The sequence below is a fragment of the Amaranthus tricolor genome, chromosome 6 (genome assembly GCF_026212465.1).
Source record: "Amaranthus tricolor cultivar Red isolate AtriRed21 chromosome 6, ASM2621246v1, whole genome shotgun sequence".
NCBI lineage: Eukaryota > Viridiplantae > Streptophyta > Magnoliopsida > Caryophyllales > Amaranthaceae > Amaranthus > Amaranthus tricolor.
Genome location: NC_080052.1, coordinates 9,261,249 through 9,384,670, shown reverse-complemented (window position 1 = coordinate 9,384,670; position 123,422 = coordinate 9,261,249). Strand labels below are relative to the sequence as shown.

At 31.7% G+C, this 123,422-nt stretch overlaps 8 protein-coding genes across 10 annotated transcripts in view; 5 read left to right on the top strand and 3 right to left on the bottom strand.

Moving 5' to 3' along the window:
- The first annotated feature begins 3,272 nt into the window (after positions 1 to 3,272).
- Positions 3,273 to 13,262, top strand: LOC130816027 (uncharacterized). Its single transcript, XM_057682596.1, has 16 exons — positions 3,273 to 3,411; positions 4,862 to 5,168; positions 5,254 to 5,382; positions 5,456 to 5,663; positions 6,481 to 6,627; positions 7,729 to 7,803; positions 8,322 to 8,393; positions 9,054 to 9,128; positions 9,950 to 10,021; positions 10,105 to 10,176; positions 10,560 to 10,631; positions 11,298 to 11,369; positions 11,473 to 11,616; positions 11,749 to 11,820; positions 12,273 to 12,419; positions 12,896 to 13,262. Exons 2-16 carry the CDS (start codon positions 4,968 to 4,970, stop codon positions 13,078 to 13,080), a joined length of 1,743 nt encoding a protein of 580 aa, XP_057538579.1. The 5' UTR covers positions 3,273 to 3,411; positions 4,862 to 4,967; the 3' UTR covers positions 13,081 to 13,262.
- Positions 13,263 to 14,272: 1,010 nt separating this feature from the next.
- On the bottom strand, positions 14,273 to 20,123 carry LOC130816026 (protein PHOX4-like). Of its 2 annotated transcripts, XR_009042686.1 has the most exons (4): positions 19,437 to 20,123; positions 16,452 to 18,550; positions 16,095 to 16,361; positions 14,273 to 14,868 (listed from the first exon to the last, which is right to left on the bottom strand). XR_009042686.1 is itself a non-coding variant. In XM_057682595.1 (3 exons), exons 2-3 carry the CDS (start codon positions 18,541 to 18,543, stop codon positions 16,213 to 16,215), a joined length of 2,241 nt encoding a protein of 746 aa, XP_057538578.1. In that variant the 5' UTR covers positions 18,544 to 18,550; positions 19,437 to 20,123; the 3' UTR covers positions 14,273 to 16,212. The 2 variants fall into 2 exon arrangements, 1 of the variants encoding a protein (XP_057538578.1); XM_057682595.1 differs by having other exon boundaries at positions 14,273 to 16,361.
- Positions 20,124 to 36,522: 16,399 nt separating this feature from the next.
- On the bottom strand, positions 36,523 to 40,586 carry LOC130816025 (uncharacterized). Its single transcript, XM_057682594.1, has 4 exons — positions 40,468 to 40,586; positions 40,219 to 40,339; positions 37,092 to 37,150; positions 36,523 to 37,025 (listed from the first exon to the last, which is right to left on the bottom strand). The coding sequence occupies exons 2-4, from the start codon at positions 40,324 to 40,326 to the stop codon at positions 36,686 to 36,688; spliced, it is 507 nt and encodes a 168-aa protein (XP_057538577.1). The 5' UTR covers positions 40,327 to 40,339; positions 40,468 to 40,586; the 3' UTR covers positions 36,523 to 36,685.
- A 2,670-nt stretch (positions 40,587 to 43,256) lies between these two features.
- On the bottom strand, positions 43,257 to 52,789 carry LOC130816024 (protein OS-9 homolog). Its single transcript, XM_057682593.1, has 8 exons — positions 52,576 to 52,789; positions 47,592 to 47,668; positions 46,232 to 46,435; positions 45,550 to 45,621; positions 44,260 to 44,375; positions 44,096 to 44,162; positions 43,903 to 44,009; positions 43,257 to 43,693 (listed from the first exon to the last, which is right to left on the bottom strand). The coding sequence occupies exons 1-8, from the start codon at positions 52,673 to 52,675 to the stop codon at positions 43,537 to 43,539; spliced, it is 900 nt and encodes a 299-aa protein (XP_057538576.1). The 5' UTR covers positions 52,676 to 52,789; the 3' UTR covers positions 43,257 to 43,536.
- An 8,005-nt stretch (positions 52,790 to 60,794) lies between these two features.
- LOC130816023 (pentatricopeptide repeat-containing protein At3g53700, chloroplastic) lies at positions 60,795 to 64,910 on the top strand. Of its 2 annotated transcripts, XR_009042685.1 has the most exons (3): positions 60,795 to 63,349; positions 64,318 to 64,479; positions 64,790 to 64,910. XR_009042685.1 is itself a non-coding variant. In XM_057682592.1 (2 exons), exon 1 carries the CDS (start codon positions 61,033 to 61,035, stop codon positions 63,334 to 63,336), a length of 2,304 nt encoding a protein of 767 aa, XP_057538575.1. In that variant the 5' UTR covers positions 60,795 to 61,032; the 3' UTR covers positions 63,337 to 63,349; positions 64,318 to 64,768. The 2 variants fall into 2 exon arrangements, 1 of the variants encoding a protein (XP_057538575.1); XM_057682592.1 differs by lacking the exon at positions 64,790 to 64,910 and having other exon boundaries at positions 64,318 to 64,768.
- Positions 64,911 to 78,739: 13,829 nt separating this feature from the next.
- On the top strand, positions 78,740 to 80,245 carry LOC130815531 (uncharacterized). Its single transcript, XM_057682021.1, has one exon. It carries the CDS (start codon positions 78,740 to 78,742, stop codon positions 80,243 to 80,245), a length of 1,506 nt encoding a protein of 501 aa, XP_057538004.1.
- A 17,346-nt stretch (positions 80,246 to 97,591) lies between these two features.
- LOC130816022 (heparanase-like protein 3) lies at positions 97,592 to 102,064 on the top strand. The gene is made up of 9 exons (XM_057682590.1): positions 97,592 to 98,063; positions 98,850 to 98,886; positions 99,298 to 99,481; positions 99,602 to 99,750; positions 100,116 to 100,349; positions 100,430 to 100,619; positions 100,718 to 100,843; positions 100,920 to 101,019; positions 101,578 to 102,064. The coding sequence occupies exons 1-9, from the start codon at positions 97,818 to 97,820 to the stop codon at positions 101,944 to 101,946; spliced, it is 1,635 nt and encodes a 544-aa protein (XP_057538573.1). The 5' UTR covers positions 97,592 to 97,817; the 3' UTR covers positions 101,947 to 102,064.
- A 19,295-nt stretch (positions 102,065 to 121,359) lies between these two features.
- The window catches only part of LOC130816021 (protein SRG1-like), a 2,822-nt gene continuing 759 nt past the window's right edge, over positions 121,360 to 123,422 (top strand). The window contains exons 1-3 of the mRNA XM_057682589.1: positions 121,360 to 121,836; positions 122,637 to 122,884; positions 123,109 to 123,422. The exon at positions 123,109 to 123,422 is cut by the window's right edge and continues 14 nt beyond it. Coding sequence (XP_057538572.1) covers positions 121,600 to 121,836; positions 122,637 to 122,884; positions 123,109 to 123,422 — 799 coding nt within the window. The 5' untranslated portion in view covers positions 121,360 to 121,599. The remainder of the gene's footprint in view (positions 121,837 to 122,636; positions 122,885 to 123,108) is intronic.

The window sequence follows — 123,422 nt, the reverse complement described above, 5'->3', positions numbered from 1 at the left end:
GTATTTGTAATAAATGTGGTTGAGTTTTTATTAGGGTAATTCATGTTGTAACCAATTCCATTCTAGTTGGAGGACAACCTTTGAGATCTTAACATATTTTAAAATTGAGATTCAGAATGGGTAAACTTTTTTGAGGAGTAATGTTGAATTTTTTTTTGAGATAAGGAGTAACGTTGAATTGTATATTCTATTTCCAACCTTTTGGCTTCTATTTCAAGAGTAACATATGTCATTGCAATAACAAAATGTTCTTCAAATTATCATTTTCCAGTTACAAAGCTTTGACAATATGTTTAAGATTTGATTTTTCAACTTTTAAACCATCAATTTGGTTTATCGATTTGTCACTTCTTATTTATTAGGTTGTTCATTAGTGCAATTTCTGAATTCATTAAGTAATTGCTGTAATTTCTCTCTTCTTCCCCTAGTTATTATTCCCTACAAATTTTTAAATGTGAAGGAAATTGATCACTTTTTTTCATTCTAATTCTAAGTTTGCGCATAAAAAAACTCTGTTTTTCACAAAGATTAATTATATAGTGCTTATAATTAATTACAAAAATTGTTATATCTCAACAGTGTATTCCAGGTTCTAAGCCCACCAAGTAGACGAAATAGCGCTTTTAGGAAAACTAGATAGTGCCTTAGTTTAGTATCAAGTTTCCGTAGACAATATCGTCTTAAAGTATCTTTGATTTAAGGTTGTTTATTTATTTTAAGTTATTTAATTTGTTGTGATTTCAATTCTTAGATTTTTGTATTAGGTTGCAAAGACTTATAATCTCAATTCGGTGCTTGTAATATGTTCAGGTTTTACATATATAAACTACACGACAATCTAAAAGCGTTAATTTAGATTTAATAGTATCTTCCAAATTTTCCATAGTGTATCCATGGACTTTACATTGTCCACAGTAAAATTGAGTATTTTGTTTCTTCCCCATAAATTTATTTTTACCTTTACTTATGGAGATTGTAGACTAGCCTTAAGACCAACACAAGTCTTTCTAGCACACTTTGGCCTCACTTGTTCGCACCTAGGAAAACTTCCTAGGTTCCTAGGAGGTCACCCATCCTAAGATTACTCCCCATCAAGCACGCTTAATTGTGGAGTTCTTAGCAAATGGGCTATCTAGAAAAGAAGATGCACCTTGTTAATATAAATAATCTATTAATCCTTTTTTAAAAGCTAAATTTAGGGTATCAGACTCACCCCCACTTAGGAAGACAATGTCCTCGTTGGATAGTAGTTTTAGGATCTTTTACCCTACTAAGTGCACTGAACACATGATCAGTACGATCGCAGGGTTGCTCTGATACCATTTATAACACCCAACCATTCGGATCTCTGGTGACTATTTATAGAGATTGTAGACTGGCTCCACAAACCAACACAAGCATTTCTAGTGCACTTTGGCCTCACTCGTGCGCACTTAGGAAAAACTTCCCAGGAGGTCACCCATCCTAAGATTACTCCTCATCAAGCATGCTTAACTGTGGAGTTCTTAGCAAATGAGCTCCCATGAAAAGAAGATGTGCCTTGTTGATATGGGTAGTCTATTAATCATTTTCTTAAAGCTAAATCTAGGTTATCACATATTATCTAAAAAGTTTTGTTAATTTACCGTACAAATAATTACCGGGGCTTGAACTTCCATTGGATTAGCCTTGCTTATTTCTTGATGTGTTTGTTCTCTAGTCAAAACTTTGTGTCTTTGATGTAGTTAACATTTTTATATATCACAAGAATGTTGCTAATAGTAGATTGATATTTCACATAGAGTTTCATCAAAAATTGAATTAACCTCCCTCCTTACTAGTTTTTTTAGTGTTTATTTGTTAATTAATACAAACTCTGAGCAAGAGCACACTATAGCTGGGTTAAACGAACAATAAACAATTGAGCTGGTAATCATTGGACAAATCTTTGTTCAAGATTCTCAAATACTTCCTTCGTTGTGTTGTACCATAACAACTTTGATAAATTTTCTTATCAAGAATGTTTAAGAATCATTCTAAACCCACATCATTTACCCTATCCCAACTTTTTCATAGGCTGTGTTTGGTTAGATATCCTATTAGAATAATAAAAGAATCCCATTTTATTCTTGACAGAAAAAACATTAGATATCGCCCTCTTCCAACTCTTAAACCTCATTTCAGAATATACAATAGTGACTAAATTTTAAACTTTTATTGGTTACATGTAAAACAATATGGGCAAGAAAGATTCATGATTGAGTCATGATTCTTATCACTATTGCTCACCATTTCATATTTCTAGTTGAGTTGCCAACTCAATTTATAATATATGACTAACTAATCGAATTCTAAAATTTTTATCCGAAAAACAATTTTACAAAATTATTTTTAAGAAACAATAATTGGTTTCGAAAAGCTATGCCAAACATACCCAAATCTTTTAGGATTATCTATGACTAATATGTTAATATTATTATTATTATTATTATTATTATTATTATGAAAAATTAATATTGATGGTTTAATTTTTGGCTTGTCCGATGTGAATACTTCCACCTTTAGTTTATTTTTTAATAATTTAAATATTTAATATTTGCCTTTAATTCGTTATGAATAATTCAATTTGTATCTTAGTTTGTTGACAGTACATCCTATGTGAACCTATTATTAGTAAAGTTTATTTTTTAATAATTTAAATATTTAATATTTGCCTTTAATTCGTTATGAATAATTCAATTTGTATCTTAGTTTGTTGACAGTACATCCTATGTGAACCTATTATTAGTAAAGTTTATTTTTTAATAATTTAAATATTTAATATTTGCCTTTAATTCGTTATGAATAATTCAATTTGTATCTTAGTTTGTTGACAGTACATCCTATGTGAACCTATTATTAGTAAAGTTTATTTTTTAATAATTAATATATTTAATATTTGCCTTTAATTCGTTATGAATAATTCAATTCGTATCTTAATTTGTTGACAGTACATCTTATGTGAACTTATTATTAGTAATTTGAAATATTGTGGGCAAATACATAGTAAGATTATTAAAAAATAATCTAAAAATAGGATTATTTATATATTGGAATATTATTATTAAAAAAATTCAAAGAAAGGGAATCTATATCAAATGTGGAGGACCCACTGAACCACATCAGCTCCTTGTGTTAGTATCTTCCTTATCCAAAACCAAACCTACTAACCAAAGTATCATCATCATCCACGTGTCAAACATCTATAGCTTTGGTTAATAGGTTTGATATTCACTAACTTCCTTCCACATTTCCCTCGTATATTATTAACTTCTTTTCTTCTCCTACTTTCGTGTCATCATCTCTCTCTTTCTCTCTCTACATAGAGTACTTCACTTCTTCACTTGATCATCAACACAATTATTTTTTCATCAACTCATTATTTTTTTTAAGGTAGGGTTTTTCTTCTTCTTTGATCACGCCAAAAAAATTATGCCACCATTTTTTTGATCTCTTTTTTTTTTTTTTTTTTGTGTAAGTTGTTTCTATTGTTTTTTTCTTCGTTTGATGTAACCCAAGTTTTTTTTTTTAATTTTTAAATATGTATGGGAATTTTAAGGGTTTTCAGTTTTTTAGGTAAGATTTTTTTCTTTTTCCTTAATCATTCAAAAAAAATCATGTTTCTATATTGGAGTTTTTATTGTTTGATTGTTCTTTTTCTTAATTTGATATAAGCCCATGTTTTATTTAGTGGAAAAAAGATGGGGATTTTAAGGGTTTTCAATTTTTGTTGGGTTTTTGATTTTTTTCCTTTTTGGGATTTTTTGTGTAGAATTATATTTTTACTGTTTATTTCTGGCATGTTCTAGCGTTGTTCTTGATCAATTATCCGAGAAATTTTTATTTGAATTTATATTTACCATTACTAATTACTTTACTCAACTTTCTTGCTTGCTTTTGGGCCTTGGGGTATCTTGTGATCATATGAAATTAAAAGACATTTTTCTGTTTGGGAACAGAGGGGTCTCCCTCTTTTTTCCTATATGAAAAACCTAATAAAAAAAATATATGTTAATTTTATTAATAAAATATATATTTAAGAGGCAAAATAAAAGTTTAGTACAGTACCCCAAATACTCTAGACGGCTCTGCTTGGGAATGTTAAAATATTGGTTTTATGCACCTTTACTCTGATTTTATTTTAATTGCAAATTTATTTTCTTTGTGTGATGTGATTTTTCTTTTTTTTTTTTATATTATGATTCATTTTATTAATTGCTAATATGGCTGCCTTATCGATTGTTCTGTTTCTGAATATGTAATCATTTGTAACTTGATAGGAGTATTATCTTTCACATACAATATATGGAAAGTATTTGTTGCTGTATAATTTTGGTGTGCCTTTATAAATGTTTTATGTATGTTGAATTAAATTTGGCTTTATTTTAGCTTTTTTCCATAAAGTATATGTACATTTTTTTTGCTATGAATACATATTATCTTCGTTCTGAAAATGTCGTGTTGTGAGCGGTGTGCCTTTATAAATGTGGTTTATACTTGATGCTACTTCTGTGAAAAGAAGAGAGAAAGGAGGGATCAAATTTGGTCTATATGTTCTGTTTCTTAGTTCACCTACTATGTTGGTGTTTCGATGCGATTTACAATCTTTTATTTTCAGTTAAGTATAGGTGATTTGTCTTTGATTATGATCTATAGGTTTATAAAAGCTTATACATTTGCAATTTCAGTTTAGAAGTCTTGTTTATGGTGCACAATCAATGGGAAGTCAATCGGCATTCGAATCATGTTACATTGTTATGTCTTTTATAGTATCTTGTCTAGTTTATAATTTGATTTTGGAACATAATTTTTGATGGAAGGTTATTAATTTTTGTTTTTTCAGAGAAGGGTCTAGAATTTGTGTTTTGATCATGCTGAGGGGTTCTCTTATACTTCTCACAAGTGTTTGACTCCATTGAAAACTTTTAAGAATTGTTGTTACTTTTACAATGGGTGGAGTTTGTTCCAGGAAGAGGGGTAACCAGGTCAATGAAGACGGTGTACGTCTAGCGATCAATAGGAGATACAGTAAAAATGGGAGTTCTAAATGGTTATTGGGAACCCCCTTTTTAAGAACGAACTCTGGCTGTCAGCTTGAGGGCGTTAATTGCCCTTCTTTGATTGAATTATGCGTGCATAAAACGCGTCAGGTGAAAGCTGTGTGGTTTTTCCTACTGTGTTCGACTATTTGTGTTTTAGCTCTCAAAATGTAATCTTGTTCGATTTGTTATTCAGGATATTGACAAATATTGGTCATTTTCCATGCTGCCAAGAGATCTAAGCCAGCAAATCTTCAATGAATTAGTCCATTCACATTGCTTAAATGATATTACACTTGAAACTTTTCGCGACTGTGATCTGCAGGTGAGCTGTCAGTACGTCGAAATAGTTTTAAAATTCGATAGTTGATTGATTGGTTTTGTTTTCATATTGATAGGATATTTGTTTGGGAGATTATCCTGGAGTCGAGGACAATTGGATTCATGTTATATCTTCTCAAGGCTCTTCTTTACTATCTGTTGATCTTTCTGGTTCGGCTGTGACTGATAATGGGTTGTCTCTCTTGAAAAATTGCTCCAATCTTGAAGTTTTGACTTTCAATTACTGTCATTATATCACAGAAAAGGGTCTAAAACATATCAGTGGTAATTTTTCATGGTTGTGAATTTTTAATTTAAGCTTCATATAGTTTCTGTTCATTATGCAATCTGTTATTGTGAACTGGGAAATGATCAACTTAGCGTCCCAAGCTTAATCTTCATTATATCTTCACAACTATAAGATTGCAGCTGTTATTTTGTTGCATCATTTTGGCTTTTGCTGTTTTTTTGCTATTGTAATGCTTGTTTGCATGATTAGTAATGCACTGAATCACTGAATACTGCTTCTTGATAGTATCTTGATTGTGTGGTGGTAATTAGTATGTGTTGGCTAGACCAAAGTTTTTTAAGTTCTCACACCGTGAGTATGACTTATGTGATGTTCTTCTATTTTAAAAATTAGTGTTTTGAGTCATCTCTTAAAGAAGTACTGTTTTTGCAATGTTGGAAATTTCATTTTCTAGAAACTTTGTGGAAAGACAAATGTAAGAGACAAATTAGGTTGGACGAAATGGTACCTAGATAAAGGAATGTAACTGAAATCAATGATCTATATTTGATGTGTGATTTTCTGTTGTTGATGTTTTTCAAAAAGAGGAAGTGTTATTCTAGTTGACCTATCACTAATTTCCTCATTTGTAATGTCCTTTCCAAAAGAAACATAATTGTCTTTGATAGAGTTTACTTGTGTCTTATCCACTATGATGGAAACCTTTCTGTTGGAGTGCAGATGTGAAAGCTCATGAGCTTAGAAAATCATTTGTTTTTATGTCAGCATTGCTTCTCTGCTGTCCTTGTAGATCTAAATGATGATCTATTATGTTGAAAGCTGTCTGAAAGCTGAGGATCTATTGTTTTTTAGGGTTTTCAAACCTCTCTTCATTGAGTTTTAAGAGGAGTTCTGCGGTAACCGATGAAGGAATGCGTGCTTTTTCCAGCCTAGTCAATTTGCAGGAATTGGATCTTGAAAGATGTCCAGGAATTCATGGTGGCTTTGTTCATCTCAAAGGTCAGTTTCCTGACCTGTTATCTATAAAAAACTTCATGTTGATATTGTTTGCTCCAATGGGCTACATCCTTGGCCCCTAGGTTGGTGAAGACTCTTAATTTAAGATTTTGCTTTATTATCTTGATTCTTGACTCGGTAGGCTGTAACTATAGTATACTTGGGGTACTGATGTGCAAAGCTCACGGGATCTTCCTTTTGGGGTGCTGAGGTGCAAGGTTCACAGGGTTGTAGGCTTGTTGCCTTTCTGGCTTTATGCCAAGCATGTTGCTGAGGCAAAAGAGATGCCTAATTAAAGCTGTGGCATTTAAGTTGTCTATCTAAAAACCTTTCATGAATCTGAAGTTCGTTTCAAAATATTTAAGTTAAGTTTTTAAACATGATGTGTTTTTCTTTGGAACTGTTTCTTGCTTCACCTGGCAACTTGCATTTACTTTGGCGCGCTCTTGGTGAAACTTCCTGGACTAGGCTCCTGGATGGCTAGGCTCTTGTTGTGCACCACCCCCTAATTGATAACGCATTGCCTCATTTTTTTTTGTGCATTATTCTTAACATAGTGTTGGTATTAATGGGACGCCGGCAATGTCGACTCTGCTATTTATCGTTTGTAGATGTTTTCCTTGACATGTTGATCAGTTGATGTTTTTAAATCAATTTGGTTTCTTCATTTGTACAAATTGGTTAGGAGGAAGTTTTTATTGGTTCACTCATGAACCACTATTATAATTTTTGTGCATCCTATTCTGATGTCCAGTCTCACTCAAGCTTTAGTATCTGCATTGAACTATTTCTAATGTCGGCTATAATACAAAAATTTCAATTACTTGATAGATGTGATGGTATATACTGTGTTGTGAAGGAGTTTGCACCTACCACTTTTAAGCAAGCTGACAACTAAGCTTGTGTTCTGTGTGCATTGGAACAATCCCAGCTCTGTCTTGGGTTTTAGGCCTCTGTAAAGCTATGTTGTGGTTGTGTGGATGTCATTATGACTACCTTGGTGTTACATATTTGAACTATGAGCTACTTGGATACTTTATCTTGTCCTAGAGTGATTTATTCTCGGTAATCTTAGTTGAATAATAGATTATTTATTAATTGTAGGTCTCGAGAAGCTCAAGACTCTTAACATTAGGTATTGCAAATGCATTAAAGACTCAGATATGGAGGCCATTTCAGGTAATTTGGTTATTCATTTTCTTTTTCACTCTTTATCAGGCACTAGGTTGTAATGATTTAAGTCTGAACTCAGAGATTCACTCAACCAATCAAAATTTGCTTAAATTTCATAACAATAGCATAGTTCTATGTCTTAATCCCTATCATTGCCAACATTTGTCAATATCACAGACCAATGTTACTTATCTTGGCCAATGATGTTAAAAAATGAATGAATTCTGTATGAATGAATGAATTCTTTATCTTGCGGAGTGGGTGGCCTGGAAGAGGCTGTGACCCAACGTAACCGTGACCCAATGCAGCCGTGACCCAACGAGGACATTGGCCTTATAGGGGGTCGATTGTTATGGTTCATTGCAAGTTATGGGACTTATCGCACATCGGTTGTAAAGTGCAATTGATGTGGGGTTTATAGGAAAATGGCCTCTCTTCCCTAATAGGCTAGTCTTTTGGGTGAGCTCTCCTGTTTGTCCTATAACAACGTGATACTTCTTGATTCTTGGATTTTGGTGCTTCAGAATTTACCAACTTGAGGGAGCTACAAGTCTCGTGCAGCGAAATTACTGATGCTGGAGTTTCTTATTTGAAAGGTTTGCAAATGAATTACTGCCATTGTCAACTTCATGTTGACCTTCGTCTCCTTTTGAATAATTTATGATTTTGCATCTGCACTGACTGACTACCATACAATTTTGTTTTTATATTTTTTTCCTTCAATTGATTTGGATTGTAATGTACATCTATTACATTTTCCTGCTCACAAGAGTTTGTTGATTTAGATTTGACATGTCTGAATCTTTGTTCTCTGGAAGTCCTTCATCTGCACTGAAAGCAGTTTTTTAGAGTCTCTGATGAAGACAAATTAAAATTCTTGCCAGTTGACCTGCTGCTTGGAATTTGGAAATTTCAATTTCCTTTTTTTTCTGAAGTTTATGTCTTCCAAAGCTGGAACCCCCATTCAGTTTTGAGCATATTAAGTCTGCTAGAAAATTCTTTACTAAATGTTTTAGATATTGTCTCTGATTACAATTGATCAATTGTAAATGTTCTATGTGATCAATGCCTATGCTAATCTAATGCTCTCAATCATCAGTTTCATGACTTTTTTTTAGTGAGAATGAGACGTCTTGCTTTTAGCGTTCTTTCTGTATGTATTGCATATACTCTGTGAGTCCGGATGCTTCCTCGTCAGATAAATTTTTGGAGTATTATTCTTCAGCTGCCTGATGGCCTTTTTCTTTTTGTGACAGGTTTGCAAAATCTTGTTTTGTTGAATCTGGAAGGTTGCCTGCTCCTCAGCACTGGATGTTTGGATTCTATTTCAGGTCACTGTTGTTTCTCAAGATCTGCTTTTTCTTCTTTGATAGTTGTATGGCTTTCATGATGGTTTGGACGACAGTATAATTAGCGTTCTGAGTGTTATGATTGTTTCTTGCTGCTATCAACATGAGTAACACTTTACTTTGTCTCAATGAGTTAGCATAATTTGGAATTGGAGTTCTTTTTAAGGGGAGTATATGGAGTAGTTATTTTTTGTCCTTTAGTTTAATTAATGTGGTGTTAAATTAAGAAAGTTAATAAATTGCGTGGATTATATTAAAAGATGGTTTAATGTGAATGAGTTTTCAAAAAGAGGTGCTAGAGTCCATTTTCAAATGAGGAAATAAGACAAAATAAATGGCACTACGGCTGCACACAGTCCATATTGACACTAAAATAAGACAAACTGTCAAATCAGAAATTCAGGTGTGGAAAATTTTCAGAGCAGACCAAAATAGAGAGGCAAATTGTCTGCTAGTGCTGTGCAGGCTCGTGACTCAGTTCAACTAAAACCTGGAAGCCAATATGCATGTTAGTTTAAATCGGGTTTGGTTATAAGGTCGGATAAATTCTGGTCATCGGGTCTATTTTGAACACCCCAAGAGATGGGAAATAGAGAAAATTTATATAATCATCTTGTGGATTCACATGTACTTTTTGTTTGATTTGTTGAAGGAGAAAGCTTTGTGTTATCAATTATCATATTTAATTAAAAAAAGTTTCTTGATTGCACCTCAAAATTTTATATCATAAATATAAATCATACAGTTGAAATCTTTGTTACTTTTTATTTTGATTAAATAACCTTGAATTTGTGTTTATGCAGCTCTTGTGGCTCTGTCATTCTTGAATCTTAGTAGATGTGGCTTCTCTGATCATGGGTGTGATAAGCTCTCTGGTCAGTGTAGTTGTGCTCCTGCTTATTGAAAATAGCGATGATCTATATTGTACCTTCTAAAAAATCTTGATTACTTTTTACAGAACTCAAGAATTTGAAAGTGCTCAATCTGGCGTTCAACAACATAACAGATGCATGCTTAGTTCATCTTAAAGGTTTTCTTCTTGCTCTATGCTCTTTCTCCACTACTCTGTATTGGGGTTTGTGATGTACTTCCACCTTATCTTACAACAAGAGATTACTTTGTATTATTCTTAGTAAATCTCTGTGAAGACCTTAAATCATATGACATGATTGTTGATGTTTGAGGGATATGAAATTCCCAATTGTCTTTCATTTCCAGTTATTGTCAGTTGCTATTCTTAAATGCTTTAAATTTTGTCATTCGTGCTGTGGTCTATGTGTAATGTGTATTTTGGACCCTTTAAACATTTTGGTTAGAACTTTTAAGAGTTGATGAATTTTCCCATCACCATTTTGGTTTATGAGTTACTGGGTTTGCATGAGTACTCAAGATCTTGCTTTTACATAATTTCAGGTTTATCAAATTTGGAAACCTTAAACCTCGACTCCTGTAGGATTCGTGATGATGGACTTGCTAACCTCGCAGGTTTGTTTTCTAATCTCACAATTTATCTTTTACTCTACAATTTGTTCCTACATATTTAAAAGAAAAGAAATTCCCAGTGCCTCTGCTCCTTTCCTTGTGCAAATTATGTCGTGGCCTGAAAGCTGTGAAACTATTTATCGATATGTTGGTTAAGATGACCTTTTTGAAAAAATTATGTCCATTTTTTGTGCAAAACTGGCAGTCCTTATTTAAGGTGTAATTATTTGTCCCTTTGAATTTTATCTCTCAATATTTTGGGGGCGAGTATTTCTAAGTGGTTTGGGGTAACCTTAAAGGGATTGAGGTTGTATGCTTTGAGCTGTGAGGCCATTTTAGACTGAGCAACTGCTCGTTATTGTGTGTTCGATTTTGGATGATAAGATATGGGATCATTGACTTTGGAAACCGTCTTTGAATCTCTTGTAAAACGTATTGCAGCGTGAAATTTTTGCCTTTTGATGTTTATAGAACTTGGTTTTGACTTGTATCTGTGATCTCTATTTCTTACGATGCTCAACTCTTGTTTTACTTGCTCTCGTGATCTTTTCTAAACTCGTTTTGTTAGCTTGGATATCTGGAAGTGGCGTATTTATAACGATCTTGATTGTGATTTGTGTTTATGTCTGGGATAATTTGTTTGGTAAATCTTGTGATTCATTTGTATAGGACTTTTGCTACTAAAAAATTTGGAGTTATCAGATACCGAAGTTGGAAGCAGTGGACTACGATATCTAACAGGTAAGGCAGTGAACCACTGATATGGGAATTTTTGTTCTAGACAGCAATTGATTGGGATTAACTTAATGTGATATATATATATATATATTTCTCAAACTTCTAGGGTTGTTGAACCTTAAGAGCATTAATTTGTCGTTCACCTTGGTTACGGATGCTGGTCTGAAGAAGTTGTCTGGGTTAAGTTCTCTTAAGTCACTAAATCTTGATGCTCGCCAAATTACAGATGTTGGTTTAGCTGCTCTGACAAGTAAGCATTGTTGTGCATTTACAAATGTGCCACGTTAAGATCTGTCATTTAATTATTATAATTTTTCCAACTTCAACTGTAAGCACATGGAGTTGATTTCATACCATTTCATATACTTGTATTATGTTGCAGGTCTTACTGGCTTGACTCATTTAGATCTTTTTGGGGCTCGAATTACAGACGTAGGAACAAAATGTTTGCCTTGTAAGTCTTGCTTCTTTTTCTCGTCTCATTGGATTTCGAATATTATATATTGGGAGTTGGGATACATCTTCTAAATCATTGAGTACTACTACACTATAAGATTGCAACACTTCAAATATTTTGTCTTTTATGTAATTTATTACACTCCAAAGTGTAAGATCAGTGGTCATTTTGGGAGTCTTGAATTAGAACTGTATCAACTGAATACCTTCACTGCATCTTGCTTGTTGCATCTTGCTCGAAGCTGTTAGACGCTTATGTTCTGTGATCTCCTTCACCAAAACAAAGTTCTGCTGCTTTCACCCACTTCCCGCCCAGCGGTCCGGAAATTTGGAATGGTGTGCTGAGTTGTTGACCTTCATATTGGGGTTAAGCACCTTAGAATAATGGGTTTCTGGCCATTTTCTCTTCTGCTGTGTAAATGATTAGATGGTGTGAATTCACTGTTGCAGGCTTCAAGAACCTCCAGTCACTTGAAATATGCAGTGGAGGCTTGACCGACAATGGTGTGAAGAACATCAAAGATTTAACTTCACTTACATTGCTCAATCTCTCTCAAAACGAAAGTCTCACTGACAGGACCTTGGACTTGATTTCTGGTATGTCTGTCTTCTCTCTACAGAAAACTACCACTTGTATTTATAGTCTGAGCCTCCCCTATTAATTTTAGGTGCCTTGAGATGTTTATTATAGAAATCGTGCACTTGTCCAACTTCCTTGTCGCAATATTTGATAACGTAAACGAACATTCCTTCCTCCATTTAGAATCATGTCAGTCTAATTTCAACCCCTTGTAATCTGCTCATGATTCGAATTTAGTTGTAATATCTGATTTGGTATAGTAAATCTCAGCTTATGTGTTCCAGACATCTCCAGATTGTATGTTTGAAACCAATACAAGCACGGGTTAAGGGGGAGTATCTAGTAGGGGAAATAGGATCTGCAGAATTTATTGTGATCTTTCGTAGAAACGTCTCTTTGAAAAGCTAATTTAGAAATTGAAACTAAGAATTGTTAGTTGTAATAGCTGTTTTTGTCTTCTCATATATTGATGTTTCTTTGATTTTCGGTGTAGGATTGACGGCATTGGTATCTTTGAATGTTTCAAATTGTCGCATAACCAATGACGGGCTGAAACACTTGAAGCCTTTGAAGAATTTGCATTCATTGACATTGGAGTCGTGCAAGGTAACCGCATTGGAGATAAGGAAGCTCCAATCCACCGCCCTTCCTAATTTGGTCAGCTTCCGTCCTGAATAAGATCACAGCTGCAACTGTGAATAACTCATTTTGCCGTATTTGGCGTTGTAAATATGATGACGAGGAGAAATAAACGCACTTTTGAATTAAGATTTTAGATTTATGAAATGAATGGTTTGTGATTTTGAGAAGCAACTTTGATGGATCCTTGTACATATATATTTAGTTTGATTTTCCGTATAGCCCATGCGTCTGAAACTTGTATATAGCGCTTTCAGAGTTTCTACCGAGAGTGTCTTCATTCAGATCATGGTGCCGATCCATGGAAGATTAGATTAATGGACCTTTTAATGCTTTGTTATTTTTTATATCCGCATCGCTTCAACTCGTTACTATAATTGACATCGTTGTGTGATTTCCCGAATGGCTTCAACTTCAATCTCTTTACACTCGACAAGGGGATTTTATCATAATCCCACCTATCGCCCATTGCCTCCCTTATAGGGAAAGGCTTTTCTACCACACGGATTTGGTAATTGGAGCTCATCGGGATTGGTTGACATCACTACACTTGGTCTCGTGATCAACATTCTCATTTTGTCTTACTTTGTTTCTACTTAATCTTTACATCATTTATAATCCTTTAATACACAAATAGATATGGATCAAATCTAATTTCAAAGTATACATAGGCTTCAATTATACGTGGCATAGTGGTTCTTTCTTTAGATGTTCTAAATGATAAATGATAATAATATATGAAAAAGATTATTAAGCTTTATCTAATTTGAAAATTTAAATGTTAAAAGAAGCTTGTCAAAAAAATTCTAATATAGATACAAATTACAAGACTCATACGAGAGAAAGTTGGCGCATATAGAAAGCAACAATCAAAACGAAGTGTTCAAAAGTAGGTTCTGAGTGTAGGACTAAAGATGTTAATGGGCCGGGATGGCATGTGGTTCGTCCAAACACGACACACCTAAAACACGACATGACATGGAACGAGGCAAGATAGACACCACACAGGCGACCTTAACACGACATAGCTTCTATGGTTAGAAATTAGTTATGGGTGGACAAATACAACATAACACTATTCATGACACGATTTGACACAAGACACGAAATACACAATACATAAGCTTCCCACCTCAACACAAATTTCATGGTTTTATAGCCATGGTGTTTTCTTGTTACCGAGTAAAATGTGAGCACCCAAATTTTGAGATATTCGAATAAACAAATTAAGTGCTCAAAAACACAAGGAAAACACTAAACCGCTGTAATGGGATAATCTTTACTTGAATACATGCCTTATGAGTTACAATCAAACTGGTCGAAACTCAGAAATAGTACAAAGCTCACCTTCTCTAGACCCTTCCAACAAATAACGGAAGAAAGCTAGTCTAAACATACTACTATAACTCCTACAAAAACCACTATTACCTATACATTAGAAATAAATACAAACCAATCTTTTATCCTTTTGGCGCGGGAAGATATTGGTCACGACCACTCGTTGCTTCTTGTAAGCCTTGGTGCAGTGCTCCAAGAACTCCCTGACGGCCTGGCCTCATTGTGTCTATACAAGCTCTCGATTCTAGGACCCCAAAATCGGGAGGCGAATGCATCACCAACTTGCAACGCCTCACAGCTCGGAAAACTCAAAAACCAAAAGCAGATAATGCTATCTATCAGGAATGTGATGAATGTTATGTAAAACCCATCCATCATCTTTTCCCGGGATGGTGTATGAAATGTACAAACAACAAAACTGTAAGTAGGCTCCCTTTTCCTGAAGAGGGCTTCGCAAACTGATGCACATGAATTAAAGAATTGTCTGACCTGCTCAGAATAATATGTTTGCATAAGAAATTCAGAGGAAAAAGATATAAAAAAAATCGAAAACTGAAGCCATGCATACAAAATAAAGCCAGTTTTGGTGAAAATCATACACCGGAACATGATGATTTCATGAACTTTAGCATGCTCTACATATATACACTTGGACTCAAATCATATACACCCGACTTAATTCGACCTTATTTTAACATGAGCTGGATTGGTATTAGATTGGCAAAGACCGAACCTGAGATGACCTGGATTCGACCTAAGATGTGTCCAATCTTTGAGTTGATCCGACGCAATCAAAATCTAATATGCCCAACCCAAAACCCTTCCAAGTAACCGAATTGATAGTCCTAATAGGCTGTAAAAAAATTTTAGACTTGAACCCCCCACAACACTTAGGACTATAAAAAAATTTTAGAGTTGAACCCCCACAACACTAACTTGCACCTGGAGGTGTGAACCGACTTGGCCCCTCTCCAAGATCGACCAAAATATGGAAAACTAAAGTCAGCTTCTATGTTGCACCTGTGATTAACCCAAAAATAACTTTAACTTGATATTCTCTAATACCCGACTCGTAGAAACTCAAGATCCAAGTGGACTCGATGTGTAGTTGATTTGAGCCGCAATCGACCTGACATAACATAACACAAACAATCTCGCACGCCTGACATTTCCGACTTGAACTTAACTAAAACTTAAAATGACATAACCTAAAGTAAATATGAACCCAAAATGACCCAACCTATAGTAATATTGGACCCCAGCTGGTATTAAGCCAACTTGAATTTGATGATTTAATCTGACCATATTCGAAACTCACGTGACTTCGAATTGATTCGGCATAGACACGAACATAAAAAGGATCGGACCCTTCCCAGATAAAACCTTGACTACACAACTCAAATTCAACATGGCTCGATCTAACCTCGATTGAGAAACCAAAATCACAATGTACTCCATCCGACCCTTCCAATTAGGAGCTGATTAATGACCAAAATCAGGAAAGACAAATTAAATTTTCTAGCATGGTAGCAAAAAGTTAACCGAACAACCGTTTAATACTGATACAAGAAAAAATCAACATTAAGGAAGCTTCATCACCATAGTCCATAAGTCTAGCCTAGTTGAGAAACCAAAATTCAACCAAATGCTAGAAAAAAAAAATAATAATAACCATGTAAAGACTACAAGAAACTATTGAGAGAAGTGTAACTAACCTCAGAGTATAAAAATTGATACACATGTGGAAGTCTTGGTACATGGGAACTTCAGAAGTAACCTAAGTTCTGTGACTGTAGAGCATATTTTATTGCATCTGAATTGACAATATCCTAATCATGCCTGATCAAGTGCATAATAGATTTTTGACACCCGTCGGCGCAATAATGGCTCAATGCGGAATGATGAAACCCTAGAGTACCACTTCTTAGCTTCATCCATCTCATTCCATGCTTGTACAATCTCATCAATTCTAAAAGCTACACCTGAAATAGTGACAAAATGTTAAGAAATCCGAGTGAGGCATAAGGCAAGTAAACTGATTTAGATTCCCGAAAAAGTTCTGGCCACAATACCTTCTAGCCCAGACTCATTGGAGCAGTGATTCTTCACCATTACAGCTATATCAGTCGGAGAAGCTCCAGCAAGTTCAAATTTTTCGAGGGCAAACTCTAGACATTCGTGCCAAACTGGCAGTCCTAACTTGAACTCCATAATAGATCTTTCGTAAAGCATGGTACCCCATAGAACATTAACCTGAGACCTGATAGTCATGACCTGCTCTTCATTGTCTATGTTTGATATATCTTTACATAGACGATCAAAACCCATTTTATGCATCTGAGCATGGCCATTTCCGGGGCTAGAAAGGAGCTCTATTTCCTCCCACATATGCATGCCTTTTTCTATGTTTTCCTCAGCACTGTTATACAGATCCAAAACTCCTGTTGGTGACCATGTGTCTAAATCAACATTAGTTCCAACTGCATAATACCAAGCAAGTTTTCCCTGCTCAAATTGCTGTAATGCTAATGCTAGATGTCCTTCAAAGAAATTAGGCTTTATCTTAAGTGCTTCCTCGTATTTCTGCCCTGCTTTCTCGTACTCTTGCTGGGCCCACTCATAAGCAATTCTCACCTCTTCGAACATTGTTTCTTCGGTCGAATCATCTACAATACGTACTTGCTTCCTCGCACGTGCCATGTGAATGTTTCCCCAATTGAACAATGCCAATGCAGCCATTTCCTGGAACTTGTTAGCAGCTAAATCAAAAAGGACTTGAGCTTCCTCGCAACTAACTGTCTCCTCCATGGCTTCAGAGTAGAGCTTTACACCTTGTTCATGAAGGTCCAAGTATGCATCAGAGCTGAATCCGACATAGTTCTTGAACAACTGAGCAAAATGAATTATCCATTCTTCGATGCATAGTGTCCCCTGATCTTTTACTACCTTTTCTGTAACACTTCCGTTCTCAGACATGCTATTGGCTTCAAAATTTCCGTCTTTTCCGCTGAAAATCTCATAAAAAGGGTCATTCTGTGGACTAACTTCTACAATGTAAAGCTTCACAGAACCTTGAGTGTCTGCAGATGTTTCAGCCCATCTTAGTTCTTCATCAGTAGTGATAGTGATCATATCGCCCTCATGATCTTTGTATTTCACAAGAACAGCCTTTGCGGTTGGAAATCTATCCTGTATGACCTCCCTCAATTTCAAGAGAGTACAATCTATAGGCAATTGTGCCCACCTAATATCTTCTCCAAATACCAATTTGACATTTGTTTTTGGTTGATCTCTGTTAGCATAAGACACTTTCTCCTCAACCACAACCTTATCCTGTGCATTTTTCTCTCCCAGTTCCTCGACTTCTCTCAGTTGATTATCTTGAGCTTTTCTTTCTACATCAGCCTTCAGCTTCTTCTTTTCTCGAGATTTGATTTTCTTATTCTCCTTAACCTCCACTTTGTCCTTTGCATTCCTTCCCATATTATCCGGGGGTTTTTTGTCAATCTCCTTCAAAAACCTTCCATTTTCTTCCGTCTTTTCTACATTTTCCGAGCTCTTTTTCTTCTTTGACTTCTCCTTTACCGCTTTCAGTGGAGCAGGAGCAATGGGAGAATCAATGTACTCAGGAACAGGATGGTCAAGCATCCTATCACCTCTACTGTCTATAGCCTCCTTCACCCTCTCCGCTAACTCCAAAGCTGTTAGATTATTTGGCTCCAAGGATAAAACAGCATTCAGATCTCTTAAAGCTAACTCTAACCTGTTAAGCTCCTCATAACACCTCGCTCTCTTTATAAGAGCCTTACTATACTTTGGAGAAACTTCAAGAGCTAAATTACATTCGTGCACAGCGCGGGGATAATCACTAATACCCATTTGCATATAGCAAGCAGCCATGTTGCTTCGAAGATAAGCTACATCTATGTGATTTCTCGGTAGTAACTTCAACGCTTTCTCATACTTTAATAAGGCTCCTTCGGAATCTCTCCTCTGAAACAGCCTGTTGCCCTCAACCTTCAACTCCTGTGCCATTGCAATGAAGATTTCTGTATCCTTATCATATGGCTTTGGACTATTATCTACTGTTTTACCATGCTTATGGGTCAAATCAGCTGATTTCTCCCCAACAGTTTTTTTCTTCCTTTCACTTGACCTCCCCATTGAATACCTAACACCACAAAATCACAAAATTTTTAGCTCATGAACACTAAATCCTATTCTCTTCTATATGCATATGATCCATTTATTTCTAATAATGCTAGCTTTCCCTTTTCAAGATCAAAATTTGACCTCAAATTCAATTGAATTATATCAATATTCCATAGCCCCAATGTCATTATCAGCTCACACCAAAGTAGGATTTGGATTTGGAGGTCAGATGCAACCATACCCTTGTTAGTGAAAACAAAAAGGGTTTTCTAAATTGTTAGCATACATCATCGTATGCTACTTCATGTAATAAAAGATGCACATAATTTATGGAATCATTTAAATATACTCCACTATAATCCCAAACAAAGAACTATTCCCTCCGTTTCTTTTCAAACGTGCTATTTGCCTTTTGAGTATTATTCATCAACCACTCTTAATTTGTAAATAATTCTTAGTCCATAAATTAAAACATAGTAAATGAAATCTTGTTTGATTCATCTAACATAAGGTATAAATATCTAAATCTTTGGGCTTTCAGGAATGGACAATAAATCAATCAAAATTTATGCATAGAAAAAATTGGTATTTTAATTATACTGTCAGAGTAGGTTTCTTTTTAAAACAAATCTAAAAATGTACCATTTTTAGTCAATATGATAGAAACTAAGATCAAGATAGAGAAACAGCAAAAGAAAGACTTAAATCCTGCAAAACTAAGAGAATTACCAGAAAAATTTTAACTGTCACACCCAAAAAATACCATTACCATAATACTAGTTCTACATATGGTAATTCAGCAAAACCAAAATCATAATCAAACATTCAATTCACATATACAATAAACTAAATGAGCTCAAATAAAAAAGGAAAAATTTGAACAAAATATGAAGTAATTCACTTACAAGGAGGCTGGCTAGATACAAATCTTCAGCAGAAAAAACAGTAATCTGTGCAATGAAACTCTTAACAATCACCCACCAGAAAATTGGAGAAAAAATGAGTTACTGTATTTGAAATTAAATGAAATGAAATGGGTATGCTAAGAACTAAAACAAAAGACCCACAATTAAAAATGGATCCTTTTTGATGAATTTTTCCAATTGCTTAGCATGAAAGCCACACAAAAGAAGAAAAGATAAGAAATGTGGTGCAAATTTTATGCTTTTTTTCAGATAAGAAAATAAAAGAATCCAAGAAATTTAAATTTTCAAATAAATACAAATTAGGAAATCTGCCATTTTTTCTAATGAATGACAGGAAATTTGACACAGACAAATCAATCTCTTTGGAATTGAAGAAGGTTTTGTATGAAAAAATGTATTTTGGTTGAAGGAAATAAAAAAAAGAGAAAGGAATATTAGAAGATTAAAGTATGGTAAGAAAAGAGATCTGGGGAGCACTTTCTATACCCGCAATTTCTCTCTCTACACGAAATCGGATTCCTTTCTTTCTTTAAGCTACTTTTGAAATTGGTTATTTACCTTTTGTTTAATGGATAATTACTTAATTGAGTTGAGTAATTATAGATCATGAACAAGTCACAAATCATCTATCTATCCATCATAATAATTGCTGAAACTCAGTTTTAAAAACGCCCTTTTTGTTGTTAAAGTAATAATTGGATTGAAATATGAATATTTGAGTTAATTACTAGTTTTCCTCAAGATGGTTAGGGGTGTGATTTAAAATTAATATAAGATAGATCAAATATTTATATTTGTATGTGTGATAAAACATCTTAAATATCATTTTTATTATACGGTGTTTTACAAATAGCTGATTAAAATGGTTGTTCTGATCAGCTGCTTTATCAACTGGTTTGATTAATTGATTTTAAACATATTGCTAAGACTTGTTCAAAAACAACATATTTAATACAATAAGCTAAAAATGTCCAATAAATAAATTATTTTACCAAACTCTCCCTATTATTACACTATTCTATAACGACAAACTTGAAAATTAAAGGGAAATTTCACATGGTAGCATCCAGTTTTCATGAAATGTCGGTGGTAGCATTTTTATAAGATTTTTCTACATGGTAGCATCCAGTTTACGTACTATCTAACTGCCATAGTATTTTCCGTTAAATTATTGTTAATTTTTGTTTAATTCATCATTTTGTAAGATTTTTCCACATGGTAACATTCGGTTTTTGATCTCAAATGTTTAATTCACCATTTTGACGTTTAATTTACTGATTAATTTATCAACGCCCTTAAATATTGTAACAATTAAGTAGATATGTATTAGTGCTTGGAAAGCACATTTTGAACTTATGAAATGCACATTTTGAGCTTATCAAATGCTTTTTTGAATTATTTATTAGTGTTTGTAATGCACATTTTGAACTTTATAATGTCATTAATTTGAATGAAAATAAAATTGTTACAACATTTAAGGGCGTTGATAAATTAATCGTTGAGTTAAATGTTAAGATGTTGAATTAAATATTTGAGAGTAAAAACTGAAACTTTATAAATGTTAAGATGTGGAAAAATCTTATAAAATGATGAATTAAACAAAAATTAACAAGAATTTAACGGAAAATACTACGGCAGTTAGATAGTGTATAAACTGGATGTTACCATGTAGAAAAATCTTACAAAAGCATTTCATGAAAACTGGATGCTATCATATGAAATTTTTAGGCAAGTCATTATCAAGACTGCACCGTACTTAAATTCCTCTTGACCTTTAAATTTTTGTATCAATGTTTATAGATTTGAGTTATATAATTTAATCCTTATTTTTTTGGTTTCTTTATTCATTAAACCTTTTATAAAATATTTACAAATTTTGAATGAGATGGTCATACAGTGAAACTATTTTTGGATTGAGCTAAATTCAATATATACTTACAACCTTAAAATGACCACTTATAGCTTTTAAGTATTTACTTATAATTTAAAAGTGATTATTATAATCTTAAAATGTTCAATAATAGTTGTAAAGTTATCGCTTTATAATCTTAAAATAATCATTTATCAACTGGTCTCTTGAGAGACCGTATTTTTAAGAGACGTATCTCAAGCTTAACTCATTAAAGATTAATACCTACTTACTGTATTATTAATGCCTACTTACATTATCATTAACACTTATTTACCGTATTCTTAATGTCTACTTTTAATATCTTAAATGTCTACTTATATTATTTTTAATGCCTACTTACAATATTTTAAAAAATATATAATAGGTCGGCCCAATTACATATGGTATCTCAAAGAGACCGCCTCTCACAAGAATTTGTGATCATTTATAGTCTTATAACTTTAGTGATCATTTATAATCTTAAAAACCAATAATAATCTTAAATTGATTACTTATAGCTTTAGAGTTATCACTTATCACTCTTGAAATGACTAAATATAACTTTAAAATGATCACTTATCATCTTAGTGATCACTTACAATTTAAAGTGACTAATTATAACCTTAAAGTGATTACTTATAACTTTAAAACGATCATTAATTATAATCTTAAACTGATCACTTAGCTTCTTAAAGTGATCAATCAAAATTTTAAAGTGATCACCAATTAAAAAATGAGTTGATTATACGAGTTAATATGATATTAAGATAGTTTAGTTGTCAAAGGAATAATAGGCAAAATGTCAACGTTAATAAGAATATTTACTTCTACAAGACTTCTTCAAACCTTATTACTCATGTTATATGAAATTTTTTCCTCTTTAACAAGAGAAATTTGCATTAATAAAGAAAGATTATTAAAAAATGATGTGTTATGACAAAAGAGATATAAGAAATTGACCTCATAATTATAACTTCATATATTCTAATGAATTGGTTTGGTTTCATTTTCATAAATCTTAAAAAATTTATTATTATTATTCTTTTTCATGTCATGGCCATAGACATTATTCATTTATCTTGATATTTTTTCCTTGCATTTTATCACCTTATTTTTTCCGATTAATGTCTAATTCAAATTTTAAAAATAACATGATAATAGTTCAACAAATTTATTAAAGCAGAAATAGTAAATTTTGAAAAAATGTAAAAATCCCATATAACTTAAATTCCTATTTATAGATAATAAAATAAAATTATTCAAGAACGAAAAAATATTAGGAGTATTTAAATAATTTTGGCATTTTAATGCGTATCTATAATTGTTTGGGGTGGAGGTCACGTCACTCTAAGTCCAACCAGATGTGTCGTAAAAAGGTAACGATGAAGGACCAAATTTAACAACTGTCAAAGTTTTGTTTTTACAAAAGTTGTTTGGATGGCTGCTGGATTCTCACCAAAAAGTGTGGGACTATCGTCTACCAAATGCCTTTTAGTGGAGACCAAGCCAAACATCTCCTTAATGCCATAAATCATAATCCACCTAATATAATGACGTCAATTAGAGAAAAGATGGAAATTTCCAATACTCACCTTTACTTGTGGGTTAACTTCTTTGTCATCATCTTATACCCAATGTATCTCGCCCATAGAACTATAAGCATTGTATGAGAAGCAAAGGACGGTGACTACTTATACCTATAAAGAAGAGTGCGACCAATAAGTCCCTCAAGTCAAGAAAGATAATATATGACATGATTATCAATAATCAATAACTCAATACCAATTTATTTGAAGAAGGAAGACTGATGTTAAATGTACAACAAATTATTCCTACTTATCAAAAGACCGAATAAAAAAAAAATTAATTTTAAAATATTATTTCTAACTGATTAACTTTTAAAAATCTCAACTTTAAGTTAAAATTAGTTGATGATTTGACTTTTTAGAGTTAGATTGCTGGAGCTTTATGATACCATACCATCATTCGTCCTGATATTGCTTATGCATTGCAACAACTTTGCTTATTTAAGCATGATCCCTGAAAACCTCTTTCTTTTCAGAATTACTTCAACTCTTGTATCCACGGACATTTAAGCATAATCCCTGAAAACCTCTTTCTTTTCGGACTTACCTTCAACTCTTGTATCCACGGACATATGTCCTAATGCATGTTGATCTATTTCTAGGCTATGTATTGTGTCTTTTTTAGGGATAATCTTATATCTTGGTCTTCTAAACGTCAGAGTACAAATACAATATATCATTCAAGTGCAAAGGCTGATTATTGGGCTGTTTTTATTTATGTTTTGTATAATAAGTGTATTTTTTTTTCAAAAAAAACAATCTAGATTTCATGTATTTAGTTTTCTCATATTACAATTTAGCATTAAGATTACGAGAAACAAACAACTATCTTTATATTCACTTTCAAACATATCTTCCCTCTTGATGCATTTTTTTTTTAGTCATAGAAGCTTATATCATAGTACAAATGCTCATAGAGCGTCGTTTATTTTATTATCCTATACCTAATATTGAAAATTTGTGAGCATATATATTACATATCTAATTAAGTAGATAATGTTAATATCTTTTCCTCGTAAGTTGTAACAAAATAAAAATCAAAAATTATAATTATATACTTAATTATATCATATTATTAAAAAAGATGTTTGCCGTCGGGTCCTACCCACTTAGGGAAAAAAGGGCGGGTAGCAGCAAAAAAGTGAGTATGCTAAGGTGGGCGGACTTTAAATATTTTAAGCATGCGAGTAAACTTAGAGGCAAGTTTGATTCGCTACCTACCCAAAACCCGTTCATGAACATCTACATGTAATTTCGAAAATTTTATTTTCTTTAATTAGGACAAAAAAATTATAAGTTTTCAAATTAGAATTTAAAATTGTCATTTTAAATATTTAAGGTTTGAAGATTGTAACTGATAATTATGGTTTTAAGTGGTTATGTAGTACAAGGCCTATTTCAAGCTTCAAAAGTAGAATTGTTTATGGGCAGACCCATCAGGCTTGACCCACCCGGCTCGAAAACGGATGGGCTTGGACAACGTTTTTTTAAAAAAAGTTAAAATTTGGACGGATAATACCCGTCGGTCAAGATAAATGAGCGAGTAGCGACACCAAAAAAATATTTACGGGTATACCTGTCCATCCCCTTAATTTAATATATTAATTATTAAATAATAATTTTATTATTTTTTAAGTTTGCTTTAGTCTACACATCTATTGTCTACATTACCCATTAAATAATACTTACCCAACTTAGTTTAATACTCCTATTAGTACTCTAGTTTTGTCATCTAGTGTCTACATTGCTCTTACTAAGAAGATGATAACCGATCGCATTGCTTTGCTTGTATCATCCAACATAATATCTATATTTGTATAATTTGAGTATTTTGAGACTTTTTATGTATTTTTTGTGTTTTGGACAATGTATTGTATTATTTAATTTTTATTAAGACTGAACTTTATAATGTTTAGGAAAAATATACCTAAAATAATCCAGCCTTTTCCTATAATAATCTCACCTATTGATTAACAATAAATAATCCCAACTTTAGGAGGCATTTGCCGAAAATAAACTTGAGTAATCAGATGACCTACTATAGTAGGTAATTCACCAAAATAGTAAACTGAAAATTAATTTAAAATTATAGAAAAATTTTAAAAATTTACATAAAAATTCTAAATAATTAAAATCATAAAATTTTGTTTAAACAATTTTTAAACATTTTTTTTGGCATTTATTTTAATTATTTATCTTTTTTTGAAAAACAAACTTGCTATAGCAATTCATCTGATTAACGGATTTAGTCAAGGAAAATACCTCTCAAAGTTAGAATTATTCATGGTTAATCAATAAGTGAGATTATTGTAGGAAAATCATGAATAGTTTGGATTATTCTAGGTATTTTTTTCTAATTTTTATTGTATTTTTAATTTTTATATTTTATATATAAGAAATATTTGTTTACGCGCGGGTTCCGGCCGCTAAGAAAATGGGCGGGTAGCGACAAAAAAAAATTGGTCCGCCAATGCAGGCGTATTACATTTGAATATTTGAGCCCGCGAGTAGATGTTTAAAGGATTACCCACCCGTGAACATCTCTACTCAAAAGGCTTATTTCAAATCTTAAACGACTTGTTTGGTAGGTGGTAATAAACAATGGTATTGAAAATGAAAATTAGTGTAATTTTGGTTGAAAAATCTCTTGGCTACCTTGATGGCTATGCTTGTCCAACTTTAATCATTTCATTTTCGTCGTAAAATTCATTCCAATGCAACCATTGGGAGAGGTGGTATTATGTAGTAATGGAATTTTCTATTTCTAAACAAAAAAACTTTTTTGTGATAAGAGTTTTATTACCATAGGATTGATATGGAACTTTTAATAAAATTCTACACTATATATCATTTCTATTACCATTATATACAACTAACCAAACGGGCCGTAAAAAGTATATTTGAGAACTCAAGTTTAACATATACTTTAAACTTTAAAATATCATATTCCAAGTCTTAAAGGACCATATCCTAGCCTAAAAATGACAATTTACAGGGTTGAATGTGATACCCCAAATTTAGCTTGAAAAGAAATTGATAGATTACTCATATCAACAAGGTTCATCTTCTTTTCTAGGGAACGCATTTGCTAAGAACTCCATAGTTAAGCGTGCTCGGTGGAGAGCAATTTTAGAATGGGTGACCTCCTGGGAAGTTTTCCTGGGTGCGCACGAGTGAAGTCGAAGTGCGCTAGAAAGACTTGTGTTAGTCTGTGGGGCCAGTCTACAGTCTCTATGAGTAGTCACTAGCGGTCCGTTTGGCCGGGTGTTACGTTTAAAGACTAAGGAAAATTTACTCAGAATAATCCAACCTATTCACGATTTTCCTACAATAATCCCAAATATCGATTAATCATGAACAATCACATTTATTATTTCATTTAACCTTTGGTATTATTTAGTTTTTCTTAACCAGCTATAGAAGGTCATTTTGATTGTTATCCTTTTTTATCTTCTTCCTTTTTAGTTACTCCTTATCTCCATTGTTGCAGCAGTAAGTTTATAGGGTAAATGAAGACTTGTAGCCAATGTCTTCCTCAACTATCCTCTTAAGTTCAAACCAAAATAACTTGTTAGGGTCCATGCTCATTGATTTACACATACCAGTCACGCACTCTAATTTAACCTTTTTTTTTTCAAACACCCCACAAAACCACCATTTTATTATAAAGGAATCACATAAACTAGCCTATCATAGAAAAAAATTAAAATGCATAATCAGAATTGAAAAGGAGAAATTTGAAACCCTAGTTTATATCATCATCATATCGAGTGTTTTCCGCCTATAGTAATACTATGGTCAGGGTTTGGAGAGCGATAGTATGCGGCAACCCATACCCATAAAGGAGGATGCGGCCAAAGAGTCTCCCGACTTGAGATTAATCCTCAAACTGATAGATCCTTGCAACGAAGAGTAAGGGAAACCCTAATTTATATAACAAAATAAAGAAAACTCAACATTGATGGCTAGGTGATGGAGGCCGAGAACCACCAAAATAAATTTCTTTTTTACTGCTGCGTTAAAGACAACCGAAAACAAACTTTAATGGAGGTCCTCTTCAATGGTAGGTTTGGTAGAAGGAAGTAAATAAATGTCAAGAAGAATAAGTGAAAAGGTGTTTGCTAAAATCAATAAATGTTAATCAAAAATTTAATTAAAAAGTTAAAAAAAGAAAAATAAATTATATCTAATACAAAACGGTAGTAGGTGATCCAACAACATTTCGGGTTAAATGAAACAATAGATGAGTTTATTCATGATTTATCGATATTTGAGATTATTGTAGAAAAATTGTGAATAGGTTTGATTATTTTGGGTAAATTTTCCAAAGACTAATTCAAGACTTAAATAACTTATTTCAAAGCTTGAGTTTAATATTTACTACAACCCGCACAATGTCATTCAAACCTTAAATGATCAATTATATAAGTCTTAAAATGACAATTCTAAGACAATCAAGCTCTAATGTTAAACTTGCTTACTCAAATAATATAAGGCCTATTCCAAGCCTTAAAACGACAATTCTAAGATTTAAAAAACCTATTCCGAGCCTCAAAAGGCCTATTCTAAAGCTTAATTTTAATAACTACTCCAAACCTTAAAAGTCAAATTCTAAAGTCCAATACTAAAACATTGCATATATGCACCGGTTGCATCCAAGTATTTGTGTTAAAAAGGGTAGGTAGTGGCAAATATAGTGAGCCCCCTAACTCGGAAGGGCTTTTAAAAATTTAGGCCCGCTAGTGGATTTTTAGAAGTAAACTGGGAGCAAAGCAAGATTCTGACCATAATCTGCTTGTTGGTGAACACATTGTACAAAATAGGACTGCAACCAAAGTTTTTTTTATAAGAATAATGATATTTATATCACTAAGGGGTGTACATTATAATTAACAAACTCTTTTTCTTATTAATAATTTGAACTTTTCAAGAGAATTCATTAAAGAAATTATATATAATAATTATTTTAACTTAACAAGAAAGAATGAATGGTAAAATAATAAAGTATAAATAAGAATCTTATATTTCTATAGCAAAAACAATATTAAATTACATAAAAAAAATACAAGATATTTTCTTATATACTATATCATTTTCCTTTTTTTTTAATACCATTTACATAATTTTACTTTTTTATGTTATTTTTCCCTAACAACTAAACTACTCCTTAATAATTATGTCAATTCCTTAATTAGCAGACTCAATGGACGAAGAAGTATCAGTATTTACCATATAATTTTTTATATTTTTCCTCTATTATTTTATTCACACGTTAATATACACTAGTTTAAATACAGCGGGTCTCCTAAGAAACGGTCTTTTTGAGAGACGTTTCTTAAGCCCAACCCATTAAACCTTAATGTCCACTTACTGTATTATTACTGTCTACTTACATCTTTCTTAATACCTACATACAACATACTTAACGCCCATCGAAAAAGCACTTAAAATGTCTACTTATAATATTCTTAATGCTTACCGAGAAATCTAGCCTACTAACCTACTTACCATATCCTTAATGCCTGTTTACAATATCTTTAATGTCTACTTACAATATACTTAATGCCGAGTAAGTACTTAAGTAATTTTCCTTTTTGGGCCAACCCAATTATGGATGGTCTCTCGAAGAGATTGTCTCTTACAAGTTTGTGTTTTAAATATTACTATCTCTATTATCATATGTTCTTCCCATTCACTTTTTAGCGGATTCCAAAGCAAACTTAAAAATCAAACAAATTGTGATTTTTTTAAAACTTATATAAAGTTGATATTTAGAAAGTATATATATTTAGGCGAAACTATAAAGATCCCATATAAATATGTTTTTACATATATACACTATGTGAAATATTACTCTCTCTGTTATCATATGTTCTTCCCATTCACTTTCTAGTGGATTCCAATACAAACTTAGAAATCAAACAAATTTAATTGTGATTTTTTAACTTATAAAAAGTTGATGATTAGAAAATATATATTAAGACGAAATTCTCAAAAACCCATATAAATATATTTTTTTATATAAATAATGAAAATTCATAGTTAATATTTAACAATGAAATTCATAAATTTTATTTGAGAAAAACATTTCAAAAACAAAAAGAGTAATACTTCTCATGACTATATTTGAAGTTAATACTCAAACGGATAGAATGGTTTCACCTCTTTCATATTTTTTGGTTGATTCGATCAAGCGTTCAATCCCAATTTAATTCCCAAACCCAAACCAATTACTAGTAGCGTAGGAATACGTAGAATCAGTACCTTATTTTTTTTTTCCTGTAATTAATGTTTTTTTGACCTCTCAAGTTCTTCATGTAGAGTTGTAGATACTTAAATTCTCATACGCAAAACCATTACTAGTAGTCTAGTAGGATGGGACTATGTACCTTACTGAATAGTTAGTTTATCCCTATAAGATGACAATTAATAATTAATTTGATATTGAATAATAATTAAATATATTTTTAATTGGTAGTTGGTAAATATTATATGCTTATATTTTTTATATTCTCAATGCGACATTCAATATACTTCTACTAGATTCGCCTATGTTACTAGTAGAATGGGAATATGTACCTTACCTACTAAATAGTTAGTTTACCAGTATAATTGAGTATCAATTTGATAAATAATAATTAAATATATTTTTGATTGTTAGTTGGTAAATAATTTTTTCTCCGTTCTAAAATACTTGTAATATTTAATTTTGCATTGAGACGAATCAGACACGATCTCACTTGATTATGTTTCAACTTATAGATTTAAAATTAATCACAAATTAATGATGATAAATGAATAGTTCATTATCTTGTAATGTTACAAGTAATTTGAAACGGAAAAAGTAAATGCATACTCCCTCCAATTTATTTATTCAATTTTTAATATCTCTAATTGTGCATAATTAAAAATTATAGAAAGTTGATATAAATAATCTTTAAATTGAGACAAATCAAATAAGATTCCACTTGACTATATTTTAACTTATAAATTAATAATAAAATACAGAGTAAGAGTAAGAGATGAATAGTGTCCAAAAAACAAATGAGACATTACTAGTGAATTTTAATGTCAAACTTTGACTACGATTTCTTATTGATTTATAAGAAAAAAAAATATATTCAGTTAAAATCTTATTAGATTCACCTCAATATAAACTTTCTAAATGTCAATTTTTTGATTTTTTAAAAACTTACAATTAAAATCATTTGATTTTAAAGTTTATATTGAGATCTGAAAAAAAAATAAAAAAATAAATAAAAACATTTAAAAATAGAGAAAGTACTATTTACTATTTACCCGGTAAAATTCCCGGTGCGACATTCAATATATTTTCTCATTAATTGAATATATCTAGCTATTTGAATTCTCTATGCAGGCACACATTTGTAGTTGGTACTTGGTAATAATAATTAACCTCATTAACAGGAGGTTATTGACTATAAATTGGACTATTACTAATTGCTCCGTCATATGCTAATTCGAGTCGAGAACGAAAGAAAGAAAGAAAAAAAGAAAAAAAAAAAAAATGGAAACATGGGCTGTTGTGGTTCAAGTAGCAAGTGTGACACAACTAGCAGCAATGGTTGCCTACACAATTCCTGTAATTGGCCCGGTGATTGGCCCGTTGGTTACCACAACAGCTAATGTTGCTTCAGCTGTTTTGGGTATCAATGGCATACTCAGATTCTTCATTGCGTGATTCTAAACATGCATGTCATTTGCCATGCTATTAGTGCCTGCATGAATCTACTATATATTTTAACTATCTTTTATTTTATTTTATTTTCTTTATGTAATGTGTTTGCTTAATTATGAGAATAGATTTTGTTCTAATATCATATTTAACTATGTTTTTTTGAATTAATATTGAGATTGCTTGGTAGGAAAAAATATGTTTTTGGAGTTTTATTTTCAATGCTAAATTACTTATTGTTGTTTGATAACAAGTATTTAATTTCAAATTATAAATTTTAATTATGAAATTATAAATGATGAATTTGAGAATGAAAAGGTTTGATAAGCTGTTTTCAAATACTTAACTTTAAGTACTTTAAAAATAATAGTAGAATTGACCCAAATTTAAATTTGAAAATTTTTAATTTGGCAATGCAAACAATATATTTGAACCAATATTCAGATTTCGAAATGAAATCATCGTTCTCAAATATGACATAAAAAAATTAAGAGGATCTTAATTTGTTATTAAGTACAGTTATTAGTCTGAAGAGAATCCCAAGTTAGTCTTGAAGGATTGTCTTTGTGAATATACGAAGATTAGATGCTAGAGATTAAATTATGTTGTCAATGGGTTATGCTAATGATGAAGAAATAATAAATAAACTAATGTAAAGAACAACTATAAAAATAGAGCAAGAAACAACAATGGAGAACACACAAAAAATATGAGGTATCTATGGATACCTCCCCCTCAAAATAAGTATCTTATCATTAATATAATCAATAATACATTAATGACTCACATTTCTAAGCTTTAAGAACAGCCTCTGAAATCAAAGATTGAATCTTTAACTCAATCTCACACAAACATACATAAACAAGGATGAAGAACTCTTATAGTGTGAACCCTAGCTCTCAATCTTGTATATGCCTTTCTCAATACCCTAATGATTTCTAAGACTCCTTGTAAAGCCCTAAAACATATTAGAATAACCTAGGACAAAAGGCTTAAAAGCCCAAACAAAACCGTAGCAAAACCAAAATCGTGTATGTTTCTCCGCTACAACCCGCTTGGTCGAGCCCCCTATGCTCGCCTGGTCAAGCGAGTGACCAGAAGCTACTACTTGCTTCCTACTGCTTGGCTCGATTAAGCCACTCATGCTCGATGGGTCGAGTAGCCTTCAAACCCTCCCAGACTTCGTACTTTACCTTCACTAAGACACCCCAAATCATCATCATTAATCACTTCATTCATTCCATATCCCATGGTATACTCCGCATCACTCTCAAGTGTGCATGACATGACATGAGCTACGAGGTGCTCAAAGTCGTCATCAATATTGCGGGAAATTGGCTCTTGATTCAACAAATTATAATTATGAACTAATAGGATTAAATTATACGCCAAATAAAATTAAATGTATTATTATAAAAGATCATATTAGAAATAATTAGGATCAATTATTGTTGAGAAACTAAATATATTTAAAGTAAAAATACTATGAAAATAATAATTTAACTTATTACAAATAATCATTTTTCAAAAGTTATAATAAAATCACATAATTTTCAAAACATATCAATAATAATTAAAGAACTAGATAAACCAAATTACTATAATGCATTTTTATGTTTATAATCTTGATTTCACTACAAGAATCACATTGCGTGTCACATTATTTTTGTTGCCAATACTTAAAAAAGGTATGGCCCATAGTTAACAAAAAATGACATAATAATTGTCGCTTTATAAGTTTTGCCCATAGCCCATAGGCATGATTTATGGATGTCACTTTCTTCTGTGACTCAAAGATGTATGTGACACATTTTTTCAGAAATCTACATGGTCGGTGCGCACTGTTTGTAAAAAAGTGTTCTCCAAAATTCAATTTTCGCTTCCTATAAATCTAAGGAAGAATATTTAAAAAGACAAAACTTTTCTTCAAAGTGAATTTGGTCAGATGGTCTATATTTGTATGTGTGCTCTCTTTCTAGCAATTTTAAAATTGAAAATTTGAAAAAAAAAACCTTTTTAAAAAAATTCTCAAAGGAGTTTGGGATAATTTGATTTCTCAAAATAAGTATCTTCTAATTCGAGTCCAAGGAATGACATTGTTTACTGTTACTAACAATAGGCATTTACTTAAACTAAATTTAAAAGTTAGCATGATAATCGCCCTCTGTTACTAATTAGACTGAAAAGTTGAAATTTATTTTTTTTTTCAATTAAATTTCACTTTATTAGAGATGTATGACATTAGCTCATTTGTAATAGTAGGACTTACTTTAGTTTTTCATATTCAAAAGTTTAGATTTTGCTTATGCATATATTTAATTTTCTTAATAGTTCTATCTTAATGTATTAAGTGTTTGAGAACTACTAGTAAAGCTTAGTATTAGGTGCTCAAGTTTTTGTTTAGAAAATACCACCTAAAATTTCAAGATAGAACCTTTGTCTATATTGCTAGTCTCTCTAGCTTTACCTGATGCACAAAGTAATCATCTTTTGATGTCGGGTTAAGGATAATACCCTACGGCCTACAGGTAAGTAAGGAGTTTGGATAATTGATCTGCCGATATATGATTAGAATCAAACTCCTATCACAAGGGAGAAAAAGGAAAACCTTTTAACCATCACAACAACCAATGATTCTCAATCATTCTTAAGATCTTATTAGATTTATCTTAATATAAACTTTTAAAATGTCAACTTTTTTGAATTTTTAAAAAACTTACAATTAAAATTATTTAATTTTAAAATTTGTATTGAAATCTGAAAAAAATAAATGAAAACATCATTTAAAAATAGAGAAAGAACTATTTACTATTTACCCGGTAAAATTCCCGGTGCGACATTCAATATGTTTTCTCATTAATTGAATATTTCTAGCTATTTCAATTCTCTATGCAGGCACAGTAGTTGGTAGTTGATACTTGGTAGTAATAATTAACCTCATTAACAGGAAGTTATTGACTATAAATTGGACTATTACTCAATACTCCGTCATATGCTAATTAGAGTCGAGAACGAAAAAGAAAGAAAGAAAAAAAGAAAAAAAAAAAAATGGAAACATGGGCTGTTGTGGTAAGTGTGACACAACTAGCAGCAATGGTTGCCTACACAATTCCTGTAATTGGCCCGGTGATTGGCCCGTTGGTTATCGCAATAGCTAATGTTGCTTCAGCTGTTTTGGGTATCATCAGATTCTTCAGTGCGTGATTCTAAACATGCATGTCATTTGCTATGCTATTAGTGCCTCCATGAATCTACTATATATTTTAGCTATCTTTTTATTTTATTTTCTTTATGTAATGTGTTTGCTTAATTATGAGAATAGATTTTGTTCTAATATTATATTTAACTATGTTTTTTTGAATTAATATTGAGATTGCTTGGTAGGAAAAAATATGCTTTTGGAGTTTTATTTTCAATGCTAAATTACTTAATGTTGTTTCATAACAATTATTTTATTTCAAATTATAAATTTCAATTATGAAACTATAAATGATAAATTTGAGAATGAAAAGATTTCATAAATCATTCTCAAATACTCAACTTTAAGTACTTTAAAAATAATAGTAGAATTGACCCAAATTTAAATTTGAAAATTTTTAATTTGGCATTACAAACAATATATTTGAACCAATATTCAGATTTCGAAATGAAATCATCGTTTTCAAACATGACATAAAGAAATTAAGAGGATCTTAATTTGTTATTAAGTATAGTTATTAGTCTGAAGAGAATCCCAAGTTAGTCTTGAAGGATTGTCTTTGAGAATATACGAAGATTAGATGCTAGAGATTAAATTAAGTTGTGAATGAGCTATGCTAATGGTGAAGAAATAATAAACAAACTAATGTAAAGAACAACCACAAAAACAGAGCAAGAAACAACAATGGAGAACACACAAAATGAGGTATCTATGGATACCTCCCCTTCAAAATAAGTATCTTATCATTAATATAATCAACAATACATTAATGACTCACATTTCCGAGCTTTAAGAACAGCCTCTCAAAGCAAAGATTGAATCTTTAACTCAATCTCACATAAACAAGGATGAAGAACTCTTATGGTTTGAATCCTAGCTCTTAATCTTGTATATGCCTTTCTAAATACCCTAATGATTTCTAAGACTCCTTATATAGCCCTAAAACATATTAGAATAACCTAGGACAAAAGGCTTAAAAGCCCAAACAAAACCGTAGCAAAACCAGAATCGTGTATGTTTCCCAGCTACAGCCCACTTGGTCGAGCCCCCTATGCTCGCCTGGTCAAGCGAGTGACCAGAAGCTACTACCTGCTTCCTACCGCTTGGCTCGATTGAGCCACTCATGCTCGATGGGTGGAGTAGCCTTCAAACCCTCCCAGACTTCGTACCTTGCCTTCACTAAGACACCCCAAATCATCATTATTAATAACTTCATTAAGTGACCCAAACCTTAGCACTCCATATCCCATGGTACACTCCGCACCACCCTCAAGTGTGCATGACATGGCATGAGCTACGAGGTGCTCAAAGTCGTCATCAATATTGCGGGAAATTGGCTCTTGATTCAACAAATTATAATTATGAACTAATAGGATTAAATTATACGCTAAATAAAATTAAATGTACTATTGTAAAAGATCATATTAGAAATAATTAGGATCAATTATTGTTGAGAAACTAAATATATTTAAAATAAAAATACTACCTATAATATTGAACGAAAACAATAATTCAACTTATTACAAATATCATTTTTCAAAAGTTATAATAAAATCACATAATTTTCAAAATATATCAATAATAATTAAAGAACTAGATAAACCACATTACTATAATGCATTTTTATGTTTATAATCTTGATTTCACTGCAAGAATCACATTGCGAGTCACATTATTTTTGTTGCCAATACTTAAAAAAAGTATGGCCCATAATTAACAAAAAATGACATAATAATTGTCGCTTTATAAGTTTTGCCCATAACCCATAGGCATGATTTATGGATGTCACTTTCTTCTGTGACTCAAAGATGTATGTGACACATTTTTTCAGAAATCTACATGGTCGGTGCGCACTGTTTGTAAAAAAGTGTTCTCCAAAATTCAATTTTCGCTTCCTATAAATCTAAGGAAGAATATTTAAAAAGACAAAACTTTTCTTCAAAGTGAATTTGGTCAGATGGTCTATATTTGTATGTGTGCTCTCTTTCTAGCAATTTTAAAATTGAAAATTTGAAAAAAAAACCTTTTAAAAAAAATTCTCAAAGGAGTTTGGGATAATTTGATTTCTCAAAATAAGTATCTTCTAATTCGAGTCCAAGGAATGACATTGTTTACTGTTACTAACAATAGGCATTTACTTAAACTAAATTTAAAAGTTAGCATGATAATCGCCCTCTGTTACTAATTAGACTGAAAAGTTGAAATTTATTTTTTTTTTCAATTAAATTTCACTTTATTAGAGATGTATGACATTAGCTCATTTGTAATAGTAGGACTTACTTTAGTTTTTCATATTCAGAAGTTTAGATTTTGCTTATGCATATATTTAATTTTCTTAATAGTTCTATCTTAATGTATCAAGTGTTTGAGAACTACTAGTAAAGCTTAGTATTAGGTGCTCAAGTTTTTGTTTAGAAAATACCACCTAAAATTTCAAGATAGAACCTTTGTCTATATTGCTAGTCTCTCTAGCTTTACCTGATGCACAAAGTAATCATCTTTTGATGTCGGGTTAAGGATAATACCCTACGGCCTACAGGTAAGTAAGGAGTTTGGATAATTGATCTGCCGATATATGATCAGAATCAAACTCCTATCACAAGGGAGAAAAAGAAAACCTTTAACCATCACGTCAACCAATGATTCTCAATCATTCTTTAGAATGAGGAACAAAGACAAAAAAATACTTCAAATTTAGTTGAAAAGGAAACATTCAAATCAAGAATAATTCACCATTTCACATTTTTGTTTAGCACACCAATGAGTGCACATTAGAACTACCAATGTTTCTGTGTGTAACCCAAGTACCAACCATATAAAAGCCCTAATCATAGACTTGAAACTGTTAAATATGCCTTATTTTCTCTTCTTTGTAGGAGGTTGGTCATCTTCTTCCTCCTCTTCCTCGTCTTCTTCCTCACCATCATCGTCATCTTCATCTTCATCTCCATCCTCATTGTCATCATCGTCTTCATCACTTCCCCCATCAGCACCATTTGCCTCCGCTTCCTCTGGGTCCCCCTCATCGTCATCATCATCATCATCATCTCCACCTTCTCCTCCAGAGAAATCCTCATCGTCGTCATCATCCTGATCTTCTACACCGTCTTCATCTTCATCATCATCCTCTGTGTCACTACCATCTTTGTTCTCGGGACCAGGCTGTTCTGTTTTGCGGAGTTCATCAATCGGGAACCTGTGCAGTGGTCGGTTAAAGGGGAATACTTTTCAAAAATCAATTACATTGAAGCAAGATTTTTACCTCTTCTCAATAAAAGTCAAACCAGAAAGCTCATTGACAACCCCCAAAAGTGATCCTGCCTGAAATAAAAATTCACATCAGTAGAGCTTTCTGTGAGTACTCTTTTATCACTAACATTTTATTTATCATTCAACAACATTCCAATAGTTTGACACCACAAACGGCTCCCACCCAAAAGGAGTTTGAGGGGTAGGATGTAAGCAACCTTACCCTTTGTAATAAAAAGATGTTTCCGATTGACTCTTTATTACAAACACTGTCCACATCTTCACAGAAATTAGACTTGCACATGATTTATTTAACCATTTTAGAATATCCAATATAATCTAAAAAGCCTGAGACTAAATTACATAAATCTTTGGCTCCTCGAGGAATATATCATTGAGAAAACAGCAGACTGTTCCATTTTCTAAAGCATAAACTAAACTCAAAAGGCACAAGTGCGTTTGGCTCCATTGAGAATGGGCATTTATCATTTACTATGAATCAAATATATACATCGAAAATACACACGACTGTTTTACTTTCTACATTATTATCTCTTCTACATTCAACCTTAGAAAAGAACAAAATCCAGAAATGAGCATTAGGAATGGTGGTTGATGAAATCTTCTCAAGTTTTAAATCATGGAATAAAAACTCCCCAATTACGTTATGTAACACCCGTTACGTAACGTATTTGAGAGTCAACGCGATGTTAAATCCCAGTATATAACGATGCATGAGATTTCACGATCAAAACGTTGTGTTGATCATCATGTAACGAGTAGCGCCCTTTCTTTCACCGCTGCAACGATATTTCACCGTTATACCGATACTTGTCACTCCGTTAAAATTTCATTAGTTACTTAACTTAAAGTTACTCATAATTTAGTCATTAAACAAAATAATTAACAAATAAGTTAATTAACTTAAAAAGTTACTAGTAAGTTAATTATCCACTAAAACTACCTCATATAGTGCAATTACAATAGCTATGAGCACATTATTGCATAATAATAGTTGGAATGACAAAAATCAATTACAAGTTCAAAACACCCTTTACGTGTTTTTTTCAAAAGTTCACACAGCGTCATTGCAATTTGCGTATACTCCGTTATAGATTCTCCCGCGACATGACGACAATTTTCTCTAATAGTACCTTTACAGTAGCTGAACAAAGAGATGCAAAGCATACCACAAGCAATTTTAAGTTCGTAAACAAAACTTTATATTAAAAAAAATCCTAAAAAGAAAAAACTAGATTTATCCCCAAGATAGTTCAACACTCCATCAACAACAGAAAAACACCAAGCAAACACTATTAATTTACTAAGTTGAGCCCGTATTGGATGCTATTGCTAAGACAAGTGAGCAATGAGCTCGAGGGAGAAACTAATCAATTAGAAAATTCAACTCCTTGTAGAATGTCTTCAAGTTTGCCATGCTTTTTGCACTCAAATGCCGAAAGTGTAAGCAAGAAGCAAATTTTCCGTCCGATTACAATCAATTAAGGAAAGAAATTATATAAAAACCTCCTGAAAGAAATAGATCCTCTAGCCTCATCTAAGGTGGAAAATATGCTTGTAATATACTTTTATAAGACAATCTACAGATCACAACCCTACCACATCTAACAAAAGAGAGCAGCTAAATCATATAGAAGCTCTCCATTTTGATCGCAAAAAAAAAAAATAACTTCTCAGGAGTGAGGAGATCGACTAATACAAAGCAAAATATCCTCATTATTGGTAAGAACAACTGTACAGCTGAATTTAGGTCATTAACAATCATACAAGCCACAAGCCAAACATATAATTTCCTTTTTCAGATTAGTTTATCCAAAACACTAGCAAGTAGAGAACTTAGAACTTTTAAAACACAAAATAAACGTAGGATTTGGGAAACTTGAGGTATATTTCTAATGTGATCCATATATAGTTGTTTCCACATCCAATTCAAACAAATGCTAAAGTGACATAAGAGAAATCAAACTGCCCAGCACGATTAGCAGTAATATGAAAATAAGTCAATAACAACCTAGAACTAGTTCATCCATACCCACCAAATTTTATCAACCAAATTAACAAAAAATATAGAAAGGATAACAAGATAACTGATAGTAAAGAAATAAGATTTGGTAGTTGAGTAGCCGGTAAAAAAAGGATTAAGAGATACTAATAAGAAGTCTACTAAATAGTTTATCCATATAAACAAATACATAGTAAATCCTAGAAGCAAGGCCAACCCTTCACACACACACAGACACACACACACACACAAGAAATATATATATATATAAAAGCTTTACAAGAAATATACATCAAACAAAACAAGGTCAAGCCTTCATTTTTATGGTCAAGCATTCTACAATAAAATAAGCTTTACAAGATTATAGTTCCAATTATTAATGGCCCGTTTGGTAAACGGTAGAAATGAGAATGAAAACTAATGTAATTTTAGTTGAAACATCTCTTGCTACCTTCACGGTCATGCTTGTCCAACTCAATCATCTTATTTTCTTCATAAATTTCATTGCAATGCATTACCATTGGGAGATGACGTATTAGGTGGTAATGAAAATTTGTAAACAAAAATACTTTTTTGTGATCAAAGTTTCATTACTATGGGAATGACATGAAACTTTTTATAAAATTTTACACCATGAATCATTTCCATTACCACATAGTACCACTAACCAAATGGGTTGTTAAATGCTTTAAGAGAAACAGAATCAACCATTACAAAAAGAACATTCAAGAAAACAACCAATTCCATACACTCACTGAGTCACCGACAAATGTTTAAACTACAACAACTACAATAACAACAATGCTAGAGCCTAAACTCAAAAGATTCATCGGGTAGGTTACATGAATTATAATTCCGATTGTTCTCCACATAAATTCTCCTCCTCCCTTCATTCTGGTTATTATGATGATGAAATTACAAAAAAACATTCAACCAAAAGTCCAAAGCCAAACAGCCAATTGCAAACATCAATCAATCAATTAAGCTAAACCTTTATAGCAGTTAAAGCATAAAACTTTAAATTGAAAACAAAAAGGAAAAAAAAAACGAACTTTTGTCACTAAAAAAGTAAAAATAGACAAAATCATAGAAGATACGAAGAGAATTGAAGTTATACCGTTAGAATTAAGCAAGCAAGAGATTTTCCAGCAAGAATATTGGTTTGTAACATCATAATTTCCATCTCAGAAGACGTCATAGTTTTTCCATAAACCCCAATTTCCATAATTCCAAAAACCCTGCAGATTTAGACAACAATAAAGTACAAAGAAGAGAAAAAGATGAACAACAAAGTACAAGAGAAACCCACAAAGGAAAAACGGAGAAGAAAATAAATGAATGTAGAAAGTGAAAGTGAGATAGTCACCTGAAGAGAGGAGAAAGAGAGTTTTTGCACTAGAGTAATGTATGCTTACACTGGTAAAGAGCTTGAGGAAAAATGCTAGTAATAATACTAGGGTTCTTTTTCAGACCCTAAGGATTAAGGAATAGACTAATTTATGTTATTTACATTTTTTTTTCTTTGGCTAATTAGAGTATGCTCCACTCACTATCCTAATGGATTTGTCACAATTAAACCTCTCAAGTATTTATCCAATCAAAATTTAACTCGAAATTCAATTAAATTGTGGATGGGTAAAATTATATTGATTCATATTGCATTTATTTCACCTGGATTGAGTATGAGTTTAAATTTAATGGATAATGACTCAATATGGTTGTATAAAGTTCTACCCACCATGGATAGTGGGTAGTAGGTAGTGAATAGATGATGGGTGTAAGTTTTTACTCGCTCCATACCTGCCCAGCCCAGCCCCATATCCACCTATCCCGCCCTTTACCAGTCTGCCTTATATCTACAACACAAATTAAGGATATTATTTTATTTTGTTACATTGTATGGTTTAAATAGATTTACAATTATATTTATCAAAAATTTATGGAGTATTTAACACAAACATGTAGTGAATGTGATGCGGTACAAGGCGGGTATAATCATGATGGGTATACGCAGTTTGCCATAGTGGGTGAGGATAAGTTTGAATGCATACCCAAGTGAGCATATGTGGGTATGAAAATTTTAGGAGCAATTGGTGCATGGTGGATATGAAAATTTTAGTTAAGTATGAGTGAGGAAAGGGCATACATTACCGCATATACTCGCCCATTTTGTCATCCCAAATCATATAACTCAAAAACTTTTATCTGACGCAAAAATAACACGACCAGAAAAAACAAAACAAAACAAATTTAGGTCATACACTATCGAAATCAAACCTAATCGTTTTGGCCCATTTTTTTTCTTCCTCAACATCATCATTCATGTCATCATTTTAATCGAGACGTACTATATTCTTAGCCATTTTAAAGTTTCAATTCAACAATTTTTGTTGTAGATCACTTAAAATATTTGTCTTTTTTTTATATAAAAGAATTTTATGAAAACAAAATAAATGATATACTTAAAAAAAATAGTATAATTTAATGGTGGAAAAAAATTAAAAATCTTTGACTCATTAGGTTGACTCAAACCCCATATGATTCTTTGGAGAACTAATCCAGCATGAAATTCACTCTATCAGTGTTTAGAATTGATATGACTCAAAATTCATATGATCGACCATTTTGAAAAGTCTAGTCAAAATGCTATGTTCCGGCAAAAAATACTCCTAAGTAATGCTACATTTTCTTCATTTTTCATATCATAATCCTTTTTTATTAGTTATTAAGAATAAATCAAACAATGGGAGACGTTTGCTCAAAACATAGTTACCATACCAATATTAATAACCTCTATATAGCAGATAATTCACTTAAACCATAAAAGAACAAACATTTTTTAAAGAAAAAATAAAGAAATTTTACAAAGAAAAAAAAATAATAAGAAATTTAAAATCCCTTATAAAAATTATGATAATTGAGAATATTTTACAAAAATCTGAAAATGTATTTTTATTTACTATTTTTTTTACCCAATAAATGTATAAAAATTTTATTATGAATTGTAAAATATGAAAATCTAAAACCTAGCAAATATCTATAAAACTTTTCTTTTCACTTAATTTTTTCACACTCTTTGATTTCAAACAATTTAAAATCATGTTGAAAGATCTCTTTTTTTCAGAAATTACCTAACAAATGAAATATAATAAAGTAAGTAAAACTCAGAAAAATCAATACTTAATTTTTAAATATATATGTATTATGAAAATTATTTTTTTTCAAATGTGGAAAATTAAAAAAATTTGATGGTGGAGGGAGGTGCTTGTGCGGTATTGCTATAAGATATAGGAGAGTTGCTCCGTTTGACGATGATTGTAGGGTGAGTGATGGAAGTGGTCAGTGTGGGTAGAAGGTTTGGGGGAGAGAGGTAGGTCATGTAGTCATTGAGGCTGGGGATCATAGAGAAGTTCATTGGGGTTGTGTTTGTGGTGGGGGAGGATTTTGTGGGGTATTTGTGACCATTAAAGGTGTTTATTTGGGTCATTGAGTTGATTTCAAGTCTAGTGTTTCAGTTCGGTTCAAAATCAAGTCTTATATCCACATTATTTTTTCATAATTTTAAATTTATTTTTAATTAAGTCGGGTCAAATCAGGTTCGGTTATAAAGTTGGTAGAATATCGCGTCATCGAGTTTATTTTGAACCCCTCTAATAGCCATCAATGCTAGAGCAATGCGTATCGTCAATGATGAACGAATGGGTTAGGGTAAAGGTATGGTGGTCGTCATGACTAGGAAAAGAGGATAGGACGATTGCTGGAATTGGCGGAAAACATTAATGGAGAAAATCTTATATGTTGTGATTTTGGTCAATAGCATGTATTGGTTTTTAATTATCCAAGGTTTGGTTGATCAATACTGCTGGCTGTTTTTAAATCAAATCCATTGTCATAGAATCAAGTCGATTAAGAGTGACAAAGAAATAGTCTATTTGACAAAAACTATTAGTTAAAGTTGTTAGACAAAGTTATTTACTAGTTGATAAGCAAGTATTAATTGATTTACTAAACTTTATTACAAAATGTTTCATAAAAGTTATTTGTTGACTAAGATTGCTTCAAAAGTCAATAGCTTTTTAATTTTGACTAAAAACCATTTTGTAAATGACTTTTTACTTGTTTTAACGAACAAAAAAAACGAAAGGCAAAAAGTCAACTGCTAAGGATCCCAAAGCATTTTGATAAGAATCATTGTTAAAGATACCAAGCTATGAATGTTGTAAATACATTGTCTGATCATTAACTGAATGCTGATATGCAATGTTTATGTTTCATTAAAGGCTCTCATATCAACATTAAAGTAAAACCAGAAAAGGGTAAACTTTCTGGTTAATAATAAGATCAAGGTAAACAAGATCACTCCCTGATTCCCTGTTACTCTACTTTAATCTGTCTACCTGTCTATAACAAACGTTGGAAGAAAAAGAACAAAAAATTATGTTGCGACAGTGTTGTATGGATATTTGTCGTTGTCGGAGACCACTTTGATTTCATTTTCATGCTTCGTCTCCTCTGCTTTCGTGTCTTTGGTATCCTTCGGAAGCAAGTTGCAATGGATTGTATGCCAAACTGGACGCTCTACTTGAAAAAACCTGCCATAGAAGTCAGTTCAAATAAGTGAAAATCCGTCATTTACACAAATAAACTCCAACAAGCAACGTAACAACACTTATTTTGTTGTTCGAACTTCCATTCACTGAGACAATTTTAGCCAAGCCTAAATGCCATGTTAGCCTGTTCAACACTTCAATGTAGCTAATAACAAAATTAGTGGCGGCAAGAAATGAAGTAGAAGGCTTACGGATGTAAACAAAGTGTTGGAGACTGTACTGTAAGTGCATATTTACACGTTGATAACTCTGTAATGGAGGTTATCATAGCTGTGCTCTCGGAACACACAAATCTAACCTGTGATGTAAAAGAAAACAATTTAGCCAAGCGCAAAAGAAAAGCTTGATGATATTGATGGTTGTTGGAGAAAACAATGTTCGCACCTCTGTCTCCCGATGCTGATTTGTAAGGTCACAGAGTGTTCCATTAGTGTATTGATGAGCGTGATACCTGCATAGGACACACCATCAGTGGTATGTTTATCGTGCAGTAAGATATAGTATCATATCACAACATCAATCGAGATATCTGCAAAGATTCATCATACCTCTGAGAAGCATCTTTAGAATGTGGATCTTTCAATATAGAAATATCGGATAGATTTTGGTTATAGACATTTGTTGCTTCAGGATCATATAGCCCCAGCACAAATTCCTGAGCAATCTGTATCACCATGGTTGTATTGGTAAAAACACATAATCAACAGAAAAATCCTTAAACGCCTCTACTTAAGATAAATCATTTGGATCTTCTTCCGAAAAACCTTATTTATCGTTTATTATTAGGGATTGGAGATGGAACGATAATTCTCAGCAGAGGGTGTACAAAAATGGCTCTGAATGCCCAGATAAGGTGCTGATAAGATGTGATGTCAAAAAAAAGTTGTGCGGAGTAAAAGAAGAAAAAGCACATAACAAAACCTCAAAGTGATTGTTCTTGGGCACCATATAACCACATTCCAAAAAAGCAGGACAAAATATAAAGCATAATTATCAAATTCAAATTAAACCAGAAATCGTACAAGGATTAGAATATTGTAATTGACTATATGGATCGACTACAAGGAAGCAACTCCCACTAGTGACTGAAAACAAGTCAATTAAAACTCCTGCTTTATCTCTTCAGATTTCGGACAATAAGGATGTAAAATGATCAATTTATCTAATTAGACATACACAATGGTGTGGTCTCTTTTTGGATGCTTAAGAGGGTATACCACTAAAACCATCTCATAAGGCATCTCCATACTCCAAATGGCGGACCCAGGATTTTCAAAATTGAGGGTGCAAAATATTACAATACTTTATTTTGTGAGTCTATAGTTAACCAACAATTGATTAAACTGAAGAATATGCAAAATAGGGATAAGATGCAAGTTCACGTTGAAAAAAAAATTATTTTCTTGTTTTTTATCGTCAAATAACTAAGTTCAATAGTATTTTTCAACTATTGAATTAATAAAAAAAGTTCATGCATCACTTTTTGGATTAGGGTGCAATGCACCTCCTTGCACCTATACTGGGTCTGACATCTTCTTTGGATGCTCAAATTAATTTAGAGCGGTGAAGGTCATGAAGTTTTGAAAAATAAACAATTGTTTTTTTTTTTCTTTTGCTTGGGCACCGATGCTTTGATGAGCATCTTTGGTTATTTTTTAAATTCAAGCATGCAACTTGAGCATCTACCTACAATGGTAACACCCTTAGATATCTCATTCTCTCTCCTTAGGGCATCTCTATTGGCCATCCCATTGGATGGATCTTTGAAGTTCCACCATTAGTCAATTAGAGGATTAGCAACAGCATGAAGGACCAAAAAACAACAGAATTGAGAATACCTTTTCATCTTCCAAATGGACCTGTCGCAAATGCTTCTTAAAGCAAAATTCATATGTCCACCAACCCTCTCGCTGCAAGAAAACCGACATAATGGTCTTCAGTAAACTACTAACTGTCACATTATTAAGAAAAATAGCAGTGAAGCCAAATTTATTTCTTTTTGCAGCTAGAACATCATGCTAGACCAAACCTCAATACTATATCCATGATCTTGTTCACTACAGATTCAAAACTGCCGTAAAAAAACCCATCTTTCTTGTACTATGCTATCCAACAAGCAGTATGAGGCATCAAATATGTGTACAGGTTTTGGTTTATGACATGCAGGGCTCAAAAGTTTAAAAGTTAAGATACAAGTATACTATTAAACAAGATGAACAAATGTGTACATTTACTTCATTGGAAAACATTCCTATTTCTAACAAACTTTTGCCTAAGCCTTCCATGTAATATGAAAAAAATTTGTGTTGATTAATTAGCTAATTATTATTACAAAAAATTCTCAATCCCAGTTGTAAGCATATATTGCACAGCTATCACAATACCTCACTTTCAAAGTTTCACTCTATTACCTACCAATAAGTGATTCAAGAAGTAACTTGAGAAAAAGATGAGGGTATTTGAGATACATTGAAGAGTCAAAGCAACATAGTTTTCACATATAAAAGGTTTGATACTGACCCTAAGAAGGCATTGCTCCTCCAGTACTTCAAGTAGCTCATCTGGTGTTTTGACTTTCACCGGTTTCTCACTTCCCATAATCATGCTGCTGGTGTTAAATTGGATAACAGGCTTCCCACTCTTAGGCTTCTCTATCTTGGGTAGAAAGCACAAGTAGTTTTTACCGTCTTCATTTGGCATGAAGACAGATTCCTGGTCATCACCCTGTGTATCAATGATGAGCACCGTTATCATTATTTTGTAATTCAAGCATAAGAAACCTATTGATTACTAGCTATGTCGGCAGTTAACATAAAGTTGCATCTGTTTGGATGATGAAGGAAATAGATGCAAAATAGTTATGCCCGCAGTTAACAAAATGTTGCAGCAGGTGAATTGGAGGAAAACTTGTTCGGTATCCACTGCAAGTATGTAAGTAAACAATTGATGATGTGTGTCCTCCATTCAGGGATTTCTTTTACGGATTTCCCTTTTAAAATAGTACATAAAATAGTGAATGATATATAATAGTTGTATTAGAAAATGTCTAATCCAGATCTGTTCTATTCTCATGTAAAAAAAGGGTCTGTGTAGCTGCTTTAATAATTTAAGTTTAAATATCCCATTTCTAAATTTTTAAAAAATAAAAAAAAGAAATGCTGAGAGTCAGGTCGAAATGCAACTGCTAACTAATTCATTGTATTGCAGAAAAGAACCAAGATAGCTTATCTTCAAAGCAATATCAAGAAAGAAATCAGTATTTCCAAACTGGTATATCTAACAGGCCATGAAATTTTTCATAAGTAAAGTTTTACATCTAGTACTTTACACCACCAACCAGGCAAACACCCCACGGCTTCTAACAAGTTCGAGAAGAGAACAAGCTAAGTAATAGAATGCCGTCGACATTAGTTCTGGAATATGTACAAGTTTGATTGAATCAATTACAAATTCTGAAGGTTAAAAAGAATCCTTTTTGTGCAATCTTAATACGACATGGTTGAAACCCATAATGCAAAAAAGAGTTTCAGTCAGGATTGCAGTTTTAATCACGATGATGCAGTAACATGGGTTATGAGGTTGTCGTGACACCAAATGTCAGCCAAAAGTATGAGGTATACCTTCAACCGGCCTAAAACATAGTTTTTTCTACACCTTCATGATACACATACTATTGATTCACTAGATTTGGAATCGGGCCAATACAATATGGTGTGGTCCTGTTTTTGTACTATAGTTGAAACTGCAGAATAAGCAAATATACCAACTCCAAAAGTTGCTAACAGTGCAGCAATAATCATAATGAATAAGAAGTTCAGAAATTTTGTAATAGCTGCAATCTAAAATTAATAAGCAGTGTTTCCGTTGTTCGTGTTCTTACAGGAAGATACGGAAAGTCTTCTGAGTGGAACTCAATCTTGTATTTAGGTTCACGCGACCTGTGAGAATTTGTGCCACCTACATTGAACAACAATGATCAGGTTAGTTCCTAATGTGGGAGCATTCGACATATCTAAGTCCAAACCGCATGCCAATCTTTTTAATACAAGGATATGCTTTATTTTAAGTTTCAAGTATATTTCACGCAATTTTATGTTTGTAACTTTAAAATGAAAATTCTAAGTTGATTCAAGATTGTTACTTGTTTGACTTGGCAAGAGGGCTAATTGGAGCCATAGAGTAAAACAAGGCCGCATCGCATCGCATCGCATTTGCCGCGTTGTAAAGGATTTCAAAATAAACGAACTGATTTTTCCCGCGTTATAAAGGTGTAAAAAAACCGTGTTTTGGGCCACATCAAGGGATATCTTATGGTTTCAACCGATATTTAGGCGATATGATAATCGCATCACACTCATTACCGCATCAGCGTTCCATTACCGTGATCATGACCGACCGCATTTTCACACTATGATTGGAGCTACGAATAACAAGGTGCTACATGAGGAAGTTTTCTGTTTGGACGTCACAATTGAGGAGTCCAAGTTTATTTATTGTGTTTTATTTTTGCTTAAAGTTGTTATTAAAGATCAGCATGTAATAAAACTAACAAAGTAGCCAAAGCATTTCAAATGGGCAGATTATTACTCCATAAATCAGTCCATTTAATTAGACTTTATTAGGCTTTAATAAGTAATTAGGAGGCTTTTGGTACTGTGGGAGTTCGGTTTTGTCGGACAGCTATAGGTTGTTAGTTTCTTTAATCTTTTTAGCTTCTTTTATTTCTGATCTAAATGCATTATATAATGACCTTACATGCTTGATAAAAATCAGAGATTAGAGTTGATTACATACAAAAAAAACCTTGTGTTTTAGTTTTGCTGTTCTTTGCATCAGTTCCAAAGATATAGTGAACTTTTAAAGATATATTGTGTGTCACTGTGTTGTCTTATCTCAAGCCTAAAATTCTATTGCGTTGAGTTAGTCTAGGGCATTCACTGTTCTGTTTAGTAAGTTTTAACCATCTGTCCAGTTTGAGAGGATTAAATTAACACTTACATCAGTTCCCTATTCAATCAACTGGCAATATTTTATCACTTTTCTAAATTCATTCCCTTTTGTTGTGATTAATTAATTTAAAGAAGGAAATCTATGACTATAGTTAGATGATTCTACACAATACTTCTAAATGAAAATTCAATAACTCTACACCGTAGATCAATAAACACTTGTAACAATTGACTATCTAAGTAGAACAAAAAGTTGACCATGAACTATTTTTGTTAAAACCGGTAGTCATAACCTCACAAGAGATAGCTAAATCAAGGTTTTTCAAAAGGAGCGATATTCAAAATTGATGAAACTCTCAATCATAGTGTATAAATGCCATAACGGTCGCGATTGAGGTAACGGAATGCTAATTCGGTAACGGGAATAATGCGGTTATCATAGTGCCTAAATATCGGTCGAAACCGAAAGATATCCATTGATACGGGCCAAAACGTGGATTCTACAACTTTACAACGCGGAAAATATCAGTTTATTTATTTTGAAAACGCGGCCGATGCCATGCAAATGCGGCCTTGTTTTTATTCTATGCTCTCAATAGCACATCCATTTCGAGCTGGACTACAACTAAGCATGTCAAGTCTTTTTAATGTAAGCATACTCCGGGTTTTCAAAGTAAACAACCAAATAATCCCTATTGACTCCAAGAAGATAACATAACATTGTGATGTTGGAACCTTAAACGTTTATAAATCAACATCACCTAAGTGTAACTAGAAAAAGGGTCAAACACACGGCAACCCCCATGTTACAAACGGGAACCAACCATATGTAGTCTTAACCTTATAACAAAGAGACTAAATCAAACAAACCTTGATGCTTCTAAGCCTGAAGATGAAACAATGCCTCATCTGTTACAAGAATCCAAAACAAAAATGTGTCCTACGACGCTATCAACAATCAATCACATTCTCTACAATCTTTCCTCAATCAAAAAATCACATTCCAACATAGCTCATTTCATGAAACACTCCAAGTCTCCAACTATACAAAAAATTTAGAAACCAGGTACTCAAATGATTAAATTTTTCTCTAACAAACTAAACCCATTAAGGTCGCATACATCAAACCCCATGCTCTCAACCGTGCTGAGGAACAACATTGTGGCAATGTATTGTACTATAAAGCCAACCCCACCAAGAAAACTACTAAATATTATCAACTCGTCTATTCAAAATCAAAACAAGTATCGTAATTTTTACTACAAAGAGTTCCCATTAAGAATAAAATTAAAATCCATCTAATCAATCACTTACGTATATCAAATATTTACAGAATATTTTGTTGCCTAATACAAGTGATTCTAAAATGAAAAGCTTAAGGACGTCACAATGCTAAGGAAAAGAAAAGAAAATGCAAGAGAAAAATAGAGCATAAACAATTGAGTAAAGCAAACACAAGAGCAAGAGCACAAAGATGATTAAGCGTCTTACACACTCCGTTCAAATAAGACTGTACTTCATTAATAGGTTAATACATCAATGGCACCCTCTCCTAACTTGAAATCTCACACTAAAGCCATGTTTCCACCTTTAATGGAAACACACACTAATACAAGAAGAAAACTCTTTTCGCTCTCTTTAACCCTTATTGCTCTTAATGTATTAGCCTCTCTACAATGCATTCTAATTTGAACTAGGGTACTTATATAGCCCTAAACAAATTGAATAACATTAGCCACCACTAACTTGTAGCGTTTACAAGTTACTCTTGCTCCTTCTTCCTCTCATAAGCATCAAATTCCCTCTAATGATTTTGAAGTTTCAAGGACTCACCACTAGCTTTTATAGAGCATCTCTTAGCTTCAAACTTAGAAACATAACTCACCTCACCAAGTCTCCTCTTGACACCATCATGTGTCACCATAACAACCTCTGCAATACTTTACACCTTTACCCTCTCATTATTTGGTAAAGTAATATTCTCCATCACACATACTAAACTTAGTAGATTTTTCCTTCTCACAATAAATATGGAATGACCAATCAGAGTCAATCACCTATTTATTCTCATAAGATACTCCCTCATCAACAAGAAGTGCTCCATAATCTTCTTCTTCAACAAAACCTAGAGCGACATCTCCGCTATTCTCGAACATCTTTTTTTTCACCGTTTCTCAAGCTTTTCATCCTTTAAAGGTCTTCCTTCATCTCTTTGCACATCATTTGAATGTGTTCCTTCTTCTTACAATAGTAAAACTCCTTCTTTTATAGTCAATTCTCCCTTGAGACTTACCCTTTCTTAGTAAACCTTTTCCTTTGTTCTTATACTAGAAACCTCATGAAACAAGCCTTCTCCATCACTCTTTTTCCATTCTCAGTTCTCCCTCGAGACTTACCCCTTCCTATATTTCGGGTGCAATACAAGCCTAATAGTGCTCACCGCCTTTTTCATGAATACCCACTTCTCAACTTCCGAAGATGCAGACTTTGTATTCTCAAGTGTATCCTTAACACATGTTGAACCAAGAAGTCTTTAACGAAACCATACTGAAAATTTCATCTTTCCATCAAACCATGGATGGAACCTTGTTCCCTCATTCATGTCGTTTCTTCATCAACATCCTTACTTTCCATCAAATACCCAAGAAACACAACAAGCTAAGCTCTAATACCGATTGAAATGAAAGAATCAATTAGAACCTCACAATGGTAAAGAACAAGAATAAAATGTAAGAGAAAAATATAGCATAAACAAAGAAGTATAGCAAACACAAGAGCAAAAACACAAAGATGATTAATAGGTGTCTTAGATACCTCCCCTTCAATTAAGAATGTATATCATTGATAGATTCAGCAATGCATCAATAGCACAACCCTCACCTAGCTTGAACTCTCACTCTCAAGCCCAAAGTTTCCACCTTTAATGGAAACACACACTAATACAAGAAGACAACTAATACAAGAAAAATAGAGCATAAACGAAGGAGTATAGCAAACACAAGAGCAAAAACACAAAGATGATTAATAGGTGTCTTAAATACCTCCCCTTCAATTAAAAATGTATATGAGCGCTAAACAAATAGAATAAGCTTAGCCCAAAAGCCCAACACTTGCCCACCAAGCAAGCATGAAAACTAAAATTCACTTTTTGTCTTGCATCAAGGTGCTTGAACGAGCACCTTACCAAACGCATTTATTGTTTCTTGTTGTTGGATGCCTCGTTTAAGGCATTATCCAAGCATCTCTTGCCTCATTCAAGGCATACCTTGTGCATCTTCTTGCCTAGTTTAAGACACCCATTACCTTGTACAAAGCACCCTTCATGTACTATTTTGATCACTTCATGTAGTGATCCAAACCTCAAACTCCCATACCCCATTGCACACCCATCTTCTTTCAGTGTGCAAGCCACGGAATGCACAGTGAGATGATCAAAATCATCTCCCACACAAGGAGATCTGGAACTTGCACCAACGGATATAATTTTTCTTATACAAACCAAACTCATTAAGGTTGCCCTACATCCAAACCCCTCCCAGAAACCGTCTCAATCAAAGCAGCATTGCGGCAATGTATTATACTGTAAAACCAAACCCACCAAGCAAACTACTAAACAATTTCCACCCAATCATCCAAAATCAACAAGTATCCTAATTTCCTCTACTAAGTGTTCCATTTTAGCACAAAAATTCAAGGGTAAAAACTATAAAATCCAATCTAATAAACCCAAAATCTCCAGCAACATCTCCCCATTTGGACAAAAGGTCAAAAGAACAAGATCAAACCAAAAACCATCCAAACCAAAGTATAAACAATTTTCTAAATCATGTATAACGAGTACCAAATTAAAATAATTGAACATTATATAGCAAAAGGATCAAAAATTAAAAGAGCGAAGAATTTGATGTGACTTACCTACTTGAGATGTGATAACTGAATCAGCTGAAACCTTTTGTGGTTGAAAATATAGGAAAATAGAAGCGATTATCAATAAAATTAATCTAATTTTCGCCATTTTTAACAAAAACCAAAAATTAGTTCGTCCTCATAAGAAAGTTGGAGAAAGAAGTTTTATTTATGAAGTTTTTTGCGGGTAGTTAAATAGTAATCGGGTATGGACATTCTTTGGATCAATCTTGAGCCCATGGACTTTTTAGCTATATTTCTTTTACAAAAAACTCGGATGAGAATTCTTATCATGAGACCGTCAATTTGTGCCGGTTCAATTCGTGCGTGTAATAGTATTTTAATTTTCTGGGTATTTATCGGTTTTGACTTTAAAGTTAACTTCAAAATTGAAAAATGCCCAGAAAATGAAAAAAATAATAAGGTTATTATACACGTGAATTAGGCCAACCCAAATTGAAAGTCTTATTATGAGATCGTCTCGTCCAAGACCAACTATTTTTTTTATGGGTATGAGTTGCATAATTATCTTTTTTTTTCAGACCAGATTATAATTTTCACTAATGGACAGAATAACGATAAGTACTTTTATGTTATTTTCTTATACATAATAATTTGGTAAATATTGAGTATATTATACTATTTTATTATGTCATAGATATCCATGTATATTACAAAAGCTGAACCTTTAAATTGAGGTACTAAGCAATTAAGATAGATACTAAAGATATTATTTTATTAAATAATTAAGTTATATTTTATTAAATAACTAAATTATACATAAAAAGTTAGGACTTACAAGTATTTTCCTTGTATGATATTATTGACCTCAATGTGATAGCCTAGGCCTCATGTTGTGTCAGATACATTTTATATTGCCTATGAAACTAAAAAGATTGCTGGCTTTTTTTTTCAACCAATTAAGGAATTTCAATCATAGACATTTTATTATGAGCACATACCCATAATTATTCTCTTATCAACGAATTCAAAATTTTGATAAATTGATTAAAATTAAATAGTTAGCAATTGTAACAATTTTAAAATCTGAGTTGAGGTTTCGAATGCACTTGTAAGAATTGGAGGTCTAGACTAATTTTTATGACCTTCACTCTCCTGTGGATGTTCCAAGTCATGTTTGACATGTTCGGTTAAAAATGCAAGTCCAACGGCTAATAGGAAACCATTTTATACATTGTTCTTTCTCTACTTATGAATATTATCTTTCAGGAACTTTTTAGTTACAATATACTTTGATTTTAATTTATCGAGACTATATGATTCTCAAGTTGTAAACTTTTAAATTTTCGTTGTAGTTTTGTAAAACCCTACTAATTTTCATAATTAAAAATAAAATTTTTCTAATAAACAAATATATAAATAAATATATAAAGAATGATAGTCGATTACGCTAATCAAGTGTAACTAAATTTGAAAGTATGGTAGTCGATTACTTAAATCAAGTGTAACTAAATTTTGATATCACGTTTTATATATATATATATATATATATATATATATATATATATATATATATATATATATATATATATATATATATATATATATATATATATATATATATATATATATATATATATATATATATATATATATATATATACATACATATATATATATATATACATATATATATATATATATACATACATATATATATATATATACATATATATATATATATATACATATATATATATATATATACATACATATATATATATATATATATATATAATATATATATATATATATATATATATATATATATATATATATATATATATATATATATATATATATATATATATATATATATATATATATATATATATATATATATATATATATATATATATATATATATATATATATATATATATATATATATATATATATATATATATATATATATATATATATATATATATATATATATATATATATATATATATATATATATATATATATATATATATATATATATATATATATATATATATATATATATATATATATATATATATATATATATATATATATATATATATATATATCAGACTGACCAAACAATATAAGGGCGGACTATGTCCAACAAGTTGCAAAAAGAACAACTCCACGACAACAATACCACTAAGATACTTCAAAACACCGCACTAACATAGAGCGAAGAGAGCATCAACCACACCAACCACAAAATTCCCAGAATGCAAAAAAGAGGGAGCAACCAAGACCATCAACACAGCAGGTAGAACACCATGGCACTCACACTAACCAGAACAACAAGCAGCAGCCACAATGCAATCTGGCAGACCATTAGCAGACATCAGTCAAAATCAGACCAAGCACACCTTTCAGCAGCATTAACAACTCAGCAACACCACAGCAGCAGCCACTCAGGAACCTCCAGCCAATAGAACAGGCAGAAAACAACACCAGCAAACCATGCTGCTGCCAAGCCAGAGCAGCAAGTAACATATCGTCCGACAGAAAACCAGCAACACCAGTTGGTACAGAGCACGCCAAACAACACCACATTGCAAAACAACCAAACAAAAGCCAGTAGACAACAACTCCAAAACAACACACCATCAGAAAAAAAAATTGTCCAGATAACTAATACCAACCACACTACTCCAAAACTCCCTGAAATAAATACTAAAATCGATACGATGCTAAGAACTTTGATGAACGATAATAATAACAATGAACTAAACAAATGTTTGATAATGTAAAACTTGCAAAGAGACACAAAGATTTAAGAAGGTTCACCCAATGATGGCTACGTCCTCCGTCGTGTGTAGTTTCTTGTTTATATTATATCAAAGGAGTATAAAAATCATTCTTACAAATGAAGTATTAAAATTGAGTAAAAGATAAAATCAAAAGGCTATGTGTTTGGCTTAGGGGTTGTGTTTTATGTGTTTGTTGAGTGAGTATGAGAGCTCTATTTATAGTACTAAGTACATTCAATGATCATTGCTCACTTAATACATGCTTAATGTTGAATAATGAATGTTATGAAACAGCTCCAATGACTTGAAAGGTCAAAAACAGCATCCTAGGCGTATCAGAGGAACCGCTCGAGCAAAACAGAGAGCTCGCTCGGTCAAGTGGCTCGGCCGAGCAAGCTACATGTAGCTTCTGGATACAATCTGTTTGTCCGCTCGACCAACCTAAGAGCTCGCTCGGTCGAGCGAGCTGGTCGAGTGACCTTCAGAATTCTTCAGTCAGTTTCTGCTCGAGCAAAGTATCTTCCAAGACCCTTTGCACTTCTTCATTAATCATCATTAACACCAATAATTCTCTTAAATACTTCACCACAATAAATCACACTTAAACACTACAATCATTAAGTTACCAACTTAATCACCCACATTAACATACTCATTGGATTTCATCCTAAAACTCACACATGAATGCACGCATCAATTTTGCACTCAAGTCATACCATTCATAACACTCCCAATTCCAAAGCAAAACATAAAAACTAACCACGAGGAGTAAGAAAAACAACAACGGAGCTATAAAAACAAACCACCAACAACCCAAAATATTAAGGACTACAAATACAAGCAGCAGATACTAATTATAGAGACACAACACCAAACATCTAAGACTGCGACAAACAAAATCAAGGAGAAAAGGTGTTGAAATTAATTTGTTATAAATAATAATAATAAAAGTCTAGGGCATCAAAAAACTCACAATTGCATATGGATATCAATTTTTACTCATTTTTATATAGATTATGGATTAAGAACATAATTAAATGTGATCTTGTTAACCTCATACTATCGTCTTATTGATTAACTATCTAATTAATACTTTATTAATTCAACTCTCATATCGATGTCTTATTTACTAAATTAATGAGTATTTAACCTATATTATTTTAAAATTAAATTACTCATAATCTTATATTGTCATCTTATTGAATAGGTTAATAAAGATTTTTAATTAAGATTTATTAAGCATAGATTTAATTATAAATTCACTATTCTATGAACAAGTTCACAATTATATCAATCCATAGTTTAATTGGAATTAATTTCTCTACTCTCGAAAGAAAACTACTTACAAGGCATGGAATTTAACAACAAAATATTATAATATCCCAAACATGATACTAGACATGAAGAACAAATTCAAGAGAATAAATAAATTCAAATAATAGAAGAGAAACTAAAATTACTTTACAAATAATAATGGAGGAAAGAATTAAAGTTTTGAATTAAAGAGGCCATGCAATTGTATTTCTAATGGAAAATTAGGGCTCAAGAAATAAACTAGAATGATGAAAAAGATCAAACTAAGACAAAACTAGGATAAACTATAATGTCTTGGGTTACAATTAACTTCTTTTTAATATACAATGTGCCCTATAAAAACTCCTAATTCATACTCGATTAAAAACCCAATGGAAATAAGCGTGCTTGAAAGAAGGAAACCTCCACTTGGCGTTCTTTGATTCTCATATGGAGCTCGAGTCAGTTTTTTTATGTGTTTTATATTCCTTTAGCCAACTTCAACATTGATCTTTAAGGCAATCACCCCTTAAAGCCGAGTTGACTTTATCTTTTAGAAAAATGCTTCGCAAAAATTGACAACCTCTTCTTTTGTGGAGTTTTGAGTTATTTCTTTTTGGAATCCGCTTAATATTATCCCTACATAATCTTTCAACCAAGATCTGGACAAAATACACCTCAAAAACATTAAAACAACTAAGAGCAAAGAAAGCTATAATTACCTTTAAAATGCCATAAACCAAGCAAAAGGAGCATAAAATGTTCAATAAAAGTGCAAGTGCAAATAATTGTACTTATCACAATGACATTTTATACTAAGATCTTTGATATTCGCCAACATTATTAATCTAGCCCCTAGACATATAATCATAACTCATTCAGCCTTTCATTATATGCAATTATATTAATCCAACCATGAAATCAGTATTTTATTCAGGAATTTCCATCTAATTCTCTAGCCGATTCCAACTTAAACATCTTTAAATACCAACTTGAATAACTTAAAATATCAACCTAACAAGATATAACAACAACTTTTACATCCTATAATACCAACTTTAAAAGGTTATAACACCAACTTTACAGGCTATAATATCATCTTTAACGTGTTAAAACACCAACTTTAATATGAATTTTTATGTTACTTACTTGTAAACATTCAATCCTCTGTCTTTAGTCACTTCTGATACAAAACATGATATAGTTGTCCTAAACTCCTCTTTGAAGTCTCGAAATAACGGTGCAGTGTATACCTCAGATGCATGTTTTAACAAATCAACAATTCGTAGATTTTAAGATGGTTTTGTATTTGAGCAATAGAATTCTAATTCAATCTCTCTTTTTCTCCATCTCGCTATTGTATTTTGAAAATTCTTTTAAAATTGCGTTAAAGTCAATTTTTTTTACTTCAAAGACAATTGCACTGTTTGTTGATTCAATTCTTTGAGAAGATAATATACTAGCTGAAAAGAATTCATTGCTTAATCATGTACACCATTTATGCCATATTTTATACAATTGATCAAACCACTTGTAGAAATCTTTGTTTTATTTCATTTTATATGTGTTGACCATGTTTTCCCAACAATGATTGAATTCGTCCTCACTTTTGCACCCCATCAACCACTTATGAAAAACATCATTTAAACCAACATTGGACTTAAATGATCCGAAACAAGCTACTGCATTTTTTAGTAAGTGCTACAAGCATAATCTATACTTAGCATTTGGAAATACATGTATCTGGAGAAAAGTATGTAAGCATGTATTAAAACACCAATTATAATAGGTTAAAAGCTCAACATCAACATGTTAAAATACCAACTTGAACACATTAAAATACCAACTTAAAAATGTTATCTACCTACTATAATAAAAGCTCAACTTCAACATGTTAAATACCAACTTAAACATGTTAAAACTCTTACTTAAATAGGTTAAAATACCAACTTAAAATACCTTTTCAATTGCTTTTGCTATTGTAAAGTCTTGATCAGTGAAAAATAGACACCAGAGACTTATTATTCATCGGTTTCTTAAATTGTATAAGAATTCATTCTAATGGTTATATTTTCTCGTAAGCATGTAGGTTGTTCGTGTTGTCTTTTAGGATCTAAATGATGAGTTTTCCCTTCCCACCAATATTCTAAGTACTTTTCGATGACTCTAGCTTTACTTGTTCTTTGAGTCAATTTTTAATATGAATAAAGCCAATTATAAGGGGCTAAAAAACCAACTATAAGGGGTTACTATACCAACTATAAAGAGTTATATTAACAACTATAAGGGGTTAAAACTCTAATTAAAATACCAACTTCAACATGTTAGCAAACCAACTTTAATACGATATAAAATCAACTTCAAATAGTTAAAATAGCAACTTATATATAATAAAACACCAACTTGAACTGGTTAAATTACCAACTATAAGGCATTAAAATACTAACTATAAAGGATTAAATCATCAATTATAAGAGGTTAAAATACCAACTTCAACATGATAATAAATCAACTTTAATACGATATAACAACAACACGAGACAGCTAAAATAGAACTTATCCAATATAAGACACCAACTTGAAAGGGTTAAGTTTCCAATTATAAGGGTTAAAATACTAACTATAAGGGGATAAAATACCAACTATAAGGAATTTAAATACAATCTTTATTTCGTTAAAAAACCTATTTCAATAGATTTTGTTTATCTCCATACAAACAAATCATATTATTGTCTTCTTCAACAATCCTTTTTTTTTTTTTTTTCATCAAGTTCTATCATCATTTCTTCAAAAGATGAATCTTCATAGTTGAGAAAAATTAATTTCTATGAATGAACTAGTAATTGTACATTATAACCCGTTGTTATTTTGAATATCAAAATTGAGTTCTTATCAATCAATTAAATTTAATTTCAAATAATTAATTAGAATGAATGAGAATAGTATTCAGATGCATACCTTTTGATTTCATTGGGGGTGATTTCGCATTGACGTGTAGAAGAAAATTTATCAAATTCAAACATTAAATCTTCCATTTTAATCTTATGTTAGACGAACTAGATTGGAGTTTTCATGATGATTTGATTATATTATCAAATTCGTGTTGTTGAGAGCATCAATGTGTAGGTGAATAATTGAATATTGCTCCTTTTCAATATCAAAATAAACGTAATTTGAATGTTGGAAGATGAAACAATGTTCTTGTACAATATGCGTAACAAACCTCTTCAATTTCATATTTTTTAGGAAAAATGTTTAGAATAATCACACCTATGGCAAATCTGCTGTGAATAATTTCTACTATTGATTATTTCTAAAAAAATCCAACCTTTGTATATCTTTTGCTGACAATACCCTTTGCCACATTTAACCGGCTACTGTAGATATCTACCACCAAAGAGAAGTAGGTGTAGACCAACGAAGTACTATAAGGAGGAAGAAGGATTGAGTATAACCACTAGTTGTACCTACATTATTCGGTAAAAATGTGACAATGGATATTGTCTGCAAAACATATACAAATTACGATTAGAAAAATTCCACGTGGTAACCTCGAGGTTTTGGATTTTCTATGTGGTAACCAAAACTTTTAAAAAATCCACGCGATGACCCTAAATTTTACCAAATTGTTCCACCGTGACCTTTAAGCACATAAAACGATAGCAAATGTTAATTTCAAAGCTTTAAAGCTGCTATATGCATATTTATGCAACTCACAATTTCAACTGCCATCAGTTTCAACCTTTACCCCTAAAACATAAATCCTAACAACTCTACCATCTTTGGATTTGGGGAAAAAAAATATGATTTGGATGAAAGATGGTAGAGTTAGAATTTAATGTTTTGGGGTAAAATGTTGAAATTGATGACATTTGAAATGGTGAGTCGCATAAATAGGCGTAAACAACTTTAAAGCTTCAAAATTTACGTTTGATAACGTTTTATGTGCAAAATAGTAACAATAGAACAATTTGGTAAATCTCAGGGTTATCGCATAAATTTTTTAAAAGTTTTGATTATCACGTTAAAAACTCAAAATTTCAGAGTTACCACGTGAAATTTCCTTTAACATTATTTAAGAATAATCAAGTAAAAATTATTTGGAACAGATTTTTTTTTATTAGCAATATGAATTAGGCTGAACCTTTTCAAAGGCTGAAAGACATCTTTGAGGACTTTGATGTTGCTCAAATTGAGAGAAGACCCGTTTCTAAGAAGAGTGTTCTATTCTTATCTTTGTCATTTGAATCATCCACCCACTCCACTCATAAGAGTATTTATCAACTCTGAAATACTTTCTGACTGCCATTTCGCATCCACCTGAAGCAACTCAAATAGTAAAATTTTCTTCTTCATGTTTTTTATTTATCTAGAAACTACGCTCATGATACTCCTATGATTTTCACATTCCTTAAAAATGGCTGCTTCAGTCACTTATTTTGCTCACTTTAAACCTTATCCATGTCCGACACTTCAATCGTCATCTTCTTATCTTCAGTTTTTTCCAACTTCTAAATCTCACCCTTTAATTTCTTTTTCATTAGCTCCAAAACCCACTTCTTCAAATTCTATTTCTTCGTCTGATTCTTCTCATCAACTCCCTCCAAATTTTACCCAAAAGGAGCTTCTTGAAACTCTCAAAAAAGAAAATGATGCAGAAATGGCACTTTGGGTGTTTGATTGGGCTTCAAAGCAGCCTAATTTCATACCCGCTTTGTCAGTCTGTGAAGAAATTCTTAGGAAGCTTGCAAATGAAGGATCTTTTGATTCAATGAAGAGGGTTTTGGAAGAAATTAAGCAATTGGGTTGTGAGTTAAACGAAGGTACTTTCCTGATTTTCATTGATTCTTATGTTAATTCTGGTTTGTATGATGAAGCTGTTTATGTGATTGATATGATGGAAAGAGATTTTGGTGTAACTTGTGGTACTCATACCTTTAATTACTTGTTAAATGTTCTTGTTGATGGGTATAGATTGAAATTAGTTGAAAGTGTTCATGCTAGAATGATTGAAAATGGGGTTAAACAAGATGTTTCAACTTATAATATTTTGATAAAAGGGCTTTGTAAAGCTCATCAAATTAGGCCTGCTCTTATAATGATGGAGGAAATGGAAAAGAATGGATTGATTCCAGATGAGAAAACATACACTACTATTATGCAGGGTTATATTGAGGAAGGAAATGTCGAAGGCGCTTTACGGGTTAGGGATATGATGGTGGGAGCTGGTTGTGCTACAACCAATGTGACTGTAAATGTTTTGGTTTATGGATTTTGCAAGGAAGGAAGCATAGAAGAAGCTTTGAGCTTTGTTCAGGAAATGGTGGTTGAAGGGTTTTATCCTGATCAATTTACATTTAACACTTTGGTGAGTGGTTTATGTAACAAGGGTCATGTTAAACATGCACTGGAGGTGTTAGATGCTATGCTTGAAGATGGGTTTGATCCGGATTTATATACTTATAATGCTTTAATATCAGGGTTGTGCAAGATGGGTGAGCTTGAAGAGGCAATGGAAGTTCTTGAGTTGATGGTTTTAAGGGGCTGTACACCGAATACAATAACCTATAACACACTGATTAACGCTATGTGTAAGGATAACCAAGTCGAGAAAGCCACTGAATTCGTACGGCTTCTAACTAGCAAGGGCGTTTTGCCTGATGTGTGTACATTCAATTCTCTTATACAAGGTCTTTGCTTGTCGAGAAAACACAAGCTTGCTATGGAGTTATTCAGGGATATGAAAAATGATGGGTGCCACCCTGATGAATTTACTTATAACATGCTAATAGATAGCATGTGTTCTAGAGGGAAAATAGATGAAGCTTTGGCCTTGTTGAAGGAAATGGAAGCAAGTGGATGTGCAAGAAATGTAGTGACATATAATACTCTGATTGACGGGTTTTGTAAAAATAAGAGGATAGAAGACGCTGAAGAGATTTTCGATCAGATGGAAGTTCATGGGGTTTCAAGAAATTTGGTTACGTACAATACCCTCATTGACGGCCTGTGTAAAATTCGAAGGGTGGAGGATGCTGCTGAACTTATGGACCAGATGATCATGGAGGGATTAAAACCCGACAAGTTTACTTATAATTCCTTGCTTTCTCATTTTTGTAAGGCAGGTAATATAAAAAAGGCAGCAGATATAGTGCAAACAATGACTTCTAATGGGTGTGAGCCTGATATTGTTACTTATGGAACCTTGATTCAGGGGTTATGTAAAGCAGGTCGAGTTGAGGTTGCCACTCGACTCCTCCGAAGTGTTCAGATGAAAGGAATGGTTCTAACCCCTCACGCCTACAACCCCGTAATACAAGCTCTCTTGAAGAGGAGACAATCGAAAGAAGCTATGAGGCTTTTCCAAGAAATGGTGGAAAGGGGTAACCCTCCAGATGCTGTAACTCATAAGATAGTTTTCCGCGGTCTTTGTTCTAGTGGAGGGCCGATTGGAGAAGCTATTGATTTCTTAGTAGAGATGCTTGAGAAAGGATATATTCCTGAGTTTTCTTCATTTATGATGCTAGCAGATGGTCTTTGTTCCCTAGCAATGGAAGATACACTAATGAAGCTTGTTCATTTAATCATGAAACATGCGAAGTTCTCGGAAAATGAGGTTTCTATGATAAAGGGTTTTATGAAGATTCGTAAATTTCAAGATGCGTTGGCTACCCTTGGCCGTATTTTGAATCACCGAGTGCCTAGAAGAGTTTATAGATGAAGGAAAGCATGAAGTAAATCTTTTTCTTTAGCTGATGCCTGAAACTGAAGTTTTCTAACTCACAAATATCCTTAAGTTGAAATATGCTATGTTGATTTGTTCTTATTTGCTTAAGGATTGCCCATTTCATTGCTCTTAAGGCTATATCCCATGACTTTGCTGACATATGTTTTGAGAATCTGTTCAGAACAATGACACGCCTGTGGAAATACTGAAGATGCTGAGGCTTGCTACTAAATTGAAGCGTTCTAATCAAAGTTTCGACTTTTTTTATAATTTTACTACGCTGTCGCTGAACATGGCTTACTTTTATTTTTTTCATTTTACTGAATTGGAAGTTCGAGTTTTGTTTTTGATTGAAACGTAGGTGTAAGTAGGAGTGAGTACCCATCACTGATCACACACACAAAGAACGAAAACACAATGCTGAGTACATAGCTGGCTTTGTATCAGACTTGATTTCTCTTTGACATGATTAGAGAAGCTGTTAATTTCTTTGTTGTTAGCTGCTATATGGTTTCATTTGTTCGATCATTTGGTAACTTGGATACGACATGCTGCTGACATATTGAGAATATGCTGAAGCTTTGCTGCTGAATTTAGCTTTCCTGATTACATTTCATTGTCTTGCACATAAAATTTTGGACGTTTATCTTGCATTTTGTGCTTTAAATTGCAATTTTGGCATTCAAGTCGTGAGGTTTTGTATTAGATTATAAACACAGGTCGATGAATTCATGGTTTACATATCTACGGGACAAATATGCGTGCTAGGCTTTGATTCATATTTTTCATTTTGTACCCTTGAATCACTTTTACCTTTCGATTGTGATTATGATGTGAAAATTTCACGCCTCCCTTTAACATAATTACGAGAAGATTGCGCTAAGGAAGACACTGCACAAAGCTTTGGTTTATGTCATACACTCGGACTTGTGTTCTTTTCTGGTGTCATCTTTCAATGAATGCTCTATTTTTCAGGTCCTTGTATTCATTATTGCACAATGAAGTTACAGCAAGCTCTCGACTCCCAGCTCATCATCAAGAATCGGCTTAGCTTGGTTGGTCATCACCTTTCTAGCATGCCTCGCTCAGAGCCTAAACCTGTGGAATGGCCAGCCATTGCAGAGTTACAGCTGTAAGGTGTTACCTTATAGAATCTCTATAGTTCAGATACATAGCAATCAGGCCGTTTTGGTATTGCTTTCATTTAAGGACACATTCAATTTCTCCTTATGTTATATGTCATTTATTATGATACATTCAATAAATATTTATGAGATTTATGAACAAGAAACCCTGTTATTATGTTATATAAACCTCCACAAGATCACTGCTATTTCAAACTACATTGTTCTCCAAGAACTTTCTGACATTCAATAACATGAAAGTTCAGACACGAAACTCTGTTACACGCATCTTTATTTTCTCCCTTCTCGTGTTGTCTTTTCAGCCCGGTGTTGCAAGATGGGCACAAGGGCATGAATCTAGTGCACCAGTTCCGTCACCACAACGTCCACATTGGGCTCCAGGACCTGATTCCAGTGCACCAGTTCCGGAGCCGAGAAGCCCACATTGGGCTCAAAGAGGTCTTCAAGGCTGTTTTATCTCTTTCTATGAAAACACCCCTGGATGTTTACTTGGGATTTTCAGCTCTTTTGTTAAAGCCCACACAAGCCTTGGTCCACATTGTTGTGAGGCCATCAATAACATGAGTGATAAGTGTTGGACCCTCTTTTTCACAGCTAAGCCCAAACTTCATCCATTCATCAAGGCCCAATGTGATCCTTTTCTTGGTGGGTCCCAGTACAAAGATATCTAGTACTTCTATTATTTGATGTTGGTATTTTATTGTTTACCAAATTGCTTAAATTTAGAATTTTAATCAAGTGTTTTCATATTAGTTCATAAGAGATCTTGAATATTGTTGGATTTGATAATAAAGTTATTTTTTTGAATAATACATGATTCATTGATAAAGAGTCATACGATATCTACATCAGAGATAAAAATTAGCAAGTACATAGCAATTTTAACCAAAGATAATTCAAAATTAACAAAACTACGATCGTTGTATATAAGATCTAACAATTCTGAATATCTTCTTTTACATCGCAATTTGACATAGCTTTCTACAAGGGGGTCTTTCAATCTGTTGTAATTTTGAGATAGAATTGAATTTGATGTAATTGATGGTAATTGCAATTTTGGTGTTTGCTGCATTATCGCATTAATCTCTACCAAAAAATCAATTAGAAACCAAACTTCATAACTCTAAACTCTCACGAAGAGAGAGATCAAAACCAAATATATGGGTAGAATCAACCCAATGAATGGGTACAACAAATTTCCTGTTGAGAGAGGACAAATATTTATTTTAACCATATTCAAAAAGCTTAAAACGGACAAATTTAAAGGCTTAAACATCGACTCTCCTGTATTAATCTATTTTATAAATTTTTTGTAATTAATGCTCTATAAAGACTAAATTAACTAAGTTACTAAACGTAACAATATATTTCTTTGTTAATTTTGATATTGAGTATTCTAATTTGGCCGTTGATACTAAACTTTTTTTTTTCACAATTTTCTTACGAAAATAATTATTAAATTTATTAAGAGATTTTTTCACTAAAATTATGCTAAAATTTTATTGTCATTTTCAAAATGGGCTTTTAAAGTAGAAAGATAATTGAGGATGAAAAGGGGATATATGTACCTACTAGTTCTAACTTCTAAGGCAGTTGCTTCTTTCTAGAGTTTTTCTTAAAACAAATTATATGACACATGTGATATGACAAAGTTATTGTATTTGTACTCCTTAAGTTTCACTTGAAAGCTAAGCCTCTTAAATATATGTTTTAATGGGATCTTGTGAATTTGTTATTTGATTTTGAAAGCACTACAAAATTGACAAGACTGAAATAATTGCTTATTCTTGAATTGATGTGAATGTGTCACATACCTAATATCATACATATCAACATCATATTTTGGTTTTTGGTCACTTGTTGGAAATTAGACTTCTACATACAATTATTTTCACCTAGAAATAAGTTGATAACACTTGTCTACTCTCAATGAACTAAAATAATTCTTTGTTAAACAATTCATTAAATTTTGTATTGTTTATGTAAAATTATTCTTGGTTTTTAGTAGAGGTGTTTATTCGGGTCAATTTTAGGTCATTTATTTTGAGTCTATTCGAAATCGAGTCTTGTGTCTACATTGATTTTTACTAAATATGATTTCATTGTACGTCGGTAAATATTGTATTACATTTACTGAATACAAATATTTGATTACATCATAATATGTTCGATAATAGTTTTAGTGGGATACTTGTTCCGCACTTATACACTCTTCAATTATGTTTTTATGTGTGAGCTCATGTTTCACTTATCAATTTCTCTATTTTTGTGTATTTATTTTGTGATTTGAGCTAATGGCTCAATCCTTTGTTTTTATGGGAGCTTATTGCTCTATATATAAAATGCAATTGCCATAATACTCAATTTATATTTATCATGGAACATTCTAGTAGTTAGTTAGGATTTTATCTAAATATTTCTTTTCTTACTTCATTCCTTCCTTCCACTATATTCTAGTATATTTTAACTATTACCAATTACTTTATTGTAAATATAACTAAGATTTTTCACATTATTTATTTATAAACTTTACCTATATAAAAATAACTTAATAGTATTGAAATGATGGAACGTTGTTTAAACAAGTTGATAAGTGTCTATCTTTGATCTCTCAACTAGGGATGGCAATGGGTTGGACTCGGCTCGGACTATCCACCCTTCGACTTTACTCCGGATAAATCTCGAGCTATTTTTTTCAGTCCACCTCCACTCGGAGTCGGATTATGCATACTCCAACATTGCTCCGACTCGGACTCTCAGACCTCCGGCGGAGTTCGGATTATTATCAAGATTTATTCTTATCGATACTACATTAATGATTTTAAAGCACGAAAAAATTGATATAGATTAGTCTTTAATTACAACCTAACAAAGAAAATATGTCTTTCAAAAACAACTTAATAAGAAAAATTAGTCTTACAATTACAATAAACAAAATAGTCCTTAATTCCCTAAAATTACATTAACAAACATAAAAATTACATAAATGATGAAGTCTTCAACTCTTCATCCTCAACATTACAACATCATTAAATCCATCCTTAGTTCCCTAACACAAGTTTATAAAAAAAGTAATATAAACATAAATGATGTAGTAAGCAAAAACTTAATTTTAAATAAATCAAAACTAAACATACTCATTATCATTCTTGTTCTATAGCTTCTACATCCTCGTCTCCAAAAATTGGTGCATATTGAAGGGGATTTGCTTTAGCGTCTACAAATTAGAAATAACAAGACTAATAAATAATATAATTATATAATTGCTAATGAAAAAAAATTAAATACCTTTGAATTCCATACGCCTCCAACTTTGAAGGCACATCAAAGCTTCGACAGTCTCAGGAAGAAGCCTACTACGATGAGGTCCAATAACTCTACCACTAGTGCTAAAAGCACTCTCAGAAGCAACAGTTGAAATAGGCACTGCAAGTATGTCTCTAGCAATCTTAGAAAGTGTAGGAAACTTGCTTGATTCCGCATTCCACCATGCCAACAAGTTGAATTCGTTTTCATCCACCACGAGTCTTTCCTCCTCTAAATATATATCTAATTCACATTTGCGTGGCTTTTTATTTGGTTGGCTAGAAACATTCTTTTCCCATAAGCCCTCAACATCATTTGAATCATCAATTATCCTCTTATTATTATTGTTTGAATTTAATGAGGGTGAAAAAGGAGAAAATTTTTCATTAGCCATCGTTTCATATTCATTAACCAAATCTTTCAAAATCCTTTCACATTCTAATTTAGCAATATCTTCACAAAGAAGTTCAAAATAATAAGACACATTTAAATTTTCTTCTTGGATCCAATATTGAAGCCACAAACAACATGCCGTTAACCACTTCCCAATACTTATCAAACTTTAAAATCATTGCTTTAGCCATGGACGCAATTACTGTATTTTCACAACACAACCATCTTCTTAAATTGAGCCTTATTTCACATAGATTTTGAAAGTAAAGATTGGCAGTAGGATACTTTTTACCGGAAAAAGCCTCAGTTGTCCTACTAAACAACGTCAACTTATCACAAATGTCACTTGCCATTTTCCACTCTTCTTTACTCGGTAACCTAAACTTTTTTTTTCCACTTTTTCCAACCTTGGATTCCAACCTAGTAAATGCATCTTTATATAAAAGAGCAACTTGCAACATATCAGAACATGAATTCTATCTAGTCTTACAATCTAGTTGTAGTTTATTAGTAATAGGAATTCTACAATAATTACAAGCATCTTCAAACTTCTCATATCTATTTGGCGATAAAGTGCAAAAGGCAACTACACTTCGGACTTTTTCAATTGTACCACTAATTATTTCTAAACCATCTTGAACAACCAAATTCAAAATATGTGCACAACATCTCATGCAAAAAAGAGCCATATAACATAAGATTAGAAGGTTGAAGTTTCTCAAGCAAAACATCTATTACAGCATCATTTGTTGTGCAATTATCAAGGGTAATGGTAGAAATCTTTTCATCCAAATTAAAACTTTTCAAGCATTCAACCAAGGTCTTGCTTATTGTGTACTTGTTGTGTGGGCATGGTAAAAAAAGAAACCTAACTAACATCATATAAAATCAAATAAGTTTGCAGACCTAATAATATAATTATATGTTATATTGTGTACTTTAATAAGTTTGCAGACCTAATAATATAACATATTTTGAATTTGGTTGTTCAAGATGGTTTAGAAATAATTAGTGGTGCAATTGAAAAAGTCCGAAGTGGAGTTGCCTTTTGCACTTCATCGCCAAATAGATATGAGAAGTTTGAAGATGCTTGTAATTATTATAGAATTCCTATTACTAAAAAACTACAACTAGATTGTAAGATTAGACGGAATTCATGTTCTAATATGTTGCAAGTTGCTCTTTTATATAAAGATGCATTTACTAGGTTGGAATCCAAGGTTGGAAAAAGTGGAAAAGAAAATTTTAGATTACCGAGTAAAGAAGAGTGGAAAATGGCAAGTGACATTTGTGATAAGTTGACGTTGTTTAGTAGGATAACTGAGGCTTTTTCCGGTAAAAAGTATCCTACTGTCAATCTTTACTTTTAAAATCTATGTGAAATAAGGCTCAATTTAAGAAGATGGTTGTGTTGTGGAAATACAATAATTGAGTCCATGGCTAAAGCAATGATTTTAAAGTTTGATAAGTATTGGGAAGTGGTTAACGGCATGTTGTCTGTGGCTTCAATATTGGATCCAAGAAGAAAATTTAAATGTGTGTCTTTTTATTTTGAACTTCTTTGTGAAGATATTGCTAAATTAGAATGTGAAAGGATTTTGAAGGATTTGGTTGATGAATATGAAACGGTGGCTAATGAAAAATTTTCTCCGTTTTCACCCTCATCAAATTCAAACAACAATAATAAGAGGATAATTGATGATTCAAATGATGTTGAGGGCTTATGGAAAAAGCATGTTTCTAGCCAACAAAATAAAAAGCCACGCAAATGTGAATTAGATATAGAGGAGGAAAGACTCGCGGTGGATGTAAACAAATTCAACTTGTTGGCATGGTGGAATGTGAATCAAGTAAGTTTCCTACACTTTCTAAGATTGCTAGAGACATACTTGCAGTGCCTATTTCAACTGTTGCTTCTGAGAGTGCTTTTAGCACTAGTGGTAGAGTTATTGGACCTCATCGTAGTAGGCTTCTTCCTGAGACTGTCGAAGCTTTGATGTGCCTTCAAAGTTGGAGGCGTATGGAATTCAAAGGTATTTAATTTTTTTTCATTAGTACGTACAATTAAGAAATTATATAATTATATTATTTATTAATCTTGTTATTTTTAATTTGTAGACGCTAAAGCAAATCCCCTTCAATATGCACCAATTTTTGAAGACGAGGATGTAAAAGCTATAGAACAAGAATGATAATGGGTATGTTTAGTTTTGATTTATTTAAAATTAAGTTTTTGCTTACTACATCATTTATGCTTATATTATTTTTTTAATAAACTTGTGTTAGGGAACTAAGGATGGATTTAATGATGTTGTAATGTTGAGGATGAAGAATTGAAGACTTCATCATTTATGTAATTTTTTTGTTTGCTAATGTAATTTTAAGGAACTGAGGATTATTTTGTTTATTGTAATTGTAAGACTAATTTTTCTTATTAAGTTGTTTTTGAAAGACATATTTTCTTTGTTAGGTTGTAATTAGACTAATCTATATCAATTTTTTCGTGCTTTAAAATCATTAATGTAGTATCGGTAAGAATAAATCTTGATAATAATCCGAACTCCGCCGGAGGTTCTAGAGTCCGAGTCGGAGCAATGTTGGAGTATGCATAATCTGACTCCGAGTGGAGGTGGACTGAAAAAAAATAGTCCGAGATTTGTCCGGAGCAAAGTCGGAGGGTGGATAGTCCGAGCCGAGTCCAACCCATTGTCATCCCTATTCAAAAGTAGTGGATCTTTTCTCTATTCATGGCATAGTGACAAGGCCAAGGGCGTTATCGGCCACTTGGCGCCCGTGGCAAAGTATGAGCTCATACCCCCTCCAGCTGACCCTCTCGGGTCTTACCTTTGGGAAAAACTAACACACTAGGGTACCAATCCAGTGAAGAGGCCACCATATTGGGGTTTGCAAGGCCGCATCGTAACACCTCGGTCAAGGGGCGACTTCGGCCACCCGGCGCCTAATGACAAAAGTATGCTCATGCCCCCCTTACATGATCTCGTCGGATCTCACCTAGGAGACTACTAAATCAACTAGACATAAATCCAGTTGAGTCACGCCGACTAAATAAAATCAAGGCTCAATAAATAGGGAATCACTTCGATACCACACACAACCATAGTGCGTTTTCTACTATTTAGGAATTTGTTCTCATAGTCTCCTAATGCTTTCATTCCACTTGCCTATACCACTATTATGACTATTCGATATCATAGTTTACTAACCGACGCTCTATAATTCTAATATGATGCATATAATCACGAAATATTGATAACACTTTGAAACAATGAATATGATAGTTAATTACTGCATGTACGTACCTGTAAGCGTCACTGCACGACCAATAGTCACAAACATCGCCCAACTAAAGTTCTATTTTTCCCTTATGAACTGGGAACCTATACGAGTTTAAAGTAGAACTAATAAGCCTATTTATCTCCGCTTAAGAGCATCTAAATGCTAGAACAAGCTATCATTCACCTATTCAAAGTCATTTCCACTTATCCTAACACATACTAAACCAATTCACATTGTTCAATCTATACTCATTTATAAGTTATGACATTAATTCAACAATCAAATAAGTTCTTACAACAACAAAATGTACTTTATGATCATTTCTTTAAACCTATGAGACTCAATATAAGACCACATAACTATGTAATATCACAAACTAACAACACTTGTACAACAACATTAATACTAATAGTTTATAATGATGTAGATCTTAGTGATAACCTCAAGTTGTGGTATAATTTACTATAACATACAAAATTACTCATGATGACAAATTGGCATGAAAAGAAACACTTCCTCTAATAATTTGCAACAATAATAACAACAATGATTTTTTTCTACTTCAACAATGATAATATTCAACTTTAATGACTACAACTATACCATAATTAACTCAATAACATAAACAATATCCACCATCCACAACATAATCACACATTCAAAGCTTATACAAATCTATTCAATTTATAAAACATCCTCAAATACAAAGTAGTACAACTATCATTATTTTCATTCATACTTTAACCCTAATTTATAAATATATTAAAATCATCACTTAAACTCTTACCCATAATAAGATTTAGTAGAAATGAAACAAAAATCATCACAAAATTCATAAACTTGATACCAATTCTAATTAGAACAAGAGAAAAACAAATCAAAAAGGGAAGAGAAAATGGCTTACAATGGTGGAGATAGAAAAGGAGGTGGAAGAAAAGTGAAGGATGTGGTGGTGGTGCGTGTGTGTGGTGGTGAAGGCTTCACAACCAGCCGTACAACCAGCCGTGACAGCCGCTGCTGGAGGCTGTTTGAGTGCAGCTTAGCTGCTGTTGGCGGGGGAGAGGGAGTGCAGCCACTGCTGCTGGGGGATTGGCACGGCAGCCGGCTGCTGCGTGTAGAAGAGAAGAGGTGGACAGCTGCTGATGGTGGAGGAAGGTGGATGCGTTTGTGGTGCCTATGGAGGCGCTGCACAATGAGGGAGGGAGAGAGTAGAAAGAATTATGCGATTCCTATGTGAAGTGAGGCAAGAAGAGATTTTAACTTAACAACCCTAACTCACCTTATATTAGGGAAAATCTTCTAATAAGGTCCAATAAAAAAAACTCACTTTTGTTTTGTTCACAAATTTAATGCAAGTTTGGACCTTTTTATTTTATTACTTGTAAATCTATTTTGATATAATATGTTAGAAAATTTATTTAAATTAATTCAAAAAAAAAATTTAATATAATTATAAAATCTACAAAAGTCATTAAAATATTAAATAATTACATCATCAAAATCTCGGGGTGTTACAACTTTTTCGTTCCACCACCACAACTCTTTGTACACCTTTGGTTTCCCCGTCGACACCCCTAATGTCTCATTTTCCACCTTTTAAATGGTTTCCATCATGATCGCCCACATTTGATTTGCATCGTCTGATAAACTTGGGTAGCCTGACGTATTGATCTTGTTTGACACGGTTGTGACCATTTTCCCTTTAAGTCTACCCCACATGATTGTTTGTCTGACCTTTATCTTCTTCTCCGCAATTTTTCTTCTCATACGAAACACTAATACTAATAACTTATGTTGGGTGGGCATCTCTGTAGCCAACAGGACGTTACAATCCAATTCATTTTTTGGTTATGTAGATTTGTTACCAAATTTATCTTCAACTGCAACTAATATTTCAAATATGGTGTGATTTTTTTGATTTTACTTCAAATATGATTTAAAGAACAAGTCACTCACTTATACTTCTTTACCCTAAACTTCTATGAACAATAAGTCTGAATTATATGTAACTTCTAAGTTGAATATTAAGTCAAATATTTAATTATATCCTCCATTAGTAACTTTTAACTTGAATATTTAGTCTCAATTTTAATTATATTACTCCATTACTAACTTCTAATTAGAATATTAAATCTCAGCTCCATTAGTAAATTCTAAGTTGAATATTACGTCACTTTATTTAATTTATGCTTCATTGGTAAGTTATAAGTGGAATATAAAGTCTCAATTTTAAATATATCTTCTAAGTTAAACTTTAAGTTTCAATTTTAAAGGTTATTTATTTGCACATAAGTTGTGTAAGAATTTTAAATTTCCAATAAGTTACCAATTAGAGTTTTTCTTATTTAACAAATGATTTGAAAAAATAGTTAGGAATTTTAGAGTTTCATGAAGTCAAATTTTATATGAATGTTGAAATTAAATATCATTTTCTTTTGGTCAATACAAAATTACTAGATTTATTGTAAATTTCCATAGCTCATAAATCATTAAATAAGTGATAAGTATCATTGAAATTAATACTCGGGGCTTCCTTCGACCGTTACTTTCTCTCATTATGAGGATATTAATCTGCCTTTTTTTCTCCTTTTCCAAAATCTGCCTTGAACAGGTTTCATTAAAATGATGACCATCGTTTTGGTTGATGGCTCTAATATTATTTGTATTTTTTTTTTTTTTGCTATTTGGTTTTACTAATTTGTGATAGAAAATACTAAATCACAAGACAACTTTAAAAAAAAAAAGGAATTATAACATCATATTATATTCGTTTTGAAGAGTTTTCTTCATATTCCAATTATTACTTTTAAGTGTCCGTTTATTTTTTATAAATTACTTCTTTTAAATGGTAACAATTCGTTGATTGTCATTTTTATTTCTCTCTTTTCTCTTGTCTGATTAGAAAATCTTTTATTGATAAGAATTAGGTGACATACTTGAAGTATTTGTTAAGAGGAGTTGATTTTAATTTGTGATACATTTGTACTTTGCTACCGGGAAAAGCAATAGTTTAGTTGGAAAATCTAAAATTTTTGTCGTAATTTTTTTTTATTTTGTTATTGAAAAAAATTTTCTAGAATTCTTCTTGGAAAGTATGTGTTTAAGTTCCCATTATTGCTCATATGTTAGTAATTTAGGGGAATGAGAAAATTATGTCACTTTATAATTATAAATCGTAAAATCTATTAATTTTAATGTATAATAATAAGGGGCAAACTTATGATAGTTATGTTATTTGTTATTTTTTTATTAGATTAAAAATATCTACATTGCAGTTCTTTAATTAAGGAAATAAGTAATGATTATATCAATTATATTGGCTATTACTCGTGAATAATTCAACCTTTTGAAAAAATAGAAAAAAATATTCTAGATAATCCATTATATTGGCTATTACTCGTGAATAATTCAACCTTTTGAAAAATTTTAAATAATCCAACTTTTACCTTCATTTTGATGCGAATGGACCCTCAAAAAAACAAACCGCCGATTTCAAGTTTCTACCAGCCGTTACATTTAATAGGTCATTCTCCTCATTTATAAGTTTGCTTTTATTGAGTAACACCACATTCAATCCCTGAAGAGAGAAAAAAAACTTTTACATCTTTAATTTAGTGAAAATCTTTAATATTTTAGAAGTTGTGAACTCTAGTTCCTCTTCTTTTCGAAGTGTTTGTTCTTTCTAGAAATGTGAAATGTCAACATGATTTCGAAGCAAAGTTGCAAAGAGCGAAAAAAGGTTCTCGTGCTAGTGACAACTTTTTTTTTATGTCAATATTGAAGAGTAAGAGGTAAATGGAGACTTTAATGAAAGTCAACGGGATTTCTTAATTAGAAAAATAAAAGGTACCATTTGAATAACTTAAATAAAAAAAGATTTATCAAAAAGGGATTTACCGGTTGTAATTGGTTCTTTGAAATAAAGGTCTGTTCGCAATAAAAGGTATGCAAAGTTTGAATTATTTAAATGTTTTTAAAAGATGGGATTATTAGCAAATAATGTGCAATAAGTTGAATTATTCAGGTCAATTTTTTCTTTTAAATAAATAAGATTGATATTATAACTTGTATTACATAGTAATAAAGATCGTGTAAAAGATTTTGTAAATCATTTCCCAAAATAGTTAGTGCTAATCAAGGAAAATTTGAACAAATGAATTTTAAATAATCAATGTTGCACTACGAGATTGCTATTGTATTTATTATGTTTCGATAATAAATAAAAAATTGCTAAACCTTAATAGCATACTCAATAGAATTTGCAATCTATTTTTTTGGTCCAAAAATAAATGGATTATTGCTTATTTATGGTTCAATTAAAGATTTCATAAAATATTACATCTTAATTTTATCACTTTTGTAATCGCTTTTTTTTCAAAAATAAAATTTTCTAGAGTTGCCAAATTTAAAACAAAATGACATACATGTCAATTTAATTAGCCTATTAAAAAATGACATTTGGCAAACCTCTTAGGAGCTATCATTCGTCATTTTACAGTTCTTTTAGTATAAGTTATGATTATGATTTTTTCAAAAATAAAATTTTCTTGAGTTGCAAATTTAAAACAAAATGACATACATGTTAATTGAATTAGCCTATTAAAAAATGACATTTAACAAAGCTCTTAGGAGCTGTCATTTGTCATTTTACAATTCTTTTAGTATAAGTTATAATAGTTGAAATATTTAACAAAGAGCTCTTAGAATATGTCATTTGTCATTTTTCAAAAAATATTAATAATATGTATAATATTGAAATTTTTTGAATTAGATGAAATAGTTTGAATTTTAAAGATATGCTTTGATAGTTATATAATATAGTTAATATTTTACAACCAAAATATTACTTGTAAAATAATTGTCACCAAATCATGCAACTCTAGTAAAGTTTTTAAAAATATTTTAATTGAATAATTTGCTATAATAAAGTCTTTTTAGAAAATTACTTTTAATACTTAAAATCATAATTACTGAAATAATTTTCTTTTGAATATCACACAATTACATTTTATCTTTTATCTTGAAAAAAATGCTTCATTGGGCAAACTCTACAGAACCACCACTTGAATTTTCCAGATGTTTTATAGTATTGTATAATGTTAACCATCTAGTATAAATTCTCAAAATTATATTGAACTTGTAGGAAAATAACCAAGCTCAATCATATTTGATCCTTTTTTTTTGTGAAAATAATATGTGAGCCTATATTTAAGAATATTGAGAGGTTCACACATATTTGGCTACTTCTTCGATTACCAATCAGTTTAGAATCAAACCTCATCAAGTTTGTGTACAGGAAACTAGGAAAAAAAGTTATTTGGATAAAAATAATAAATCAAATTAATCCAAACTGAGAAAAAAATATAATTTGGACTTTTCATAAATTGGTTTCGATTTGAATTAGGGATTTGTAAACCAAAATATTCTAGTTTGGATTAAGTTTGAGCCTACTGAAGACATAAAACTGAAATTTCAAACCAAATTAAAATAAGAGCTCACTTTCATTTTAATAGCGATAATAAAAAACATAAGCCGTCTTACAAATAAAGATGAGTCTTAAATTAACAATTCAAGTTTTTTTTTTCATCCCTACTTTTCATACTATATGACTTTTAATTTATTAATTTATTACTTTGGTTTTTGAATTCGATTTCCGGTTTAGATTTTTCTTATTGAGTAAATTTGGTTTAAATTGTAATTAAAAAATTTAAATTAAATTTATTTTGGTTTGGTTTGATTTTGATCGTGAATAAATTTGGTCCGTAATTAGATTGGAAAATCAAAATCTGAACTAAATTTGATTTGATTTGATTTTATATAAAAGCCAAATCGCAAACCGAATATTTACCCCTATAAAAAACTCTACTCTTGTATTAGGGATGGATCCAGGAAAAAGTGAAGTCATAATAAATAAAAAAATTACAAGTGGGATGTAAATTCTTGCCAATGACAAGGTTTGATCCCTAGCATTGTATGAATGGTGACTACCCAAACAAATCAATTATGTGTATTTTTTACTCTTAATTGTAGTTTTGTTGGATTTTTAATATTTTTTTAAGTGTTGTTATTTAGCTATCGGTCAAAATTACCCAATAGTTTCGCATATGTCTTGTATAAATTTTATTGTGTACAAGTCCAAAATAAATTTATCATGATATTCGTAAAATTTATTTTGGGGAAACTCATCAGTTGAATACTTTACTCATTTTGATCAACTATAACCAGGGAACCAAAAGATTTTCAAGTGAAGATAAATTCACAATAATCAAATATGTATAATGCAAACATAGAATACTGATCAATATTTATAACAGAAAAAAAAAAAAAAATTACAGAAAATAATATCATTCATATATGATGTTCTTATTTTACATAGGGTGAATGAATAAAATTGATATATAATATACTTTTTAAATTTGATTCAATATAACATTGTCTCATTTATGAAGTATTATATACTCCCTCCGATCTTTCTATATAGTCCCATATAGGTTGGGCACGGATGTTAAGGGTTGTGTGGGGTCCATGTAAAAGGTGGTAGTTGGGTATTTTTAAGTAAGTGGATTAATTGTTAATGATTCCCTCTTTTTGATTAATAAAGTATATGGAATGAAATTTGGAGGGAAAATTGGGTTTGACATTGTTTGAGCTTTAATAATTGAAATTAATACATTTCCGAATTTTTTTTTAATTAAACAACCATTAAACTAGTTAATTTAAATTACAAAAAATTACATCAAATAAATTACAAAAACCGTCAAATTCATAAAATAAGCTAAGTCTTCAATACTTCCTTGATTTCTTCAACGTTTTTTGAACGGCAATTGAAAACGAGCAACCCTCTCGCCACATGCGCATGCGGATATTAAATCTTTCGTTGACTTCAGATTTATAAAAAAACAAACACGGTATGCATTTAGTGTTCAAAATTAATAAAATAACTACAAAAAATCAAAATGTTTCATTTTGAAAGTAAGCCATCAATAAGAAAAATACAGCTGATCTTTAGGTACTGGAACAAAAAAAATCTGATAAAGGGATTGCAAAGATACTGGAACAAAAAATCTGATCTTTAGCCATCAAATGAGTTGACAATTACTAACACAATACAGGGAAACCAAAGAATGAAAATGTCAATGGCGCCAAAAATGAAAAAAATTGCGCCCATAAACAGAAAGAATGTAAGTATATAAGACAGCATTAACTGAAGAAGACAAACACTTCATTTATTTTCCACCAACTTCACAGTATATACAATGGGAAAAAAAAAAGATGTAGATAATTTCACTAAGACTCAAATAATGCATGACCTTTTAACGTCAGCAAACAGTAATGGGAAGCTACAACACGGGTTCATCAACGAAATTGCGAAGAAGTACGATTTGCATAGGAGGACAATCGGAAGGATATGGAGACAGATTCGTGATCAAAAAAAACACAATTTACCAATTAATGTCAACAATATGAAGTCATTGACCAACGGTAAAGCTCGAATCGCCTTTGATGAAAACAAATTCAAATCAATTGAAAAAGCGAAGAAGACAACCTTAAGATCACTTTCAAAGGCTATGGAAGTAAGCTACACCACAGTATGCAGATGGAAAAAAAAGAGGTACTTTCGCAAGCACACCAACGCAATCAAACCGTTACTTACAGACAAAAATAAACTCGACAGGTTAATTTTTTGTCTTAGTAGTTGCATTTTAGATGAGCAAACAAAGAATTTCACATTTAATGAAATGAAAAATGTAGTCCACATTGATGAAAAGTTGTTTTACATTACAAGGACACAACAAACATTTTATCTAACTCAAGATGAAATAGAGCCTCATAGAGAAATCCAATCAAAAAGATTTATCCCCAAGATCATGTTTATGTGTGCCGTTGCAAGACCGATCTTTTCTATTGAAGGTGAGATGATTTTTGATGGAAAGATAGGCATTTTTCCATTCACACATGAAGTGGCAGCACAAAGAAGTTCAAAAAACAGAAAGAGAGGAGAGCCAGAGACCAAACCAATACAATCAATCACTAAAGAACACACAAGAGACATGATTGTGCACAAGATACTACCAGCAATTAGACTTAAATGGCCATCAGATTTAAGCAAAACAATTTTCATTCAACAGGACAATGCTAAACCACACATTATAGATGATGATGAGGTGTTTAGAGAGGTGGCTACACTAGATGGATTTAACTTCCACTTAGTGCAACAACCTCCTAACTCACCGGATATGAATGTGCTAGACTTAAGGTTCTTTAGGTCAATACAATCTTTACAGCATCAAAAATCAGCATACAACTACTCACAATTAGTTAAGGCAGTAACCACATCATTTGACAATCTAACACCAAATGCACTGAAGAATGTATGGATCACATTGCAAGCATGTAAAATTGAAGTTATTAAGAAACTAGGTGGTATGGATTATGCAATTCCACACATGAGCAAAGCAAAACTAGAAAGGGAAGGGAGACTCCCACATTGTTTGGGGGTACAGCAGGAAACAATTTACCAGGCACTAAGGTATCTGGAAACAAAGGTGGATAAAACTACATTGGAGGGCATTTTATTTTACTTGGGGATCACAGAAGCAACATCACAAGCAACAACAGAAGCAATACCAGAAGCAACAACAGAAGCAACAATTGAAGCAACAATTGAAGCAATACCAGAAGCAATACCAGAAGCAACAACAGAATCAACAGCATATATTCCAGCAAGAACAGAAGCAACAACAGAAGCAACACCAGCATGAACAACAGAACCATGTAAATATGACACACATGAGTATACTTTTGGGTTTCCTTTTGTACTCACTTTTGGGTTACAGTGTAAGGCAAATGTTTAGGTCTAAACATGATGTAATATTGAAATAGGGGAGATGTTTAGCCGTAAACATTTAGAAGGAAAAACCATGTAACATTTTATTGATGGCTTCAAAAACAAATTGAAAACAAATTCATCTCAGAGATACAATTTGAACTCATCACAGATAACCCAAATCCCATACCAATTGCCTCCTACATCTGGCAAGAACATAGCCTCCTAAACGAGATGTTTGGTGGCTTATGAACTTAACACCCTAGATTGTTGGCAAAATGAATGGATTTAGAGATTTTGTAGCTATAACCAATTGTTTACCCTCAAAAAAAAAATCATAGGGCAACAAAAACAGAACACAAAAGACATGCATACCATCACCAGCACAAAAAAAAATCATCATTAGTCATAGAGGAAAGATATATCCATACGAGAAAATGGGCCTCGAACATCAAAATCAGAAACCAAATCAACATCATCCAACGATTCTTCATCTGAGGAAGGGAACAAGTTCTCAATGTATAGATCTTGAAGATCCAGTTGTAAATCAAACATTCCTTGTATTTCTTCATCTTCATAAGTTATACTTCTTCCCCAGTTAGGATCCGTTTCATCAGAAGTCGTAGGTATACGATTGTAGAAATCAAACCACGGGTTAGGAGATCCAATCGTAGGATCACTTTCTTGGGACGAAGACAAACAAGAAAGACAAGAAGTTGGAGAGGCCATGTTCGAAAAAACCCAGATAAGATGGGAAAAAACCCAGATTTACAAAACCCCTAAAAGCATTAGGGTTTCAAAGAAGACGAAGATGGTGGATAAAAAATGAAGATGAAGATAATAAACCGTAAACCAAGGGATTCAGATGAAGATGCAGATCAGTGAAGAACACGAACAGATGAAGATGAGAGAGAGGGAGAGAGAGGGAGGGATGGGAAGGGATTCAGAGTAGGTGAGGTTATAAAAGGGAGGGAGTGATTAATGTGAGTTTAGAGTGTTAATTATTTTAGGTTAGTAGGGTTAACGGGGGTAAAATCGTAATTACGTGTGTGAACTAAGGGTATTTAAGTAAAAAAGGATGGCCAAAAATAGAAATGGGACTAATTCAAGGTTTTGCCAAATAAGGAAATGGGACTAAATTAAAGGATCGGAGGGAGTATTATTTTAATTCGACTTACTCATTTTGTCTCAATTTTATTATTTTTGGATAATAATTTATCACTTTCTTTTAATCTCTTCATATATTTTAATTTTTTTAATTTCATCCATATAATTAAATAATTCAATCTATTTGTATATTATCAAAATTCCACATTGTCATTTAAACACAAATGTTATAGTACTCATTTAGATTTGACAAAGAAATAGTGGGTATTGGCCAAAAGAAAAAGAAATTATTGGTGATGTTAGGTTGGACTTTTTGCTTTTTCCCAACGAACTGGACGTGAGAGGAAAAGTAAGATTTATTTTCCATTCCATTAATAATTTAATATATTTAGGCTTTAGATATTTGGTTGATCTGTCTTCAATAAGATGTCAGCTGATACATATGAATCGCACCAAATTATATGATTTTATGCCTGAAATCACATAGAAGTAAAGTCCAAAAAGAATGGCTTATTGTGTACTTAATTTAATTTAAAAAGTATGAAACAAACAATATTAAATTTCTAGACATGAGACCATTTTATGATCAAAACATTTTCATTTTGTTGGATCAAATATTAACACTTATTATTAGAATCCTAATTCTGAACTAAAATTCTTCGATCCTACGATCAAAAAATAGGCGACCAATTTGTATCGTAAATAGAATCTTAATGCGGTAGAATCATGCGATCCTACTTAGCTCAACAATTTAGGTTAGAGGATCATAACACGACTAGTATAGAAACTCGTGCAATGTGCGGTTTTTTAGCATCGACATTTTTAAACATATGATATTACAAAAATAAAGTCAAAGATATATTATGTCATGGAAAATTATCCCGTAATTTTAAAAATTATCAATAATATATTATGCAGTATATTATATTCTCTAACTTACTCAATTTAATTATATAAAAAAAATGCAAAGTTAGAAAATAATATTTATAAATTTTAAGAATTAAAAAAATACATGGATCGAACACTTGACTTTTTAATTTTCATTTCAATGCTCTTCCAACTGAGCTAGCTAATTAATAATTATTTATGAAATTAATTAATTAATTTATATAGATTTTTATATCAATAGTTGTATATAATTAAAAATTTTAAAATAAATAATAAATTATATATTAAAAATTATAAAAAGTTGAGAAATGATTGCTATTTCAATATATCATATATCATCTTTTTGAATATAAGTTCAATCTCAGCCTACGCCATAAGTCTGTAACTTATTAAAAATATAAAATAATAATATATGAAAATGTATAATAAGACAAACTAAACAGAAATCCCTTAAACTAATAAAAATCAATTAAAAAAGCATAAATTCAAAATAGTAAAATGACTATTTTATAAAAGAATTTACTCATATTATTGTTAACATATAAAGTTTGTTATTTATTTGATGAATCAAAAAAAATAAAAAAAATTACATAGTAAGAAATAAATATTTATAATTTCTAAAAATTAAAAAATGCAATGAGCATGGAACGAACACACAACCTTTAGAACTTCAGTTTGACGCTCTCCCAACTGAGCTATCCTCACTAATTTATAATTATTGATACATTTAACTAATTATATCATATTAGTGTAGAAACTTGTGCAATACACATTTTTTTAGCATCGATATATATAAATATATGATATTAAAAAAATAAAGCTAGAGATATTATGCAGTAGTAGGCATGTAGTCACTTTCTTTTTGTGATATTTCTCCCACAAGAGTGTTTGGGATGATAATGAAACTCACAAAGAAATATAAGCTACTCAATAATCTCTTAGCACAAAGAGAATGTAATGTAAAGTCTAAGTGTTGTGAATGAATTAAGCACTTAAAATATGTAGAAAAAGTTAATTAACTACAATTTAATATACTTTTAGTGGGATATATCTAGGGATGTTTAATTTAAATGTCATTACTTTCAATTTCTAATAATATATATAGTGGATTTAGTGACATTAATTAGAATTCAGCAGCATAATTAAAAAATCATACTAAAGCTTATCCCGACATAGAATATAGTGATATCTCTCATAAATGCCACTATAGACTATAGTAACAATTACATATGTTACTAAAGGCCAAATAAAGTGTCACTAAATCACTTTACAGTGGAGCTTAAAATAAAAATCAACAATTATTACACTACAAATATAAATCAGTGACATTTTTTAATATCACTAAATTCTATGGCGCAAAAAGTTAATTTTATTGTAATAATTACTCCCTTTCTACACTTCATGCAAAAGAGAAGCAAGAGCAAAGGAAATGTTCTAAAGAAAAATCGTAGAAAAAGCTTAAGAGGGTGGAATTCCCTTTGCATGTGTCCCATTTATAATGGAACACATAATGCCTATGCCAACACATGAGAAAACTGATTAATGATCAGCTTCTAATAATTGTAGGGTGGTTATTAATCAATGAGAATGATTAAAACCACCCAAAATAAGATACAACTTCCCAAACCGCAAAGAATCAAAGACAGAGCACTGGCTACGAGTTATCGCTCAAAACGCCGAATCGGCTTTTCCAAAAAGTCAACTCGGCTTTTTCTTCTATCTCATTTTGAGACAAATCAGAGAAAAAGAGACGACTCGTCGCTTATAGGTGACTAGTCGACGTTTTCTACTGTATATACTCTAAATGTCCAACAAGTTGGTGGATTAATGCACAAGGTGAACTATCAATTAACAATATTCTAAACGTGACAAAACGAGTATTCAAACATATAATCAAGTATTTTAAACCCAATAACCGGTTACCCGGTGTCCCACTCTAATTTATAACAATACTCGATAATTAGGTAATTGAATTGATTCAGGTCGAGACATAGGCCATTTAAACTACTATTTGACTAACCGGGTACCTAAGTTTTCTGGTACTAAAATGTCGGATACCTGATTATGAGCACCCCTACCACTCACTACCTCAACTTAGTCAGTGGATTTTAGTTCGTACTTTTACTCACCATGGTATTACCTATGCAGTTCAGCTATGCATGATTCACTATAACACATCCCGCTTTAGCTGTAGGGTACCATTGATCATGGTTTACATTTATATCCTTCTATCTCTATACGTTTGATCTTTTACAATGATGTTTACTAGTGTCGTTATTCGGACACTACACAATCGATATCAGCTTATTACTCGAGTAATAATATGATTTCTTGATCATCTAAACGACAACACACTTTTCACCACTCTTGCACAAGGCTAAATACCGAGGCATTGCTTAGCTTGTGGGAAAGTCTTGTTGGCTTTGCAATAATCCCCTTCTTAAGCTTCATTGTTTGTTGAAGCATGCTATTCTAGTGTATTGTGATATTGTTAGTGTTATCTCTTAATATAGAAACCCGAATCAGCGCCAACGCACCAAATATGTTGATCTTCATTTTGTTTCAGAAAATGTGGCTTAGCTTTAGAAGAGGTGTGTGTGTTCTTCATGTTCCTTCTAAATACCAACTTGTTGACAACTTCACCAAGTGAACGGCACAATAACTTTCTGGATATTGGAGCCAATTTTAGCGTACATTTTTCCATTATAACTGCAGTTGTGTGATAGAGAATATATAATGCATTATAACGCATCTTGAGCTATCTTCAAGGTACCATTGATCATAATCTACATTTATATCTTTTTGCCTGATCTCTACGTTTGATGATTTACACTAATACTTTTTAGGGTGGTTATCCGAACACTAGAAGTTCCTCCTGGGTTATTATAGCTTTTTGGGTGATAATCTTATTTCTTGGTCATCTAAGCGACAACACACTCTTTTCCAATCCAGCTTAAAGGCTGAATACCGAGGCATTGCCCAGGTTTTTAGGGAGTTTTATTAGCTTTACAATCTCCGTCTTGAGATTCATTGTTGGTTGAAGCAAGCTACTCTTATGTATCATGATATTTTTTACTACAATATACTAGTCTAGTAACCCGACTCAACACATTTGCACCAATTATGTTGAATATTACCTTTTTTCGAGAAAATGTGACTTTAGAAAAGGTGAATTTACTTCATGTTCCTTCTAGATTCCAGTTGGCTGACATCCTCACCAAGAAATTCGCAACTTTTTTGTATTTTAGATTTATTTTTCACATACGTCCCCTCTGAGCCATGACTTTGGATGTGTGGTAGAGATCATATCATAAATATTTCTCCTAATAAATTTAGTTAAGACTGACAATACGTATATTGTATATACAAAAAATCAATAATTAATACCTCAATTATGAAGTTTCACAATATCCAACATAAATGAATATGGATTTACACAGTGAAGAGTATTTATTATATACTCCTATGAGATAATAGAATCACTATTTCAACAATTAGATACAACAACTCCCACTCAAAAAGAAAATGGAAAACGGATATAGCGTGAACTTTTATTTAAATAGCACCAATAATTTCAAGTATAATTCAACAGGAATAATGGACTTTCTGGTGGATCAGTGTATATAACGACTTTATTCCACTAGCAAATTAAAATTGCAATCCACTCGAATTAGATTGATTCCTAAGCAATCCCATAGTGTTAACTACTAATTAAGCATTCTTTCGTTTCAATCATATAGTTAGATTGCTACGTTTTCAATTAAAAAATACTTTACTTGAGATGAAATTATAACTAAATATGCTTATAGCTTATTTTTGGAGTATTTTTAAAAGAAAAAAAAAAAGAAAACTAAAAATCCCAATATATTTGAGTGGATTTAGTGGTGGGGTTATGGAAGGCGGGCAAAATTATACGCGTTGTGCACTACATGCTTTTGTATTAGGGTGGGTATAGCTGTATAGGTAAGAATTTGATGGGTTGTGGCCTTGTAGGTGGAATGAGTATGAAACATCTTATTCGCCATGGATAATGGGTAAGTGATAGGTATAAGGTCTTAGACGCCCTCTATCCTCCTACCCCTCACTATACCCATTTGATATCTACAATGTGCTATTGTACATCAATTTAGTAAACCGGGAGTATTAAAAACTATTGACAAAAAATTAAGGATTTTTTTAAAGAAAAATTACTTAAAAACAATCCTAACTTTGCGTCATTTAATTCTAAAATCTCAACTTTGGATTAATACTTAAAAATCTACTAAATTTGGGGCAATTTAATTTTAAAGCATTGGATGACCTCTAACTCGTATAACAAGTAAATTAATATTTTTTTTCTTTATTTTCAAATTTTTAAATAACAAAAAAAATCTACAATTGCCCCAAAGTTGGAATATTTAAATTGCCCTCGAAGTTAAGATTTTTAAATATTAATCAAAAGTTGGTATTTTTAGAATTAAATCACGCAAAATTGGGATTTTTTAAAGTAATTTTCCATTTTTAAATTCATTACATTGTACGTTTGAATAAAATTAGATACAATTTTGAACTTGTAAGTAATTTTCAGAGTGTAGAGCACATATAACATAGACTTGGAGTGAATGTGAGGCAGATATAAGGTGGGTATAGGTCATAGCGAGTGGGGAAGTATTTGAATGCATGCCTAGGTGGGTAAACATAGGCTTGAAAATTCTACTCGATATGTGTGTTGGTAGGTGGTGGGTATGGGGGATGACATATCACACCCGCTCGTCCACTTTACTTGCCTCACTATCCCTTCTATCGCTTGAAACAACCTCCCCCATCCCTTCCCTCTCCTGAAATTGAACTGAAACAACATCCTTACCCTCGCCTGAACTGAAATAGGTCCTCAACCTACCCTTTCTCACACCCAAATAATCTTTTCCATCTCGTCCCTCGCCTAACTTCCCTCGCCTAAAACACAACTTATCCTACTCCTTCCCTCACCAAAAACAACCCCTCCCCATGCTTTAGCATATTCTAACATATTTGTAGGATCTTACGATCTTACAATTCGATTACCAATTTCGATCCTACTCCCTTATCAATCCTATATAAGATCCCGATTTTAACAACTTGATGCAAGCCCAAGTGTCACCGGCAATGACAATGACAATGACATGATGTTCAGGTCACAAACAAGTAAAAAGTTGCTGGATGAAAACCGACTTTAAAGTTCATTCCAACGGTTGCAATTGATGAAGTTCGACCTAATAAATTTTTTTTTTTTTTTTTTTTTTTTTTTTTGCAAAAGTTAAACCTGTTATTATTATTATTATTATTTTTTTGATATTTAAACATATTAAAAATTATTTTTGAAAAACTTATTATTTTGAAAGAAAAAACATATAGACGATCAAAATGATGCCACGTAGTACTTTTAACCTCTTAAGCAAGTAAACAATTGGCTAAGTGCTTTACATACAAATTCACCCTAAGTTAAAGATTTTTAAACAAAGTCTCAGTGTTGGAATTTTTAGAATTGATTCACGCATAATTGGAAATTTTAAATGCAAATTTTTTTTAAACACTTTTGGAATAAAAAATAAGTAATTCAGCTACTTTATTAATTCATTTCAATTTGATGCCCTCATTTTTCATATTAAGCATTTTTATTTTTTTTTCTTTATTTTTATCATTTTTTAGTCCTATTTTCAACTAACTTCATTTTAACATTTTTTAATGTTTGTGGTCTCTATATTTTTCTAACTTTATTTCATGCATTTTATTAATGCTTATTGCTATTACAAATAATGATGCAGAAAATAAACTACAAATACAAGATGATGTTTGTAGTGTCTCCTTTGTGTATGGCAATGAACTCCTTGCTTGAATGAACCACAAATTGAACAACACCGTAGAGAAGATATGTTTGCAACAATGAACGTCATTCAAAAATCTTGATATAAATTGAAGGTGACTACAAGCTTTCCTACTGTGATATTTCCTCTACAAAGGTACTTGGGTTATGAGACTGGAAATTCACAATGAGATACAACCAATCACATCAGCCGATTAGTACGAACCAATTGACCTAAATGATTATGTGTTTATGTAGAGATTAACACCAGAAAACAACAAAAGAGTTAATTACTCTCTTATATGTTTCAAGAGATTGAGATAAAGATGACAGAAATTTTATGTTCAAAGATATAAATGATTCCCATGCACTCACTCTTATTTATAGAGTTAAAGTGACATGAATTCATCTAAAACCATACATCAATAATAATTGATGATTATCAGTTAATTATAACGTAAAACATTCGTTCATAACAACACATTACTCCATGAAACCAAGTTTCATATCACGAATAGATGTTCTGTTTCAATGTGCTTGAACGAGCATAAGCCAAAACACTTTCCAGAAACTTTTTGACGCGGATGTCTCAAAGTGCTTGAACGAGCACATGCGCAGACCCCCAAACAAAATGTTTTTAAACAGACTGCCTAACGAAACACAGCATGCTGTACGAGCATGATAGTGCTCGAACGAGCACCTGTTTTGCTCGAACGAGCAGGTGGTCGAGCATGCTTGTTTTGGTTCCGTTGTTATGTCTTTGCTTAATACTGCAAGTGCATGGTGTAGCTTAGTACGACGACAAGTAAGAGTCGAATCTATAGGGAGTGGGGGTTAAGTCAATAGTTTCTCAATTGATTCGTATGCCCGAAAGCAATTAAAGCAAGCAATTAAAAATACTTAATGAAAATGAAGCATAAAAATAAATAAGAATGCAATGAATTAAAGCAACGATAAAATGATCAATAAGCACAAGAGGCATAGGCTAGGATTTCTCACCAAAGTAGTGTTTACTAAACTTTAACCTAAGGTAATGGATGTTTTGTTATGGGAAGAACGTATCATAAATACTAATGTTCTCTCTCGAGCAACAAAAGCTTCCTAAAACATAATCAACTACCTATTCTCATGGAGCTAAGCATAATTTAAGACATGAAGTACACACTCAACATTTCCAATCAAGGCATCTACCTATTCTCATGGAGATGACTTAATTTTTAAGCATAGATTATTGTTAAAATTCGACTCTCGCTCTCAATTCAACAACACTACACATGATAGCAAAATCCATCTTAAACCGTAAACAACACAACCAAACCAAAGGTAAGAAAAGCAATTTAGACTACATACATGGTGATAATGCCTAGCCTGAGCCAAAATAAACTACTCACTCATACTCATTTTGAGATTGTAAATTGCAACTAAGCTAAGAACCATAGACGAATGAATTTAACTAGAGTATTCTAAAAAGATGAATGCAATATAAGTTGAAAAACTACAAGCATGAATATATGAACTAAAAGCAATATCAAAGATAACTAAGTGACGTGAATTGAAAATAATATAAGCAAAGGATAGAATTTACTCTTTCGAGTTCAATCTAAGGATGAACAAGATGATTGTTGATGATTGAAAGTAATACCTTCCAAAAGCTTCAATAATAATACGCCAATGGTTGAAGAATCCAAATTGCAAAATGTTATAAAAGAGACTTGAAATTAAGATTGTAATTGGAAATGGAAAGTGCTTAATTGAATTGAAAGAGAAATTATGCTAAACACTAATTCTTAATTGAAAATAAAGCTAAGCTATGAAGAATACATAAGAGTTACTCAAAATGAAGGGTGAAATCTAATATATTGAGCTCCATCTTCTTCTTCACTATTTATAGCCCTAAGTTGTAGGAGAGAGGTGGTTTCATGATTGCTCCACCACCCCTAGGTTGTAGGAGGGAGGTGCCATCCCTAATTAATAGGGTAGGGTGGCTAAGCAGTCATGGCAGCAACAAAAAAGGAGTAAATGTGATTGGACCTCAAATGATATTTAAAAAGATCGCAAAAGCTTCTGTCGCCCATCTCGCTCGACCAGTAAAGCCACCATCAAGTACAATATCAGAAACTTCAAAAATTGGTCAGAATGTGAAAATTAGCTCTGCTCCACCTGGTCAAGCAGATGTCTTGTACTCCTGAATTGAATTCTGCTAATGATCAGAAGCTACTGGAAGATTGACTGCAGCTCGCTCGACCGACCGAGGGAGCTTCAGGATTGTGATACTCAGCTTTTGAACTGCTCGAGCTACCTTGGCTGCTTTTGGCTTGTTCTTGTGGCTTGGCTCATGATGTTTCACTTCTTTGAGCCCTCGGCATTTTAGTGAGCAATGTATGCAACAAAAAGGGGCTAGTTTGTGCTCGGTTTTGATGATTAGATCCAGAAAAAAAATAAAACACCAAAGCAACAAAATAAGCGTAAAATCCAATAAAACAATGCAATAACATATATTTTCCTCACGCTAAACAAGCCACTTATAGGAGTAAAAATAAAGATAAAATGTAGCTAATATCTACAAAGTTTGACATGTTGATCCATAAGGGTTGACATTGGAGTTATATCAAACATGTTGAATCTTTTAAGTGCTTTCTCAATGTAATGAGCTTGACTTAACTTGATTCCATTTCCATCTCTTATGATCTTTATTCCTAAGATCATATTGGCCTCCCCCATATCCTTCATTTGGAATGAACTTGACAAAAACTCTTTTGTCTCTTAAACCCGTACTAAATCGGTACCAAATATGAGCATATCATTAACATAGAGGCATATAATAACTCCGTTGCCTTGCCCATCAAATTTTCTATAAAGGCACTTATCGGCTTGATTCAATTTGAATCCAAAGGACAAAACGGTCTCATCAAACTTTTGATGCCATTGTTTTGGTGCTTGTTTTAGTCCGTATAACGACTTTACAAATTTACACACCTTGTTTTCATGTCCTTTTAAAACAAACCCTTCGAGTTGCTTCATATAAACTTCTTCATCTAGTTCTCCATACAAAAACGCGGTTTTAAAGTCCATTGTGAATCAAAGCTAACACTACCAACAATCGAATAGTGGTTGTTCTTAAAACTGGTGCATATGTATCGAAGTGATCGATACCGTGCTTTGTCGAAAGCCTTGTGCCACTAAACGGGCCTTAAACTTGTCAATAGTACCATCAATTCTCATCTTCTTTCGAAAGATCCACTTGCAACCAATCGGTTTACAAGATGGAGGTAAATCAACTAATGACCACGTATTATTTCCCATAATGCAATCCATTTCATCATTGATATCTTCTTTCCAAAAGGAACTATCTTGTGATGCCATAGCATCGCTATAAGTCAATGGGTCTCCTTCCACATTTAGTAAATATGGAACACTAGAATGAATGTCATTTCTAGTACCTTCTACTAGATAAACATGAAGGTCGGGACCATAAGTCTTTGCTTTCCTTTGTCGTTTATTCCTTTTAGGAATATCTTCTTCATCCATTGGAGTATCTTGCAAGACGATATGTTGATTTTCATCAACATCATCTTCTTGTGGATTTTCTTGTTGAATATGTTCAAGTTCAACATTATCATCAGTACTAATGTGTAGATTTCTTTGTCTACCAATTGATGGGAATCTATTCTTATCAAATATCGCATTTCTAGACTCAATAATAAAATGGATCGATATATAGTCATTTTTTTTAATAACATAGAACCTATAGGCTTTACTTTGGTTTGCATAACCTATGAAGATGAATTCAAGACCTCGTTCACCGAGTTTCTTTCTCTTTTGTCCGGGTATCCTTACGATAGCCTTACAACCTCAAACCTTAAGATAACTTAAGTTTGGTTTCTTTTTGTACCATAATTCATAAGGAGTTTCCTTATTGGTTCTTGATGGAACCCGGCTTAGAATGTGACATGCGGTCAACATTGCTTCTCTCCAAAATCCATCACTCAAATTTGAGTATGACAACATGGAATTAACCATTTCTTGAAGAGTTCAGTTCTTCCTTTCCGCCACACCATTGAATAGTGGTGCGTAACCGGCGGTTGTTTTATGTATAATTCCCATTGATTGGAAATAATGAGGATCATATTATTCTCCTCCTTCGTCGGTTCTTAATCTCTTAAGTTTACCATGAATTTGAAGTTCAACTTCATTCTTGTAAACTTTGAAAGAGTTAAGTGCCTCATTTTTTGAATGCTAAAGAAAAACATAACAAAATCTTGAACAATCATTAATAAAAGTAATAACATATCTTTTATTGCCTAATGATGGGGTACTATGAAAGTCACAAAGATCACTATGTATAAGTTCTAAAATTTCAGATTTTCTTTCAATACTTTTGAAAGGCGTTCTTGTGATCTTGTTAAGCATGCACGTTTTGCAATTTTAAGATTTTTGTTCACATAAAGGTATCAACTCATGCTTAGACATAAAAGAAACTTTACCAAAGTTAACATGTGTTAATCTAAGATGCCATAAATAATGTAAATCATCACACATATTTATATTACATATCATGTTTTTAGGATTACAACTTAAAGAAGTTCAAACAAAGTACAACATAAATAAGCATGACCTATAAAATATTTACACTTAGATATTATACATCTATCGGGTTCAAATACCAACTTATATCCTAATCGATTCAAGATAGGACCGAAAACAAGATTCCTATTGATGTCGGGAGTAAAGTATACATCCCTAAGGACCAATGTATTTTCCGATGTAAACAAGAGTTCCACTTGTCCTTTGCCATGGACATCGATTGATGAATTATCTCCCATGTAGAGATTCTCTCCATGGACATCAATTGATGAATTATCTCCCATGTAGAGATTCTCTCCACTTGTATTATCATTAAACTTTTTCTTGCCTTTTCCTGGGATTTTGTAGTTTCTTCCTCTTGTCTCCACTTGTTGAAGCCTTTTCATCATCTATCACCATGTTGATGGTCGAAAGATTGCGATTGTCTCCGTTGAGCGAGTTCCGAGAGAGTAATCTCTTTCTTTTTATGTTTGAGGGTATGTTTAACATTCCTCCAAGTGTTTTGCAACTTGTCTATGATACTTGATACTGTGTAAATTTCATCCATGGTTATGTCATGCACTTTTATATTATTATACATGCGTTGTAATTCATGGAATTGATCCATCATCGGATGATTGTCCAACATTTTGTAATTATAAAATTACTTACTAAAAACTTTTTAGAACTTGCATCTTCCGACATATATTTATCTTCTAAACTATCAAATAATATCTTAGCGGATTCATGAAATTGATAAATATCAAAAAGAGAATCGCACATACTGTTGAGGATGTGTCCTCCACATATGAAATCATTGTTCTCCCACTTGTTATTCTTCCTTGCCTTCTCCAAAGTTTTATTGTCCTTCTCTTTCGGTTTCAAAGTTCTTATCACATAAGCTACATTGAGGAAAGTCAAAAGGATGAGCATCTTCTTTTGCCATCTTTTGAATTCCACACCCAAAAACTTGTCTAGTTTCATGAAGTTCGAAGTGAGTTCCTTGACGCTTGCCATGATCGCAGAAATTATCAAAATAGATTATTACAAATAATAATGTGGAAAATAAACTACAAATACAAGATGATGTTTGTAGTGTCTCCTTTGTGTATGGCAATGATGAACGTCACTCAGAAATCTTGATATAGATTGAAGGCGACTATAAGCTTTCTTATTGTGATATTCTCCCCACAAATGTACTTTAGTTATGAGACTGAAAATTCACAATGAGATACAATCAATTACATCAACCGATTAGTACGGACCGATTGAACTAAATGATTATGTGTTTATGTAGTGATTAAAACCAGAAAACAATAAAAGAGTTAATTACTCTTTTCTATGTTTCAAGAGATTGAGAGAAAGATGACAGAAGTTTCATGTTCAAAGATGTAAATGATTTTCATGCACTCACTCTTATTTATAGAGTTGTTGTGACAGGAATTCATCCAAAACCATACATCAATAATAACTGATGATTATCAGTTAATTATGACATAAAACAATCATTCATAACAACACATTACTCCATGAAACAAAGTTTCATATCACGAACAAATGTTCTATTTCAATGTGCTCAAATGAGTATAAGCCAAAACACTTTCCAGGAAGCTTTTGACGCGAAAATCTCAAAATGCTCGAACGAGCACACATGCCCAGACTCCCAAACAGAATGTTTTGAAACAAACTGTCTGACGAAACACAGCATGCTCGAACGAGCATGATAGTGCTCGAACGAGTAGGTGGTCGAGCATGCTTGTTTTGGTTCCGTTGTTATGTTTTTGCTTAGTCTATACATTAGTACATGTCTTAAGCCTTTGGATATAGTCCTACATACACTAAATACTGAACAATTGCCTCTATAATTATTTTACTATTCAATCAAATAATATCTTTACTATTTAAAAAATTCAAATTTTCTGAATCTCTAATAAACTATCTTTTATTTACGAGAACATTAAATGAAAACTTAAAGACTAAATAAAAAGTAAAATAGAATAATGTTTTCATTTAACATGTTAAAACCAGTTGTGAGTAGCATAAACCAAATCTGGCAATGGTCAAATGCCTTTCTGATCAGCAAATAGGGAAAAAGTTTACCTCAATTGGCAATTATTATGGCATTATTTAATACTCATAGCCATACTTGTATTTAATATCATTATGTTGTTCTGTACTGTATTAAAAATAGTACATTAAATATTGACTGTTGTCACTTATTAATACATTAATTAGTATATTTTTAATATCCTTAATTATCTACACTTAGGATTAGGAATGAATGAATTCCTCTAAACAAGTTCCTCTGTTTTTGGCATTGGATTTAAATTGTTTTACTAATTAATTCCATGCTTAATAAATGATACTAATATAGTTGGGATTTAGAAATCTAGATTAGCCGCAATTTAGAAAAAAACCTATAATATTAAGCTTGCATCCACCCTTTCTTGGAGAGCCGAAACGTTTACCACTGATCCTTTGTAGTAGCGGAGTTCAAAATCGAATAATAGATTAGTCGCAATTTAGAAATCTAAATATCTAATTTTTCGAATTGTAAAAATCATGATCCAATTAAACTAGATATCCGGTTTACCTAGGATTAGATATTGGAAATTCGTTTTGTTTAAAAAAGATTTATTTTAAACATTTTGTGCTTTTGTAGGTACAAACATTTAAGCACATTCATTAAATTAATATTTATAGTTTGAAAAACAAATTATTTTAGCAATATTATTGGATGTTCTAAATTTAAATTAATAACTATTGATAATTAATGCAACTTAGTTATAATTAATAATTTTAAATTATTAGCATACTCAATTGCCTAAATATATTATTTCTATAAAAGATTTTATCCCGATATTCCAAAATCGTAATTCGACTTGGATAATCATGCACACCCTCACTTCTTTGCAGACTAGAAAATCCTTTATTATTTAACATATATATTCCTATAAGAAAAATATTTGATTGTTGATATGTGATTAAGAGATAGATTAATAAGTAAGATGATGTGGATTTTTATTCCAAGATGAAAATAAAAAAGGTAAAATTCGACATGGTAGTGTCACACTTTTATGAAACATCAGTGGTAGCACTTTTGTAAGATTTTTCCACATGGTAGCTTCCAATTTATGCCTTATCTAATTGTCGTAGTATTTTCCGTCAAATTCTTGTCAATTTCCGTTAAATTCACCATTTTTACGTTTTTACCCTTATTAAGTGTTGGTTCTTGTCTTTATAATTTACTCCAAACTTTTGAGAGTGTTGATATATTAAATGGTGCATTAAACGTCAAAATGACGAATTAAATGTCAAAATGATAAATTAAACATTTGAGATCATAAAAATGGTTTAGGGCAAATTATAACGACAACAACCAACACCAAATAAGGGTGGAAACGTCAAAATGGTGAATTAAACGTAAATTGACAAGAATTTAATTGAAAATGTTACGGCAATTAGATATAACATAAAACCGGATGATACCATATGAAAAAATCTTTCAAAAGCATTATCACTAGCATTTCATAAAAATTCGAATCTACCATATGAAATTTTCTTAAAAACACGTCTAAAAAGATGAAAAAAAATAGTGGGAGTAAATTCATAAGGAAGGCACCGAAGGCGGTACAAAAATGAGTTGGAAGTGTCATACCTTCTCAATTCAAATGAAGCACACAAGCTAAGCAAAAGGCCCACCCTCCAACAAACCTTTTCATTTTGGGAGTACAAACTATAAATACTGATCTACTTCTCCATTCTCTTCTTATTTACTACTCTTCTATTTGACTATCTCTATAATTTGTTTGCGATTTACTAAAAGTCCAATGTAGTAGAGACCTCATAATCTTATTATTATTATACTATATTAAACTTTTAATTCATATTATCAAAATTTTAAATTTATCAAGTTTTAATTATCTATAATGTTATTGTAAAATCAAAAATCATTATTTGAGTTTTGAATTAATATTATCTATATTTATTAAACTCTTAATAAAATTATATTTTTGTTTTCTGAAAAAGAACTAAGTTGCACAAAACATGCAATTGTAACTCAATGCAGCCACACAACTTGTAGCGAGACACTTCACCTCCGAAGATATAGAAGTGATCAAGTGAGTATTTGAACTTATAATCCATTTTCAAAAAATCGCTAAATTTAAGAAAATTTTAATAATTTTGGATAAAATTAGTTATCTTGACATTTTAAATATTGAATTCTACTTCGATACGCAAATAATTATTTGAAATTTAGTTGAGAGTGTAACACCCCATTCAATTTCTAGTTTTAATCTTTCATTTTATTTAAAAATAAAATTAAAAATTTATTTAGAAAGAGTTAATTAGTTGAGAGAGGAAGAGTTAAAAGAGAAATTAAAGAGATAAAATACAAGGATAAAACAAGTCTTGTATGAGAATGTCTTATCATGAGACATTTCCATACAAGCAACCCATTTATTGATTTTTTTGAAAAAATGAATAAAGTAAATTGAAATGTAACTAAACATAACAAACTTGATAACTATTTCTTTATTTTTTAAAATTAAACATTAAAACAACTCATATGAAGCCATCTCATTCTAACCATGAGACGGTTTTTAATGAAAAATTTGTTTAACAAATTTCTAGATCATTATAAAAAGACAAAGAAAATATATAAAATTTAAAAAGATAAAAGAAAATCCAAAAAATCTCTCCCCTATTAAGTTATACCACATATAAATAATTTATCAAATTAATAAATAATCGTGATTTACACACATATAAATAACCATATCCAAAAATTTTCTACCAAATAACAATCAAATCATTACCTTAGTAATTCTCAAACTTACTTAAAAAAGAGTCTTGCTAATACGAGTAAATAGTTTTCCACCAAAACTTACAACTCATACTTTAAAAAAGCTTAACTTGAATACCTCCAAATTCCCACCTCTTAAATCCCCATCTCATTCCCCACTTGTTCCTTCCTCTCTTTGCTTCTTTAGTTCTTCCCCCCATTTAACTCGAACTAAATATATAAAAGCAAAAAAAAAAAAAAAAAAAAAAATGCTTCTTGAGTGAAAGCAAAGAAATCTAGCAAATTTTTGGTGGGAAAAACAAAACAAAAAAGATTGTCAAAATGGATTCTCAGATTTGGTTGATGGGTGTGTGTATTTTAGTGTATTTTTTGAGCTTAAACTTGATTTTTGTGTATGGAAACCCAGTTTTAGAAAGAAAAAGAGAAGCAGGAACAGTTTACATTGATGGAAGAAGCAGCATTGCAAAAATTGATAAAGATTTCATTTGTGCCACCTTAGATTGGTGGCCTCCTGAAAAATGTGATTATGGTACTTGTGCTTGGGGTCATGCTTCTCTCCTTAATCTGGTATACCTTCCATTTTTACTTTCAGTTTTTCTTGTAAGTAAATGAAGTTATATATTGTTGAAAAATGTGATCTTTGAGCTTGTTCTTGCTAAAACCATTTGTTGAAATTTACTTAGTATTTATCTCCTTAATCTTGTAAAGCTTCAAAAAATTTACTCAATTTTTGTTGTAAATGAAGTTATATGTTGTTGAAAAATGTGATCTTTGAGCTTGTTCTTGTTAAAATCTTTGTTGAAATCTTATTTTTCTTGCATTATATTTTGTTGGTATTTGATATTCCATATTTTGTTGTTTGGTGTCAAGTTCAATCAGAAAAAACCTTTTTAATAGTGTTATAAAACCCCACCCTCCCACCCTTAATGAGGTTGGGTAATGGAATGTTATTGAAATTTTGGGTTGTGCATTAAGTTATCAGCTAAAATGAGTTGATGTTTTTATTTTATTTTATTTTATTTATTTATTTATTTTTTTCATTTTTTGTCAATCTTTTGGACAATTTCTTTCGGAATAAAAATAGAGTTTTGATTTTGATCTGTTTCATCACTTAACATTTCCTTCTTAAGTGATATTTTTCCAGCCTGTCGTGTTTTTCACACTTTATTAGATTCTGGGTTTTTGTTGGGTGAGTAAAGGCTTATGCTTTTCTGAAGTTTTCTGATTCACTACTTTGCTTCTCTGTGGGATGTTATTTAGGAAATGTTGTACTTTTCCTTTTAAGAAATATCTCAAATTCTGTATTTTTTTTTCTTAAATGGTTAATATGGTTTTCCTGAATGTTATGTGCAGGATCTCAACAATCACTTATTCTTAAAAGCTATACAAGGTGTGTATTTCATCTAACTTATATTGATCAGTACTGGTGTAACACAATTTGCTAATTAATTCGTTTTTTAAATTTACGTTCGCTCAAAATGACACTAAATCGCTCAAAACCGACAATAATTCGCTTTTTTAATTCACAATCGCAAGGAAATCAGTGCATCATGTGACAGTGATCGGTATATTTTCATTAGATACTTACTTGGCTACTAGGTTAGAATACATGTATTGTGTACAGATCCAAGTGTCAGACTCGGCTATTTCGTGCAAGTTTGCATGATCTATAATAATGTGCAAGTGTTTATGTATGAATATCAAGTACTTATGGTGAAATGAAGAGTTCGGATAACATTATTTAGCACATAAATCGAATTTTATCAATGAATCTCACACAAAATGATTGTGTATAATGCAGCCTTTTCACCTTTGAAGATCAGGCTGGGTGGTTCCTTACAAGATAAAGTGGTATATGAAACTAAAGATTCTAAAAAATCATGTAAGCCATTCAATAACAAAACCTCAGAAATGTTTGGTTTTACTCCTGGTTGTTTACCTATGAAGCGATGGGATGAACTAAATGAATTCTTCAACAAATCTGGGTAATTAATTTTAATAACGTTTCCTGATAATTTTGCATAATAAAACAATAATGAATAAATATTAAGTATTCCGACATGTTTTTGTTCCAACAAACATGAATTCTGTTCAACCATTTTCAGGGCATTGATTGTTTTTGGTCTAAATGCTCTTGCTGGAAGAACCATTCAGCCTGATGGTTCTGCTACTGGTGCTTGGGATTCTTCAAATGCTGAATCTTTTATTCGTTATACCGTGGAAAAGGGTTATGATATTCATGGCTGGGAACTAGGTAATCTTTATATTTCAGCTTTTAGTAATTAAACGCCTAGTTGGGAGTACAAGGGAGAGCCACTTAACGGTTTTGGGGTAATGCGATGTTGTTAATAGACAGATTCAGTCGAATCTCATCGTATATCTTATGAGTACTTTGAAACATCCGATGTTCCAAGGGTGTGTAATGTCAATCTAATCGCAACATATAACTTTGTTGCTGCTTGTTAAGGACTCTTCACTTTACCTCAAATACCCGTGTTAGATCTTTGACACATGCACACTTAAATTTGGGTTACCTTATGGATTACTTCGGAGTACAGATTCTCTTGTATCATTGTAAGTGTGCACGTTTCTTGTGCTTAATATCATTTTGATTGGCAGGAAATGAACTAAGTGGATCTGGAGTGGGAACGAAAGTTTCGGCTGCTCAATATGCATCCGACCTGATTTCTCTTAACAACATAGTAGAAGAAATTTACAAGACTCACGACAAATCAGAGCCGCTGGTTATAGCTCCCGGAGGTTTCTTTGATCAAAACTGGTTTACAGAATTCGTGAACAAAACACAAAACAACCTTGATGTAATGACACACCATATTTACAACCTAGGACCCGGTAATATACATCATCAATTGGTTTTTGCAACAGTTTCGTAATCTCCTAAGGAACTAACTATTCGCTTTTCAAATTTGTAGGAGTTGATGAACACCTTATTGAGAAGATCCTTAATCCATCATATCTCGAAGGAGAAGCCGATACATTCAGAAGACTCCAGAACATTCTCCAAAATTCTGGAACTTCTGCAGTTGCGTGGGTTGGTGAGGCTGGAGGTGCATATAATAGTGGCCGAAACCATGTTACTAATTCATTTGTATTTAGTTTCTGGTAATCAATGCGACAAAAGAGCTGCGTATACCATGTTTTCTGATCTTTTTGTTGTCGAGACTTATGCTGAAGTAGTAGTTTTTGTGAATCAAAAACAGGTATTTAGATCAACTTGGAATGTCATCAAAATATGATACCAAAACATATTGTAGACAAACTTTAATTGGAGGAAACTATGGCTTACTTAACACTACTACGTTCGAACCTAACCCTGACTACTACAGGTACGTGTTTGTTAACAGTACATCTCGGAGTTTTGAATTGTAACAACTCGGTTTTTAATGGTTCGTCTTTTTGCAGTGCACTTCTATGGCACAAATTGATGGGAAGAAATGTTCTATCAACAAGTTTCTCTGGGACGAAGAATATTAGAGCATATGCTCATTGCTCAAAACTATCAGTAAGTTTAAAAACTATGAAAAACCCAGCATTGAAACTGTTAAGAGTATATAACCTATTCTGAGGCCTTAACTATAAGCTTAAGTTTTTGGTCGAGTTGGTTCTTTGACATGGTATCAGAGCCAGCGTGACAAGTTAAAACTGTTAGAGTATATAGCATATTTTGGAGCCTTAAATACAAGCTTAAGTTTTTTGTAGAGTTGGTTCCTTGACATGATATCAGAGCCAGTGTGACAAGTTGAAACTATTAGAGTATATAACATATTTTAGAGCCTTAAATACAAGCTTAAGTTTTTTGTAGAGTTGGTTCTTTAACATGATATCAGAGCCAACATGACAAAAGGTCACGGGTTTGAATCTCAACTATCCCTCATCTAAAGTGAAATATTCAACGCAAAGTATGAGAAAGGCCTGTGTTACCTTAAACATCTAGCACAAAGGGCTCTCGTGTGAGGGGGATCATAAGCTTAAGCTTTTGGTTGAGTTGGTTTCTCGACAAAAACATTTAGTGATTTGCTTTTTAATGATTGCTCAAGACTTGGTTTCCTCTTGACTGCAGCAAGGGATTACAATGCTATTGATCAATTTAGATGGAAACACCACCATAGAAGCGAATGTCGCATTCAACGGAAGTTGGAGTCTTCTGCACACGCATCATCATAAGCACGGAAGCAGGGGGAGGGCGATAAGGTGGCATCAGAAAGAAGCAACAGAAACAGTAAGAGCTGAATATCATTTAACAGCAAAATATGGTGATTTGCAGAGCCAAACAATGCTTCTCAATGGGGAGGTATTGAGCTTGGAATCATCAGGGGAAATTCCTGCTTTTAATCCTTTACATGTTAATGCATCAGAGCCTATTATTGTAGGACCTTTCTCAATTGTATTTGTTCACATGCCTTATATCATTCTTCCTGCTTGCAAATAAAATAGGTGGAACTAAAATTGTTTCATCTTGTAATTGGTTCTATTATAAGTGATTTGATTTCAACAATAAATTTGAAAGGTGGAATTATGAATGATCTTAATGTTGAGAAAGGTGGCACAATAAATCACAAATTTTCTCATTGTGTTAGATGAGAAAAATAATCAACCCAATCAAGCTAACAATAATAATTCCACAATTCACACACGATATTTTATTACGTGGGAAAAACAAGGGAAAAAAACTACGGGACTGTAAGTAATACCAAATTCTCCTACTAAACACTAATAAATTAATGGATACAATCAAAATCCTCTCTAGCTAATACTAAATGAAACACAAATACCAAACAATCTTAAAACATCACTCAAAAGGTAAAACATCACTCAAAAGGAGTAAAATAACAATTAAGAGAAATTAGGATTAAATACAAATTACCCACTTACAATGCACAAAATGATAATCCAATTGTCAAATATGTAGGTTGGTTAGATAAGAACATCATGTCGAAGTTTAACCAGAAACGAAGTACAACTGGCCTTCGAGATGGTTCATAGAACCAAAAACCCTTTGTTGCCTTTCCTGTCTCACTGCGTCACTCTTCTTCTCTTTTGTATTTTGTTCGTGTCATAAAGTCCCCAACATACTACTCCAGCTTCTTTACTTGTTTCCTTTTTCTTTCTATTTTTTAAACAAAATTCATACACTGTTTATTCTCGTGTAGAGCCCAACCTATTAAAGATTAATATCTATTTATCATATTTTTAATGCCTATTTACATTATTCTTAATGCTTATTTACCGTATTCTTAATGCATACTTTAATGTTTACTTACAATATTCTTAATGCCTACTTATAATATTTTAAACAATATATAATGGGCCGACCCATTTAAAGATGGTCTCTCATAAGAATTTGTGATTATTAAATGGGTTCTTCCTCCAAGTGGGAAGAAATAACCCAACAAATCTCCCACTCACTCCATTTTGGGGTATGATAAGTCTCACTTTCAAACGACACACCTGTAACTTGTCTCTTTGTAAGATCTTAGTTAACATATCCAATCCATTTTAATGAGTACTGATCTTCATGATCTCAAAGGATTTTTCTTCTATTTGATTTCGAATCCGATGATACCTCATTTGTATATGTTTGGTTCGAGCATGATGGGTAGCATTCTTACCTAGGTGAATGAAACTTTAACAATCACAATGCAACAAATATTCGTCTTACTCAAAGCCCAACTCCTTAAGAAAGTCTCTCATCCACGCCAACTTTGTACCAAACTCAAAAACTGCCACATACTCTGACTTAGTAGTGGATAGAGAAACATATTTTTGCAATTTAGATTGACAAGAAACAACCCCCCCTGAAAACGTCATCAAGTAACTAAAAGTAGACTTACTAAAATCATTTCACTTGACATATCAACATATGTGTAACCATGTAACACGGATTCGCCAGGACCAAAACACAAACTAAATCTAGAAGTACCCCTAAGATAACTTAGAATACATTTAATTGCTGCCCAATGCTCCTTTCCAGAATCAGACATGAACCTGCTAACTACCACAACAACATGAGCTACATCCGGCTAGTACATACCATGGTATACATCAAACTACTAATGACGGAAGAATAAGGCACGATTTTCATCGTCTTCTTATCTACATCTGTTGCAGGACATTGTTCGAAACTCCATTTCATATGCACTGGTAGTGGAGAAGTCACGGGCTTATTATTCTTCATGTTGAACTTTTACAGCACCTACTCAATGTACTTCTCTTGTGATATCCACAATTCATATTTTTTCATAACAAGAAATACACATGCCTAATAATTTTTTTTACAGGGCCAAGATCCTTCACAGCAAAGGAAAATTAGCCTTCAAGTTGGCAATCTTGTTAGAATCACGATCAACAATCAACATATCATCAACATATAACAAGAGAATGAGAAAATCACCCTCAGGAAAATTCTTCACAAACACACAATGATCTGCATGTGTTTTGTAAAAGTCATTATCAATCAAGAATAACTCAAATTTCTTGTACCAATACCGAGGTGCCTACTTAAGACCATACAAATTCTTCTTTAAGCGACGTATAAAGTTCTCCTTTCCCTTGACCACAAAACCTTTAGGTTGCTCCATGTCAATTTCCTCCTTTTGGTCACCATAGAGAAATGTAGTCTTCACATTAAGTTGCTCAATATCCAAATTCATGCTGGCAACCAAACCAAGTATAACTTTAATTAAAGACATCTTCATTAATGGAGAGAAAAACTCATTAAAATCTACCCCTTTCTTCTTATTGACTAGTAGAACAATCCTATCCTTGAATATCGGTAGTTGACCATCTTCTCCAGGCTTCAAGTTATACACCCAGTTATTCGTAAGTGCTCTTTTGTCGTTAGGAAACTTTACTAGATTATAAGTGCGATTCTCATGCAAGGAATTCATTTCGTTTTGCATAACATTGTACCACTCCTTATTATTCTCATGTAAAATAGTGTCCTGAAAGTCTTTTGGCTTCGCTATCACTCAATGACACAAACTTTGTAGTACCTTTTAGAAGGTTGTGGCTCTTTAGTAGATCTTCTCATATCACCAGGTTGCGGTTTTAGTTCGATAATTGGTGGCTCAAACTTAGATTGATCATAATGACCGTCATCACCAACATTGTCATCATCATGTTGAATATCTCGCCCTTCAACTCTAGGGATCATCTATGGTAAGACTAGATCAAAAGTAGTTGGAGAAGGAGAGAATGTTTGTTGCATTGACTTTTCAATATCTTCTATCGTATGATCCTTAATGAACACAATAACTCTGCTTTGAACAACTTTCCTATCAACTGGATCCCATAACTTATACCCAAGAGCATCTTTAGAGTACCACTAAAATCTGCATTTCTTTGTCTTCTTATCTAACTTGGACCTCTCATCTCTAGGAATATGCACTAGTTCCATCTGATTTCGGTTCTAAAAAAATTGGAACTTGATTTGGATTGTAGGGTTATGATTCCGTTTTCTGCTCTAGGCAATACCAGATGGTTCATTGGCAGTTCAGTTGGCGGTTCCAGTAGGCGGTTGGGCAGGTCGGACCATAGTTTAAATATAATCAAAATTCATTGCTTGTCGATGATTATTAAAATACTTATTGAAAAGAAGGAAAATATAAAGTTATTAAAAAATGATAAATTAATTAAAAAATTATAAATAAAAAAAGAGGGAGATAATGGACTTAAACCTATTATATTGAAGGAATACTAAGCTGCTTACATACCCCGAAGGAATCAAATAGTTTTTGTCATATCTTTCATTTGTACTTGTTGATCGTTGTCCGATATGCATAATCCGATTCGCCATCTTCATCGTCATCCTCTTGTTGGTTTGATGTCTCCACTGCCTCTTCACCTGATGATGCAAATGTAAGGGTTCACATAGTCTGGTTTGGTCTAATTTGATACTAAAATACACCTGATCAAAAATTTCATTCTAAAAATTTTTAAACCATAGACAACAGATTCGACCCATTATCTTCAAATACTACATAACATAAAGAGTTATTCTGATGAGGTACCATTTCTTGATGAGACGAATTTAAAATAAGAAACTCATATGTTAATGATTTGTATTTATTGAACTATTTTACCCATATATAATGACAACTCATGATAAAACAGCTTCATGCAATTATTTGTGTCATATAAATCTCTAAGAGTCGGAACTTAAAATGGGCTGTGCGGGCCTTGATCCTAGCAATCCCATGTGGCCTCGCCACTACTTCAAAACATAGGTTGTTCCTAATTTTCATTTCAAAACACTGGTTGTTAGGTATTTTTTGTTGTGAGAAATAGTTTTATGAAGTACTTTTGAAACCCAAATTCGATGAATAGACCCTTTGCAATTATTTTTTAAATAATATATATAAAAAAATATTATGTATAATGTTTGTTAGATTAAAAACTTTGTTAATTTTGTAAATTAAGTGACTTGAAAATTAAAACTTTGTCGATTTATATAATTTAAAATATTATTATTGTATTTATACTATATAAAATTGAAAGCTTATTTAATATTTCGTTTTAGAACATGAATGTTGAAAAACTTTAATTTATATATCTAATCGCTTAATTAGTATACAATTATAAAAATTCTTGTTACTTGAATAAGTATTTTATACAAATTGACTAAAATTGCATAATATCAGATTTTTTTAATAGTTATTTAATGAAAATAGTATTATACTCAGATTTAGACCTTAGACCCACCATACTCTAAGGTTTTGGGTTTGGGTTTGGGTCTTAATTTTCTAGACCATACTGATCTAAATTCGAATCTGGGTTGGATAAATAAATAGAGTCTGAATCTAGATCTATTTAGACTCGATTCTAATTCGACTCATGTACATCCCTATTCATGAGAATGCTCTATGTTCTTTGAACATTCAAAGTTACTTAATAAGGATTTTATTTAATTTAATTTTGATCCTTTTATTTTTAAATTTAAGGAAGCGCAAAATATTTTTTTGACAAAATTACAGCCCAAAATTGCATAACACCAAGGAATTTACGATTGATAGGTAAAAATTATGAGCTAATCCATATACAAATACATTGAACAGGAATTTTTAATGAAAAATCGCCTTGTGTTTTATTTGGAAACAATATTTTATTTTAAATTGTAGTTTTTAATTATGAAAACATAAATGAAGAATTTGAGAATGACAAGGTTTGAGGGAAGTCATTTTTAAATTCTCAACTTTAACTACTTTAAATACAATGGTGAAATTGACACAAATTCAAATTTGTTTTTTGTTATTTGTTAAACATTAAATTTAAGTCAATTTTAGATTCAAATGAAATCACCATTGCCAAACGTTACTATTTATTAGCATTTTCATTGTTGTTCATATATCATTGAAGTATTGTTTATTTTAAAATCATATACATGAGAAACTCTAGGCTCATATCAATTTAACCTTATCATTAATTATTTATGTACCTTGTTAACTTATGCATGGATTATTGATCGTTGAAATGTATATTATTTTTTTTTATTTTTTTTAATTTGCTATATTATATTATAATTTGAAAGAGATAAAAAGAATATCAATATAACTTCTACTCTTTCGTAAAAAAAAAAAAAATCTTTACAAAATTCAAGTCAAAAGATTAAAACATGTTAACAAAGGTATAAAATCATTAATTAACCCTTTTAAAAAATTACACTTTTAGCTAAATAAAGCATGCAATAGTTGGGGTTTTCTACAAGAACTTAGTTACTATTTTTAGCAAGGTTATTTTAATTACTCAAATGGAATATTAGTGAAGTAAACCCTATGTCAATATATAGTGAGAAGTAATGCACCTCTATTATTTCCTTTGGTATCATGGAAGAGCAAATAGATGAAGAAAAACTTACTAGTGAGTTACAAAAGAGGAGAGGACGGCCAAAGAAATTTACTATGATGAGCAAAAATCACAACACAATTAGTGATAATAATAATAATAATAATGGTGTTATAATTTATGAAGAAAAAAAGATTAGGGCTTTGGATGAAATTGAAGATAATTCTACATTCACTCATCCTCAAGCAGAAGAATCCACTTCCCGAGGCGGGGGCCGAGAGGTGGTGGGTGTTGGAGAGGTCACAAGCAAGCCTAGGACCAACAACCATAAGGCCAATACCTCTACAAGGCGCCGCCGCAAGAGTAATCCTACACGCTCACCTTTATGTTAACTTCTATATAATTCTAATTTATGCATCATATTTAGTAATCAAAAAAAAAATATATTATGTTTTGTATGAAATAAATTTAAGCATGGATTATATATTATGTTATAAGTATTTCTTAATTAGTAATTTATATATGTAATTGAGTTTTATGTAACATGAAATATCGCTAGATCAGTTGCTTTGATGTTGTGATTTGATGATACAAAAATAAAAATACTCGATCTATTGTTGATTTTTTGAATTAATTATGAATGATTTTAGGTTGATTTTGGCAACAATTCTTAGCTTTTGTTTGATTATTGGATTATTTATTTTTAAAAACTGTGGCATATTTTAGACTATAGAGTATATTATTTTTTAAATAATAAGTATTAAGTATTCATGTAATATTTCAACATTTTAGCTTAGTGAACGACTTTTTGGAGTTCTTTTCTAAAGCCACAAATAATAACCAGTTAGATTGAGCTAAGGGAAAATTTTAGAAAATCAATTTTTGTAATATATTTTTTAATACTTTAAATAAATTATTACTATTTCTCAAATGTAATTTAATTTGATCTTAGTACACAAGCCATAGTATTAATTTTCATATGTCATCAAAACAATAAAATTATTGATTTTAATAAATTTATTACTACATAATTATAGTCATAATCATCAACATAATATATCCTAAAAAATCAAGACAAACAATACTGGTACCCTTCAAAAAAAAAAAAAAACAAAGTAAAATGTGCGAAGTTAATTAAACATCTAAATGAAGAGAGCTCTGAAAATATAGAGACTAATGAGATGAAAATCTATGATAAAAAATACCTAAAAATTATTGCATCATATGGAGAAATATGTGTATGTAAAAATGTGATTTGATTCAATCACGCGCAAAGCATTATCAAAAGTCCATTAATATCTAATTTTAGGCTAAGATAATATTCAATACTTAGAATTTTATGCTAAAATTGGTAGATGCAATTTTCTTAAAATAACATTGTTCACATGTGCATCTTAATTTATTGAACTACTAAAATTACTTTTTTAACCAGTCTTGGAATATGGTAGCTCAACTCAAATTATAAATAATTAATGTATTTACACTTTGCTATTAGAATCTTATTACTCATAACACATAACACACACTGCGCTTTCCATCGGGTTCAATCCTTGTGTCTTATTCTACTACACTATCCATCTCAAATTTGTCCCACTAATTTTATATTATTTTCTTATTTTAGCGGTACTTTTAACTCTATTTCTATTAATTTTATTCATAAATTTATAATTATATTTTTTCTTCATATTAATTATTTACTTATATCATTCGTTTTTTTTTCTCAATTTCCAATTCAGTTTTCCATTTTACTAAATTTCATTAATTTTGAAACTTGTGTAAAATGATATAGGACAAGATATTTTAAAATTGATATTAATCCTTGTACAGTTGCCATATATAAAAGATATTTTTTTTCTAGTAATACAATCTTTGCTAAATCATTTTTTAATGTTTTATTCTAAGCAAAGATTATATTGAAAGGAAAGATTGCACATTATTTCTACTGTCATATTGTGTTTTATTCCAATAAAGTTTTATAAGAAACTTCCTTTGATACAAAGACTCGGCTGCTCATTTTCAAGGCCTCGACTGTTTCAGTTTATGCAAGTAGTCATTAAGGATTCTATTTTCAATAACTATTTCAATCGAAGATGAAGCTCATTGAATGACACACAACACTACTACAACCAGTACCAAAGAGCTTACAATTTCTAAAGTCTTTCAAATCCTTTAAGAACACCTCCACAAAATTACCCTCGAACTCTACATTCAAGAATATTACTTTGTTAGGTTGCCTTGTAATTTTTTTAAGAGTAAATTTATTTTAAGTTGTATAACTCCCATTGGGAATATTTGTTTGAGTTATACACAAAGTCTTGATCAAAAACTATTATTATTTTTATTGTATGAAAAGAGGAACATTGGAGGAAAGGAAAGTGTGTCTTTAGTTCACTAGGAATTGAATGTCTAGTTTTGGTAGCATTATGGCCATGGGAAGTTGCTATAAGGTAAGTGCCACCTTCTTCTAAGACTTGCTATCTAAAACTCAAAGTGAAAGTGAATAAAGAGACACTTTGCCTAAAGCCAACGCATACACGAAAGCCCAAGGGTAGAGAATAGCCCATATTAGAAGACTGAACTCTATAATCATTGTATTCTTTATTTTCTTTTATTTTGGCAAATAAAAAGATTTAATTTTTTCATTTACCAGAAACGCCAATATACAACCAAAACTTGGACTCAACCAAACTCATTTTCATCAGTATGGAAACGAGGCCTAGTCTTAATATTGTTCTTTATTTTCATGCTTATACTTTCTGCTTTTCATTTGCTCAAGCACGTCATAAATTTATTTCTGCATAACACATTTCTGTTTTAAGTTTCAAGGCCCTAACTTGATATCAGCGAAAAATTATCATACTCTTTTCAATCCCCCTTCTAAAGTGCAGTCTTGTAATTTATCGATAAATTAGATATTATTTATGAAGGCGATACACCCATTACTTAGTCTTTGTATATGTAATGTTATTTACATTGTAAAACTTTAGGGTTTGGGAACAATTGTATATATTTGTGTATGTAATGTTATTTATATTTATATTGTTATATGTTGGGTACTTAAATGAGTTAATTGATGAAAATTGGTATATAGATTTGATTTTACTGCAGGTATGTATTTATAAGGCGTTATAGAGAAAAAAAAACCAAGAAAAACACTGCCTTCGCCAGTATTTTCTTGATCGAAGGGCAAGGTAAAGATTTCGCACAATTTAGCTAGTTGAAAAACGTTGTCTAAGATAATGTATTCACTTAAATGAAAAATGTTCTTTTAGATATTGTTTTCTTTTAAAGTTTGAAACCCACTACACAACCCATTAGCCGCCCAAAAATGTTGTATGTGACAGTGTGTTCCACCTGATGCTTAGTTTGGTAAATATGTTTATCCCTTGGGAATTTTTTATTTAAGAAAAAGCTAATTTTGTTCAATTGTTCACATATTATAGGGGCGTATGATCCAAAGAAGTGGATAGTCGATGCTAGCTCAAAATATATTCTTCTAGTAAGACCACTCTTAAAATGCCTTCTTTACCTGCACAAGTAACACAGGTTAGTAGGGAAATGGTTTTCCGAGGACTTTCTCTGATGCCTAAGTCAGTAAGTATCCAAAGTATTCGCCTAATAAACCCTTGCCCAAGTGCATAGTGGCTCTTAGCTGGGAGAATTGATGTTGAGACTTATTCGTAGCGTGAGGCTTAAGTAATGTTTACAAATCCTTGTTTGTCTTATAGATTAAATTTTCATCAATATTTAAATGATTGAAGTATGTTTTCCAGAAGTTTGTTCTCAGTAAATATTGTTTGAAGTTCAATAAATGTTGAGAGAAAATGTTTAAGTTACAAGAATAACGAATATTTGAAAAATGGTGTAGTAATGGGGTATTTATTTCCCATAATGCTATTCGTAGGAATGTCTCAAATGGCCTTCTGAGTGTGTCATTTCTAATCACAAGATACTTTTCTTATACAGTCAACTACAACCCCTGACATGTCAGCTTCTCATGGCCTTCATGGTGGTGCATTAAATACCCTAAGTAACCTTTTTCTCTTTTAGAGCTGACACGTATTGTTATCAGAAAAAGAAACCCTTTGGCATTACCACATGAGTGACCTATGAATTGTAGATATACTTATTGCTCATTTTCAAACTCAAAGCATTAACTACAAATTGGTACATATAAGGGATTAATGTATCTACTTTCATCCAAATATTTTAGCCTCCATATTGCAAATTTTTAAATAAAATAATTTTTTTTCTCAAAAATTTTATCAAAATAAGCTTCATCGCAAACGATTTTGCAAAAAAAGCGGTCTTTGGTCCTAGCATAAGTTAGGCTTGTTCAGTGTTAATAACAACAAATGAAAGAATAGGCCATTAGTTTCATATAAATAAATGCAACTGCTTTAGATGGATTAGTTCTAATAAAATTATGTATTTGAGTAATCATAAGCAGAATATGAAGTAACAAGTCATATAAACAACTCAAAATTGGCATTCATCAATCTTTCTCTTAACAAGTAGAAAAGCTAGATTAACTCAAGCTCCACAACTGCATTGAATTCCCGCCTAGTTGAAAGAACCTAGTTGAGCCTTGCATCCCATGCAATAAAGCTTCTCCCAAACATATTCCTCTTGAACTAATATCCACAAAACATTAGTTAGCTTCACTAGAGAAATAGAATATAACATTGAAAAACTAACACTTTGTTTGGATTGAATGAATCGGAAAGTGAGGGATTTGAAAGAAAACAAAATTAGAGGGGAGGGATTTAAAAGTTTATTAATTTGTCGATTACATCAAAAGGGGAAAAATTTAGAACAAAAATAGTTTCTTTCTTCCTCTTCATTCCTTTCCGTCTTAAACAAAGAAAAAACTTTTTCAATCATTCCCTCCCCTTCCTTACCTTTCTTTTCCTTTCCATCCTAAATTCTTATACAAACTTAGTGCAAAATGCTTTGCCTCTCTCACCTTCTTGCATCCACTTCATATGCTCAACAAATATGGTTGTGTGGACTCAACACCCCACTTTATCCATCAATTTCCTTGTTCTTCTTGAACTATGTTCTCTTGTAAAGCAACAATTCGACGAGATTTCTTACAGCGATATATCAATTGTTTTTTAGTAGGCTTTACCCCAAGCTGATGTTGGAGCAGCGACTTTCTATCATTTTTATTAGGTGAGTATTCTTAGAACCTGTCATGTAAGTAGGGAGGAAGACGGAAAAGCTCAAGATAAAACTAAAACAAATATTTTTTTCTAAACAAAAGAAAAAAATGTGAAGTTATAAATGTAGCTAAACATTGTTACTGAACCTAATTAGTGTCAAGGAACCAACTCAACCAAAAGTTTAAGCTGATGGTTGAGGCCCCATGATATGTTATATATATATATATATATATATATATATATATATATATATATTCTAACAATTAGTTTAGGTTGAAAAGTCTAAACCTAACTAGTTTACGTTTAGTCCCAGTTTCGAATGTAGCTAAAACATTGTTAGTGAACCACATTTTGTTGTTTTCGTTTCATTTTCATAGTCTATTTCATGGACTCCTTGATAACACTGAAATTTCATTTAGTGTAAATATAAGCCAAGCTAACGTTTATAATAGCTAATAAAGAAAACAAAGAAAGGAAAAAAGAGCTATAATAAAAAACAAAAGCATTTTGATTATATTTTCATTTCTTGATAATTGAAGAACAAGAACAACCTTCTATTTATAGGAAGGAGCCAACTAATACATTTAATAATGTTGTTAAAAAAGGACTGCATACAACAGAGAATATTCCCTATCAATTTTGGCCAGACTGTACTATTGTACTATCTTATTTGCCAGACTGTACTATTGTACTATCTTATTTGTGTTGCTGCTAGCTAATTATTTTGGTGTTGAGTTATGCTTTTCATTTTCCCTTTTACACTCCCCTAAAAGCTGAGAGGAGGTATGCTGAACTCCCAGCTTGTGAAGAAGAGATTGATATTGGTTGATGGTAAGAACTTTGGTGAAAAGATCAGCAAGTTGATCATGAGAAGGAATGTAGTGAGCAGTGATGTCCCCAGCTGCAATATTGTCTCGGATAAAATGACAATCAATGATTGTTTACGCTCATGATGAATTGGATTAGCAGCAATGGAGAGCACAGCTTGATTGTCACAGTAGAGTTTAGTAGGACCCAAATGTTTAAGACCCAAATCATAAAGAAAGCTTTTTAAGTCACATGACTTCACAGATGGTTAAAGCCATGGCACGATACTTAGCTTCAATAGTGCTGTGTGGTACAACAGTTTCTCGTTTTGATTTCCAAGAGATTAGAGAATTACTAAGAAGAATGTTTAAGATTAGGATTAATTTAGGATTGAGATATGTTTAAGTTAAAATTCCTATTAGTTAGCCAATAAAACGGATGTTTGAGGATTAATACTAGTAAGGTCTTAAACCGATATTGATCAATAGAACGGAAGGTTGAGATTAATTAGATCACGTTTATGCCAAAGACTCAAATTCATACAATTATGAGCGTAATTGACTTCCATGTTAGTATTAGGTGATCCCCGACACCCTAGTTTTGCCATATTATTATTATCTTCGTATAATTCATTGTCGTTGCTTTAATTATTAGTTTTATTTGCATCAATTTAGTTATTGCTCATAGTAGTATTAGATTTTCAACCCATTTTTATTTGTTTGTCCGTATCTCGTGGTCATAAACTGAACGAATTTGTTAACTCGCTTCCCTAAGTTCGACCCGTATAGCTACACGTACACCGTGCGCTTGCGGTTAATTAAAATTTGCACATCAGCAAGGGTCCTAAATTGTTCTTGAAAAGATTCATTGATGAGGGCTTGTATAAGCTTGTGGGTTCAACCTTAATTAGTTCGTCTTGTGTGTCCACTACATCAACCAAGCATGGAGATGATGATACTTCTTTAAATAATGAACCTTTGAGTATAATTCCAATATACCCCAACGAGTCCATCGAATGTATGAACTTGATTTGTAATTAATTTTCATACTCTTTTGTGAGCCCTTTGAGGGCATTTTAGTGCATGTGCTTTGTTTGTGCACATGTGTTCTTTTTATTTTTGTTTTTTTATTTTATTTTTTTTGAGTATGATGTTGTGTAAGTAGTTATATTATGTTGGAGTGAATTAGAGAATGTCTTTCACTTGGGTGAACTCAAGTCAAGGTGGAGATTGTTAGTGCTAATGGTGACTTGAGTGCACCAAATAAATTATAAGCATTAGTATGTGCATAGAGATGGAATCCTATAGATGGATTGATGGGTAAATTAAGTATTTAATTTAGTGTATGATTGATGATGGTGTTTAAGTGTATTAATTAATTCTTGAAGATATGAGGGAATTAAGGTGTGACTTAAATACAATAATTGTGGAGTATGATGAATGATTTATTGAAGAATTGCAAAGGTCTTTTGTTCTTCTAAAGATGCCTTGAACGAGGCACTTGAAGATTAGTCCATGACTTGACCGAGCACAGTAATCAGACGTAGACAGAATGTGGTGAAGAGCGATGCTCGAACGAGCACAGAAATGCTCGAACGAGCAGTGCACAAATCAGAAATCAGAAGGTGTTGTATGAGACTGCTTAAACGAGCATTAAGTGCCTCGAAAGAGCAGATGGTCAGTAGGCAGCCTTGGATTCCTTTCTTCGTTTGTTCAAGTCTTGGAAGCTTTGTTAAACTTTACTTGAACCAATGTTTTTTTATACGTATTTGTGTTTTATAGGAATAATATAAGGTTTGACTAATTTGTATATTCATCATTTGTATTAAATTAACGCAAAATAATTATTAACCAGATAATTTATTTCTTAATTAATAATTTTTTGTCATAATAATATTTTATGAATTATTAATAAAAAATGTGATTGTTAATATGTATATGGAAAAAAAGATTTATTTAAGAAATTAGAAAATAGAGATGAGAGAGAAAATAAGGTGAGATAAAATATAAAATAGGAGCAAAAGTAGTGAGAAAACTTATTTTCCATCATGAATGGAATAAACTTAGAATAACAAAAGTTTCCACATAAAAGATGATGTGGATGAAAGGGTAAGTGTAGAGAGAGATTTTTTTATGCACGATTGAGAGTGCTCTAACAAATGGGAAAATGATGACTTAATTTAACGAGGACATATTCATACTGATATAAATGCTTCTCTTTTTGATATTTATCAATTTTAAGATTTTGCTAAAATCGTTTGGGGTAGTCTAGAAGATAAGTACATGTCAAAAGATGCAAGTTCTAAGAATTTTTAGTGAGCAGCAACTTAAATAACAATAGAATGTGATCTTCATAAGATGCAAGTTCTAATTCTTGGAGGAATGTCAAACATGTCCTCATGCATAAGAAGGAGATTATTCTCTCTAATCTTGCCCTAACACTTGCATGTTGTGAAGAAAGTCTCTTGGCAGGAGATAATTCTTCAATCAAACTCCAAGGCGAAACTTGAACTTTTGTTTACATCCAAAAATCATTTAATCTTCTATGGTTGCTTCTTATTATTAAAAGGTTTATCTTATAGAATATAACTAGTCAAGTACTATGTACTTCATATGTGAATGAAGAGCCAAGTTTAAGGTTCAACATTGTATACTTGTTTTTGCCTTTGTGAAGTGTTCAGGGATCATCTCAAGTAAAAATTTGATGTTCATGGTGTACAGTCGAAGGTATCTTATATTCTATCATGCCATATCATACCATATGAGACTTCTTTGAACTAAAAGTAAGGGTGGATAAGATTTAAATCCATGACAATCTTGACTTTATACCTTATGAAAGAACAATTTTCATTAAATATTTAAAACGACAATTAAGACTCCATAAATGTTATATTTTTATCATATAGTACTTAACAAAATAAGTTTTAAAAAAATACATTCTCCGTTTCAATTTACTTATAATTTGCTTTTTCTCGCTGTTCAATGTACTAATTCTATCCTTAATATCTTTAATTATGTATAATAAAAAATTATAAAAATTTGATATTAATAATCTTTGCAATAAGACGAATCAAACAGAATTGTTACTTGACTATGTTTTAGCTTATAGATTAAAAACTAATCATAAATTAAGAGTGATGAATAAATAGTGTTATTTTGCCTAATATTGCAATTAATATGGAATGAAAGAAGTAAAAATCAGATAAACATGTAATTTTCATTGATAAAAACAAGGACAAAGTGATAGATAAAAAAAAATCAAAATAAATAACGTGCATATTGAGGCACATTAAAATCTTCCAGGTTCAATGTAGTAATATCAAGAATTGTTGATGGAAACAGAAGCAAAGAATGGCAGTGGATAGAAGTAAAGAAAAGCATGTGTTAGTTAGTGCAAATATTTAATGCACATGTAATATTATTCATATTCATATATGTTGCCATTTTTGCAGATCAATATGTTTGCTTCGTTGGCTACTCCTTACTGCCACTCCCTTACTTTCAGCTTAGTGTCACTCCTTCATTCTTATTCTTTAACAACCTAAAAATGCGCATAGTAAGTATTCTTTGAGGGACATACCAGAAAAATAAGTATTTTTATTAATGATCAATAAATAGTGAAGAATACTGTAGAAAAAAGATAAAATTATATTAATCATAGTAAATTTTCCTTTAGTTAGTTTGAAAATTATACAAATAACTAAATTAAGCCGTTCAATTGCGAAAGTAAAATGTTAACTCTACCACAAGCGTTTCTTATATATGGAAATGGTACACTGTTGGAAATACTTCAATGTGAGACAAGATCTCACATCGATAAAATAATGAGTAGTTGACTTGCATATATATTGGATGAGCTAATCCTCCTACTACCATATGGTTTCGGAAAACAATGAACCTCATCTACTGTATGTGCAATTCAACTCTCTTGACTCGTGTGGTTTGTAGCCCCGAGCCCACGAATGTACCGTGTCCACAAGAATGGATCACGATGAGATTATGTGATGCATTAATTGTCACGGCCTAATATACAGAAACATGATTTGAAATGTAGATCGTAGATTTATTAATTTGGGTTTACCGGTGCTAATGTGTTTTGGATACATATGGTTTTATCTTAGTTTCAATAGATTTATTAGATCAAATTTCGTTTCCTTAGCTTTCAAAAAACCAAATTAACGAATCGTTTTTTGTATTAAATTGAATTTAGTTGTGTGTAACATTCAAAATATATCTCTACTTCTACACTTTCCGTTCTTTATGATTCCTTCTAATTTTTCCCAAATCGACACTTCACAAAGTTATTTTTATTTTGAATCTTAGCTTTTCCATTGAGATATTTTAAAAAAATCACTTATTACAAGAACATTATATAATTACATTTTAAGCCGTATGATTTGATTCATTTCTTTCATATATTAATGGAACCAACCCCCTTTAAAACCCCTCATTCTTTTTAGTGAATCTTTTTACTCATTTTTATGATTTCAAGTAAAAGTAATCATTATTTAATCTACTTAACAATTACACGTAATTAAATCATTTTCTTTACTATTACTTTCTCTTATTACTAGATATATTTTAAATAGAAAGAATATTAGAAACGAAGTAAGCATTATTAATGTGGATGTAAACGAACCATGATGGATAAAATTAAAAATCGGGTTTTGATAGATAGGTAATGGGTTGCTTCCATCTATGCGAATATGATGTAAATAGATTTAGATGGTTTAAACTTGTGCTAAGCAGGGTCATATTTTAAATGTTGAGGTCTTATCCTAAATTTATGTTATAAACACTCACAATTCAAAGAAAAAAAAATCAAAATACTAGTATATGATAAAATCTCTCCATTGATTACAATAATAATATATAGCTCTTTATTACTTAGTTACTCTCGTGTGAAATAGCATATATGTATTCGCGGTAATTGAACTAATAAATCAAATAAGTAAAATGATATATATTTTTAGGGCCGCATTGATAATGAGGCCCTGTGCGGTAGATTGTCTTGCACATGCTAATTGACGACCATAGTGCTAAAGAATCCCACCGACTGCTTGTGAGAAGGGTGAAAAGTATCATGGTTGATACAAAGATAATACGTCGTGGTAAGACTAAAAAAATTTGGTAAGAGCACATTAAAAATAACATGAGCAAGTTGGACCTCTTAAATAACTTAATTAAAAACTAATTAGTTGGAGACGTCATAACCTTGGATAACCATCTACATCTACATATTACATATGTGTTGTTTATTGATTAATGATTAAGGATTAACTTATTTAAGGAGAAGTCTTATTTTTTTTGAACATTTTTAAATATTCAGTTTAAATTAAAGCAGTGTGATTTACAGTAAAGAATAGTACATTCTAATAATGCAAGCATGTACAGATGTACTCAAAACCTGAAACATTTACAGGCACAAAACAATCAATAACAAAAGCTACAGTAATGTCACAACTCACAATTTACAAAATATTCCTACTTCTTGTCGTTGACTTTTTTTATATTTTAACTCGATATGATGGAAGGGACAAAAAGATAACTACCCTAATTAGTAATATTTTCTTAACTTTAAAAATAAAGGTAGTATAAGTCTCCAATTAGTTGCATTACATTAGTTTTCACAAACTTTCTACTAATAAATAAAAATAGTTTGGTTTAAAGAAATATCTTATGCTTACGATATTAACTCAATAACAATTGTATTACTATCATTACCGTATTACTAACATTACTTTCATTAATATGATATTTTTTCCAGTTTATTATACTTGTTTTACGCAATTTAAAGATTTATTTTAATTATTTATATATTAAATTATTTAAATTAAAAAATTATAAAAAATTAATAAAGTAAAAGTATACGATTAAACTACCTGATTAAATTTTTTCTTATATATTAACTGTAATATATAAAATAAACTTAAACGATAAATAATATGAATAAGCGAAATATAAAAAATATTTTAGAACGGAGGAATTAGATAAAGGAATATTTATTATAAGATAAAGGACAATAAACTGCTGGTTTTGTTAAGTACATTGGATGTGTTTTGTGATCGACAGAAAAATGGTGTACTTAAAACATGCATATTCATGCCCAAAATGGCAATCTTATTTGATGACGAAAAGGTGAATGTTACTCCATATCTGGTTGTAATAAGTTGAAAGATGACAAAACTACTTTTCAAACTCTAATACTAATTATTCTCAAGAAATTGCAATCTTTGCAGAAAGCCATGTTCTCTGAATATGTATTTAAAGCTTGTTTAATTTCTTGTGCAAATTAAAAATAAAAAAAAAAAAAACAAAAAGGTATACATTAATTATAGAGAAGTTTGGACATTTAAAATTGGATGAGTAAAAGTAAAACTTTATCGTTGCAACAACAAAAGAAGTTTCTAGTGACACAAATTACAAATGGGGTTCTACGTTCATAAAAAAAACACATAATTGCTCACGTATATTAAAAAATTAATTCAATTTAATAATTAAGGCTAAAATATGTTATATATTCTAACAATATAATCACACTTATTTATTTTGGTTAGTGGGACTTTTTATTTTACCTTAAATTTTCATTTTGAATCCTTAATATTCAAATATAGATATAAATTTTAAACACAACAAAACATTTATTTTTTTTCTAAAATAACTTATAATTAGACACTTAGATACATAACTCCGAGTCGAGTATATTTTTGGACACTTCAAATCATGCAAATTTGGTTATGGGTAATACGTACAATGAATAGTAATTAAATTTTATGTTTACTAGTTATTTACCCGTGCTGCGCACGTGATTATCGAAGTATTTTATGAAAAATCTATAATATTAATATAGGCCTTTTTTTTAGATTAATACAAATATTATTTTGAACAATTATATCTATAAAATTTTAACATAACCCCAAAACATAAAATTATTAAATTATCAACTAATTATAATACAAAATAACGTCAATTTGGGTTAAGTTTATCAAATAATCTAATACTAATATTTTTAATCACAATATATTACTAACCCTTGAAAAGAAGTGATACTTAAAACATAAGTTACTCATATGTATACTAAGCTTGATCATCATAATAACAACATGTATTTGATTATTATAACATTTATAACTACACAACATGTCAACATGAAAACAAAACATCATCTTCATCAATATCTTCTTTTTCTTTGCTTCCATTTCATTTCCATTCAACTCATTTAATATTTGTTCACAATTCATAAACCTTATTTTATCCCACATCTACACTCTTATAATTTCCCAGATAAAATTGCATATTCACATAACAACGAAAAAAAAACCCAATATCCACCATTATATCTTTCTTCGATTTTATCTCCATTTTCATACTAATGTAAATAATCAATAAACTCAACTCTAAAAACGTCATCTACTCTTTCTTAAGTTTGTGGGATTCACTAAATGAAGACTTTGAAATCCAATCATATAAATAAAGCAAGCTATACATATAACACTGACAAAAAGCTTTAAATTTTGTCTATTCATCCTCAATATAATTAAATGTAGAAGGCAAAGAATTTTCTAGCATACGTGTGACTTTACAAAGAAAGATAAATTATATTTATGAAGGCTAAGAGTTTCCATTTGCAAACATATACTTACTATGTATAATCCAGTGAAAGCATTTACAGTTTTTGGTGGATAATTAATATAATTATTAGTAGTTTAAATGCCAAAGAACAAATGCAAAGGAATGTCAAAAGGAGGAAAGAGGAAAAGTTGCACTTGATAATGTAGAAGAATTGAAAAGCTTTAATTAATATTTAAGAGTTTCAATGCAAAGAAGAATACATATGAAATGAAAAGGCTTAAAATTGATGATGTTAGTAATTGATAATTCCTTTAAGAGTTTCGGTATTAAAGAGAAATTTTTAAGTGGTAAATTGTATTGTATATGAATGCCACATGACACAAGATTTTCTGTATTATAATATATATATATATATATATATATATATATATATATATATATATATATATATATATATATATATATATATATATATATATATATAAAGATGATGACAAGAAGAAACCAAAGTCAAAAGTGTAAACACATAAATGAAGGGAAAGCCAGCTCAATCTAATGCTTGGATATAGCAAAGATGAATTTAATATTAATATTAATATTCATATAAAAACAAGCCCATCTTTATTATTGCCTTACCTGCTGTTATTAATTAAGCTTTAATAAATAGACCACCCAACTAAATATATCAATAACTTCGATAATACACACAACACCCAGAAAATAAAAACTACCCAACCTTAAGCTGATCTTAGTGCTTCAATGGCAGAACCAATTCCCTTACCTAAAAAGGAATTATCATCAAAACTAGTTCAAGAGATTGCTAAAAATAGCAATGAAATACCAGAACAATACCTGCACAAAAATGGTTTCCCTCAAGCTATTGATGCACCTGATTTATGGAAGGATGCTTTGCTCATTGATTTTTCTCTCCTCTCTTCCTCTTCAACCGAGCTCGCAAAGCTCCGATCAGCTCTTTCCGAATGGGGATGCTTTCAGGTATGTAAGTTTAAACTTTTAATTGAATTGGTCCATTTACGAGTTCTATCTCATCCTTGTAGTGCAAATGACTCTTGTGTATGGGGCGTGATGAGAAATCTACAATAACCTTATAAGACTTCAACAATATTAAAACGTTTGGTTGAATTTATTAGGCCGTGACAATTCTTCATACACTTACCTCGTAGGCTAATTTGTGTGGACACACTTACGGGGCTCTCATGGGCTTAGGGTCCACAAATTCATGGGTAATGGGCATTAACTTGCATATCCAATTGATAAGGTTCACTCTCTTCGAAAACATATCGTACTAGGAGAATTACCTACACACTAAGCATTATCCATAGCTTACTATTTTATTTGTAGTGATGTGGGTCAAGTATTTTCAAAGGAATTTGTCAATTGATTACCTTTTAGTTACTTGCATGACTAGATTTGAAACTTTGTAAAATTAAACAACATTCATTTTGGGTTTTAAGTTTTCAACTGTTGTTTGTGATGATGAACTGTTGATCATCTTATTCATACAGTTGTATTTGTATGCAAATGATGACTTCAATCATAAGATAAAACATTAGGAAAATCACAAGTAGGGGTGGAACAAAACTACATAATGTCTTTTAAATTTGGCCCTATTTATTTATTTTTTGCAAATCGGGGCAAGTAACTAATCTAAATCAAAAGTAATGTTAACTAATATTTCAAACCCTTAACTAGGGGTCTTGTACGGACGGACACTTTGCACAATCCCAGAACCAGATTACGAGATTAATGATGCAAAATGATGATGTGCTCATTAGGTTATAAATCATGGGATGGAAAGCTCATTCTTAGGAGAGATGATTGAAGTTTCCAAGCAATTCTTTGAACTTCCTTTGGAAGAAAAGCTGAAATGCTCTGCAGCAAATGACATATTCCAAGGTTATGGAAGTGATGCAATATATGCAGGAAATCAAACTATCAATTGGAATGATAGGCTATTTGTTACACTTTACCCCGAGGAAAAGCGTCAGCTCAAATTCTGGCCAACTAAGCCCGAAAAATTCAGGTATATGTTGGAAAAATAACTCACATGTAATCCCACATCGAAGAATTAGAGAGAGATTGACTAACATATAACTTTGATAGGCTACTCCTCCTATTACCGATTGGTTTTAGGATGGAATCTCATCGGATTGTGTGCAATCAACTCTCCTTTTATGCGAGTCTTGTTATATAGTGTTTGTATAAGGCAATGGCCAACAAATCATGAATGAAATGTAAATTTCGCAGGGGAATGATCCAAGAATATTCAATGAAGTTAACAAACATGTTGGAGCCTTTATATAAGGCAATGGCAAGGTCGTTGAACTTAGAAGAAGATTGTTTCCTTAAACATCAAGGGAAAAATGGACTAATAACCGGCAGGTTTAGCCTTTATCCTCGTTGCCCATGTCCTGAACGCGTTCTTGGGGTTAAACCACATTCTGATGGCGCGACATTAGCATTTCTCTTACCCGAGAATGGGGTTCAAGGTCTTGAAGTTCTAAAAGACGATGTCTGGCACAAGGTCCCCGTCATCCCAGGTGCCCTGTTTGTTAACTTTG

Coding starts and splice junctions, on each gene's coding strand:
- LOC130816025 (XM_057682594.1), bottom strand. CDS start 40,326: ATGGAAATTGGGGTTTATGGAAAAACTATGACGTCTTCTGAGATGGAA. Junction 37,151..40,218: donor TTGCTTGCTTAATTCTAACG/GTATAACTTCAA, acceptor TTTTTATTTCAG/GCAGGATCACTTTTGGGGGT. Junction 37,026..37,091: donor TTGACTTTTATTGAGAAGAG/GTAAAAATCTTG, acceptor ACCACTGCACAG/GTTCCCGATTGATGAACTCC.
- LOC130816026 (XM_057682595.1), bottom strand. CDS start 18,543: ATGGGGAGGTCAAGTGAAAGGAAGAAAAAAACTGTTGGGGAGAAATCA. Junction 16,362..16,451: donor CAATGAGTCTGGGCTAGAAG/GTATTGTGGCCA, acceptor TCACTATTTCAG/GTGTAGCTTTTAGAATTGAT.
- LOC130815531 (XM_057682021.1), top strand. CDS start 78,740: ATGGGAAAAAAAAAAGATGTAGATAATTTCACTAAGACTCAAATAATG.
- LOC130816022 (XM_057682590.1), top strand. CDS start 97,818: ATGGATTCTCAGATTTGGTTGATGGGTGTGTGTATTTTAGTGTATTTT. Junction 98,887..99,297: donor ATTCTTAAAAGCTATACAAG/GTGTGTATTTCA, acceptor TGTATAATGCAG/CCTTTTCACCTTTGAAGATC. Junction 99,751..100,115: donor TATTCATGGCTGGGAACTAG/GTAATCTTTATA, acceptor TTTGATTGGCAG/GAAATGAACTAAGTGGATCT.
- LOC130816027 (XM_057682596.1), top strand. CDS start 4,968: ATGGGTGGAGTTTGTTCCAGGAAGAGGGGTAACCAGGTCAATGAAGAC. Junction 9,129..9,949: donor ATGTTTGGATTCTATTTCAG/GTCACTGTTGTT, acceptor GTGTTTATGCAG/CTCTTGTGGCTCTGTCATTC. Junction 11,370..11,472: donor TGGACTACGATATCTAACAG/GTAAGGCAGTGA, acceptor TCAAACTTCTAG/GGTTGTTGAACCTTAAGAGC.
- LOC130816023 (XM_057682592.1), top strand. CDS start 61,033: ATGGCTGCTTCAGTCACTTATTTTGCTCACTTTAAACCTTATCCATGT.
- LOC130816024 (XM_057682593.1), bottom strand. CDS start 52,675: ATGGCGAAAATTAGATTAATTTTATTGATAATCGCTTCTATTTTCCTA. Junction 45,622..46,231: donor AGGAGCAATGCCTTCTTAGG/GTCAGTATCAAA, acceptor GTTTTCTTGCAG/CGAGAGGGTTGGTGGACATA. Junction 44,376..45,549: donor TCCATTTGGAAGATGAAAAG/GTATTCTCAATT, acceptor ATGGTGATACAG/ATTGCTCAGGAATTTGTGCT.